Source organism: Gouania willdenowi, chromosome 10, assembly GCF_900634775.1.
Source record: "Gouania willdenowi chromosome 10, fGouWil2.1, whole genome shotgun sequence".
Taxonomy (NCBI): Eukaryota; Metazoa; Chordata; class Actinopteri; order Blenniiformes; family Gobiesocidae; genus Gouania; species Gouania willdenowi.
Genome location: NC_041053.1, coordinates 27572856 through 27717034, shown reverse-complemented (window position 1 = coordinate 27717034; position 144179 = coordinate 27572856). Strand labels below are relative to the sequence as shown.

General features: G+C 37.2%; 4 protein-coding genes across 16 annotated transcripts in view; 3 read left to right on the top strand and 1 right to left on the bottom strand.

Annotated features, from left to right (window-relative positions):
* aff2 (AF4/FMR2 family, member 2) overlaps positions 1–64055 on the top strand; it is a 183104-nt gene extending 119049 nt beyond the window's left edge. The window contains exons 10-26 of the mRNA XM_028459936.1: positions 8218–8255; positions 23039–23156; positions 25618–25723; positions 26518–26659; positions 28205–28420; positions 30171–30375; positions 34148–35194; positions 36482–36597; positions 42035–42287; positions 43045–43172; positions 46821–46884; positions 47315–47451; positions 50156–50227; positions 52873–52966; positions 55394–55446; positions 57782–57999; positions 59917–64055. Of these exons, the coding sequence (XP_028315737.1) occupies positions 8218–8255; positions 23039–23156; positions 25618–25723; positions 26518–26659; positions 28205–28420; positions 30171–30375; positions 34148–35194; positions 36482–36597; positions 42035–42287; positions 43045–43172; positions 46821–46884; positions 47315–47451; positions 50156–50227; positions 52873–52966; positions 55394–55446; positions 57782–57999; positions 59917–60038 (3129 nt within the window). The 3' untranslated portion in view covers positions 60039–64055. The remainder of the gene's footprint in view (positions 1–8217; positions 8256–23038; positions 23157–25617; positions 25724–26517; positions 26660–28204; positions 28421–30170; positions 30376–34147; positions 35195–36481; positions 36598–42034; positions 42288–43044; positions 43173–46820; positions 46885–47314; positions 47452–50155; positions 50228–52872; positions 52967–55393; positions 55447–57781; positions 58000–59916) is intronic.
* A 4439-nt stretch (positions 64056–68494) lies between these two features.
* On the bottom strand, positions 68495–77416 carry ids (iduronate 2-sulfatase). The gene is made up of 13 exons (XM_028460542.1): positions 77270–77416; positions 76297–76433; positions 76015–76192; positions 75326–75414; positions 74257–74457; positions 73865–74035; positions 73653–73779; positions 72504–72674; positions 72090–72196; positions 70888–71004; positions 70398–70508; positions 70177–70302; positions 68495–69862 (listed from the first exon to the last, which is right to left on the bottom strand). The coding sequence occupies exons 1-13, from the start codon at positions 77343–77345 to the stop codon at positions 69797–69799; spliced, it is 1677 nt and encodes a 558-aa protein (XP_028316343.1). The 5' UTR covers positions 77346–77416; the 3' UTR covers positions 68495–69796.
* A 1398-nt stretch (positions 77417–78814) lies between these two features.
* On the top strand, positions 78815–83048 carry dcps (decapping enzyme, scavenger). 2 transcript variants are annotated; one of them, XM_028459843.1, is made up of 7 exons: positions 78815–78961; positions 79091–79306; positions 80569–80719; positions 80807–80952; positions 81041–81154; positions 81283–81393; positions 82427–83048. In XM_028459843.1, exons 2-7 carry the CDS (start codon positions 79118–79120, stop codon positions 82700–82702), a joined length of 987 nt encoding a protein of 328 aa, XP_028315644.1. In that variant the 5' UTR covers positions 78815–78961; positions 79091–79117; the 3' UTR covers positions 82703–83048. The 2 variants fall into 2 exon arrangements, with proteins under 2 accessions (XP_028315644.1, XP_028315645.1); XM_028459844.1 differs by having other exon boundaries at positions 78819–78957.
* Positions 83049–87056: 4008 nt separating this feature from the next.
* Positions 87057–143127, top strand: LOC114471264 (uncharacterized protein KIAA1211). Of its 12 annotated transcripts, none has more exons than XM_028459954.1 (17): positions 87077–87176; positions 114140–114189; positions 119133–119215; positions 122612–122774; positions 126808–126931; positions 129949–130089; positions 130228–130287; positions 132128–132283; positions 132796–132889; positions 133568–133853; positions 133926–134412; positions 135071–136244; positions 138581–138687; positions 139646–139808; positions 139894–140012; positions 140101–140155; positions 141899–143127. In XM_028459954.1, exons 2-17 carry the CDS (start codon positions 114140–114142, stop codon positions 142348–142350), a joined length of 3714 nt encoding a protein of 1237 aa, XP_028315755.1. In that variant the 5' UTR covers positions 87077–87176; the 3' UTR covers positions 142351–143127. The 12 variants fall into 12 exon arrangements, with proteins under 12 accessions (XP_028315751.1, XP_028315750.1, XP_028315753.1 ...); XM_028459958.1 differs by having other exon boundaries at positions 87084–87176; positions 119136–119215; XM_028459959.1 differs by lacking the exons at positions 87077–87176; positions 114140–114189 and adding exons at positions 103008–103275; positions 103414–103489.
* The last annotated feature ends 1052 nt before the right edge of the window (positions 143128–144179 follow it).

Genomic DNA, 144179 nt, shown 5'->3' with positions numbered 1-144179 from the left:
CTGCCTTATGATATTATATCAACCTTTTAACAGGAGCACTCAGAGAAGGCAAAGCTTGGCCAAGCACCAAATCTCCTCTTTGTCAGATATTGGCAGTTATCTGGATCATTGATCCTGATCATGGTACCGTGATCGTTCACATTTTAAAGGCTTGGGAGACATTTCCATCTCCATTTATAACCATACAATAGGTCCAAATGTATAGGCGAAATCAACCCTACATAACTGAGTCAAATTTCATAAATAATAATCAATTGAGAAATGTGATTTTCATTTTTGGAGTTTCGCCAATGAGTTTTTCAAATTCATCCACAATCCCTATATTGATCCTAATTTTGGTTTGTTGAATTCTAAAATAACTTTGTCGCGATTTATTGACCGTGGCAAAATATGGGTCCCAGGGTGAGATCAGTTGAGAACCGCTGATATATATAATATATGTATAATCCATTTTTTAAAAACACAAGATAGATTTTTGTAAAATATGACAATTTTTGCATTTTACAAATATGATACGATTAGTTAAAAGTTGTTTGTAAGTAGCTAGTAAAATAGAAAGATGATCATTTTCTATGAAATGTAAGAGTTGCATGTTGAAACTAAAACATTTAATACCTTTTTAGATTACTGCTAGCCTTCCTTATTATTTTACCCTCTAATTAAAGTGAAACTGTGAAAACATTTAGTATTTAAGAAGTGCTTTTCTAACTGATAGCCCTTTGGACGATACAGCACCAATGAAGTAGCTCACAGTTTCAGAAAGGTTGGTGACCCCTGGTCTACAGGCCATCATTGATTAAAATGATGTCAAAATATGTTGAGCACTTTTTACGTAATCCTGCTAGGAATCAAACAAATACATAAATACCAGTGAAAATATTACCATTTTTTTAAAAAAATAAATAAAAAATACCCTGTGTCCCTGTGAGAACCCTGCACTGTTGGGCTGTTAGTAGACATACTGTATGTTTAGTAGAGCTGGATGTGCCAACACTGCACATGTTAGTAGAAATATAAACACTATTTTATCTCTCACCTTCCTTGTGTTAGACTCTGACTGTCTAACACCTTCACCTGAAAGACCTGCTTTATAGTTTATGACCAAACTGAGTTCCCATTAAGTCAAGGTGATGATGGACCAATTCACGTCCAATTCAAGTCATTTGATTGTTTTCAAATGTGCTGCATTTCAGGGAAAATGTTCTTTTTTGTTTGAGTGCATTGTTAGAGAGAATTCACGTGACCATAGTAATAAAAATCGTAGCATTGCATTGAGTTTAAAACTTGACATGCTGTAGTTTTTTTGTGTATATTTTGTTTTTGGAGAAAATTTGCTTATCCAGATATCGAAAAAAAACTTCATACTACAGTTTTGTTTTCTAACATTTAAGAAAGCATCTCTCGGGGGAACTGCTCACCTCTACTCACTCTGTGTGTCGTTTTATGATGTGTCGCTCTCAGGGAAAAAGTGGGCATTTGGAGGGAAGAAAGACATTTAGTAAGTGAGAAATAAATTAAAGAAGAGCAGAAAGAAAGCAAATATGAAAGGGAAAATAAAGGCTAAATGATCACAGAGATTGTGAAATGTTCTGTAAATGTGACATTCTTTTGTGCTTGCTCTTAAAATCCTTAACCAAACTGTGTGTGTGTTGTATTATCAAGATTTTATTGGCTAAATTAAGCACACACTCATTCATAATCAGAGCATAACTACATACAGTATGTACGCTTACAAGCTCATACAGCGTAGTCATGAAGACATTTATTCAAAGACATTTAATCCAATAACGCATAAATATCAACACCTGCTGTCGCTCTTTTCTGAGTGTTTGTGTGTGTGTGTGTGTGTTTGAAATAGACACACAGGCGCACAGTGTCATTAGTATGCTGTGGAACAACGCTGTGAGGCCAGCAGAAGAGTATGATGAATATGTTTTTGGCACAGAGGAACAGAGACGGAGGAGAGGAGGGAATTGAAAGAAGGAGCCGAGAAAAGGGAAATGGAGGAAAGAAGAGAGAGAATGAATGATGGTAGGAAAGAGAGTGCAGCTCCTAACGACTTTAGAAAATGGACAGAAAAACGGCAATGCTATTACCTCAGCACTGCACCGTGCTTTGTCTCTTATCTCTGTGCGCTTCCCGTTTTTTCTCTCATCAAGCCTGAGATGACAGATCACCTCAGTCGGAGCCACGTCAGCCTTAATAGTTCTGTTCTCATATTAAAGCATGGCTGCCTCTGTGAGGAAGAACCTGGTCCAAACTATAAAGTCAAACACCCAATAGACTCATGTACCGCACTGTTAATTTTGTCGACTACACATTTTTGTCATAGTTTTCAATTCAACTTTATTTTTAGAGCGCAAAATACAACAAAGTCATCTCAATGAGCTTATCAAAATATAAAATTCATAATAAGAAAGAAAAAAACCCAACAAGATCCACATGAGCAAGATTTTAGCGACAGTGGGAAGAAACAACTCCCTTTAACAGGAAGAAATCTCCAGCAGAACCAGGTTCAGAGGTGGCAGCCATCTGCGTTGACTGGTTGGGGTTAGTGGACAGAAGGACCAACAGAACAGGATAGAGCGAGAGAACATCAGAGTGTCCCAGACTAGTTGAGCTGTGAACCATTGATCAGGAACTGCCATCATTAGCTTCACGACACCTGAAACAGAGCAGAGAGAGAAGGTTGAGGAGAAGGCACTGGCTGCAGAAAAACATGATATATTATTATCAAGTCAGCCTGCCTTGGCCTTGGGTCTCACTCCCAGTGGCCTAGTCAACGCTTATTATAAATGTGACAAATCTCTTCCCGTTTATTGGTAAACTAACAGCGACTACAAGGTCAGTAAATGTGACCGTTTACAGACGAGCCCATGTCCGCTGTAGCGGTTAGGTTATGTTATGATTCATGAACTGATTAAAAAAAAAAAAAAAATATATATATATATATATATACATGTAGACAAAAATTATATCAAAATTGTGCGGAACTTTTCTGATTGTGGAGAAGTTGTTGCGGTGCTTCGTGGGCGTTAATTTGACTTAAATTTAATGCTATCTTAATATTCTTCATTCATATTGCACATTATGTTAGCACTTTGTGATGAAAATAATTAACACATTTTTGTTTTTTAAGCTCATTTATTGTTTTCATGATTCAGTCATATGCAAAAGTCCATTTAAATTGAAAAATGTTGCTTCTCGTGTCAAATATTGTAATGACATTAATTTAGATCAATGGAGTCTGTAATTTATTAAATTCATTTTTGTTAACCGAGTCCCACCTCTAATCAAAATATATTGATATTATTCTTAACTAATAAAAACCAAACTGTAATTTCTTCAGCTGGGACGAGCTCCAAACAGAACTGATGTGATCATGTGGTCTCACACATTGATCACATTAAATCTATCTGTGTGTATTTATTAACATTAATACCATCTGTCAGGTTGAGCAATGCTAATTAAATGTTTAAAAATAATAATAATAAACTCTTGTACTGTATATTGAAGTAGCCTTTATCAGTAACAGATTTAGTCGACTAAAATCTTCATGTCGTTTAGTAGAATGTCAAACTAGACTATAACTGATGACTACATTTTGACTAAAACTAAGCTGCATTTTAGTTAAAAGACTATGACAAACCAAAATTTGCTGCAGTCAAAATGAACACTGCTAGTATCCTGGATCCTAAAAATAAGAAAAAATAAGCAACAGGTGATTAACTAAACATCTGTGATCTAAAGCAGACAGACTTCAGAGCTTTTTAATGACAGCCACTGATGATAAAAGTCCATCTGGTTTAAGCAAACTTTACACTAACTTCACCTCCATGTCCTGTGTGTAGCCAGCTGCATTATGGCTCGTCTCAGAGGGAAAAGTACAGGTGGCAGTCATCATTTTTTTATTTTTTTTGCTGGGTGTTTTTACACCTTAACTTTCGCACCAGAATCCTAAAACATGGACTGCCAAAAGTGTTTTTAGATGCTAAACACTGACAGTGTAATTAGTGTCCCAAATTAGTATGTAGTTGTCCAAGAGTCTCATGAATGGAAGGTTTGCCCTGCAGAGAAAAAAATAACAAAAGTCGATTTCTCATTTATTTGCGAATCAAATATTACGACAGTTGGTGATTCCAAATAATTGGCACATACCAATATATAAATGGGGCCTATTACCCCGTACGCCCCCTTTTTCAAATTACTACTCCTCCATTCTTGTTAGATCAGAATGCAGTTTGGTATGAATGCTCTATAAATGAATAGGAAATGGGGCCCGGGTGCCCACCCCCCATTTCCGGTCATTTCCAAATTTATGGGAACATAGTCGTGTGTAATTTCGTTTAAAAGGGAATTCAGCATAGATTACGATTATGCCTCACACAATTTGATTAGGGGCTTTTGTTGGGAATTTCCATTAAAGTCGTTTTCTCATTATTTGTGAGTCAAATATTGCAACAGTTGGTGGTACCGAGTCATTGACACATACCAATATATGAATGGGGCCCATTACTCTGTATGTGCCACGGGGGCGCCAGGGGGCCTCCATTTTTCAAATGACTACTCCTCCACTAATGTTGGTTGAATCGGGCTGTAATTTGACAAGGATATTCTATGAGCGGATGTCAAGAGCCTCTCGGAGACATTTTTTTACCCGGTGGAACCGAGTCATTTGACTGAATTCTCGGGAACGTGGTACATGCTATTCGGCGCAGAGACGTTCCGTAGTTCATCTAAACTTGTTTTTTAAACATCTGGTCACATAATTAGATAAAATTTTTAAAAAAAAGGGCATTGATGTGTTGAACAACTTAGCTTTCTGCCTTTAAATTATAGATAGTGCTATATCCTGATGACCAAAAAAAAAGTAACACTACTATTTTATGAGAACGGGTGAAGGAATGGGCACAAAGCTTGTTTTTAGTCTGAAACCAACAGTGATAGTGAGGATTGAAGCTCCACTTTTGTCATCAATGTCTGTGATACTGAAGGCAGCCAGGATGGCTTTTTACCTGAAACCTCTAACTAAGCATCTAAAGCCCATAATTAGCATAGAGTATAACCTACAGTTTTGTCTAGATTAAGTAAACATAAAGAAAGAAAGCTTGATGTGATAAATGGATGTTTGTGAGAAGAGATGAACAGCAGAACAAGAGAAACACTCAAAAGGAGAAGTCTAAACCAATGGATCCCAACCTTTTTTGTTTTTGTATCATGACCCCTATTTTGGCATCACAAATTTCTGCTGACCCCAAATTATTATTTTTTTTCTAGAATTAGTTTTTGATCATGGTTGTTATACTGTGTTAAAGATACAGAGTTGCCAAGATTAGTGACAAATTGCTCGAGATTTTTATACTGCATTTTATTTGAACTGGATTTTTATTTGAGGAAGTGAAAGTTTAGAATGCGGTTGTTTAAAATTCTGTGTTGTGTTTAAATTTTAAAAATAACTTAGTCATGATTCAATTCAATTCCACTGTATTTATATCACTCTAATTACAACAATAGTCATCTTATAGTGCTCAAAGAATTTATATAAGAATTTAATATATAGATTAATAGATAAGAATTTATAAATTTAATAAGAATAATTAAAACATGGTATAAATGGTTTTTAAATGTGTTTTTAATCATTAATTATTTTTTAAATCAGTCATTAGATATTTCAGGCGACCCTACATGGGGTCACGACCCCAAGATTGAAAAACACTGGTCTCAACGTCAGCTTCAGTATAATGATGGGAATTCTGAGCTGTCGTTTTTCTCCCCCATTGTGGTTTAATGCACATTTAAAGTGTTGTTTAGTTGTTTTTTTTAATGTAATAATAGAGAGATTTTGGCCAGATTAGGTATATCAGATTACTGCAGGAAGACTTGATGGAGTTCTATCTATAGAGAAGAGCATCAACCAAAGGAACGACTGATAAGAGCGATAACATGTGTCAAAGGTCCAGAACGGACAGGCTGGAGTCTTTGAGGTGTAAAAAGGTCTCGATCGAAGAGTTGACAAGGTTACGGAGTAAACGGAGGCAGTTGAAGAGGTTGCAGTGTTTTAAAGACATCTGTGGGACTAGGGTTTGGTCCTAGTGGTGGTTCTCATGTCTGTCTGTCAGGAAGTTGTAAAGGCGTATTCTATGTATGCAAGCTTATGGCACTTTTAAATGAGCAGTAAAAGGAACAGGTTTGCACACTGAGGAAATTGTTAAAATGAGATCAACTCTAGTGTTTTTTGACCCTGAGATGAAAAATAGATGAAAGTTAAAGCAAGCAAAAAAAAAAAAAAAGGAAAAATCTGTAAAGACTAAATTGCAACAGTTTTTTGTTGTTTTGTTTCATTTTTTAGAGAGCTTTGAAACTATTGTAGTAGAATAAAAAAATACACGGTTGGCAATGAAAATGAAATTATTTAGTTTTTGAAAGAATAATCTTTTGATCTTTTCATAGATATCCAATTATATTATCCTATCAAATTAATAAAAGGTTTGTCAACTGATGTAAACCCTCTCTTATTTATATCTTTATACAGTATTACTGATTACTGTAAATATCCTTTTATCTCATTACTTTTTTGAATTTACTATGACTCCTATACCTACATATAATGTATATATTTATGTACTTTGGGGATTTAAGGTTTTGTTTATTTTTTTAAACAGTGGAGTAGCTGATGTACTTTAACTGGCTTGATGCAAGATCTGCTCAAATTTCTTTTTACAAGTCTTTATTTTCCATCCATTTATTTTCTGAGGAGCTCGCTCCTTTATTTTCATCAAAAGATGAAAGCTCCCCCGTGTTACCTCAGAAATTCTGCAATTTGCAGTATTTCATTTGAGTTTAAAATTTTAAATATTTGAGTTTCTCTCTTTGGGTAATGTTCAAATCTTGTCTAAACTGGCCAACCAGCTCAGAAGCATTCTCATTGATATAGATGTTTGGAAACAAAGGCATGTTAGCTTAAAGGTGTAAAGATTGCTTTTTATTCCCATGTTTGAATGTGTGAAAAAACAAACACAAAACCGGGGTTGCAACAGAAGAGAGTGTGTTCAAATACCAGTTGGTTCTGTTCTTCATTTAAATCCCAGTAAATCCACCAGCTAGCTAAATATATTCACATGCAGATCCTCTCCATGAGCTGCTCAAGTCTTCCAAAGCCAAAGATCTGAGGAGGTTTGTTGTTCTTGCCTGCAGCTTTGCATCGATCTACCCCGATCTAGACTGGACCAGTTAATCACGTCATTCCCAGAGAGTCTGAGCCAAACAAGCAGACAGAGGCCAGGCGGCTGCTGCTCTCGTTTCACTCATTCAGCTTTAATTGTTGCCCACAGAGCTTGAAGAAAAATTAATTGTTGGTTTTGTTTGTTTTTTGCGGGATTTGAGTTTCCTGGTTTCGTGTTGCTGTTATAATTGTAGTAGTCCTGTACTAAATGGGCCGGGGGATGTAAAGCATGAAAGGCAGGAGTGATAAAGAAGGCAGGAGCAAAACAAGGGAAGGAAAATATATAGGAAATGTAGCGAGAGAAGGAGAAAATTGAGAAGTTTTAGTATTATTGCAAGGATAGCTATTCCTTTTGTTTTGAGGCGTCAGCTGACTGAGGAAAGGACAACGAGGCTAAAGCATGATTGGTTTTTAATCCTGTAAAAGTACTCAGTTTAAATTTGAAGGAAAAACCTGAATAAATATAGAAACATTGAGTTACAACAATCTTTTCTATATATATATATGCACACACAGAAATAATACCTGCTAAAACAAATGATAAATCAAATTAACTTCTTTCAATACTGTCATCACCTTGGCTTGCACCCTATTTGTGCTCAAATATGCTTCAAATCTTCGCAATAAAAATGATTGTTTACCCAGTATTTGAAAGGTAAAGTTTATTCTGCTTAATTCTGTTTAATTCATGCCAGATGATCATTAAAGAAATATAAATGTCACTTACTGGAAAATTTCACTGAACAGTTTAAGTCTAAAAGTAAATGCTTGAGCTGCGAATAATGTCAGATTTCATTTAAGTCGGTGCGACTGTAACTACTAATACATCCAGGTTCATGAATGGAGTGTAGGTGAGCAGCTGTAGATTATCTCTGCTGTTTGGGGTATGAATATTGTGTTTTTGTGGTCTGATCATTTCATATAAAAAATATCTGAAGTGAATCTTTGATTTTTCTCTCCTTTCTTTCTTTGTGTGTGTGTGTGTGTATTGACAGGTTTCTGACAAGCCCAAAGCCAGAGGCACAGCCATAAGGTAAGACAAATAGCCTCGCTTTGTGCTCTATACTGTCTCATATATATGGCAGATATCAGCAGACTTCATCAGCTTGTGGGGACGGCTTTGCTGCTTGTTGTTGCTAGTAAACAGTAACAAATGAATATAAAGTCCACTTACAGTTTGCATCAGTCAGCACCGATCTGTGGTCAGAACGTTATTGGCACATGTAACGTCAGTGCTGTGTGACTTTCAATATCAGCAAAACAACAATCTATAAATAAATGTTCTGTGCCTGGAACATACAACGGAGTTAGCAGCAGTGGACAGTATAGGCATCATTTTTTTTTTTTTTTTTTTATTGATTTGAAAAAGCACCGTTAATGTCAAAGACGTCACTGAGGCGAGAGCTAAAGTCGGTCACTGCACTTTACACGTCTTCAAATGTGAAGAATAGACAGGTTGAGAAAAACTGAATGGTGCTTCTGTGTGTGAGTGAGGAGATTTCTATTTGGATCAGCAACATTTAAAGTGTAAGGCACAAACTGTTAAAATGCAGATACTTTGCACAGCCAGGTACGTTTTGCAACTGTAATGAAAACAAAGAGGAAAGCAAACATTGCACATTCACTATTTCCTTCACTGGGATGTCAGGAGTTATTTTATGATCCTTTAATTATTATATACTTAAAAATATGAACTATGACAGTATTTTTCAACATTGGGGTCGCCTGAAATGTGTAGTTATTGGTAAAAAAAATATATATATACAGTATATAAATTTAAATTGTAATTTTGAATGTTTTAAATTGTTTTTTTACACATCACACAGTAAATATCAAATAACTGTATCCTATATATTTAAACTTTCTCAAATATAAATCGAGTTTAAATAAAATGCAGTTTAAAGATATCTGGGGTAGCTCACTAATCCTGGCTACTCTGTTTTTGTAACACACACAAGAATGATCAGAAATTCATTCTAAAAAACAAATGTCTCTGGGGTCACCGGTCATTTATTGATTATTTTTTAATCAGATCAAATCTATCACAAAAACAGCCTTCTATCACCTAAAGAACATCTCCATAGTGAAAGGTTTAATGACTCAAAAAGATCAGGAGAAACTGGTCCATGCTTTTATCTCCAGCAGACTGGACTATTGTAATGGTCTTCTGACAGGAATCCCCTCAAAAGAGCATCAAACAGCTACAGCTGGTTCAGAACGCTGCAGCTCGGGTCTTAACCAGAACAAAGAGGTCAGAACACATTAGTCCAGTTTTAAAGTCTTTACACTGGCTCCCAGTCAGCCTCAGAATAGACTTTAAAGTTCTGCTGCTGGTGTATAAATGTGTGAATGGGTTTGGTCCAGAATACATCAGTGACATGTTAGTCAGGTATAAACCCAGTAGGTCTCTCAGATCTATGGACACAGGTCAGATAGTGGAGCCCAGAGCTCACAGTAAAAATGGTGACACTGCTTTTAGTTGTTATGCTGCAAAGATGTAGAACAAACTGCCCGCAGAGCTGAAGTCAGCATAACATTTTTAAATCAATTTGTTTAGGCCGGGCTATGGGACTGAAAAAGCCACTCACTTTGTTGTTGTTGTTGTGGTTTTTGTTGTACGCTCGAGCCCGATTTTTGATTTGGGGCCCTTTTTTGACATGGGGCCCACCCCCCATTTCCGGTAATTTTCCAAATTCATGGGAACATAGTCGTGTGATATACCGTTTCAAAGGTAATTCAACGTAGATTAGGATTATGCCTCACACAATTTGATTAAGGGCCCGGGGCCCACCCCCCTTTTTTTTGGCAATTTCCATTAAAGTCGTTTTTTCATTTATTTGTGAGTCAAATATTGCGACAGTTGGTGGTACAATTCATTGACACATACCAATATATAAATGGGGCCCATTACTCTGTATGTGCCACGGGGGCGCCAGGGGGCCTCCATTTTTTTACTTTGTGGAACCGAGTCATTTGACTGAATTCTCGGGAACGTGGTACGTGCTATTCGACGCGAACTTGTTCATCCGAACTTGTTCTCTATACTACGTATGATTGTGAGGGAGATTTTTGGTCATGTTGTTGATGTAATGTGTTTGTTGATGATTTTAATGTTCCTATTGACTTTTAAGCTGTTGAATGTTTTCTGTTGCACATGTAAAGCACATTGAGCTGCATTGTTGTGTATGAAAGATGCTATAAATTCGCCGGTCATTTATGATATCAAAATGAGGTTACACAACCCCAAAAAGCTTGGGAACCTCTAAACTATGATATTTGTGACCCACTACTTGATTAAATCAATACAACTTTATAGTTCAGTGTCACATTACTTATGACAATGTGAAAAGGCAAACCAGCAGGAATAAAATTAGTTGAAGAAATACGTTTTCCACATGTGTGGTCAATGTTACAGCCATTGAGCCATACACAGCTGCTAGTTTATAGTCACTATTATGCATGACATAAGAAACAGGGAACTATATTCAGGCATTGGAGGAAACTGATAAACATGCATTAAATGTTTCTTTCTTATACAATTTCATTTTTAATAATGATATTTTCAAATGACAATGTGCATGACATTAATTTTGAATGAACGATTATTACTTTATATCTCCTGGTTTAGCTTTCATTGGGAGTTAAAGATGAAACAGTGCAGAAGCTTTAATAAGGCTATGGAGGAACCGTGAAGATAAGATGCTGTCATCAATATTAACTTTTCTGAAGGTGGATCAGTCCATTAGCAGGATTTTTTAGACATATTCCCATTAATCATTCAGTGCAGTGTGTGGGCAACATGTTATTGTCTTCTTGTTAGCCATTAGCATCTTGAAGGAACATGTCACTACTCCATCGTCAGAAAATAAAATATGCAGTTGCGGCATCACAGAATGTTGGAGAGGGTTCCTGTGAACAGCAGAGTTTGGTTTCACTTCTCCTGGTGCAATATAGGATATGGAAGGTTTTCTACAAATGTGACTGGCTGTTTTCACAATGCGAGCGCATTAGTATGCAATCTGTAGTGTGTGTGTGTGTGTGTGTGTGTGTGTGTGTGTGTGTGTGTGTGTGTGTGTGTGTGTGTGTGTGTGTGTGTGTGTGTGTGTGTGTGTGTGTGTGTGTGTGTGTGTGTGTGTGTGTGTGTGTGTGTGTGTGTGTGTGTGTGTGTGTGTGTGTGTGTGTGTGTGTGTGTGTCTGTGGAAAAAGACAGACAGAAAGTGTGAGGAGGAAGAGAATGTGCTGTGTGCCTGAGTGTGCCCCAGGCCATGTGTTACTCTGCTATCGCTAATGAGCCCATTCACTCTGCAAGCCAAACTATTCACCACACACACACACACACACACACACACACGTATCCGTCGGGATGCTGAGACTGGAGATGCTGCGAGCGATCTACCGGCTGTATCCCTGATGGAAACACACAGTCTCACCTACACTCCTCACACCAACACCACACACACACACACACATACACACACAAAATCTTTGCTCTGACAGCCTCGCCCACATACCAATGGTTTCTCTACCAGGCCATTTTCTAACTGGGTGCATGTTCTCCTGAAATAATTCCACATTTTTCCCTGTGAAATGTAACAATCTGCTGCTTCTTTAACATTTTCTGCAAAACTTTTTTTTCCTATAATTGCAGAGAAAAAACAAAACTAGTTATACAATCATGCTATTTAATTATACCCAAAAGGGCACTGGTAACAAACTATTGTGGAAGTAGTGATGGATTTGATGCTTGAGCTGGTACTTGTGCATGTGCATAATAGTTGAATTGATCTTTACAAAGAGACGGTTACAGATTGTGTGTGTGTTCATATTGGCGAAGAGTAACAACCGCTCGCCACATTCAGACATGGAGGAATCAATAGGCCAATACAGTAAACCTCAACAAAGATTGATGTACTTGCACTGATTTTCAGTAATAAGCAGGTGGACGTTTCTGTGTGTTGAGTGTTTAACCGGAGAAAATACATGGTTTATGGTGCTTCCATGGTTCTGCTGGAGAGGGGAAAGGGAACCGACAGACGGAGGCTGTCATTGTGTAAAAATACCTTGTTTGTATGACGTTACACCAGTGGTGACAAACATACAGCCTGTGGGCCAAAGTCGGCCCTCAAGTGCATTTAATCTGGCCAGTGGGTAGTTGTAAAAATGACAGAGAACACATTACAGGCAATTATTCTATAACAATAACTGTTTTCCTAGTTTTCACACTGGGGCGGTCACATTGTTTTAACGTAACAGACCTAAATAAATAAATCAATGAATATAAATGCAAAGCCCAGAACTAAACAACAAATGACAGCAAAATGGACATAAATATTGTATTTTATATGGTTTTTTTTTTGGTTTTTTTGTTTAATGTTTATGCATTTGCAAGGCAGAGGAATCATTTAACTGTATTTCTGAATAGCTACCACTTTAGTTTGTATGATGTGGTGAGTCATGGATTTCCACATTGTTTGCAATGTAAGTAAATGTGAAATAAGTGAATCAAGTAAAAATATTAAAAAAAAATTTAGTTGCACAGACTCACTGCAATGTTTAAGCTCTGATGCAAAAACATTTTTTTGGTAATATACAGCAGAGTTAGGATCAATTGTAAATATTAGGCTAGTGTGTGCTTATTTCCACTAAAACAAAGGCAAAATGTTGTATTGGTCATTATTTATAGGCTTTTCGGTCATAATTTAGCCACATTTACACACAGGGAGTGAACCTGTGACGTTTAAACACCATTTTATTGTATTTTTTATTTTCAATTTGAAAAACGTTTTACCATTGAATTAGCAAACTTTATTCTGTAATCCTTTAGAAAGTTAGCTACAATTGCAATGTATTTGTATGGTTTAGAATAGGGGTTCTCAACTGGTCTCACCCTGGGACCCACATTTTGCCATGGTCATTAAATCGCGACCCACTTTTTTTTTTTTTTAGAATTTAACCAACCAAATGTAGTTTTTCAAAAATAGTTCTTGAAAATACACATTTGTAAAACTAAATTTAAACATAAATCTATATATTTTCTTGGGCAACATACATTTCACAGCCTGTCTGTCAAAAGAAAAGTTTCTTTCAAAATAAAAGACAAATCCAGTATGAGAGGTATTAAGTATTTATTTATTTTTTGACCAGCTGTCCGCGACCCACCCAGTACAGGTCCACGACCCACTTTTGGGTCCCGACCCACCAGTTGAGAATCGCTGGTTTAGACAACTGTGGTAATCATGTGAAAAGGATATCTTTTTTTTTTTCCATAAGCGTGCCTAAAGGTAGAGTCTCTATATCTTCACCCACATATTTAGTATTGATCACCCTGAGGTAACACAAACATACCAAATAAGAAATCAATACTCTCCCTTCAGTTGTCCTGGAACAAAACTCTTTAGATTTGTGTGCACTGATTCATGATCAATAACACAAACATGTTAGCCAGGATGGCCAGTGAGCGCCAATGCTGTCGATGAGATGAATTAATGACTTCAGTTCAAATGTGAAGCAACCTTTTCAAACACTGTCAGTCGTGCCAAGGAGCTTTACATCAAATAGTAAAGGAAACCTATTAGAGCCGCCTCTGCAGTGCTGCCGAGGATTACACACACACACACACACACACACACACACACACACACAACTCCAAAGGTCTATCATTTATAAATGTGCTGTAGGCCGTATCTGCTGCAATGTTATTATTATTATTATACAGTAGTTTAGATGAAACATTACAAAAACGCTGCCACCCTGCCAACATGGCAACCTAACATCAGTAATGGTATTATAGTTGGTATCAAAGTAGCCAGTTCAAAAGCTTTGCTGATAATTATAGTATTACTACTATTATTTCATAGCATGATATTGTGAAAATAAATAGCTAACTGTAAGATAGCTTTCTAATCCTCCCAACAGAACATGATTATTACATTTATTCATATATTTGATCCCATTGTCAAGCATGTGGGCGCTAGATGAAAGAATTCAACTCATGTTTTACACCGAATTTTTCATTTATGGAAGTGTTATTTTTCAGTCAATACATTAGTTTGTTCTAGTTATTGTTCACATGTATAAATGAAGCCGACTTTATAAAAAGTAAGAACTCCCAAAGAACTTCACTCACCAACAGTGGCAGAGCTGCCATGTAGGGCGCTAACATTTGGCCGTCTGTTTTATTTTGAAGTTTTAATCCAACATAATACCTAATTTAAGAAAAAAAAATGTTGCATGAATAAATTGAGCGACTATGAAATAAGCTTCTGAATGTTTTGATTACCTTATATACTGTAGGTCAGTGGTTCCCAATCTTTTTTTGTCCCGTGTACCCCTTTGCATTTTGGTGAAATCATATGTACCCCCTCTTGATATCATAAGTACCCTCTCCATGATTTCACATGCTTTTTCATATGCGGAACAACGGTCTCTCCTAAACCCCTAGCTATGTCTGCAACATTGGTTCCCTGAGGCTTAAATCTGCAAATTCCAAACAATGAGTGGAATTAAAAAACAAAAAAAAAACTCCAACCCCAATGCAATTAGTTCAATACTGAGTAAATTAATATTAATTGATTAATACATTTAATTTATAATGCATATAATGCATATTTGTCTCCTATTGTTAGAAGTGTGATAAAACGGCCTCTACAGCATCAAATAATCCCGTTTCAATTCATTATTAATTGCAAGAAAATATAGTATTTTATTGAGCAATAGTACTGTTTGTTTGTGGTGAGAATTTGTAATTAATTGTTAAATGTATTAATTGTCAAATCTTTCCGAGTTCTCCTGTTCTCCCCTACTGGTACACATACCCCTGTTTGAGAACCACTACTGTAGATAAACACTGAGAATATTATTCTTTAAAAAAAATGGTACCAAAGCGTTACGATACTTAAAGTTCTTTCAAAATGAAAGCACATGAGCGTCAACAGTTTTTGTTGTTGTTGTTGAGCAATTGCCCTCAACCCACTGTTGAAATGTCTTCAACCCTTGGAAACAACGCCCTCTTCCAATAAATCTTTTGCCAATAATTTCCCGATTTTTGATAAACAATCTTACATGTGAGTAAGTAAACACACACACACACACACACACACACTCGTGCTGGAATGTACACACGTCTAAAAGCAGACAGAGGGCGATAGTAAAGCCAGCTGTGCAGCAGGAAACTCTGCCAAGTGAAGGTTAGACTCAGTGAGCTGAAGGCAGATAAGATGACACATGAACTAAGCCCAGATGGCCTCCTCCTCTTCCCTTCACAGCCCTTTAATGCTGTTATAATTTACCATGTTTCCACCGAGCTGCTGTTATTTCAGGATCTTTTATTTACCAGTCCATCACCACCTCACACTCTAACTCTATACACGCCGTGTAACTGCGTTGTCCCCCCAGGGTGAGGTTCACCTTAGCCGTAGACTGTCTGGCTCAAAGCCAGTGGCTCCTCCGTCTGTGGGAACTGATCAAATTATTGTGCAGGAAAGGAAATTGGGACACAAACAAAGCTGCAACTGCCTATTATCTGTTGATTGCCCTCCTTATGTTTGAATCTTGCTGATTGATTAATGCTGACAACAAGAGTCCAAGCCGAACAGTGCCATCGTACGCGGTGGAACTTTTGATAGGTGGAGCACACAGAAGCAAATAATTAGAAAATGGTAAGTATGTGGTTTTTGGAGAGTAAAAAGTAACTATAATTAATTACACATAATGGTTTAGGCTTTTAATTAACAGATAAAGTACAACTAAAGGAACAAAACTACAAAATAGATTCCTGCTAAGCAACAACTGCAACAAAAGGACATTGGGTCTCTTTAGGTGTTTTCATGCACCAGAACTGCTTTTCATTGTCTCAGGTGTAGTAACAGATCCCCAGTGTCAAACTTTTCCGGCCCTTTGGAGCATCCAATTTGGCCCACAGGAGAAAGTAAAAATGACAGAGAAAACATGAATTATTGTGTAAATAAAACTCAATAATATTTGCAGGGGCTCACAATTTGCTTTTATCACATGATTGCAGTCATTTTTAATGTTATACTGTTGAAAAAAACTTAAAATTCTTACAAAATTCTTCAATTTTCATGAAATTACGATATAATATTATCTTAATTGAATGTAAATTGGTCACAAAATCTAGAAAATGTACAGTGAATATCCTCACTAAACATTTTGTATTTTATGCATACAGTATGTGGAAGTGCAAACTAGGGCACAATAATGTTGAAATTACTTGCTTTCCCACATAAATTCTGTGGCCCGCTCGAGGTCAAACTGCTCCGCATGTGACCTCTGAACTAAAATGAGTTTGACACCCTTATTGTAGGGTTTCACTTTAAATACTGGCAGCTTAAAATACAGTGCATTTCAAACTGCTACTACTGTACATAGTCAAACTACGGCCCTAAAATCCTGAAACAATACAAGTGCTTTTGACTAAAGGAGCTTTTGTACCTACTTTGACTTCACTCACACAGTGTAATGACAGCTGACTACCCACATGAGCTAATATGTTTTAAGGATTAGTTGCTTAACATCCATCAAGTGTCGGATCTAAATTCAACAAAACTGTTCGATGAAGTTTATTCATCTAAACTTCAGCTAAACATCACAGGAGGGTTCCGGAGACGTCCAGTTAAGAGCCGCTCTGTCAGTCTGCACCAGCTGGTGTTGCATTTTAATTTGGCACCGACGACGACGTTAAATAATTTTTGAGGGCTGATGGCTGCTGCTGAGCAAAAAAAGGAGGAAAATGAGCCAGATGCAATCCTTTCACACACACAAACACACACACACTCGCATACACACACCTTTTAATCTTGTTCTTCTAACACATACTGCTTATGTTGCCAGAATAAAATAAGCTACTACGCACTCGACTGAGAACCCTTTGAAAGATGCTTTGCTTTATCTCTGTTCAATGATTGTTGAACAAAAGGACAAACAGTGAACCCGTCTCAGGCTCCCACTCAGTCTCCTTTTCTGCTAAAAAGAAAGCTGCTGCAGGCAATTATCATACAAAAAAATATATATGTGCAAAGGTAGACACAGGCAACTGTCGTACCGGTGCTCACATGTGGCCCTCAATCTAATTCTGTGCTACAAATCCACCAAAAACTGTAATTCATGAAATTGGAAGTAATATGAAACCCAACATAATACACAAAAAAAAACTCTAAAAACACACAAAATAACACTAAAGTGCACAGAATGTCAACAAAAATTGACAAAGCAACAAGAAAAACACAAAAAACATTCCCAAAATACACAAAAAGACTCATAATACACACAAAAGGACAATTAGACACAAAACAACCACCTAAACTCAAAAAACAATAACTCATATACAAAATGACACCAAAGAAACACATAATGCTAACAAAATTACACAAAATGACAGAAAAAATATGCAAAACGACAAAAATACTGAAAAACAAAAAGGCTGCAATTGACAAAAAACAAAAAACACATAAAATGACTTGTAAAATACACAAAATGCCTGCAGAAATTCCCCAAATGCCAAATAAATACACAAAATTACTCCAAAAACACACAAAATGACTAAAAACTCCAAAAAATAAACACACACAAAAAGACAATGCTCAGATTGGTCGTTATTATTAATAATGGCATCAAGGTTGATAATGTGGCCCTCGGATCAATCACATTTTTGTGGCCCTGCTGCGATAACAGTTGCCCACCCCTGTGCAAAACGATAAATAGCCACAAATGAGCATATCTGGTAGAAAGAATGTACGCCGTCATTCATGTACCCCAGCTTGTTGGGTGTTTCACCCTATGTTGATCAGACCTTTAGGTGTGTGGGACCCAAGACCCCCTTATCCTTTTCCACTGATTGCATGACTCAGCATTCATGGATGGTTTTTTATGGTGTGGTACAGACTTTGGCCTCAAATCCCCAAATCTTTAAGCAGTTTGACAGTATATTTTGTGATTTATCAATTACAACCAACCTTTAGTTATCAGATGGAAGCTCTCAGACTGTTCTGTGGCGTCTGTATAGCACAGCGTCATTATTTCATTATTCTCATCCATGGAATCCTCCAATAGAATTGTAAGTTAGTTAAAGTAGGTACGGTGTGTATAGGGTCGGGTGCAAAATAAAAAAGGAGTTTGATTTTACTTGAACTTTTACAAAGTAGATAATTATTTTGATTCTAGAGTCTTGTATTTAAAAACCGAATTCGAAGCAAATTCACATATTTCTAATAATTTTACTGAATCAAAGAAGTGTCAGCAACCTGCTTGAGTTGTAGGAACCCCTCCCACACACTGAAAGGCATGATGGTAATTATCTGTGCTAAGAGCTAATCATTGCATCAATGTACTGCCCTTAGCAGAGTGAAAATGTGATTTTATTGGAGCCAATGTCCAAGGTAAGATTTACAGTTGCCACCTTAAAATAATAGCCATTAAGTTTTTCTGTATGTTTTCTGCAAAAGTTGTCCATAGCAAATAGTTTCATATATTCAGTCATGTGACATTGGAGCGATTCCTATAGTTACATCACACAAAGACCAGTCAGTCAGGTACAGATATTATGAGAGTGCAGTAAAGACTTAATAGGCATTGCTAAGCTGTTACCATAATTTGGCCCTATTAGTTATATTCATAAATAATAGGACTACTTATTTTTGGTTAGATAAAGACATTAAATGCTGCAATTTCCCAGATGGACACTGCCCTGAGGTTATATTTACTGTCTGCCCCAACAAACCTTGGAATATCCGACGCTTTTACCCAAAATGAGTTTTTTTCTGAGGAGGATAAATACTGCCACTGTTAGACAATAAGCAGTAGTTTAAAAAAAAAACTTTACAGTTTACCTTAAGAAAAACATGTAAAAATTGATGGATAGATATAGTTTATTTATCTCACGGCTTTTCTTTCTTTTTCTTATTTTTTGATTGATACTGATGAGGAGCTGTGCCGTTCTCTTCTCCTGTTACTTTATCTTTGATATCTGCATATTAGCATTTCCTATTTTTGGTGACAAGCCCACACAAAAACTTTTCTCTGCTCATTTATAGCAGTTCAGCTATTTTCTCTCCCATATCCTGTTCAGTGTCAGAGGCAGACAGACCCTAGTTAGCACCTCATGCTAAAGTACCTTTATATAGTGTGAGCAACTCCTTTTTTTATTGTATTGCCAGCCAGAGCTAGAACTAAATAATTATATCTATCAAGTTGGGTGAGAACATGCAAACTCCACACAGAAAGGTTCACCATGGTTGCCACATACGGCCCTCGCTGTAATTTTGAAAGTAACAAAATGCACAAAATGACTTAAAAAAAACATTCAACATTACAGAAATGTACACTAGACAATGTAAATACACAAAATGACTCCAAAAACACACAAAACGGCAACAAAACAAAAGAACAACCCCAAATTATTGAAACGTCACAGAATTACAAAACGACAACAAAAGCAAAAAAAAAACGAATACACCAAAAATCACAAAATGACAACAAAAATACACAAATTGACTCATAACACACAAGACAACAAGAAAATGAAATGAGAGGAAAATACGCAAAATGACATCAACAAAACAAAAAACAACAACAATAACAGAAAACAGGCCCCAAAAAAAGTCTCCAAAATCACTAAATGACAACAAAAATACACAAATTGGTTCACCACACACAAAACAACAAAAAACTAATGAAATGAGAGGAAAAATATGATAAATGACTTAAAAAACACTCAAGACAACAACAGAAAGCGCAAAATGGGAGAGAAATACACAAAATGATTAAAAACGCATGAAATGACAACACAAACTCATTGTTCTTCCCTGTATTATTGCTCAGATTGGTTAGAATTCTGAATGCTGACATAACTGTTGATAACGTGGCCCTCGGACCACCTCTGCTTTACAAGCTAAAATAAAAACACCAATACAGTGATAAAAACAGAGAAATATAAACCAGTAAGAAAGAAAGAATATCACTTTAAAAAAAAAATGCAAGAAACAGACATTGTTGGGTATTGATCAGTTAATTTTCTCTGAGCCCAATAAAGATCGTCTAACGCCCTGATGTAACAAAACATACACTAAGCTCTAATAACGCACACTTAGAAACATTGTTGATGAAAGAAAGTCCAATTACCTGACAGCGTGAGGACAAACACTCAGTGGTATGTGTGACTCATTTCTTTCAGGCTCTGCCAAGGACAGCCTAAAAGGAAAACAAAAGAGTTTTCTCTGTGGGTGATCACAACGTTTGGTCAAATTAAACCTCACTGTTTCTAATACTGCTTTAATGTGTTTCACACTCACAGTCAGTAGGGTTTACTTTTATATGGAGATCACACACACACGCACACAAACAATTATGCAAACCTTTCCAGGGCTTTGACTCAGTGCTTTGGCCAGTATTGTTTCAACTGAGATGCTAATAGAGCAAAGTGAGGTGAAAAATTTGATTGAAATGGAAAGAGAGAAGAAAGTGGAGAAAGCGACAAGATGAGCGATGATAGAAGAAGGGAAAACAGGCTGCTCTCATATTGTGTGTGCGTGTGTGTGCGCGTGCGTGCGTGTGTGTGTGTGTACGCGCCTGAGGAACAGTTGATGGATTTGCTGCTTGACTGCTCACACAGATTGGTGCCTGTTGTGATGGCAGCCTTGAACCAAAATTACATGCACCTACTCTCTCCCTCTTTCTCTCTCTCACTCACACACATTGAACTACGCATAATTGCAATTTTTAGTGTACGCCAAACATTCGTGTGTGTGTGTGTGTGTGTCTTGATATTTAGTGGTAGAATAATACCACTTGTAAATTGGTAATAGATCATGAGGAGTGGTGGCCTAGTGGTAATCGGAGGGTCACCGGTTCGAATCTCACCCGGGCCAACATTATGGGATGTTGAGTCATCCCTTCACCCCCCAACTGCTCCTCAGGGATGGGTCAAATGCAGAGAACAACATTTCATATATGTGTAAATGGCAATTTATGTTTATACTGTAACGGACACTTTACTAGTATACTATAATGTAAGAAAGGTCTGTGTGTTTGTGGAGCGAATATGGCTTCCAAATACCCCGAGTATGTGCATCTGTTATTTTGGAGTAATTTGGTGTTCAAAACGTTCATTTTAATTGTAAGATTACGGCTCCCTCTCGGTATTGAGCACGGTATTGAGCGCGCTACTTCCGGTTCCGGGTCACCAGGTCATGACGTCACTGTGTCGCAGTTTGTTTGGGTTTGAAAAAGAAGAGGTGACTCCAGAATCACACTACAATGGCAACAAAAAACAAAAATGCACAAAAACACAACAGAAAGGTACAAAAATACACATAATGACTCCAAAAAACATACGTTACAGAAAAATACACCAAACGAAAAAAATATAAAAATTAGTGAAAAAAAACAAACAACACATTTATCATGTGCATGTCCCATTAAACCAGGGAAATCGCACAGGCTTTTTTACTTTGCACCCGCAATCATACCCCTTTATAACACTACAGAGTATGTACAACTCTTTGTACATCCAACCTTCAAACACATACTCATTTGGCCATAATTGACAACTCTACTTAAGCTCCCATATGAATACAGTACATACTTCTGACGGGCACTGTACTAGTCTTATATACTATACTATAATAACCACTGAATGAAAATATATTATCAAATCAGCGCTAGGTGCCTAATGATGTATAATCAAAGCTACTGAATACAATAAATGAGGGTAAGTTCGATTAGTTGTATGTGAACTATAAACGTATATTGATAAATTACTGTAAATGTATTTTAATGTGTTTTAAGTGTATATTTCTAAAGAACCAATCATCTGATGTTAAAAGCCTCACGTAGGAGGAATTGCTATTTGGAACTAGGTCAGGTTTGTTTTGTTTGTGTTATATGTAATTGTGTACTGCACTAACAAGACGATTGTACTGTGTGTGGACTCCAAGAAGAGTTGCAATGGCTCTAACCATAGCTAATGAAGATTCTAATAAAAATGAAACAAGAGAAAATAATTATTAGTTTATATTTTTAGTACCTACTAATGACTTGTTAAGCATCAGTTAAAACTTTATATATGTTATGAGGACATTATCCTAAAATTGCAACTATTCCTTATTTACTAACAGTAATTCTTAATCATTAACACACAGTTAGAATGTAATTTATAAATTGTTAACTAACAGCTTGTGAGTTATCTAATGGCTATCTATAAGGCGCAGTTATAAATCCTTAACAAACTGTTAGAAAATGTTCAACAAACAATTTATAACTCATTGACTGACAGTTTATTAATGATTTATTAACTAATTATAACAGGTAGGGATTATAAAGTGTCACCCAAGGTGTTTGGCTTTTCTTATTATTCTCAGATTTTTTTAATTAGTGTTAAAATTAAGCAAAAAAAAAATGTTAATGAAAAGAACAAGAAATAAAATAGAGTCGTAAGAAGAATTTGTAGAATTGAATTGTAATTGTTTGGCATATATATAGATATTTGTTTACAATTTTTGAACTGTTTTTCTCTAATCCTAAATCAGATGAGATTCAAACCATTATGTTTGCTGCAATTAATAAGAGGGATGGAATTCCAATTCCAAAGTATTACAGCAGATGTATTTATTAGGTCAGTCCACTTTATAGTGGTTTAAATGACAGTCAACACTCCATTCACCTGCTATGACCAAGAAGACAGTGTCCCCATTCCGTGTCAATTTCTCCACTTTGGGGCCGGCGAGTTCTTTAATAAGATGGAATGTGTTCTGTCTCTGACTGTCTTAGATCTTCAGCCCTTATTGTGTCTCTCTCTGTTTTTAGTGGTGCATCGGGGAGCAGCAGTGAATCTGAGAGCAGCTCAGAGTCTGACACCGACGAGTCAGAGAGCAGCTCTACTGACAGTGAATATAATCAGGCCTCCCACACCAACACTTCAGAGGTATGTAGTAAAAACTGTGTTTGTGAATACATTGTGGATGACATCATTCAAAGTTAAAATACTGACAAAACTCATTTTTGGCTGAAGAAAGTACTCAACCGTAAAGACCTGTACAAATCACCATGCCCACACATCAATTACCAAGTGTCATATTATAAAGTAGGCAGTGGCTATCCGTACGGTTGCCGTATCAATATACCAACATTCTTTCCGAACGCAGCGACCCTATTTGGCCAGTTTAGGTCAAGGGGTAGGTTAGTCATTGGTCAGTTTAGGTCACGTGATACATCAGTCATTGGCCAGTTTAGGTCACGTGATACATCAGTCATTGGCCAGTTTAGGTCACGTGATACATCAGTCATTGGCCAGTTTAGGTCACGTGATACATCAGTCATTGGCCAGTTTAGGTCACGTGATACATCAGTCATTGGCCAGTTTAGGTCACGTGATACATCAGTCATTGGCCAGTTTAGGTCACGTAATAGATCAGTCATTGGCCAGTTTAGGTCACGTGATACATCAGTCATTGGCCAGTTTAGGTCACGTGATACATCAGTCATTGGCCAGTTTAGGTCACGTGATACATCAGTCATTGGCCAGTTTAGGTCACGTGACTAAGACTAAACCTAACCCTAACTCTAACACTAACCGTATCAATAGCACCGGGGGTTGTCTGTACGGCAATAGTACAAATAGACACTTTCTATAAAGTAATACATGATGATTAACCTAACTGTGGACTACCGGCAGGGTTGGGGTCAAATATAATTGTAATTGCGTAATTGATCATTAATTACGATTATGTCATAATTGTAATTGAAATAACCTGTTGCTGTTGTCATCATAATTTAATTGTAATTGAGTTCAGATAATTGACTTTGTAGTTGTCATGGAAATTCTATAAAAACTGTCAATTACAATTGAATTAAACGCAAACCAGTGGAACCATGTTACAGTTCTATGGCTTACACATACAGTACGTAGCTAACAATTATTCAAAAATATATATATATAAATATAGGGTTATACTGACAGAAAAAAAGGCTCAAATGCTCTCATCAAAAATATGAATGCCAACATTTTCATTGATTAGGAAGTCTAACAAGGTGACCAAGAGATGGAGAGAAAAATAGATGATAGATCATTTTTTTCACTTTAACACATGGGTCAGAACTGACCCGTTATCATAAGAGATGCTAACTGAAAGCTAACACAAAAGGACGGTTACATTTCATGGGCTTATTTATTAAAGGCCCAGTAATTATGATTAGCTGTAATTGAACTTTAGTAACTGAGAACATAATTGTAATGGACTTTCAGGGGGAAAAATATTTTTTTAATTGCAATTGGAAAAATGTCAGTCGCTGTAATCATAATTGAATTGTAATTGAACATGGATAATTGTAATTTACCCCAACCCTGGTATCGGTACTCCTTTGAGGGGGGAAAATCACTAGTTTTTAAAACTCATTATAAACAATGTTGACATTGCACAGGTGATAAATTTAGTGCCATGATTATGTTGTGATGAGAATATAGCAATTAAAACGGTGACTGCCACAGAAGCGTGACAGGGTGAGCGTAATGACAGCATTGACTTTGAGAAAGATATTAAAAAAACATGAGTGAACATATTACCAAACTTTCTTAAACCTTTACCATCATCACCATCACATTTACCACCATCACTACCATTCTTTATAATGTTGCTACTGTTGGTGTTCTATTGTTTTGTATTTTCTATATTGTTGTATTATTATTAGTGTTATTGTATATTTGTATTATTTTGTATATATTCTATTTACTGTATGTTACTGGTGTTTTTCTATTTTATTTGTTTTTCTATTTTTATCCTTTTATACTATTTTCTTTTACTCATTTCCCATTATTTGTAACAAAAACAAATCTTCAAGTCACGTAAATATATAAAAAAGTTATTTCTTCTCATCAAAAGAAAAGAAGTTGAAACATTTTGCGAATAAGTTCAACCAGTCAGCAACAAAAAACATAGATGATTCATTTCTGCTTTATTTTCCCACCCAGTCTGACTGTCCATGCATTTAATGTTCTCTCACAGTCTCTCGATGATGTTCTGAAAGTGATAAAAGTAGAACCGCAGAAAAACAAGTTGTGACATCATTCATCACATTTCATTGGCTCAACCCCGCCGTGTTTATGGGCTAATGAAGGCCAGGATAGAGTGAGAGAAATATGAAAAATGAAAATGCAGTGTACAGCACAGCACATCAGTATCTTTGTAGCAGCAAAACACAAGATGGCAACGGTACGAAGTGGTATGTTTTCATTGCTAGGTATCACAATCTTTTTCTGTGAAGGACCCCATTATATGCATGTGCATGGGAAAATGTTTAACTGTTAACCTTTTAAATTTAGGTTTGACATCAAAGTTCTCCTCAGGGTGAAATGAAATACTAATACGACTGCATTCCTCCTCTATTAGCCCGAGCCGCCTTCTACTAACAAGTGGCAGCTTGACAGCTGGTTGAATAAAGTCCAAGCTCAAACCAAACCTCTGGTTCCCCCCCAGCAGGAGCATCATGGTTCAGGTCAGTCAAAGCTACCCAGTCAGTCAAATGTGAAGTCAAAGCCACTCAGTGTCCATATTAATGCTATGAAGGTGGATTTGTTACAAAATAAGAGAGCTTGTAGAATGTGATGTTAGAACTTGAATTGGAAAGAAAATATGAAGTTGTATGTAGAAATGTATACAAAATCCACACACGTGAAATGAATTTCATGCCACAAATGATGGGAGAAAATGTGAACTTGTAGAAAACGAAAGAAAGTATGCGCACACGCATGGTCTGAATGTGAAGTCGCAGAAAAGGTATTCACAAATTTACAAACAAAATGACAGCTGCAAATTTGTAATCCAACATTTACTCACGTGTTTTGTTTGGGGGTTTTTTTTAATATTGCAAATCTGTTTTGCAACAGACGTCTCGCGAAATGTGTTGCAAAACTCAAGCAGTGCCGATTCACGCGAGAAAAGTACTTTGTGCATTGTCACCGCAGGGTTGTGGTCGTAAACGATATTAGGCATGAGTAATAGAAAAACATGTGAGTGAATGTTGGATTACAAGTTTGCAGCTGTCATTTTGTTTGTGCAAATATCAGTCTACACATTTGTGAATATTTTTCCTACGACTTCACATTCAGATCACACACGTGTGAATATTTTCCTTGGGTTTGAATGTTAACTCGACAGGTTCACACCTTTCCCCATCATTTGTGACATGAAATTCCTCTCACGTGTGTAAACATTTTTACATACAAGTATAATATAATCATATAATGCATGGGCTTGGTTAATTATCAGAGCATGTGTTTGATCGTTTAGGCTCCATCAGCCAGGGGCCACAGAATTTCTCTCCAAGAAACGCAGCAACAATTGCAAAGACTAAAGCATGCAGCACCAACAGCACTCCTGTTCCAGCAGGACCTACAGTGGAGCACAAGGAAACAAGAGCAACAACATTCTGGTAGGAGCAGAATAGTCCTTTAGAAAAAGGCTTCTCAACTGATGGGTGGCAGACCCTTTAGTGCCCATGTGTCAAACTCTAGGCCCAGGAGCCAAATCTGGCCATTTAGCCCATCCAGTTCAGCCCATCTTTTATTTCTATAGTGTTGTTAATCATACAGTGCAGTTATGCCTATTTACACTAATAACAATTGGTAGTGACTAGGTTAGGACGATACACAGAGCTGACGATACGATACGATAGAAAAAAAATAGGCTCATTATATTAGTACGATATTTTAAAAAAAAGATTAAAGTTTTGAAAATAACAATGCTTTTATTTGACTTAATGTGAATGTACTAAATACCTACTCAGGGTGTGACCTTTTAAACCACGTGTTAAACTCAAGGCTCAGGGGCCAAATCCGGCCCTTTAAAACATCCAAATCGGCCCACAGGGGAAAGTGAAAATGGCTGAGAAGGCCAAACAATTTAGTCGTAGATCTCTTAGTAGGGCTGTAAAAGGGCTTGAATTTCATTGTACATTGTGTATGATGACAATAAATGCCTTCTATTCTATTCATTAAAATATCTGGCAAATTTCTACAGGAACTGCAGCTTAGGAATTTTGGCAATATTCAAGAAATAGAAACTTTTCAAGGAAATCATTTATTGAAATTAAACAGCAATTGGGAGTATTTTTAAATCACTGTATCATATCCAAAATAATACACAAAACATTTCAACATTTTTATTTGGAAATATAACTCTATGAACTCTACAAGATTTGCAGGGGGTTGGCAGTTTTCCCATGTTTGTAGAACACGATGGAAGACGTTTTTACTCTCAACTTGTTGAAAAAAACCAAATTTTTCCAAAATCCTGTTCAATCCTGATATAATTTGACAAAATATCCCCAAATTAAATACACTTAGTCACTACCCGTCACCTATTGCTGGTGCCTTAGATACATACTTTTATATCATTTATGCATGGCAATGCAATGTAGCACTAATGTTGAAATTGTTTGATTCCCCACCCTCTGCGGTCCACTTGAGATCAAACTTATTCTTATTTGGCCCATGAACTAAAATGAGTTTGACACCTCTGTTTTAAACTTAATAGGATTATCAATAATGAAAGCAACAAAGGTCTGCACAACTGCGTGGTTGGCTCCCAATTATAATTTACACCAAAAAATGTGACGTTTCGGGCTAAACGCCCTTCATCAGACTTCCTTCATCAGACTTTAGCCCGAAACTTCACATTTTTTGGTGTAAATTAAAATTGGGAGCTAACCACGCAGTTGTGCGGATTTTTTTTTCATTGCATCTTTCGGCTTTTTTCATCCAGCACACTGCCTCAAAAAGGGGTGTGCGTGTTTTTTTGATTGTGCAACAATGAAAGCAAACCATAACAATCTGATATGTAGTAGATCCTCTGGAATTTTTTTTTTTTCTTTTTTTTTTAAATAATGATTAAATTCAAACATCAAAACAAAAATGATTAATAGCTCCAGCATGCGTCAACCAGCGAAGGAAGAATTCTTTTCTTTTTCTCTCCTAAGCCCGAGCAGAGATAAGGCCAAAGCTAAACTCAGTCAGAAAGCCTCCGGGGAGGGTCAGAGGTCCAAGATGAGATTGTCACCGGGCCTGTTGTCAGGTCCAGAAGTCCCAACCCCGAGGAGGAACACCACGGGGAAGAAACAGCCCAGACGGACAGAGAGGTCAAACAGCGCTGAGGATAACCAGAGCCAGACATGGAGCAAAGCTAACCAGCACAGGTAAAAGACCAGCGGACACCATCAATGCAGTCAGACAATGTAACTTGTGAAATAAAATGCTTAAATATTAAAAAACATCTAACATATTGTTTGGGAATATATTATTTATTCCTTTATACAAATCCATTTGATGACATATGACAGATTTAAACATAGAAAATGGATTAAACAATAACATTTTTGTAATTATGTGATTTATCGCGGCAATGTTGGTTGTTTTTGTTTTTTTTTTTTGTTTTTTTAAATCCATCTTGAATGTCACATCAAACTAAAATTAATTCATTCCAAGACAGGGTTAGGGGTCAATTACATTTTTCAATTACAATTCCACTTTTAAATATCCATGTTCAATTACAACTCACTTATGATTCTATGACTGCTAATTTTTCCAATTACAACTAAAATCACAATCATAACATTTCCCTTGAAAGTCAATTAAAATTACATTCTCAATTACTAAAGTTTAATTACTTCCTTATCCATGAAAATATTAATATTTTTGGTGTGGGCATCTAAGCCTTTTTCATTGATTTCAGTTATTATAAAAATGGTAAAATGATCCTCGAGAGAAGTGACAGATGTATGAAAACTTGATATGAAACTTATTTTAATAATTAACTACATATGTGTTAGCTATAGAACTGCAACATGGTTCCACTGGTTTGCTTTTAATTAAACTGTAAATGACTCAATTACAGTTCAATTACTATTACAACAGACTTTTCCATTACAGTTAAAAATATAATCACGTCAAAAGTGTAATTAATTATCAATTACACGACCCCAACCCCTTTCTAAGGGTTGTATGGTCACATGGTCTTAGAATGTTTGGGGGGATTAACTCTGCAGTGATAATAATTGCATTGTAACATGTTCTTAAGAAACAAAGTAAGAATGGTGATGTTTAAAAGACCCTCAGGTAGGGTACAGTATGGACAGATGATCAGCTAATTACAGGGCTAACGCACACAGACACATTCACTCCCTAAAGCCTCCGAAAGAAACAGTTAATGCACGCTCTGAAAGAACAGTTAAAGGTCCTAACACTGAGCTGCAGGGTGTAAAACTATAACACTCAATCTGCTAAACTCAAACTACCAACCTCCTTCAAATTCATGTAATTAATTCCTGACTTACACCCAAATCCCCTGTTTTTGGACATTTATCCTGTAAACCATCAGTATTAAGATGAATAACATCCTGTTTTAAAGTTACTTGTGGTGTTATTTGGTGTTGCCCTGGTATATAAAGTGGTATGAGGAAGTTTAATGTTAAAAGGATAACAATAGCTGTCAGCCATGTCTGTCACTGCCACTCATTACTGAGCCCACACTGCCAGCTTCTAAATACTGTCACATCCATGTCTGTTGTTGAAAACGCTCAGACTGAGGAGAATCCATGTCGAACTATGTGCTCAGCTTGACGTTAGGCTAATGAGAGAGAAACACATTAACTCCCCAGCTTCCTTTTCCTGATTTCCATCCCCCCCCCCCCCCCCCCCTCCAATTCTTGTTCTCCCGTCTTCCCTTTTTCAGCCTCCCACGTCCTAATAAGTTCAGCTGAATGCATGCTGTTTTCATTTATTTCATACTCTTGTTTTTTTCCCCTTCTAACTTACATTTCATCCCCCTCCCAGAGCAAAAACCAAGGCAAACAGTATTTTCTACTGTTTGTCAGCGTTCAGAATACATCAGCTCTCTGCCTTGCTCAAGGGTAAATATAATTCTCCCATTGTGTTTCCTTCCTTCAGCCCTGCAGCCAGGGATAAGGACCTGTTGCCGCCCGCTTCCCAGGAGCTTCAGAATCCCTCGAGGCCGCGGAGCAAACCCCCCAGTGGGAAAACGGCCCCGAGGAAAGAACCACGCGCTGCTCCAAACACAAACAACAACACAGTCGCTCCACCAGCAGCGCCCCAGCAAACCGCCGTCCCAGTGCCTGCTGTCAGTGGGACCCAGGTTTGTTTTACAGTAGGACCTGGTGTAGAACATCAGTAACCAGGGTTGGGGTCAATTACAATTATGTCTTCAGTTACAACTCAATTATAATTTTTCCTAAAAGTCAATTACTATTACGTTCTTATGACTAAAGTTCAGTTACAATTACTGAGCCTTTAATGAATCACAACTAAAAATGTAACTTTTCTCTTGTGCTAGTTTTCTGTTAGCATCTCTTATGCTAACGGTTCAGTTTTGACCCATGTCTTAAATCAGCTCTAACATACAATACAAAATATTATCTATCATCTAATTTGTTTCTCATCTCTTGGTTACCTTGTTAGGCTTCCTAATCAATGAAAATATTGGTATTAATATTTTTGGTGTGGGCTTCTGAGCCTTTTTTCTCAGTTTAGTCTCGATTTAATTAAAAAAATAATAATTAAATGGTAAAATGTTGCTGAAACTTGATATGAAACATATCTTAATAATTGTTAACTACATAGATGTAAGCCATAGATATGTTACATGGTTCTCCATTATAAAGGACAGTTTGTATAGAATTTCCATGACAATTGCAATCACAATTAAGTAAATTACCTGAACTCAATTACAATTCAATTAGGATTACAACTGCGACAGAGTTTTTTACAATTAAATTATGTCGTAATTGTAATTAATTATGAATTACGTGATTACAATTATGATTGACCCCAACCCTGTCAGTAACCATTAAAAATACTGACACCACCATGGTTTACAATTCATGTCACCATGAATATTAAAAAAAAAAATACTTCACTAATTTACTAGCGATGCTTTGGTCACCAATCATAAAATACTGTAATTTCAGTTTTGTTTTATTAGTGTTAATGTTCCCAAAGTTTTCCAGGTTTGAGTTGACCATCGTGTTAATTTGACACAACCATGGAGTTGTTTCAGAGTCCTGCACAAATAATGAAAGGGCTAGAAATGGCTATGGAATATATATAGCTTTTATCTTAACCCTCCTATTATCCTCAAATATTACTTACACATTTTATCCTTGGGATCAATTTGACCACACAGAGACAAGTTTTTCACAGCTACAACAGCTTGGGGTCAAATTGGCCCCAGAGGAACACCAATTTATGCAATATATGTTCAGCAGAAAAAAAAACATCATGATAATCTTATGCTTAATCAGTTGTACCCATCAAATTAGGACAAGTCATGAAATATGAAGCAAAAAAAGTCAACTATTATTTTTTGAATTATAAACATTGAATGGGATCAAATTGACCCCAAAGATAATCGGAGGGTTAATTAACCAGTTTCTTTACGAGAAAGATTAAAAATGAACATGAAAAGTGTTTTCTTTGCTATTCAATTTTATTTTTGAACTGGATGGGACATCATAGTGAAGATAAAAGGCTCTGCAGGAGGTGCACCAACATTTCCATTGGATAAAATGTTTAATATTGCAAAAATAATGATTTGACATTGAACTAAAGCAAATTAAATTAAAGTAAGGGGAACGTTATTATGCTCTTTTTTTAAATATAGGGAATGCATTTCTTTGTGTGTGAAAATTGCAAGTGGTGATCTAATGTAGCAGAAAAGATGCTTTACAAAGCTGAGGTTGACAAGTGAAAGATAAATATGTGCAATCATCTTTAAATTACAAAGACATCAGATGAGAAAATGTTGCTTTGTGTTGTTGTTTTTTTTTTTTTTTTTTTTTTTTCTTTACGACTCCCGTTTCTCAGATCATTATCTGTGCTTGCTTTGAAAACAAATTTCCTCTCTGCTTTTTTTTTTTTTTTTTTTTTGCCACCAGCTGAAGGAAATCAGCTAAGATGAAATGAGTTAAAAAAATAAATAAATAAAAAAAAACACATCATCAGAGAGAAGCTGCAGCTGCCCCTAAGCACAGCTAAAAACAACAAGTGATAGATTGTCTTCCTCATGACCCTGACTTCTGTCACCTCTGCATTAGCTTCATCAGTCCAGCACACACTCACTGCTTTAACCTCCTGTGTGTGTGTGTGGGTGTGCGTGCGTGCGTGTGCTTGAGTTTTGAGGTCAGGGGTTAGATTTTGATGCTTTCTAAAGAGAGACTTCTTCACACTGCTATCCTACCACTAATACATAAAAATGGAGATGAGAGCAAACATCTGCAGCTGGTGCTAAAGCTAAAGTCACAGTTGAACCATTTGATCCAGTGCCAGGCTGAGCTGTGTAGAACAGCTGGCAGCCCCGCTGATGTCAACATCCAGGGAGAGGTGAACTTTGCTGAAAGCACTGCTCCAGAAAGAAGAAAGTAAAAAAAAAAAAAAAAAAAGCATTTTTCCAGCAGTTTAAAGTCACATTATACAAGTGACAGTATCTACTTCTTTATAGGCAACACAACCTGTTTTTCCTTGGATTTTGCAGATGGCAACAAGTAATGGAAAAATTCCAAGCGCACGTGTCTGCCAAATGAGTGGGTTTCAATGGGGTGGGAAACATTAGGGGTGGTGTTTTCTTTTTTTTTGCTGTGTATCTTCTTCTGTTGTTTCTTTCTGGTGTTGATGCTGCACAATCTGTGCTGCTAATCAATCCTCTCTGTTTAATATAATTGATTGCACAGTACAAATCAGAAATTAGGCTTTTGCGTGTCAGCTTGATTGCACACGAGACAAAGTCACAGATGAGGAAGCAGGTGAATAAAACTGCACCAGATTTTTGCTTCACAACAACAGCAACAACAACAAGTCAGAGTAGCCAGGATTAGTGATATATTTTTAAACTATTATATTATATTATATAATTTAATTTATTATTATTATTATTATTATTATTATTATTATTATTATTATTATTATTATTATTATTATTATTATTATTATTATTATTATTAATTTATCATACCATACAATATCATATTATATTTTAGATTTATATTTGAAAAAGTGAAATTTTGATTGCAGTTATTTCAGATTGTGTGTTATTTTAATTTTTAAAAGAATAATTAAAAAATTTTAAAAAAATTCAGGTGACCGCCCATAGGGTCACCACCCCAAGGTTGAAAAACCCTGTACTAAAGGGAAAAATATATTTAAGTACGCTGAATAGAAGTTTAATTTGTTATTTAACAACATACAAGTTTTTGGATGGAAAGAACAACTCTTTAGTTATTAGCAGGTTTGTAACAAATTACTGCAACCTAAAAAAAAGTCCTTCAAAATGAAAAGGACAGATGTACGATCTATTCTGTTCACATAATTACCTAAAATCCACTAGAAAAACAACGTCCAAGAGCCATTTTGGATGGGTTAAGAATATATTCTTAAAATAATTAATCAAATATGCTTGACATCACATATATTTTTTAACTATTTTTGCTGTTGTTGATATCAAACAGGTCACAGCGTAATGAGTGGAGTTTAAGTGTTCGCAGCAATATGACCGAGCAACACTTTTTTGTGAGTGGGAAATGGATTGAAGTGATGCGAAGAAATCCAAGCTCCGTCTTTTAATTTACACTCGACAGCTTGTCCATGGGATTTTTACACAAAGAATGTCATTGTCATTCAAAACCACCAGTCAAACATGTTTCCTTGTACTTCACAGATTGGTCCAAAAGGCTGGCAACTCGTGCTGCTTAATTAAAAATGACACTGTAATGCTTTGCTTCTAATTAGAATATTTTCCTATAGCAGATATGATGCTTTCCCTGTAAGCCTATTAGTTGACTGCTTATTATTGTAAAAGCAGTAACGTACAATGATTAATGCATCCTTTTTTTGTGTTTGTGTTTTCTCTGTGTCAGGATAAAAAGAAACACAGAGGTCCTAGCACCAAAATTACACCCAAATCAAGAGAATTCATCGAAACAGATTCCTCCTCTTCCTCGTCAGAATGCCAGTCGGATACAGATGAAGCCATAAAAATCCCAGTTCTGCCAAAGACCACATGCTCTGCGATTAACACACAGGCTTTGTCCAATACACACACGCACACTCCTCTTCTTCCATGCTTTGGCTCGGCCAGCAGTGCAGGCAGTCTGGGGAAGGGTCTTCGAGTCAAAGATGGCAGCAGTGTGACCACTAATGGTAGCAGCAGTAGTAACGGTAGCATCGGCGCTAATGGCAGCAGTAGCATGAGTAATTCCCTGAGCATTAGTGACATAAGTGCTTCATTTGGTACTTCTGTCCCTGATCCTGGAGGGTTAGGAGGGAAGGACAAAAATTTGGAGTCCGTATCTCCACCTTCTATTGTAGGACACGAGCTGCCTCTTTCACCTCTGAGACAATTTCCTGAGATCCAGAGTTTGTGGGTGAAGATTGACCTGGGTTTGCTCAGCAGGGTGCCGAGCCAGAACTGGAGGGAGAGGTCGAGGGTGGGCATGTCCGAAAGGGATGGGAGCGAGGGAAAAGAAAGAGAACGACTAGAGGAGAAAGAGAGGATAGAGCGAGATAGACAACAGAAGCAAGAGGAGAGAGACTGGTTCGGACAGAGACAAAGACAAAAGTCATCCAAAGTGGAGCGACAGGATGAAGGAAATGAGCGATTACAGGACAGAGAACGGCAAGGTGACAGAGAGAGATTGGCTGAGAGGGAAAGACCCACAGACAGAGAGGACAGGGAGAGATTTGGAGTCGGACTAGAAAAAGAGCGGACAACGGCGAGGGACAGAGAGAAGATATGCCCAAGTCTGGGGGTCCTGAACAACGCCTCGATGCAGGAGCAGTGTAATATCAGACTGAGCGGAAGGACGGAGCGAGGGGAGAACGGAGGGAAACACAGAAGGCAGGCAGCTTCAAATGTGATGATTCCCACTGAGAAACATTCCAGCAAGAACAAAAGGAAACACAAGGTGTGAAACGGAAGTCTCCTCAATCGATGTGCCCTTTGTTCTTTGATTATTCCGTTTTGAAACCAAATCATTTAACAAATAAACAGTGTGGTTAATTTGTTTTACTGACTTAAAACCAAAACAGAAATACAGGAAAAATCACAAACCAGACAAGCAGCGTTTTTTCTGTTTTAAAATGGAATCTTGTTCTGTTTGTGTGATATTTGGATATTTACGGGAAAACTAGAACGAGAGCTTCATGTTGTAAGCTCACCACACAGAGGGGACCCAAAGATGGGGGCAGACTTTTACTCCCTGACAAAAAAAGGAGCAACGCATAAGTCACATTACTGGTGAATTTAAACATTATTAATACATAAATACATTTTTAAAATGAATGTTACGAAAAGCACGCACATGCTATGTGACTAAAGTAACCCGAGGTGCTGTAATGAATCTACTGGTGCTCCTTGTTTCTTGTGATCAACTTTCGTGTGTGTTGACGGCTGGTGTTAATTTAATGTTTTTTTTCAATTCAACTTTATTTATATAGCGCAAATTACAACAAAGTCATCTCGAAATGCTTAACAAAATATAGAGTTCATAGTAGGAAGACAGAAGTAAGAAGAAATCTCCAGTGAAACCAGGTTCAGATGTGGCAGCCATTCGCTTTGACTGGTTGGGGTTAGTGGCTTGCGGTGTTATAACGTGCAAAATAAATATTTTGCATTGCCCACAAAAATATGTGTAATTTTTTTTGCAAAAGTGGCAAATGGTAGAAGTTCTAACATCTATTGTTCCTCACACCAGGCTCACAGTCGATAGTCACCTATTTATTTGGATATTTGGACTGAACGCCATATAACAAAAACATAAACGTGAGCAGCCGTAACGAGCTAAAACATCCATGGACTACATGAAAACAGAAGCAGAACCAGAAAACTGCTGAAATAAATCCTAAACAGTCATAATGTTTGAGGAGACCTGGTCCAGGACCTGTGAAGGGAAACCAGGTGCAGCGGACTTCAGTTCTGACTCTAAGTTCCCCGTAAATATCCAAATATCACACAAACAGAACAAGAATTTTTTTTGAAACAGAAAATCGCTGCAGATCTGGTGTGTGATGTTTCTGTGATTCTGCTTTGGATTTAAGTCGGTAAAACAAAATAACCACACTGTTTGTTATTTTGACTTGGTTTTAAAATGGAATAACCAAAGAACGAACGGTACACGGATTCTCCTCCAAGAACTACTCATTAGTGTGTATTTTATTTACTACTTTCTTCCTTCCGTTTTGTTTGTTCCCAGTCGGACCATGCTGAGTCGTCGGTAAACAGCAATAAAAAGCTGCGATTGGACAAAGACTGTCTCCTTCTCCCGCCCTGCATCTCACCAATACACAACCACAAGAACAGCTCAACTGAGTGAGTGTCAACAACACACACTAGTATACACACACATAATGGGCCCCTGCTCAGTTCTTTAGCTCATGCCCTATTTGTGTTAGTTTCATTATTGATAGCAGTCGATTAAACAAACCGCCTTAAACAAGGAGGTGATTGTGCAGTGCAAGGCATTAGTAATCACACAATCATCTTCCTCCAGGAAGGCTTTAGAGAGGCTGTGCGTCAAAATGTTTAGTGAATGAAATAATGTAACAATTGCAATGCATGAAATAAACAAGAGCACTCAGAGTTCACAAACCTCCACTAAGCACCAAATGTTCTCCTTGCCAGATATTTACAGTAATTTGGATCCTGATCATGGTACCATGATCATTAACTCGGGATGTAACGATTAATCGTAAGGCAGTTAAAAATCATAAATCGATACTGTGAAAATTGAATCGCAGTACTTTTTTTAACCAGCAGTGTTGGCAGCGGGCGGAAATACTTTTTCTGGCCGCCTTCTACTTTTAAACATGTTCATAAATGATTCCTTACCCCTTTAGCACCGAAAGAATATCTGTAATATTACGTGAATATCTGTAAAAGTCACGTTTTTCTATTAGCTCTGTCTGCTAGCATAGCATCTCTTCTTCACTGCAAGATATCTCCATGCCAACCGACCACTGGGTTACCAGCGCCCTCTGCTGGTCCAAACAAATATCTGACCTAAATACAGTGAAATGACTGTTTTTTTTTTTTAAAGTCCAATTGTTAAGGCTCAAAATACATTTTCAGTTGCACTTTTAAAAAGAAAAAGAACTATTATGCAGTTTTGTATTGTTTACTATAGAATCAGAATTTAAATTAATAGACTTCTTCATTTGTATTATTTCTTTATTTATTTCATTCAAGATTTATTTTTAGTTAAATTGCATTGTTTTGAATAGTTTATCAAGGGATTCTTTTGACAATGAAAAATAAAAGGAAAACAGTACAGTTTTTTTTCCCCAAAAAAATAAAGGAATATTTTTCAGTCATCATTTTTCTACAGTCTCATTTTGTAAAATAAATCGTGAGAGAATCGTATCGTGAACCCAGTATCGTGCATCGAATCGTATCAGGAGTTGAGTGAATCGTTACAACCCTATCATTAACACTTTAATGGCTTGTGTGAAAATGTTTATCCCCATTAATAACAATACAGTAGGTCCAAATGTATGGACACGCCCATTTTTTGAAGAATAGTGATTAAATGTGCAATCTGGATTTAATTAATTGAGGAACCAACCTGACATAACTGAGTCAAATTTTATAAAGATGGGTCAATTACGAACCAAGATATTATTCGTTTTAATTTTGCCAAGGATGAGAGATAGGGATATTTCAAAGTGATCCAGAATCAGTACATTGGTCCAGATTCCCTCTGAAACTTAATGGAACCTTCCATGACGTAAGTTCTGTCTTTGATCAAACATTTTTCAAAATCAGTAGGTACTTTTGACGTAATCCTGCTAACAGACAAACAAACAAACAAAATAATAAATAAATATCCATGAACATTTTATCTTCTTGGCTGAAGTAAACAGTTAAAAGTCACACAGATAATTATAATTCCAGGTCAAAAAAAGGAGTTATCAGTGGAGGAACAGACAAGCAATCACTGTTTTGCATTCCCTGTAACTGATGATTACCATGGTTATTTTTAAAGTAATTAAACCTTGGCCAGAAATTGGTGTACAGCAGAGATTCTCAAATTGTGCCAGGACCCAAAAGTTGATTGCATATATTTTTCCTGCTTAAAAAAAAAAAAAAAAAAAAGAGAAAAGGATTTTCATTTTGACTGGAATATATGTTTGCACCAGAATATCATCAACTCCCACTTCAAAAAGTAGATGGAAATAATTTGATCTTAAATATATTTCATTATACCTACAGATGAGGATGTCAGAAAAAAAGGTCATTTATTTTTTCATCCTCTTTGGAACTGCACTTTTGACAAAGTTTTGGTGTACTTTTTGGCTTTTCTTTAAAATTAATCTGATTAAAAATTAAGAGGTGTCTTCCTCTTCTATCGTTGTTTGCTTGACATTTTGATTATTTTCATTAAATTAATTGTGAATGTTGCTCATCTTTGCTATCCCAGATTATCTCATCTTCAGACTGCACCAACACATTTGATTTGACATGTCTTTGATTGGGTAATAGCTCGCTACGTATGGTCCACGCTGGTTTTGATGCACTATATCTGATCAGTCACCTTTACAATAACATGATGCGTGAAGAAACATTCAAAAATAATCACCTATTTGCTCAGAAAGACACATTTTAATGCTCGACCTGAGACATTGTCATTGTTTAATCGTACTTGGCAGAGATGAATTCTTGCCTTTTGAAAAGCAACTGCTCTGATTTACTAAATTAAGAACAGGTAGCGATGTGATCTACAGATCTGTGGTACACTGTCTAGTAAGAAACCTCACCTTTGCATTAACCAGCCTTCCTCCCACTCGTACCAACTACTCTTGCATTCGTAACCAGACAAGTTTACTGGAGCGTTTTTAAACAAGCTCTAAAACTGCTCAGGTAATGAATTAGCCTCCAGACAGCCAAGTTCATTTCACACTAACACACATGGATGACAAACCTCAGATTTCAGCTTTCCATGGGAGTTATTTAACCCAGACTAAGCTGGCTGTCACTATTAATAATTCTCAATGTGACGGTTACAGAAGAAGCATTTTTATAGCATCTCAACATTATCAAAGAGAGCGCAGCGGCAAGAGATGACAGAGAAGAGAGGAAGTAACCTGGTGCTGAACCTGTCGCACTGTGATAGTGTTTTGGAAAAACTATCTTTAAACAAGATGGTTTCTTGATTATTAATTGTTTGACAAGACTATACATCTTATACATGTACTAGTTTAAATTAGATCAAATATTGGTTATTTGCCTAATAATTGTTTTTTTGCGCAAAGTTTTTTTTGCATTCAGTTCAAACCCAACCATAGAGTGACCATATTTTGATCTCCAGAAAAGAGGACACTTGGGCCGACCTCGGCATACTCAAAAAGTAATCGACGTGTTCTACCTTAGTACAATATAGTAAATAAATAGATTGGTTTGTCAATAAGATTTAAAAATTGATTTCTTTATTTATAACAAAGACTTGGAAAAAAATTTGGAATCAGTAGTGACTCAAGTTAATCACCTTTATTATGAATTAGAACAACCCGTCCTTGAAAAAAATCTCATATATATGGTCTTAAAATCGCTCAATCATTGAAACAATAAGAAACATTACTTCCTCGAAATTAAAACTATAACAAAAAACTCCAGACTTACAGAACATGAAATAATCATTAAATATACACTTCAATAATAAAACCTTTTCAATTAAATCCACCGTTATTTGGTCTCCTTTATTCTCCTTCTCTCTTGGACTTTGGTCCTCTTTCGTGTGTGAAGATATCGTCAAAACAAAGCGGCTTCTTTAATGATTCTGTCACGTGTGAGTAGAATTATCATAATGATCCATAAAGAGCAACTCCTTAGCTTTCAGAAAGTGGTGGAATTTCTCCAATAGAGCAAAATATTAGCAGAGTTACGGCCTTTTAAATTAACATGTTCCCCTAAGATGCATTCAAGGTCACTGGGAAACAAGACAATTTCATTCATTTGTAAAATATCTGTGGACAAGACGTGAAAAGAGGACATGTCTGGGTAAAACTGGACGTATGGTCACCCTACTTAGTGTCTCCATACTCCTACGTGTCAGTAGGTGGCAGTCGGCACAGTAAGGCTACAATGTTGTTCATGTAGGTATGCAGGAATTTCCTCAATGGATAAAAAAGATTAATATTCATTAGGAATCATGGCCTCATTGTGAACATGTGTGGCAACACTCAAAGTAGAAGTCACTCATTAAATGTGTTCACTCATAGGCTAAGTACTGTACTTCCCTATGCTGTTGTACTATTTGGAAGTATGCTAACATTTACATGCTGTTTGATATTCTGTAGCTAACTAGTAGCTGTTGGGCACTTTTTTGCTAAAGTTCATTGGTGAGATAATGCAGAGACGTGAGCTAAAAGCTAAAGCACGACTCCCGTGTGTAGCCACTGCTGTCTGGCTCAATGTGACCGTCTGCTGAATGCTGACATTACAGCCTCAGGCAATATTTCTTTTGCTGTATTGAATTATGGTCAAATATCAATTTCCTGATTTAGTGTTAAAGGGAAACAGGGCAATGAGTCACAGAGCAGATAAATATGTGCAAAGACTTTAAAAGGCCTAATTTCTTCCCTTCACTTAAACATGTTACACTGAGGTCCTAGTAGATTTATTGCAGGATAATAGATGAGGACATGGGGTAGTATTGGCAAATATATTAGAAGCATTCCATGCAAGGAAGCTCTAAATTTCTTCATTCATTTTATCTTTGATTATAGCGTCAGACAGTGCGCCGCACACACAGCAGCATCTGCTCAAGGAGAGGCACACACACAGACACATTAGAATTAGCATACTCACACCAACAAGCTCCAGCACATCAATTATGCTGCACTGAAGCACACAAACACACTTTGTGCAGCAACTAATTAGTCTTTGTCTCCGTGATTTTGTATAATATCACTAATGTTGGTGCCCGGGGCCTCGTTCTGCGAGCTCAGCAACTTTCTTGCTGCATCAAACCCCCTGAGTTTCCAGGGAGAGGAGAAACATAAAAATATTATCTGTTGTGCTGCAAACAATATGAGACACGGGAGCTACAATAAGGCAGCCGAGGGAATAATCGTCGAAGCGCAACCAGCGAAGATAGAATCACAACAGTTTTAGAAGGAAAATACCATTCAGCCGCTGCAAATGAGGAAGCAGCTACATTGTTCGATCTCGTTAGCACAGCAGGGTTTTATATACTGAATTTGTCGGTTGGACTCCATAGTTCTTTCTTCTTTTAGTTTGTGTCAGATATGGTCTAAAGTAATCACCGGAAACAACCAGATCTTTAGCCGTTGGCATGCAAACCATATGCAGAGTTCTTAATAAAATCTACATAATATACAAATATTTAAGTGCCATAAAACACAGTGACTGCACAAAATATGTATGTATATAAATCATTTGTTGTTTTTTTAAAAAAACACTAATGTATGTTTTCAGTGAAATGGTCCCAAACTTTTGAGACTTTAGGTTGGTTCTTCTTCTATTGCGCAATTCTTCTTCACATTGTAAATGGTGAAGCGACACTGCAGCAAAAATGAAGCAGAAAGCGGCCACCGGCCTGATTAAACGACATTAAACATTATCAATTATGTTAGTAATAATTTTTGCATTGTTGTATATGTTACACATATTACATGTTACAGTCCATATATTTAATTCTAATTAAATATTCTAATATTCTATTTCTAATTCCCCCTCCCCAAACCCTCACAACTTTGTCATAATCACTTTTTTTTCTGTGTCCCATTAGAAACTCTCTAAACAGGAAGCAGTCGCGACGACGGTGTGATGAGAAACTGCTCCCACCTCTTCTGTCTCCGCTCTCAGATGAACCTCCTCAAAAAAAGCCCTCAGACGGGGTTTCCACCCTCAGTCAGGAAAGCAACGCCTCCGCCCTGATAGTTGCAGGGTTATCAACATGCTCCACGTCCTCCACGTCCATTTCAACTTCCTCACACAGACACAGGAGAGGTGAAGGAAAGACATCCCTGCACGTCAGAAACGTAAGGATAAACAATCCATTAACCCTCATTTGATTTAAAGAACAACAGAAATTGGTTAAAAGTTGCAAATTAGTGTGGAAAAATTTACAGAAAAAGTGGTAAAAAGGGTTCAAAGTGTAAATACTGGCATAAATGTTGAAATGATTTGTTTAGGCTAGCAAATAATGGGCATGAAAAATCATGAATGTGGTTAAATATGGTGAAAAGATGTTAAAAGTGACAATAATGGGTCAACATATGCGACATTAGATGGAAAAGTGGTGGAAAGTATTTACAAGTGCTGAAAATGTCTTGAAAGTGGAAAAAATGTGCAGAAAAGGTAATGAAATTTGATGGAGAAGTGGCTTAAATGGGAGTAATGAAGCAAAAATGCATTAAAAGGAGCTAAAATATGGCAAGAAAAAGTGATGAAAATAGGTTCAAATATGGCAAGTTTGATGTAGTTTCAGAAAAAGTGTAAAATTAAGCACAAATTGGCTCAAATTGTTCAAGAAATATTCTTAGTTTCTTAAAGGCATGTGGGTACCCCATCCCAGTATCTCACGACCCAAAGGTAGAGAACATTTGGTTTAGTCAAGTGAGTGAGTGATATTTCCATTTTTCATCCTCAGCTGCTTCCCTTGTTTTAGAAAAAAATGTCATGTTGATTTTTAAACTCTGTTTTATATTTTCTGTTGCACTTTTTAAAAATGTAAAGCGCTGTACAAATAACTTTGCCTTGACTTGCCTTCGCCTTTAATCTTTAATCTTTCTACAGGAAATGGATTCTCATGAAGAGAAGCCTCGCGGTTACCATGGCAACGGTTACCTGGACTCTGAGGTGTGGTCGGACCACTTATTGGAGCCTTCAGAATCTCGCAGACCAAAGCTGACCTTTAACGACACGTAAGTGAGAGTACACATGTACTGTATGCAACACATGTAAGATCATTAGACTTCACATTACATTATTTGGGATCCCTTTAAAGCTGCTACAACCTGATACATTTTTTTACATTATGCACAGTGCTTCATTTGTAAATCATCAGGTCCCAGAACACCAGCTGCGTGTTGTTCTGGCAGTAAGAGAGGGAGAAAAATGTCACCGAATAAAACATTTTTAAAGCACATTTTGCCAACTAAATAGGCCAATAATATCACGTGAACACAACCAATTAACCTGAATGTTTAATAAAAGAATGATGAATCAGAAACACAGACAATTGCCCGTTACGGAGTGCATCGTCTCTCACTCTGAGTGACAGCTGTCAAATCTTCCATGTTTCAGCACCAAGGACAGCACAAAATCACCGCGAATTTAGCTACTCATCAGAAAGGCCACTACACTTTCAGAACACAAAAACCCACAAATACAAAATATTTACAAGCTTTTACACCCATAATATAAGGTCAGAACTCCTAATGAATCAGCAGCACAGCAGAAAATTTAAATATATTGCGTGCTTTCCTTGTATTTGTCCAAAACAGCCAAAAATGTGTCTGTAATTTACAGATACAACTGATTCTACCTCTGTGTCAGTGACGTGCCGTGATCACTAGGGTTGGGTAGGCAGGACGTTTCAAATCGAGACCACCAATGTCAACACCAATGACAATTTCATATGTTTCTGCTGGCAAGTGTTAATTCAATTAAATTCAACTTTGTTTGTATAGAGCAATTTACAACAAAGTCATCTTGATGCGCTTATCAAAATATAAAATTCATAAGAAGAAAGAAAAAACTAACAAGATCCACATGAACAAGTATTTAGCCATCTAACAAAATCAACATCATAAAAGAAACATAAACAATTATTTAATATAGCCTCCATACTCTCCCAACAAGATGTATCTCATGACACGGCAGCACATCCGATGTTTGTGTTGAAAACACAGAAACACGGAGAAAATAACAACAACAACAACTCAGAATAGCCTTAGTGAGGCGCATCCACAAAGCCAATCCTTCCTTTTGTACCATTCACTGTAAAAAGTACGAAACATTTTCTGACCTTACCTTTGCTGAAGGTCTGGTAGCTCAGGTGTTGGTCTGCCATCTTTTAAAGGCTGTCATTTTTCCTCAAAAAAAAAAATTCTCTATTGTCTCTAGTGCTGTCATCCTTGCCTGTAGTGTTATCCCGCCCACTAGCTAGAGAACGTAGCAGCAGCGGTCAGCGGTCACGTGGTATCAATTTACTGTGAACGTATGCATAGCATTTAGCTTAGCACGATTACGTCCAAAGGCAGTGTAGAGAGCTGCCTTTTACGTCAATAGTTTTCATCTTGGGGAACTGACTGCGAATGCGCAAACACATAAAAACACACTATGGGAACAGAGGCAGAGCAGCAGTTTGTCTTTGAGAAGGGGTGTGGCCTCATCCTGCCTTACAGCAGTTAGGAAATAGCAATGTTTAGCGATTTGGGCTATGAAAAGCACAAAATGCTGAGACTTTCAAACTTATAGGTACTGTAGGCTATCGGAAATTGAAAAATAAATAATTTATAATTATATTATAATTAAAACAAATAATCAAAATATCAATTCACCCTTGGGTAGGCACTGCCTACCTTGCCTACCCTGACTGCACGTCACTGCTCTGTGTTACATCCATCCCACACTCCAGCTTCTCTGCACCTCATGTACTTACCTTTGTTCAATCTTGTGTTTTAGACTGTGCTTATCTAATTTTATTTCATCTAGTAGTATTGTGTTTTTATTATAACAAAGTTTTTATATATTTCATATTTCTTATATATGTTGTCTTTTTGCACTGAATGGCCTGCACCTCACTTTTTGTTGTACTTGTTACAATGACAATAAAGCGAATCTGAATCTGAAAAACTGCCATGGAGAACTTTGTATCCTCGCAACTTTTTAACATATTTCACAGCTGAGGCCTGTCTTAGCCAAGAGTAGCAGCTCATCTTGGCTTTGAACTGAGATAGTTCTGGATAGCTCTCCTCCTGTGTCCAGTCTGTTGGAGGCCGGTTCTCCTGCCTTAGCATCTTTGCTACAGCTGCTGCTAGTCGCTACGCTAACTGCTGCCGTGCTGCTGCTGCTCCACGATTTCCACAGAAACAACCTTTACCTCAGGCTTAGCTTCACTAATTGGCTTAAAAAAACTCTTTAAATCCAACTGCCTTTTTTAAGCTATTTTCTACCATCTTCCAAGCTGACAAGACACAATTTTTCAGAAAATCACAGTTTAGACGTAGCGTGAACGTGACCTGACTTTCTCCTCTGTTCTGCACTCGTGCTCAGTTTTCACATTCAATTATTTGTGTGCAATGAAATGTCCAGTGATTTCAACTCAATGAATGATGCAACTGTCTGAATATAACGCTTGAAATGTTAATCAAAACACCTAAAAGCAACAGCGGTGCTTGGGGAAAAAAAAAAAGGATCTTGCTTCCATATTAAGTTCTGATTATACATTGAGATAAAATCTGGACTCATAAATCAATGAATTGAACATAATGTACTTCAAAAAGAAAGGAAAAAGGTTGAAATTGACACTTTAAAGTTTGTTTTCATTTCCACAGTAAACATTCCGTTTGTTGAAATTTCCGTGCATTGCATTTTATTTAATTCAATTCAACTTTATTTATACAGCGCAAATTACAACAAAGTCATCTCAGGAGGGCGAGGAGAAGGTACAGACTGCAGGAAAAACATGATACACTACAATACATAGGGATATGAATCGAAAACCGGTTCTTTCTGAGAACCGGTTCCCAGTAATCCAATTCCTAGGAATCGTTTGTTTGCTTGCTTGTCAATTCCACTTATCTACCACTACAGACAAGCTTTCGTCTTGTACTGGTCGTACGTAATGATATATGGGGTGGACATCAATGGTGTGATGCAGTGTGAGCAGTATGATGGGTTATTTAGGATGTGTAGTCCCATTCTGATATTACAGGCAAACAAACTAACAAAAATGGTGGGAAAAAAAGAAATTACAGTAAGAATGAACTTAAAACACTTCCCAAAATGTAATGCGCGGAAATGTGGAGTAAATGATGTTTGAAATGATTGATCAATGAGGCACACACTATGATTTTAACTAAAATATTGGCATAGCAGCTTTAAATAGCAAATGTTTGTTTGAGTCCATTGGTGAATTTAAATGTTTTACAAAACAAAAGTGAGCTTAACTCATTACAGTCAGTTCACACATTTTCCATCACAATCTGTTAGAAGGGGATCACATACTTCTCCATAAGAGGTTTGTAAGTGGTGAGGATATCTCTACCTACCTCCCTGTATGTCCAGCTATTTTGAAACCTGGAAAGACAATATATCTTCCTGCCTATTTATCCCAAAGGCATATGTATTATTCATGAAACAACATGTTTTGATGTTATACTGAGGTTACGCTGAGCCTGAGGTACTGTATGTATACCTAGCAGTCAGTGATTATGTAAATCACTCTCTGTTGTGAAGCTTGTCGTCTCTCTGCAGTTTTTTGTGATGATGATGGTGCAGACATGGTCTTGTATACATATACTGTATGTATATATAAATATATGTGTGTTATCTGCTGTTTGCAGAGTCCACAGTGCTGACTACTACATGCAGGAAGCCAAGAAACTGAAGCACAAGGCAGACGCTTTGGTAAGATGGAAATAGGCAGACTTTAACATTTAGTGCCTGAGCTGTAGGACAGTAACGTGCATGCAGTAGTCTAGACTGAAATTATGTGTGCACTGTAAATCCTAGCAGAATGTTTAGCATCCAGGCCTGCACTGTGCAAGAGCCTTGTTTATTGCTCGCTTTGCCTCCGAGGACTGATGATCTTCGCAAGATTATACGATATTAAAAGATTTATCAGATTCCCCCTCGAACAATTGGACTTGATTTATATAACTTATTCGTCTTGTTTTTACAAAGTGTTATTTATTATACAATTTATCCAGGGATTTGCATCATAGTGAATAATATTAAAGTGAGGACAGGCTTTTAACAACATCAGCATTTGAAAAGGTACTCCATTGCCCTTTTCTTCAGATTTCATCTTCGTCTTCCTTCATTCTCTTCTTTACAGATGGACAAATTTGGCAAAGCGGTGAATTACGCAGACGGTGCGCTCTCATTCATAGAGTGTGGAAACGCCATGGAGCGGGATCCACTGGAGGCCAAATCACCGTACACCATGTACTCTGAGACTGTGGAGCTAATCAGGTACGGATGGCGAGGGGGAGCAACAAGATGTGTTTAATATTTGATTTCACGCCAATTTCTTTTTTTTTTTTACTGAGCATGTGCAATGAGGCCATTAACTGACATTGTTATTCATTGACAGTTTCCTCTCCATTTGAGTGGGGATTTATATATACCCTATATATTATAGGATAAAATTATTCAGGAGCCACTAAATCAGTGTTGTTCAACCTTGGGGTCGGGACCCCATGTGGGTAGCCTGAAATTTCTGAAAAATTTAAATAGATTTTTGAGATTTTGTAATTATTCGTTTTTTAATGAAAACAACACACAATCTTAAACAACTGTATTTCTAAACTTTCATTTTGTGAATGCAGTAGTCCCTCAGGGTTACGTTCTAAAAATAACCCGCAATAGGCGAAATCTGCGAAGTAGTCAGCTTCATTTTTTTTACAATTATTATACATGTAAAACCTTTCACCACACACTTTATACACTTTTCTCAGACAGGAATTAACATTTCTCTCTTGTTTAAACACTCTCAAAGTCCAAACCTTTGTAGATTTTAAAACATAAACCTGTTTTCAAACATACAGCACTTCAGAGTCACACTGATAGTGATCAGACATTGATACCGAACGCATTCAGAGTCTTTGTTGACGATGACATCAGGCCGTCAACACGGACACTGGTATGTTCACCCAATCAACCATGGAGTAGAAGCTGTGTGTGACCACCTGGTGCTGTATGACACGGCCTTTATAACCGGGACCGGACTAGGAAGGATTTGGCGTGGAGGACAATCAGCGAGGAGGTGGTAGTAGCAGGTAGACGTTCTCTCTGAACACAATGCATGTTCATATGCTGTAAAAAATAATGCATCCAAAAATGCACTGTAAAAAAAATAATCAGTGAAACACTGAGGCCGCGAAAGGTGAACCGCGATACAGTGAGGGACTACTGTATAGTTCAACTAAAATCTAATTGAAAAACATATCTGAGCTCAAACATGATGGAAAAATAATTCTAGAAAAAAATTTATTTGGGGTCACCAGAAAATGGGGTCAAGATCCAAAAAAGTTGGGAACCACTGAACGAAATACTGTTTCTTTCCACTTATTTACATAACAAGATTATTTAAAATGTGCCATTCCATCATTTTGCTCTATAGTTGTTTTTAAATAGTTTTCTAAGCAAATTATTGTTGTTGTACCAAGGGGGTACTTGGATTCAGAAATAAGAAAAAGGGGGTTCTTGAGCCAAAAAGATTTGTGAACCAAGAATACCAACTATATATGTTTTGGACCATTTAGGGGAAACTTCACATTGGTGGGTTAGTGTCCAACAGAGATCCAGACATAATCATCTGTTTTAATTTGATTTCTTAGCAGCTTTGTGCTATCGTTGCACCTTCCTGACTGCAGGGAGAGATGAATGGATTTGAACCAAAGGGAGTCTTGGTTCAGACTCTGCTCGTCTGCGCTCATCCACCCTGTGAAAGTTTCCTTTAGCAACATGCTCATTGATTCACAGCTGCAGTGGCTGCGACCTTTGACCACTCTGAGGAGGAAACACTAGAGGACCAGATTTTCCCTTTAGAAATCAATAAAGCATTAAAGTGACCATGTTTCCCTTGATGCACGCCCAGCTGCTGAATCTCATTCTGATTAATAAATGGCTTCACCGAGCAGAGGTGTTGATCAGGTCACAGAGGGCGGGAGGACGTGGATAAAGCTACTGCTTTTTCTTAAAATAAGCTCATGGATCATCAAACGGGAAACAAATCCATGCACGAAGATAAAATAGGTTCACTTTGGTAGAGTCTGCATCGACTGGAAGCAAACTAAAGGAACTCATCATTCAGACAGATTTAAATCCAGACTAGAGGGAGGTTCAGTATTTTTAATAAGTAAACCAAATTGATCTCATGTACTACTTTAAGTATATTTTTTTATATTTTATATTTAAATTCATATTATATATTATATTAATTATTATTATTATAATTATTATTATTATTGTATAATTATAATTATTATATTCATTATATTATATTTTATATATATATATATATATTTTTTTTTAAGTTTTTTTAATTCAGTTTTTAGGCGTAGTGTTGTAATATGATTTAAATTGTGTATTTCTTTTAATACTAAATATTTTAACTTGTAAATTATTCGTATTTTATTTATTATTTTATTTGAACTTAGCTTATGTTTGTTAGTTTATTTGTTTGTACTTAATAATGTTTTTTTTTTTAAGATATATTTGCTGTATTAAAGCAGACTTTATGCTTCAATCTAAACAAAACAAAAAAAGCCCCATATGATGTTCTTTATTGCTCAGTCCCTATATTTATTATTTTTTCATTCTTAAGTTTCTTTAATTGAAATACATTTTGATGTGTTCATTTGTTCATTATGATAAAATTGAATTTTCTAAATAATAGTTTGTAAAAAATAAATAAAAAATGTACAAATGTCTTTGTGCTTTGTTTAATAATGATAAAAGTCCATCCATTCATTTTCTGACCCACTTGCTCCTTTTCAGGGTCGCGGGGTACTAATAAAAGTGTTTTACAATGAGTATCGATCCTCGTTACTCTGATTTCCTCCCACACTCTATAAACATGTGGGTTCGTATGGATTAGTGTGTACAAAGGTTTCAGCATTCTGAGATGAAATGTTCTATAGTAATGAGTTGTGTCCTCTGTTATCTCCTGCAGGTATGCCATGAGGTTGAAGAACTTCACCAGCCATTCAGCCACTGTTCCTGAGAAAAAACTGGCAGTATTGTGGTAAGTTTTGTTTTCAGACACTGTTGGAATCTAAATAACCAAGTGTTTATGAGCTAAAACGTTTTGATTTGACTTAAACCACTTGTCACAGTGTGGTGTATGTGAGGAGAAGGAGAACAAAGACCCAAACAGAGAAGGAAGCAGCAGGCAGGAGTGGCATTCCAATAACATGTTTATATCTTAATTTCAACAAAATGCAAAGACAAACCAAGGACCAAATAAACAATACAAAGTGCAAATTAAAATTGAAAAAACTAGAAACGAAAACCAATCAAATTCTAAAAGGAATAGGACACAGACTGGCCGAGAGGGAAAGACATGTGGACGGACAAACACTCGGTATTCAAACACTCCTTAAGTAGTGATGGTGGAATCAGGGAATTAGGCACACCTGTGGTAAAACAAGAGGGAGAAGGGGATCATACTCACTTCTTTAATCCTTCAATTCAATGAGACCAGCCAACAGGGATCTTAACCTGCAGACAGAGACTTTGCAAAACAGAACAAAACAGATTAGCAATCATAAAAAATCTAAACAGACACAGAAGGGAATCAGAAACCAGGACAAAAGCCCAAACTCAAAAATAACCCCAACATGGCGAATATACTAGCCCTGAAAACCAACCAACCGTGCCAAAAAAAACATTAAATATACTACAGACTGTTTAAACTTAACTATTTCTTTGTGGTTCATGTATCAATTTTGCTTTGCTATAGAAGAGTAGATAGTTTTACAAGAATTCACTCACTGAAAGACAAGGAGTCAATGAATAACTCATAAAGTGATCTAGGACACTTTAACTCAATCCTGGATGGCACTCCGGCAAATCTTACTTACTTAATATTAATAACTAGAAAAGCACTCGAAAAGCGCAGACCTCCGCCAAGCAGCTCATTTCCAACATATTGTGATTTCCTATGTTGTAGTCCTACGTTGATTTTACATACACTATTAGATTCATTGATAAAGCTAAAGGACCATTAAAAAGACAAATTCACTCAAAACACACCCAAGATGACAACATATATACACAAAAATGACAATTTAGATGGAAAAATACACAAAGGAACAACAGAATTGTACAAAAGCCCAACAAAAAACCACTGAAGGACCATTAAAATGACAAATTCACCTAAAAACACAAGATGACAACACAGAGTAACTCACATCTCCTGTGAAATTACACCGCACACAATGGCTAAATTTTCATCCGTTCTCCACAAATCCAGAATAATTCCAACAAAAATGTATATCCTCGCGGAAGAAGTGAAAAGATCCATGCTCTGTACTAAAATCCACAGTGAAATATTGATACATGATCTCGGGGTGTAGCTGTCAGCTATCCAGTGCGGAGAAAAACTCCTGCTCGCTAATCACGCAGCAAACCTGAATCCGGATTAGCATCCGCCAAGTACAGCACAGGTACCGGGCAGGACATACACACAATGCACTTCCCTGCCACTACTACATTACCCATAAGCCACCACGTATTACCCATAAGCCACTCAGGCACAGCTCCTATTTTCCTATATTTTGGGTATTATGGCGGCAGTAGCTCAGTCCGTAGAGACATGGGTTGAGAACCGGAGAGTCGCCGGCTCAAGTCCTGGCGCGGACCAAAATACTGAAGTTGTTCTGGTAGCTGGAGAGGTACCAGGGCACTTCTCGAGCACTGTCGTGGTGCCCTTGAGCAAGGCACCAAACCCCAACACTGCTCTGGTGCACTCCCTTCATTGTAAAAGCAGCCCCACTCTGACATCTCTCCATCAATGCATGTCCACAGGCCCTGTTTGTGCATGTGTGTGATTCGGGCCTATGTGTGTGAGAAGCATGTCCCTAAAAATAACAGAGTGGAATGTAATTTCCCTTCAAGGAATAATAAAGTATTTCAAATTCTAAATTTTAATCACCTGTTTCTTGTCCCATTATCAACATTTCCTGAAAATTTCATCCAAATCTGTTCAAAACCTTTTAAGTTGCCTTGCTAACAGACAGACGGACTGACTGACAGACAGACAGACAGACAGACAGACAGACAAACACAGGGTAAAACATAACCTTCCGCTCTGCACTTCGCACTTGGCGGAAGTCTTAATTAATATTATCATTCTTAAAACCCCATGTCCCTCTACAAGACTGAAAGAGACCACAACACAACCAGACTATGACACCAGTGAATTGAGAAGATTCAAGGTTTTTAGTTAGACTGGTATCTCTCTTAACTAACTGAAACTCTGAATAACTATTGTTATAAGGCAGACGTAATTTGTAAATAGTTAATTTTCCCAGTCAAGACAGACATGTAGTAGGTTAATGAGAAATACTCTAATAACAAAGACACTTGAACTTTAATGATCGTTATTGTAAAAATTTCCAATCCTCCATTAGTCCCATTCATTTTCATTCTTACATGGAGCAGAAAACAGTTTTAATTCCCCGAGAATCCATCATTGATTAATTATTGACAGAGATCTGCAAATCCTTGAGCAAGGTTTCTGGTTTTCTACTTTTACGTTTACTACACACATCAGTTTCCTTGATCCGCAAAGACTCTTGGGCGACATGAAAATAATATCAAGGATAGAGCTTTAGAGGAATGTTTGTGCAGAGGATTCATCTGCCTTCTAATGCTTTGTTTCCATAGTAACCGCTGTCTGTCTCTGCTGTATCTGAGGATGTTCCGTCTGAAGAAAGACCATGCTGTCAAGTACTCACGCTCGCTCCTGGAGTACTTCAAGGTAACACACACAAACACACACACACACACACACACACGGGCCAGATTTCCATTCATTCTCTCCCTCTCTGTGACAAACATGCAAAGCCAATAACAACTACATTTCATATTCATTTTCATGGTGCCTGTGCATTAATTTTGCATGACGTTATTAAATTCTAGTCTTTCTCTTTGGTATTAATGTATTAATTAGCTCCATCAATCATTTCGGGTGGATTGCTGAGGTTTAATGTGCTTGTTTTGATTAATTATGTTTAGTTTAATTAATTACCGAGGATGTCATTATCACAGTGCTACATTTGCATTGATGGGATTGGATTTGTGCGAAGCGACAGGCTGGGGCTTTAGTTGCTGGTGTGTGTACAAGCTGTGTACATACACAGTACGTGTTGACACAAAGTTGGAGAGCTTCGTTTCAAAAGAAAAAAACTGTCCAACCGATTCAATCACGCAGTCTCTCACATGACACTTTCATCAGTGGTTTGAATTCTCATCACCAAATAATATGAAATCATTTCCATTTGAACAAGTTAATTTCAAACTTTGAACTACAATAGGACCATTTAGTTTTGTCTATTTGATGATTAGTTCAGGATGAGACTCACACAGAATGTAATGAACATTTCCAGCACATTCTGTCACTGAATAATATCTTTACTTTTTTTTTTAATTTTTTTTTTTTTACATATAACCAGGTATCATGTGTCGTCCTCATATTATTTCTGTGTCTGTGTGTGTGGGTTTGTGTGATATAGTTAAGGTTTCATGTGGATTGTTTGCGTGGGGTATTTTTTATTGTATGTAAGATTTTAATGATGTGAAGCACTTTGAATTGTATTGTATATATGAAAATCACTTTATAAATTTAGTTTGATTGATTGATTGATTGATTGATATCCCTGACATGTTTTAAAATGTGAAATTATAAGCTCTAGTATTATGACAACTCACAGGTGATATAATGTTCAACATGGTCCCTAATTGAAACTGAAATGCATTATAATTTGCGAGGGCTAGGCAATTTTGCCTTAAAAAAAAATATTTTTAATGCACTTAAAAATGACTGCAGACATCAGATATATTGTCAAAAGTGCAACTTTATTGCTGTGATTGTCCTCAAGAGTTAAAATGTATAGAACAATTCCAAAATAAAAAGTAAATGAGTCTCTGTCATTCAACCATTTCAAGCTTTAACCCAGGTTTAAGCAAAAGTGCAACAGCAACTTTACAGTAGCTTAAATTTTCTGATTAAGAAATCAGGTAACTACAGAATTTATAACGTATAACATTACAATTAAAAAAAAGTCAGAAAAAAAAAATTGAAAAGTAAAAAACAAAAATAATGCTAAATAAAAATTGTTTTATCTACAAATTTCATTAATCGATTAAATCGATTTTTTTGCCCAGCCCTATAATTTACTAATATTTATAAAGAAGATTATTTTAACTGACCAACCAAGATTATTTCAAGAAAAGATCAAATACTTCCATCATATCTACTTGTACATTACTCAACTTGCTTCAAACTCTTACTTAGTCACCAATCGTCCTAATACAACTATTTACAAATGTCCTTTTTACGTAATATTTCTGTATTTTTATATGTATCTTTAATTTTTTTTCTGTTCTTACATGTAATAGAATCTTGATTTCATTTTTATTTTATGGACCCCAGAAAGATTAACCACCACCACGGTGGCAGCTAATGGGGATTCATTGAACAAATAAACAAATAAATAAATCAATATGGCACCTATTAGTAGGCCTCCTTCCGGAGGGACGTGCCTCACTAGGGAGGCGTTCAGGGGGCATCCTAATTAGGTGCCCGAGCCACCTCATCTGGCTCTGGAAGGAGGCCCCGGGGAAGACCCAGGACACGCTGGAGAGACTATGTCTCTTGGCTGGCCTGGGAGCGTCTCGGGGTCCCCCCGGAAGAGCTGGAGGAAGTGGCCGGGGAGAGGGAAGTCTGGGCCTCCCTACTGAGGATGCTGCCCCCGCGACCCGGAAACGGCTAAGCGGGAGAAGATGGATGGATGGACCTATTAGTAGGTGGAATAAAAGGAGCAACAGATAAATATTTTGTCTTGCCTAACAATTACTTCAAGGTAATATTTATTAGTTAAAAAAAGAGGAAAACAAATGCTGTCATGATTTAAAAGGGTCATTTAGCCTTAACTCTAACATTACATAGGATTTTACTTACTTTATTGTATTATTTTTATTATTTAACTGTATTTTTACTCAGTTTACCTGAGTGCTGAGAAAGGTTCTTTTGAAAAAGTATTATTGTTATTATTATTTGAAGGTATTTTTAATACATTTTCAAGTCAAGTCAAGTTTTTTTTTTTTTTTTTTTTTACTTTAAGCATAAAACTGTCAACACTTGTTTCTGAGTCATGAACAATATACTGATATTCTTGTGATGCAGAACTCCGCCAAAAGCTCCCACCAAGCCCCATCTCCCTGGAGGACCAATGGGAAGTGAGTGAATACACACACACACACACACACACTTCACCCAGATAATTGAGGATTTATAATTTACCGACTCTGCTGCAGAAAACTATAGCACCTGTGACAACAACTTGCTCAAACAAACCCCTCTGGAAGCAAATAAAGGGATTGATTTGTAATAGATGTGAAAGCAAGAAGGCTGGAGGGCCTGCACAGCGTTGGGCGAGCAGGAGGGATGCAGGAGGGATGCAGGAGGAGAGGCGTAGAGGAGCTGCCGATGTGAAGCTAATGAGTTTGGACAGCTCTGACGCGGCACAACAGCAGGACGGAGCTGTCTGTCTGTGTGTGTGCGAGTGTTGAATAAATCAGGAGCAAGTTGTGGGTCAGCGAGGGTCAAGGCCGCAGCGCAGACGTTACATCAGTGTGAAAGACACACACCGAGCTGTGTGAGATCAGAGATGTGCTGGACCATTGTTTTGTTGGATCTTTCTGTCTCGCTTCTGTGAAGCGTTTTTATTGCCCATAAATCATAACCTGTGCGTCACGCTGGAAAGCATCACCTTTAATGTCAATGCCATAACAAAAGGCAGTTTCACCCTGAGTCACATCCTGCCTGTATTATTAGCAAGCAGCTTTCAAAGGTTAGCATGCAGTAACATGACGGCGTCATCAGCACTGCTTTTATTTCTTTTAGAGCTAAAAACCCACATGTCAATCTCTGACAAACATTACCTTTAGATTATGCTGTCTGTACTGTTCATGTGTTTAGATTTAAGCCATCATTATAGTATTTTTGGTTCTATGATCTTATTTTTCTGCCAATGTGGTTAATAGACTTGATTTATATAGCGTTTTATCCCTACACTGAAGTAGTCTCAAAGTGCTTTACAATATCAGCTCATTCACACTCACACACCAATGAGACTCAGCTGCCATACAAGGCGCTAGTCAACCACTGGAGGCAACTTAGGGTTCAGTGTCTTGCCCAAGGACACTTCGACACATAGACAGGTACAGACTGGGATTGTACCCCCAACCTCTTGATTAGAAGACGACCCCTCTACCACTCATGTGGCTGTTATTATGGTCATCTGAGTTAAAGAGTTAAACCAACGCTGTGGTTTTCCAGTTCTCAGACTTCATTCAGCATCACTGTCACTTATTGATAAGCAATGATCTCTTTTATTATGGATGATGGATGACACTTGTTTAGAAAAGGCTTGTTTGTCAGACACTGGGCCAAATCCTTATGAAATCATTGTTTTTACAATGTAAATGTAAAGCTAGTGTTTGTTTGTTTGTTGATGTGCTTGTTGGAGCATTAACAATTCACAATTTTCAAAGATATATCTTTGAAAAGTACAGAAATGAGGAAGGAGAATGTTTATAGCGCGTGCTCCTTTTGGGGTTTTTTTTTGTTTTGTTTTGTTGTTTGTTTGGAGTGTTTATGTGTATTGTCCATTTAGTTTATTTTATTATATTTAGCATTTGTTAATGGTGAAGAACGGAAGTAGGACTTGACAAGCCTAGGCTTCATCCTTGTCGAACAAGTCAAAGATGCATTATATGGATATTGACTTTTTTATTTTATTAAGATTTCTGTTGAGATGTTTTTATTAATTTTCATCTATTTCTTTTCATTTGTTCATTTGAAATAGATAAATAAATAAAACAAAATGGGCAGTGGCCACCTGTAATTCTATAAATTTTTGTTGTTGTTTTCTCGTGTGTTTCTGGAGTTTAATTTTCTGTGTTTCTCTTATTACAGGAAAGAACAAAGGGTTTTTAGAGTCTTTTTGTGTGTTTTTTTTGTGTGTGTTTGTTTATTATGTGCATTTCTTTTGTTCCTTTTGTGTATTTTTCCTGTAAAATGTATTTCTTTTGGAGTCATATTGTGCATTTGTGTTGTTGTTTTGTTTGTTTGTTAGTACTGTGGGTTTGCGGAGTCGAATCAAGAATAAAGTCCAAATGTCGAGATTAAATTGAATTGGCCCTCGTCAGTTTCCGTAGATTTGACTTTATCAGCAAACCTTCGACTTTTATCACGATATTGTATTTTGAAGAACTGTGGGTTTGCGGCGTCAACTTTTTGTGTACTTTCGCTGTCATTTTCTGTAATTTTGTATGTTTTTGCACTCACGAGGAAATCCATGCTATAAACACCCCTGCTTTACAGAAACTACATTTAAATTCATCTAATCTCAGCAATGACTTCACTAATGTAGCGTTATTTAAAACTACGGCTTTGGTTTTCCCGTTCTATTTATTTGTTGTTGTACCTCAGTAACCTGCACAGCTCAGAGAGCCTCTGTGTTTATCTCCTGGTATGTCACAGACACTTACACCTTGTTGTGTCTTCCAGGGTCAATGGGACTCCATCACCGCTCTCACTCAGCCCCTCCCCAGCCGGCAGTGGAGGAGGAGTGGGAGGATCGGGAGGTCCAGCTGGGTCAACAGGCAGCGTGGCCATTCCCCAGCGGATTCACCACATGGCCGCCAGTCATGTTAACATCACCAACAACATCCTGCGCAGCTACGAGCACTGGGAGACCGCTGACAGACTGGCAACTGACAGCCAAGGTAGGAGCACGCAGGAGCTGACTCAGCGTTTTTAGTTAAAGGGTTGGGGAGTCATTCATGCACTGTAGCTGTGCAACACGTGCTTCCTCTGACCTGCTTTGATGCTCATTCATTCTTCTCTGCTTGAACCAGTGTTTCTATATGAGGAGTTGAGACTTTTTTTTCAAGAGGATAAAGAAAGCAATGAAATGAGTGAATCTGAAGGCCTTTTGACCAGCTGCAGAGCCACGCATAGTCAGATCCAACATCTAAAACGCTGCAGTGTGAATAATGCACTCAGTGGATCTACTGGTAGATCTGAATGGTTTAAAAACATTTGAAATTACAGCAAAATGGATCTTATGATGAAGAAATAAACGGTTGTCCAAACACTAATATGTTGGAGGCATACTGTATGTCATTTTTTATTTATTCAAATCCATCTTTTTTTGTACGCAACGTTTTATTTTCCTTACACTTGTTTTATATCATCATTTACAGCACATGTTACAGTAAAAAAAAAAATGGATTGTGTTGCATATCTGACGGTTTGGTAAATAAAGCTTTAAAGTGGGTTGCACAGCTACTAACAAACTGTTAAAAATATAAACAATCACAGCAGTCATCTGGGCATAGTGCCATGTTTGTTGAATATTAACTGCTTTAATATTATACCATTAGTGTAACACACCCATTGGTGCGCACTCTGTGGTGACACAGGGATTTATTAAATCACTATGTGACTTTATGGCTGTTTTAGTTATAAATATGTATCTTTTTCACATCTACATTTATGGTTGAAATGAGTTTAGCAAATGCAAACCAAGATATGCTGTAATGCTATAATTTAATTTCAATTATTATTTTATTAATAATTTTTTTCCAGACATGCCAAATCCATTTCATTTAACACAATACAAACAAATCCAAACAGACAGACAGAACGACATATAATGAAATCTGTGTAAATATACACATATATATATACAGTACATACACTTATATCTAGTACAGGGTTCTGCAACCTTTACTCTCATAGGAACCATTTAACCTCATCTCACCTGGATTAAAGTTCTTCCAGAGCCGAAAAAATGCGTTCTCAATGAAGACAATACAGTGAATTAAATTCTATACAGTTAAAATTATATAAAATGTTTGATTTAATTTGACTTGATTTTTATTGATCATGTAAATGGCAACTTAAAAACAGTTTAAAATAAAATAAAATAAATTGACATTAAGAAATAAAACAGTATCTTGCGTCTTCATTTTCGTTTCCATGAACACAATGTTATATGAAGAAGTTTTTTTTTTTGTTATTGTATTTGAAAGGCTAGAAAAAATAACTTGATAATAATTTGATAACTCATGATCTTGTGATCAACACATGCTAATGTCTTGCCTTACATAAAGCATGCATATTTAATCGGCACATTGGTGGTTAAATTCATCTGTCCTCACACAATTAACATTTTTATTTTCTTCCAGAATAGCGTTTTTGTTGGTTTAATTATCTTACCAGGGATTTAAAACTTAAGGTTAGCCACAGGTGCAGGAAAGCTGATAGAAGAGATAGAGAAGATAGAAGACGTTGCAGGAGGTGAAGTAGGAAGGTCCCGGGTCATTGCACAACGTGATTTATTTTAGGTTAACAAATTGTTATATCTTGATTTTATTTGTTATTAATCATTAATAGCCTCTGTAAGACAATAACTCTTTATTTCAATAGTTTTTTAAAGCTATAGGGAGCCGTTGCAGAAGAGTCAAAGAGCCACATTAGGCTCCAGAGCCGCAGGTTGCAGACCACTGCTCTAGTGTAACATGTATGAAAAGGGTAGGAAGATCTTGCACTTTTTATCTGGGGGAATAAAGGTTTCATAAATATAATATTAGTCATAATTTTGAGATAATCACATAATATTTCTCTCTCTTCTGCAGACTTCTTCCAAGAGCTGGACTCGGTGATGGAGCCGCTAAGTCAGCAAAGCAGCATGACTGAACTGGTCCACTACATCCGACAGGGACTGCACTGGCTCCGCATTGAGGCTTATTTGTTGTAAGGAATAAAGTCAAGCCAAAACGTTTCCAAAAAAAAACATACAGTATGGGCTCGTGAGCAAATAAGCTAAATAAGGATCCATGCTGATGCTTTCGCTCTTATTAAAATCCTTCACATGGCCATTGTACTAATGGATGGCTCACCTAATATTTAAACAACTTTTAATTTGACCTGTCAATCACAGGACTTAGAGTGAGCAGATTAAAAATGTGGCTGACAGTGCTTTTTGGAGTGACTGAAACCGTATATCAGCGTAGAGACTTAATTCATGAAGGAGCAATAAATAGAGCAGCCCTCCACGCGTCCTTGAATAGAAACTGAACAAAAGAGACGAGATCATTTTCAAAAAGATAAGTGAGAGGCTGATGTGATTAAGAGGAGAGAATGGATGGAAGCGCTCAGCAGAGGCTCTTCTCCTCCCATCATGAACCAGAATTATGTCAGTGATTGGGATGAGAATCAAAGCCTCCTGCTAATATTGATCCAATATTGGTGTGATCCATTAGATAAGGACCACACAAAAGGAGGAGAGCAGCTCAGCTACATCGAGGTGTATACGGATCTTTAAGAAGTCTCAATTGCTTTGTCTGTATGAGGCGGATCTTTCATAACAAACTTGACAACCACAGCTACAACCTGCCGCTACTGTGAGTCAGCACAGACTGAAAAGTCCCGAGTCAGCTTTCACATGCCCTCAGTTTGATGACATGGTTACTCAAAAGCATCAGATCTCCAATAACAGTACAAAATTCAACCTTTTGGTAATGCTCTAGATTACAACTGACATTTTATATTGTAAAACAATTAGAGGGTCACTTTCTATTCTGAAATCAGTTTGGAATCAAAGTCGGGGAATAAGAACAAGAAAAAGATTTTCCTGTGCTGATTGTTCTTCAGTTTGCCCTTAACCACCCATTGTTTACCTAATTTACTTTTTTTTTTATGCAGTTCGTCACTGCTGTTCTAGCCTTACCTTTAATGCTGCTTTATATGTATATAAGCTGATGGTCAACCAAAGCGTCAGTCCAAAATTACCAAAATTAGCCAATATAGTTCAGTACACTTTTCCAATCTAATTAAGTGATTTAATACTTAACTTTGAGCTCCACCATCAAATGCCTTTTCAAAATAGTTGTTGAGACAAAATGCTGTGTACAGTATGTATGAAGGTGCATTGTCATCACAATCAACTAATACCTAATGTACAAATACTCTGATTGGGCATTAATGAATTTGTTCAATGTTTTTCCACCTAAACATCTAGTTCTCCCAGTAAACTTTAGATTAACGTTTAACATGTTATAACTACCAAAGCGGAGTAATCACACGAAACGCCGTCATCACATAGTGATGCTGGTTTATTTATTATGTCAATGATCTGTTTAAAGACAGAACAGCATGAGATCGAACCTCTCCTTGTGCTCTATTCTGCAACACACATGCTTAATGGAACTTAGGCTGGAATATAACAGAACTAGAGCAGTGGGATCTCTTACTGCAGAGAGCAAATATACAAATGTCCTTTTGTATTTGTAAATCAAAAGAAGGAAGAAAGTCATACGATAAATGCAGCTAGGAGGGAAGCACAACGTTTTGTTTGTTTTTTTTATTAATTGTGGTGCTTTTCTTATGCCTGTTGTTAAATATGCTGGTGAATGTTTAAAAAAAACTCATGAGACTGTATACAGGAATTGAGACATAAATTCTATATAGAGAAAACTATAAAACTATCAGTTACTCATAAATTATTAGGAAAATTGTTGATGTTTTTAGGCTGCATTATATTATAAAATAATGCAAGATATAATTATATAATTTTTTAATAATTATATCATATTCTGCATTAGTGTCCATTTTGAACAAATGACGGTGCAAATATACAACCGTAATCAAGCTGTTGAGCTAAAAAAAAAAAAAAAAAAGGATGTTTGTACAATTGTAACAAAAAAAGCAGCTTTATGTAATAGGGAAATATTTGAAATATAAGAATATTTACTATTTAATTGATAAGGATAATAAATGCACCAAGTCTCAAAGATCTCTTTAGGGTTACCGTAACTGTAGTCCAAAGCAGAATTCGCTTCAGTAAGCCTCCAATTATATAAGTTTTAATTATAATTTAATGGCACAGCCTAATTTTTAATGTTGCTTTATTTTTTTATAGTTCCTTGTTTAATATAAAGTAAAAAAAAAAATCATATTTTACATCAGCCGATAGACTGCTCAAAGCAGGAATGGATGATCACATTCTCAGAGAATCATTTCTCTTGACTTTGTTTAGTGATTGTTGATTTAATTTGCACGTTCATTCATTCGTTGTGTGGTACATGATTGTGGGGACTAAGTAGGGAATTGACAACACTACTGGATTTTTTGTGCCTTACTCAGAGAATCGTAAAACATTTGCCGAAAGTGTTAATATGCCTTATTATTATTTTTATTATTCTTGTGTTTAAAAAAAAAAAAGGCAACTAATACATTTTGTCAGGATCTAAAGCATTACCAAACTTTTTGATTGCATTTAATGCAAGCACAGTTTTAAAGATTCAGCTTTTCACACAAAATAAATGTAGTGAGACTACATGGCAGAATGAGCAAATTAAGAGTGATGTTATCAGCTGATATTAGCTATTAAATAATATCGGTTGACATTTGTATCGGTTATTCCACCGATATTAAAAAAAACAAAATGAGCTGTTGTTTGAGACAAGATGTTAAAAACAAATATGGCCCTTTTAATTGTTTTTTTTTTTTTAAATCTGGGTCTATTTTTACATCAATATTGGTTAATATTGGTTATTTAGTGTTGGGTAATATTGGGGGAAAAGCTAATATAGAACATCTCTATAAGTTATTATTATTAACTGTTACCAGGGCTTGACATTAACTTTTTTGCTCATTGGCCACTTTTACTTTCCAGAGTTACTACCACTCAGCATTTTCACTAGCCACAATTTTGTTGTTGGATCATTTTATTATGTGTGTTATGAATAAAGCTGACTATGTCTTGCTAAATTTACATGCACTAGATTTACAACCTTTTAAAATTATTGTATATAATAAAAGTGGTGAAAAGGTATAAAAGATAAAAGTAAAACTAAACTGAAAAAATCTAGCGAGAGACACTGATTGGTGTATTTTTGCACAAATATTCCAATGTGGTTTTTTCACTGCAAATGACAAATAAATTGAACTTGAACTTGATTTCATGAAGGCCAGTGCATGTGGGTGGTTGTGCTGTCATAGTCTTACATTGCATTTAATTATTTATTTCAGTTGCCATTTGAGAAAACTACAATTAAATATAAAGAAATTAAATCCTCCATCATGGTTAGTGGGAGTGGCTAATTGGCCGGTTGACTAGTGTTAACGTCAAGCCCTGACTGACAAACAGACAAACCTCACGTACATTTATCAGAGTCATCCTAGCAGTTTAAAGCAGTGCCTGATAAAGTTAGCGTTTGTGGTCCAGAAAAAGATCTATTTATCCCTCGTAAATGAAGCGCTTCTCTCTGATTACAGGCTTTTGTGTAATCCTGCTCACTTCTGTTTCTCATAGTAACCCAAACCCACCTACTAGGGCGTCAAACGCTTTTGGTCGGGATTCAGTAAAATTTGGCTCTAATTTGCCCACCGCCTCAGTGCAGAGAAAGAAACGGGAAGGATGGTGGAAAATCACCATTTATTTTCAGTCCGGATGGCATTAGTTTGAACAGCACTTCTATTTCTGGGGCTCTTAATGGTCTTTCCCAACCTTTGTTGTGTTGTGTTGTTCTTGTGTATTATGTGTACAGGCGATTGTCAAGTCTATTTAATTCAATACCGATCAAACAATAATGATGTTGCAACAATAATGATGTTTGTGGACCATAATGTACAGACAGCGACTCCAGAAAACTGTGTTTTTGGTTTTAGAGACTCATGAATGATTCATTGTGAATGGATGAGTTGAAGACCATTTGACCATTGTTGAACACGTGCGGGAGTGAATGCAAATGTGAAAAGAAACTTTCACATTGATTTAAAAAAAAAAAAAAAAAAAAGAAAAAAAAAAAACTCAAGTGCCTCTAATTGTGTCTGATGTGAATTGCTATATTTATTTAAAAACAAAGAATGAATCTAAATGATTTTCCATACCATATTGGTATAAATTTGCAATTGTTTTTCGTAAAATCCAATGTTTCCATGAGCTTTTTACTGGCGTTTATGACGACACCAGAGTTTGGCTTTAAGATAAAAAAAAAAACAAGTGTTACGTTAATGTGTTGAACTGCTGTATTTTCTTTTTCTTGAGCGAGTAAGAAGGTTTTGTCTGAAATGCCTGAAAATGTTCAAATCATCGCATGCAATAAATGGTAGCTTCAGACCAAGAACCACTTGTGTCCGTGTCAAAGCGTGATGAGGGAATATCCACTTTTTGTCTTTAATAAATTATTCCAATGAAACGAGACTTGTAGATTGTTTGAAATCCGAATAATAAAATTAATGAATCATTGACAAACTATTTTCATGTTAGACTGATACCAAATTTTGCATAGTGTGTGCAAAGCTAACCCAGGGGCTTGTTCAACTGTCAAATCATTAGTAATATACTGTGATTAATCAATGTGTTTGATTTGTACACAGTGTGTACAATTCAAAATTTAGAATGATGCGTGTTTTCTTAGCATAAAGCAGGTGTAGAGGTCAGTTTGACTTCATCACACCTTTTAAATCACTGTATAGTTTAAGTGCAAAGTAATTGTACCAGTTACATGGATTTACTCTGACATTTCACTACTGTATTAAAGCAGTTGGCCATAGCGAAGGGAAAAGTTTATGGGACAGTAACACATATATATTGAAATATAAAAAAGTTCAATTCCACTTTTGTATAGCTGCTGATATAGATCACACACATAGTTTTTAAAACTATTAACCTGATAAATTGAAATCTATCTTTATGAACAATAAAGTAACTAAACAGTGATATTAGTTACCCCTAACGCTAATAAATCTAATGACATCCTTAGGTTGAAAGTTTACTTGTTTTTTTTGTATAGGCTTCGGCATTTAGACCAGACTATATATTTTATAAGGGTTTCTTTCTGAGATATATATATATATATATATATATATATATATATATCAAGGTAAATCATCTGCAAATCTACAGAGATTATGGTCAAAAATAACATTACTTATTCTCCCAATAAAGCCTCTGTACACACTTATTCTGATCAATCCATTACCTGATCCATAAGGATTAGATACAATCATTGCACAGAAGGTAATCACTTTGTAGTAGTCGTGTTGTTAACTTACAAAGACAAGCTTTGCTTAATGCGTGTGTTTTATGAAGACTTGCCTACATTTGAGGAACATCCAATAAAATATTCATACAGCATCTGCCATTGATGAGGATTGTGAAATATTCTGATTCTGAACATTCCTGTTAAGAGTTTGTCCAAACGTGAAAAGCCTTGGATCAGTTATCTATTCAACACAGATGGGATATAAACCCATTTTGCGTCACATATGTAACATAGAATAGCTAAATCGGGAGAATTAATAAGGTTAATAAGAATCTAACTGATAAATAGACTGGACACGAGGCAAGGCAAATTTATTTGTATAGCGCATTTCATACACAAGGCAACTCAATGTGCTTTACATGATCAAAAAGTGTAACAGAAAACATTCAACAGCTTAAATATCAATAAGAACATTAAAAACATTTAAAATAATCAGTAAAAACATTTAAAATCAACAAACAAGACCAAAAATCTCCCTCTCAATCATAAACAGTAGAGAAAAAGAGTGCATTTAACTTTGATTTAATCTGTGTCCATAGATCTGACTAACATCCCACTGATGTATTCTGGACCAAACCCATTCACAGATTTATACACCAGCAGCAGAACTTTAAAGTCTATTCTGAGGCTGACTGGGAGCCAGTGTAAAGACTTTAAAACTGGAGTAATGTGTTCTGACCTCTTTGTTCTGGTTAAGGCAAGGCAAATTTATTGTATAGCGCAATTCATACACAAGGCAACTCAATGTGCTTTACATGATAAAGACCCGAGCTGCAGCGTTCTGAACCAGCTGTAGATGTTTGATGCTCTTTTAGGGGATTCATGTCAGAAGAACATTACAATAGTCCAGTCTGCTGGAGATAAAAGCATGGACCAGCTTCCCCTGATTTTTCTGAGTCATTAAACCTTTCACTCTGGAGATGTTCTTTAGGTGATAGAAGGCTGTTTTTGTGATAGATTTGATCTGACTGCTGAATGTAACATCTGAGTCCATCAGAACACCAAGGTTTTTTTTATTTGGTCTTTAGCTTTTAAAGATCGAGACTCAAGGTACTTGCTGACAGCAGTCCTCTTTTCCTTGTTACCAAAGACAATCACCTCCATCTTGTCATGATTTAGTTGAAGGAATTTTTCACTCATCCAGCAGTTCACTTTTTCTAAGCAGTCACACAACACCTCAATGGGACCATGGTCATCTGGGTTCAGTGATAGATATATAACCAGCCTTACCATTCTGTAAAATTTGTCCTAGAGGAAGCATAAAAAGGCTAAACAAAAGGGGTCTAAGAACAGAGCCCTGAGGAACCCCACAGGACATTGGTAATTTGTCAGATTTGAAGTTTCTAATGCTTACAAAATCCTCCAAGTTGGACTTTTAGTCCAACCAACATTTGCAATCTGTGCAACAAAATTGTATAGTCTACAGTGTCAAATGCAGCACTGCAATCCAATAGAATGAGAACAGATACTTTTCCGTAATCAGTGTTCAACCTTATGTCATTGATCACTTTGATAAGAGCAGTTTCTGTGCTGTGATGAGAACGAAAACCTGACTGAAATTTATCAGATATTTTGTTGAAGGTTAAGAACTGACTCAGTTGGTTGAAGACCACCTTCTCAATGATCTTGCTCATGAATGGAAGGTTGCTGATTGGTCTATAGTTAGCCAGTATTGAGGCATGCAGTGTTCTCTTTTTATAACAGGGATTCTGGTACGGTGCCTAATTGGAATGAGCAGTTAATTCTTTGACACACATCAATAACAAGTGACTTTACAACAGTTTTAAAGACTTTTGAAGGTATTGTGTCAAGGCAACACATTGATGGATTCAGCTGCTGAACAGTTTCCTCTATTGTTTTTGGTTCACTGTAATAAACTCTAACATTGTAGTTGACCCTCAGTGGTTGAAGCTGTTTAAGCTTTTTGTGATTTTGATGGTTTGTTCTGATGTTTGAACTTATTGATTGTATCACTAGCTTCAAAAAGCTTGTATTAACACCAACGCTAGCATCAATTCTACATTTGCATCTTGTTTACTGGGCTTCAGTTAAGCAGCTAATGAGAAAACAAGCTCCTTTTAAAGTAGATGCAGATTTCTTTTACAAAGCGCTAAAAGTCCACTACTTGCATACTTTGATGGCTGTGTAGTGTAGTTTGTTTACTATTCCTGGATTTTTCACACACACACACACACGTACGTAGCACTGAGACCCATTCCAGTCTCAGTGCAGCTGAACTCAGCACTTTCTACACCCGTCCTCACACACTCCACAGCTCTAATGTAATTGTGCATGTCGCCAGTGTTAACAGAAAGAGAGTGTGACCTACTGGAATATGAGCTTGCAGCAGCAGCAATGCAATCACTAGAGTATAAAACATAATGATAGACGATACGAGTGAGACAATGACAAGGTGGATTGAATTGAAGCAGTGTGACAAAGCGAGGAAAAGGCAGAGGCCAGGGAAAAGAGAAAAAAAAAAAAAAACAATTATGCTGTAATTCCTGTTAGATCAATCTGATCACAGAGATCACTGTTTGTGATGTTAAATGTAAACTGCTGATCTGATAAGAAAGCGCAGACAGAAATATGAGGCGACGTAAACAAGCAGGAGGAAACCAGAGTGGATACAGGTCACAATTCCAGGATTTCACGAGAACATTCATCCAATTTACAACAAGGGTCACGGGATAGTGCAGCCGATCCCTGAGCTACAGATGCAAGGCAGGGCACATCCTAGCTCGACCTCAAGTCCATTACACAGCGAACGCACACCTGCTTGATGTATCATATGAAATGTATTGATGGTAGATGTGAATGAGACAGACATCAGTATAAGCCAGTGTCTATAAATGGATCTGCATTAATAGCGTAAAAATGAAAAAAACTAAAACTAAAGGCATGAGATTGAATTTGTATTACATGGTGAAAGCAATTACTAAGCATTAAACACTTTGTGGTTCCTGAACAAACAGGCTTGGTGGAATTGTTTACAAATGAGTATTTATTTGGTTCAGTGTGAATTCTTTAGCTTTGCCAGAGAAAAGAGACTAGTAGTTTCTAAACAGCAGGAAAAGTAGAAAATAAAGTAGGGAAGCTGATATAATCTGCAAATAAAATCAGTTTGGTGTGAAAAAAGGGAAAAAAAAATAATCATACAAAGTAACTTTTAAATAGAGAATTTATTTCAACAATGAAAAGTGACAGAACTGTTTTTCAGCATGTCGAGTCTTTCGATCGTCAGTGTGCATATATCCAGTTCATTAAAGTCCTCAGATAGTGATCAGGTTCAAAGTACACAGAAAACAAAATCTGTTCCTTGTCTGAATCGGTCAGTGAATAGTTTGTTTTCGTGATTGCCAAAAACATGACAGCAGCTCAGACTGGATGTAGAAGTATCAAATTAACATAAAGCTAATGCAGCCTCCTATAAAAGCTGACAGACCAAATCCTTTTTATTCACCGTTGGACCCAAAACTCCAGCTGAAATGGCTTTTTACTAAATAATCATGGCACAAAATGTTGGTGCACTGTAGCAGCAGAAAAAACTGATCTACACATTCAATTATCTCTGAGGGGCAGTTCCTTGGCTTCAGGGAAGCGAATGGATCTAAACTGACTGTTTACATGGAGGGCATGGCAAACAGCTGCTAGTGACATCAAGTGCAAATAGAAAATGTCATGTTGTTGAACACAGTGACGGACAAAATCTGCGTTACAGGTGACACTCGAACAGATCCTTCGTGCTGACTAAAAGTCTCCAAAATAAATTAGGACATTATTTTAATTACAAAACACATCTCACCCTTAACAGGCCCTCTGATGGATGATTTATTCTTACATTGACTCTTTAAAAAGAATGCTCTGTAAATTAAGCTTCCCAGTTATTGAGCAGCCAACAAATCTAACCTGCTGCCATTAGAAACCTGGCAATGACTCTTGGAGTCAGATAAACAGGAACATAGATTTTTGCTATCCACCATGCAATGCTAACTTTGACATCACCCACTCTCCCAAAAAAACACAAACACCAGCTGAATATCTTTAGTTTCCAAGCACATTGCAGTACACGTGGGAAGCTGCTGGCCCATCTTGTGCAAACTTCTGATCAAACAAGATAAACCAATTAGCTGATATTTGACAAAGTGCTTTGCCTTTAGTCGTTTTGCTCAGTTACAGTAATTGGCTGTTAGTTCCAGCCTCCTAATTAACCAACAGATGTTGCAGATAGAAATATCAGCATTAAGAGCTTAACAATGTCTAGCAGTGTAATCTCTGTAGACTCCTATTGCCCACAAGTGACAGGGCGAAGTGAGGAGGCCACAGTGTAAAACACACACAAAGTTAAATGTCTATCATTTTCTTCAATGATCCCAAAAAGAAACATTGGATCAACTGCTTGGAACTTGGCTCGAGACAAAGTTTACAGTCCAAACATGATTAAGGATTCTTTCATTCATCATCATCACACTTTCATCCCTGCTGTGAAGTAGCGGAACAGCAGCTCCATCCTTTCCTGTACACTCATAGTCTGAGGACATGAAAAACAAGGAAGTAAAACGAAAGGATGATTATCAGAGAAAAGAGAACATTACGGATTAAAAGTGAAGGTTTACACAATTATTTTTGTTTCCCCCTGGAAGGGTTAGGTGTAAAATGTCAGTTCTTGTGTTGTCTGATTAATTTATTATATCTTTTTGCTTTAAATTCCGTATTTTAAATGGTTTTGTATCTTTTAAGATAAAATAACTTTGGGATGCGCTTTTTTTGTAGGAAATTTGATCCGATTAGCAGTTGAGGCTATATGTGCTATTGGTATTGAACCACAGAAAATCCCCAACTTACATGAGGAAGGTTGGCCATCTTCCTCATCATCACGCTTTGTTTAATCTCGTTGTAGATGTTGTGGTCTTGCGTGGGGTCGTCCGCCATCATGTACAACTCTCCAGCGTGGATGTCAGTTAGATTCACCTGCAATGGGAGTGATTCATGTTAGTCACCTGCCCATACACCTGTGAGTATGCTGGTACTGGCTTCACTGTGATTTTCACATGGCTAAAACTCACCCTAAAGGTTGCAGGGTTGAATCCCAGCCACAGAGTGTATCTGTAGTCGTAGGTCCGCAGAGAGTAGCCCATGATCTTTATGTCTTTCAGGAGAGGAAGGTCAGAGTTCTCCTAAAGAAAGAAAAGTTAGACTGAGATGCTAAAGTCTGCAGCTGCCAAACTTTTCTGGGAGCCAATGGGTGAGCTCGTGTTGCACTGCCAACCTGCAGCGTGCAGAGATTAACCTACAGCAGGCGCCAAAGCTCTGACCATTGCATTCAGTGTGTGCGGTTGGATTTGGCTTCGATTGAAACCGGGCAGAGGGCCAAAAAGAACCGGACCACAGTTCATTGACATTTTTAATTGCAAGTTGGTAATCAACGTCAAAGTTGTAATGTCAGATGTTTGTAATAACCAGCCTCTTCTGTGCAGCTACTCCTATGCTGATCTACATAAATTTAAAATGCATCACACCCCGAAAAGGTTTGAATGTGCCTCCTTTAAACACTACCTGTGGAGTATCGGCAGGTCGAGGGTACTGGCTGAAAGCGATCGCTTCTGGATTCACTTTCATTTCCTCCTGTTCAAAGGTGTAGGCCAGGTTGTTTCCCTCTGTACACAGCTTCTTCTGAAAGTACGACATAGAACAACGCATGAGTAAACAAGTCCCAGTGTCTCAGATGGTTTTCTTGAGATTTTTGTTCTTGAGTCCTGTTTTTTTTTTTTTTCTTTAATGTCCTTAAAACATTAACAGCCTCTTTACTTTTAACACCTTTTGTAACATGAGCTCATGTTACTCAATGATGATGGCTGAGGTAACAAGAGAATGCCCAGAGATATGTGGCAGCAGGTAAGAACATTTTATTATTAAATTCCAAAAATGTTTTAAACCTTTTTTTTTGCTTAAATATGTTATAAGAAAGGTTACCAAATTTAAAAAACTGGAGAAAAAAAAAAAAAAGTTTATTCATCTCAGAAAAGTAGATGTTTGAAAATAAATTATTTTGGCCAATGTTAAGTTGTAGACCAGTGGTTCCCAATCTTTTATGGATCGTGACCCCATTTCGATACCACAATTTTCTGACAACCCAACAAACACTTTTTTTTGCTTCTCGAATGTATCTTTTTTTTTTTTTTAAATCACGTTTGCACCAACGTTACAATTACAAAATCAGTGACAAGTTGCGCCACCAGATATTTTTATACTAGATTTATAAAGTATGGAATACAGTTGTTTAAGATTGTTTAAATTTTTTTTTTTAAATGTAATGATAAGAATTTAATAATTAAAGATTTTCGTCAGTAATATATTTTTGTAACCAATTGCTAGACATTTCAGGCAACCCCATATGGGGTCACAACCCCAAGGTTGAAAAACCCTGTTGTAGATCATTGGACATTGAGGTTTGTAAAACATCTGTTAGATTTTAGCTCCAAAGAAATGGGGTTGAAATGTGTGTCAGTGGGTGGAGAGGCTGGGGTCGTTAGAGATCCCTAAAGAGAATTATTATTATTATTTATTAGGTTTGGCCACCACTGCCAACATCCCTTTAGACATGCCCACTATATCCCACAATCCCACTAAAACCCCAATGAAGAGACTCCAGTGACATCATCAGGATGGTGGAACTTGCTCGACACTTAAATTTACAACAACTTTTTAGGTTTTTAGACATTACATCGGAATCAGAGTGTTGTATTTTATTGGATTACCTTAAATGACACCTCAGGGCAGGGTGCAGGTGCTCGCAGGCCGACCAGGTCGGACAAGGTCGGGAAGACATCCACCAGCTCCACAATGTTCTTCACTTCATGGTGATCTGAGAATAGGGATGCCCAATTACATTGTTTTCTAGTCATTACAATATAATAAGAAAAAGCCTTTCTTTTAGATTTCATCATTATTGCATTACCCAGAGAAAGTGTATCTTCTCTAAATACTTTTACAGCTCTCCGTGTGCATCAAAGAGATCAGGGATCATTAAAGACAAGTTGGCACCTTAATAAATATTTCAGAGACAGTTTTAAGGCTTGGCTAAATTCTTGTACTCCACATATATTTAAATGAGGCGGAAAAAAGATTTCCGGATATCAGTCCTTATCTTTATAGAATCATTTGAGGCTCACTCTTAAAGCTGGCGTTTGGTTGGTTTAAGACGTCTATAAAAGGAAAGGTTAACTGTTCCTTCTTTTTATGGACAGTAGTGACACCAGGAACATGCAAGATGAGAGGAACGCGTGTTGCCACGTCAAAATTGGAGAATTTGGCCCATTCACCATGTTCACCGAGTGACCAACCTGCAACAGAGAGAGGGGGAAATAGTTTCAATAAATGGGAATACATCAAAAGCAACATACTAGTTGTGTTCAAATTTATGCCAAAGCAATTAAATAGTTGATTGAGCTTCAGTGAGTGATAGAGCAGACAGAACACACTCTGTACTGAAGGAGATACTAAAACTTCCAACGTCAAAGTTTTAAAAATAAGTGGAGCAGAAAAACAGTTCATAAGCTTTGGAGCTGCCAATCTGTGTCTGACACACACACACACTATCTGCCGTTACCACACTGCCCCCTGGTGGTCAACAGCCTCAGTAGCATGGAAGACTACATTCAACATGACCTTAGGTGACTAAACGTGTTAAGGATTTAGGTTACAAAAATTATTCATGTAATCACATTACACTGTCTTTTGCATGTCTAACTTCCTACACACAGATTTGCTCAAAATTAGCCAGTGTTTGGACAAAGTTGGTGTAGCGTGCACGTCCTTTACCATTGTCCACTACTGGATGCATTCAGGAATTGTTTTGACGTGTACTCGGTTATTGATTAAAACGAGAATATCCACCTTTGCCTTTGATATATTTGCTTCTTTATTCCAATAATAACTCAGAGTGTTTCCAACATATACAGAAGGTTAAACCTAAAGGTGAACACATTCGAAAACTGTATGCTTATTACCCAAATTACCAACACCACGGCAACCTGAATAACTTTCTTCTCCCTCCCACATCAGGCTCATGTAAACAGAGCTAGAAAATATAATACAAAAAGGTGTAAATAATGTTAGACCTAAATTATGGCTCCGACATTAGGTTTTATTTGATTTTGGTCTGAAAGCCTTTCCAACTAACACATGTTTAGGTCATCCTGTCTTTGTTTTTATCTAGTTTTGGTCTAGTTTTAGTCAGGAGAAAAAGAATAGTCAACAACCTATGTCAACCAAAAGGACTGTGCTAAATGTTTCATATTTACTTTAGCCTTTAAACAAACCGTGATCTGATGAGAACACCACCATGGTGCTGTTAGCCAATCCAAGCTTTTCAAGCTCACTGAGCAGCCGCCCAACCTGAGCATCCATGTACGACACAGCGGCGTAGTAGTGCTGGCGTATACGCAGCTGCAGAGAGAACCACAGAGCTTTGTTCCTTTATTTATTTTTGCAAAGACATTTTTCACATGACCTTAAAGTTATTTCTTTATACCTGGAAGTCTTTGGGGATGGGTCCGTAGGGAAAACTAACATTAAGTTTTTGGACATCGTCTCTCCTGCGTATGTCGGCCCAGGGGTTGTATGCCACAGGTGGGAGGAGTTTGGGGACATCAGGGTCAGGGGCAAGAGTCATTTTATCAAGAGGGAACAGGCTCAGGTACTCCTGGAAGACACTCCGATTAGAAAAGATTTTATATTTGCCCTAAACAGCTCAACAAACAAATAAACTGACTAATATGATCAAAGTAGACAGAAATGCAGCCTTTGGAATAATTTAAGTGAAACAACAACATTGGTTGTGTTGGACGACATAACCTAACCAGTGCAATAGAGCAGTGCCCCCGCCTGCTTGTACAAAAGGGTTTTTGATGTTCGCACATGTACCTGTGGAATCCTGAAAGGAATGTGCGGCTTATGAAACCCAACAGCCAAGAAAAAGGGAGCAGCATCTTTGATCCGACCCGTCAGTAACCTCACAGCTTCATCTGTGCTCTCCAGATCTGGGAGGGTTCCCCCAGGCTGCTCACTCACATTCACAGCACACAGCAGGTTGGCGTGAAGTTCACCATCCGCCCCTTTACACACCTACAAGCACAAAGTATATTAATAAGTATCAGTTAGGAAGATATTACTAATTACAAGTTTTATTTTACTATTTTAATTACATCTACACTGCTGTGGATGGAAGCACTTTCAAAATAATGGATTAGCTTACTGTCCTAATATACTGCTTTATTTCATTCAAGACAAAACAAATTTCTTTCTCCCCCACATTGGAAAAATGAATGAAAAGGAGCAAAAAGAAGTCAAACTTATACCATCTGCCCCTTTATAAAAAAGGAATTACATTAAACAAAGGGAAACTGCAAAACCAGTCATTGTCACAACTCATTTGAAACCACAATAATACAGTTAAAATTCCGTCTCGTATTTCTTCAACATTATACATTTCACATTCTTTTTTTTTTTTAACATAAGTGATCTTAATGTCATCATTTAGATTGTTCAATAGTCTGACCCCCTGAACTGAAATGCACCTTTTTGTCACTGTTATAATTACTTTCTCTCTTTGTGGGTAAGATTTTTAAATAAGCTTTGTACATGGTTTTTAAAATGTTGTATTCTACCAAATTATGAAATGTTGATCATTTTTTGCTGTATAAATATTGGATTTGTAATGTTCCCTGTATCCTCTTCCACTAATAATTCTCAGCGCTCGTTTCTGTAAAAGAAATAATTGGATTTGTGTATGATTTATAGGCACTGCCCCCACACGTCAATACAATAAGTCAGACACAAAACAATTCATTCACTTCACTTCTTTGTCTGAGAGACTATTTCATCTGTCAAATTAAAGAAGTTCTAGCATGTTGCACTGTACGCATCCTTCAAATGAAAAACTTTTTCACCTTCTGTAATCAGGATGATGCACATGCAGAGACGCGTTTAATACCTTGTGTTTCTCATATTGAAATGAAGGGGGATGATAAGCAGGGATAGACCAGCTGTAGGGGTAGTCATCAGTGAAGTTAGAGGCAATGCCTAAAACAAAACAAACAGCATTCATTTACTGCTACATACATTGAGTGCTTGTAAACAACATGATATCACATGCAGATTAGAAGTGTGACGATATCTTGGCGATATTTTTTCACACGATCATCGATGTGCTCGCGCTAAGTATCGATTTTTTTTTCTTTTTATTATTATTTTCTAAATCTTTTCTGCTTTTTCACTAAAATGTGCAGGAAAGTCTTCACAGAAATGTTGTCACTGTTTGTTGAAGGAACCAATATATTGTTTACTGCAATATCGCACTATAATGGTGTCACTGGTAAGAAATACCCTATTTTTTGTTTACAGAAAGCACTAATGGAGATACTTATTCATTTACATTGGTATGTTGACACTTATTTACAGAAATGTTGCACTAAAATAGTGCCACTGTTCATAGGACACTTTTTCAATTTATTGTCTTTCAGAAAAATAAAATAAAAATTTTATTTTTTCACTTAATCTTTTTTTTTTCCCTTATGTAATAGATTATCATAGATTGATTTCTGACCAATATATCGATAATTGCAGTATCGTCATATCGTGAGGTACCCAGAGGTTCCCACCCTTAATGTAGATAATTGTTACCTGGGTGAAATATCTTCCCCACTGACATCGTATGGTAGCCGTGAGACTTTAAATACTGGGGTAGTGTGGTGTAATTTCCTGCATGGACCCTCCAGTAGGAGTAGAAGTCATAGAGGCGGGTCGTGTCTGGTCTTCTGCTGGTTAACATTGAAGTACGGCTGGGACCGCACACAGCTTGCTGAGGGAAGGGAAACAAAAATTGTGGAACTCAAGCATTTAATCTGTTTCATTAATATAACAAACTGGGATTCAGTAAGGGCAGATTACATAGAAATCAAACACCTGAGCAAATGCATTCAGAAAAACTTGACTTTGGGAGGCCAGTTGGTCAATGTTTGGAGATTTGGCCACGGGGTCTCCATAGCAACCCAGTGATGTTCGCAAGTCATCTGCCATGATGAAAAGGATGTTTTTTCTTTCTGGAAAAAAAACAAAACACACACACACTCCAAGTTAAACCACCAACTTTAGAGTTGATAATCACTAGGGGTGTCCCGATCCAGTATCAGCCTGAAAACAAATATCGGATTCAAATTTTTTGGTTCTTTTTTTTTTTGGCAATTTTTTCTTCAATTTATTTGATTAAATTGTAGAATACTGTAAATACTATGTTGAAGGTTAAAATTCATGTAACCAATTGGTTAATATTAAATGGGTCAGTTTTTCTTAAACCTACTATTGCTGACTATTGTTCTCTGTTTGAGTAACATCACTTGAATCAAGCCTTTTCTAACATTCCACACTACAAAATAAGTAATTATTGTTTGTTTGCTTTATGTTTTTTTAATAAAAAAATAATACATAAAAAAAAGTAATAAAAGTATGTATGATTTATGCTGACATATCGGATCAATAACGGTATCATATCGGAAATGAAAAAGTTGTATCGGGACATCCCTAATAAACACTGAGCTCAGGTACATTTAGGATAGCTGCTCGTTAAGATACACATAAAAGTCATAATTATCCATGATCACTACCACCTTGTGCTGCTTAACACAGAAAAAAAACACAGAGACGGTAAAAAGGAAGGGAGGTCAGCTGAGTACAGAGAACAAGGCCACATTCACATGGTTAATAAATCAGATTATCTGATAACTCAAACATCAGCTGCAGAACTGACTCCAAGTGATAATAAAGCTTAACATGGTTACTGAGATTGATGTCATAACAACCGACACCATTTAATCCGTAAACATAGCAGAATTATAATCATATTTCCCTAAAATAAAAAGAAGAGAAAGAAACAACTCACCATTTTTGGCAACCACCTCATGCTTTAGTGCGCAAAGAGTCAACGGGAGTAGAAACAGACGAACAAAAACACTCATTTTAAAATATTAATATAAAAAAAGTTAGTGATTTCTCTTAAACCAAATGCGATGTGTTTGAACTACTTCCTGGTTAGCGACCAATCAGATTTCTGCTTTTTATGGGTCTTTTCAGCAGCGGTTTGATTGGCTTAACACGGTGTCATTCATCTGTAGGACCTGTTTCTGTTTTTTTTTTTTAGAGGTTCGGAGATTAGTTCACAGTTTCACATATTGTGAACTAATATTTGTTTGTGATTTGAGTGTTAGGAACAATTATGGCCGATAAATCTGCTGCTATAATTCTAATTCAGACAACAATGTAGATAAGTGTGAGCCCTCGTTCCTTTTTTTATTATTATTATCAGAATCAACTTCAGCTTCTCAAGCAAATCAAGATAAATTAGTTTATTTGTTTTTCTATAAGTCTAATCACAGCGTGTGCATCACTGATTCTTCTTGGCCACTAATGACCCTGTACCATAATGATCTTATAATAATCTTATTATTATTAAGTGAAATGTTATTGGGTCGTAATCTCTTTACATTTGTAGTTCAAATTCCAAGTATTTTATAAGTAATATTTAGCTCAATCACATTGAGAAATTAAGGTCTGAATATCTAGATCAGGGGTCTGCAACCTGTGGCCCTGGAGCCTCATGTGGCTCTTTAACTCTTTTGCAATGGCTCCCTATAGCTTAAAAAAAAAATTTAAATAAATATTTTCTTGCAGAGGGTATTAATGATGAATGACTTTCACACCAAATAAATACACAATATAACAATTTGTCAAACTATAAATAAATCACATGGTGCAGTAACTCTGCCATCTTCCTACTTCACCTCCTGAAACATCTACAGACCATTCACTTTCCCTGCAAGTTTTAAATCCCTGGTAAGATAACTAAATCAACTAAAGACTATTCTGGAAGTAAATATACATTTTAATTGTGTGGGGACAGATTCATTTTACTGCCAACATGCCGGATAATTATGCATGCTTGATATGTGGCAAGAAATTAGCAATCAGTATGTGTTGACTGTCATTGTGTGCTCTCAAATTCAAGTTATTTTTTTTTTGTCGCCCTTCAAATACATTGTCTAAAAAAAAAAAAAATTCTTTACATAACATTATTCAATATAATTTTACCTGTATAGAATTTTATACACTATGTTGTCTTCATTAAAAAGGTATTTTTTGGCTCCGGAAGGACTTTAATCCACGTGAGATTAAACAAAATGGCTCTTTTGAGTGCAGACCCCCTGATCTAGATAGATAGATGGATGGATGGATGGATGGATAGACAGACAGATAATAATACTTTTTAAAATATAATTTAATAAAATAATTGCTTCGTTGTTTGAGAATTATTTATTTTCCATATATATAAACTTGTTTTTGCTCTGAGGCAAATCTAATATTGTAAACTACAATTAAAATATTAAACAAACGTCGTATGGTCAGTTTACATTCAAAACAGCAGCTCTGTCGTAAGGATTGCGAGGGAAGGAAGTGACGTAAGACGTGATGTTATAACATTATAAGGTTCCACTCTGCTTACCGTTTAGTTTTCTTATTGTCAAACGTTTAAAACGTTGTTCAACCCAGGAAAGCTAGCTTTCAATTTGCAGTGTAGGTAAGTAAAGTTTCAACTATGATTGTTAATATATAATATTTCCCGTCTTGAGTGATATATGAGCATTATTGATCGCAAAGGACGATACGTTGCAACCGTACTAAGACTGAGTGAGACCTCCTTCTCCAGTTTTGTAGTCCCAGGATCTTCGTGAAGATGGCGGAGAAGGCGGCTAAACGTGAATGTAGCAGTCCAAAGGAAACTAGTACGCCGAAAAAAGCAAAGAAGCTGAACGAGGACGGAGGGTGTTTTCTTAAGCCCGGTGGAGACGTGTTGGCAAGTCTTAAAACGTTGGAGATTTTGTCCGAATCTGCGGAGGAGAAGAAAATCATCGTCCACGGACAGGTACCGAACACATTCATCAGCCGTTACTTTGTTTCCAACGGCGGCCTCATTAAAACAAGAAAATATATCGGCGCACTACGAGTTTTAGGTCGTAATAATATTATTGAGAATGTGGTACAGCGCTCAGAATTTCCTGATAGCCCTGAAATCGACCACTTTCAGCCAGTTTCTCCTCCACTAAAGAGACTATTTGCTCAAAATCACGCAAACGTCTGCAAAGTGGCTTTAACGTCTTTAAACTGATAACAATGTGGTGATGATGGGCCAAAAGGCTCATTATTTTTAACCTAAAGAAAAGTATTATCTCGCTAGATCACAAATGTCAAACTTATGGTCTGGGGGTTAAATCTGGCCCTTTGGAGCATCGAATTAGGCCCGCAGGCGAAAGTTCAAATGACAGAGAAAACATGAATCGTCAACAATATTTCAAGGGGCCCATACTAGTTTTCCTGGTGTTTACATTTCTCATGATTGTAGTCATTTTTTATGTTAAGCACAGTGGAAAAAACCCTAAAAAATCTTAACAAATCCTTCAAATTTCCTAAAATTATGACATAATTACATAGAAATAGTCACAAAATATAGTATATTTAAAGTGAAGAACTTGTTGGGAACTTGGGACTAATACCTATCACATATTGGTTGGATATCCTCTTTTTCTTACATATTTAGTATGTTATTTATATGCAGAAGTACAAACTATGGCCCAATAATGTTGAAATTACTCATTTTCCTGCATAAAATATGTGGCCCACTTGCAATAAAACTGTTCTGTATTTGGCCCCTGAACCAAAATGAGTTTGACACCCCTGCAAACATTCTCCATGACACAATGCACGAGTGACTGCAACACAGACACACAGACTCTGTTTGTATTTCATTTTTATTCTCATGAAATTACAACTTTAATCTCGACATATTATGACTTTAATCTTTATTATTACCACTTTAATCTAATAAAATTACAATTTTATTAAGACAGGACTTTATTCTCATAAATTACAACTACTCTCGAAATATTATGACTTAAATCTTGTAGTGCCCAGACTTTAGTTTTTAAATTTGAATATGGCCCCAACACACCATCGAAGTTTTTTTTAATTTTATTTACAATAATATTTTTTTGCTTTGTGGTTTAGTTAATGTGGATAAAGCCAATTGAACTGCTTAATAGGTCATAAAGAAGTTGGCTAGACAGTTGTGCAAAGTTCCAAAATGCTATGTGTGCTTTGTAATTGTAAATTCACAACAATCATCCTTAGCTGGAAGGAAATGATGCAGTGGTTGTTTTGGAGAAGAATCCCTTCAGCAAGGACACCCTGGAAGAGCTTTTCACTTCCTCTACACTCAAGTTTGACATGGAAAATAATATCTACAGTTCCTACAGTCTCCAGGTTCCTCTACATCTCAATGGTTTGTAATTGACAAAGTGACTTAACACCTGAGTTCCTGCTGAAAAGTTTCAATACTTATGACAACTTGTTTGTCTTTGTGTTGTAGAAATCAAGACCACCGTGATTTATCCAGCCACAGAGGAGCACTTGAAGAAGTACCGGAGTCATCAGAGCTTCCTGGTGGAGGAGACAGGAGACGACTACCAATCCATAACTCTACCCTACATTCAGAGCCGGACTTTCAGCATCCAGGTCTGCATCCTTAAACCATTCTCATACAGTACTGAGCCCACTGAGATTTACTGGTTTGAGTTCATGTGGCTTCTTGTCCAATCTTCAGTGGGTTTACAACATCCTGGAGAAGAAGGCAGAGGCTGAGAGGATAGTTTATGAAGATCCTGATCCCAAGGTTGGCTTTACTCTGCTTCCTGATTTAAAATGGGACCAGAAACGGGTGAGTTTAACATTTCTATGAGTCATAGGAAAGAAATGCACCCTTTGTGTTTGCACACATCTGAACAATATGAGGCTGTTTGACCACGTCTACTGCTATTTCATACGTTATCTCTGTTGTTTCTTCAGGTTGTCAATTTATACCTCATCGCAATAGTTCATCAGAGAGGTATAAAGAGTCTCAGAGATCTGACAGAAGAGCATTTACCGCTGCTGCAGAACATCCTCAAGAAAGGAAAGGTAAACCGACACGTTTATTTTAAGTACACATGTATGTTAATGGACAAATGTATTCCTGAATCCTTTGAAGATTTGGCAACCAACCATTTTGATATCTTGTGTTTTAACACTAGGTGTGAGTATTGGCAAGGATTTTGCAATATGATGCGTATCACGATACTTGGGTCGCGATACGATATTATCATGATATCACAACATATCACGATATTCTGCCCAGTTAATATCAAAATTAAACGTAGAGATGAAGAATCGAGTTGCTGTATATGTTTATCAGAAGATATTGATCATTCAGAGGACAAATTGAGTCAAAACTATTTGCTTAAAAACATCCTATTTATTATTTATTATTAGTGTTTTTGCACATTTTCACTAAAAAAAAAAGAAAGTGCAGTGTTACACACTGTCATAAAATAAAGTGCAACAAGTATATTTTCACTGAAACTACTGTGTAGAAGTCTCAAAGTAACCATGACGGAATTGTAACAACTGTAAGTGAGAACATTAAGGATAAATCACCCTGAGTTACTGACTGCACAAAAATAAGAACAAATAATGTATCCTATTGTGTCAGTTTAAACACTGATATGAACAGATAATATGAAAATAAAATGCCTGTCCATACATAAATATTGCAGGTATTACACACTGTCATCATAAAATCAAGTTCATCAAGTAACCATTGCAACACATTGAAAGCATTGTAACCACTGAAATATTGCACAAATACACAAAAAATATTGATTAAAATAAAAATGTATTTTTTTTTTTTTTAAAAAATCAACACCCAAAAAATTACGATATATTTTTTTCAGACCCCTATTTAACACTACCTTATTCTATCAAATAAATCATAATAATATCTAGTAATAACCCTAACCCCAAAAACTACAACAGAAATGACAGCCCACCTTTCAAAACCACTGGTTGCAATTTGTATCAGTTTCAGTTCCTGTTCCTGAGTATATTGGTGCAGTATCAGACCAAGTATCTCTAACCATCATATTGATCATGTGTGTGTGTGACTGTGATCCAGGAGGCCATCCGAACCCACTACCAGCTCCCAGCCAGTAAATTGAGAATCTACCTGCACTATCAGCCCTCCTACTATCACCTCCACGTTCACTTCACTAACCTGAAATACAGGGCACCAGGCTGTGGTTTGGAGCGGGCACACTTTCTCTCAGACGTCATCCAGAACCTCCAGTCTGACGGGCAGTACTATAAAACCCGTACTTTGAGCTTCCAACTGCATGAAGGCAATGGACTCCTCTGCAAGTTCAAGGAAGCAGGAAGGCTTGAATTCAGATGAAACTCTCCTGCTGTGTTGTATTTGGATGTTTGGGTCCAAACTGTGCTGTTCGAGCACCAGATTAATTCTTTGGTTTTAATATAATCCTGTTGGGATTTTGGAAAAGTGTTTTGTATTCGTCACACTTCTTAGTGAAGTGTTTAAACTGTTGTTATTTTTCAGAGTTTTTGTCACCCTTGTGGTGATGAAATGTTTTTATACACCAAGATGAAAAAATGTTCTGCTCAGATTTACTCTTGTGATTAATCTGCCATGCAAATGTTAACTGTTCTTTTATTGTTGTTATTACTACTACAATTTGTAGAAGATTATAAAACATGTCGTACAAATAAAAGTTTTGTTTTAACCAGTTCATTGAATTTAATTTATTCCAGTCTGACAGAATAAACTGGATTTTGCATTTTCTAACTGAAAAGGTTTCCAGAAGCATGTGTCAATGGATAGAAATAGGTTTCAAAAAGGCAAATATTCACTACTTTTTAGAAACTAAAAAAAAAAAAAATTGGACATTTCATTAAAATATTAAAATTTTAAATAGGGAATTGGCTACCGTGGACTCCTTCAGGTTCTTGGGATCCACAATCTCACAGGACCTGAAGTGGACCTCCCACATAGACTCAACCAGGAAAAAGGCACAGCAGAGGATGTACTTCCTGCGTCAGCTGAGGAAGTTCAACCTGCCCCAGGAGCTGCTGATCATGTTCTACACCTCCATCATTCAGTCTGTTCTGTGCACCTCCATCACTGTCTGGTTTGGATCTTCAACCAAACTAGACAGACACAGACTACAAAGGATAGTCAGGACTGCAGAAAAGATCATTGGTGTTGATCTGCCCTCCATCCAAGACTTATACCTGTCCAGGGTCAGGAAACGGGCAGGTAGCATCACTGCAGACCCCTCCCACCCTGCACACAATCTGTTTAAACTCCTCCCCTCTGGCAGACGCTACAGATCACTGTACGCCAAAACAACCCGCCATAAAAACAGTTTCTTCCCCCAGGCTGTCACTCTGATCAACACTAAACAGTCAAAGAGTGTCAGACCTGTTTCTGTGAAAAAACCCTGGAACCAAACATAACAACCTTGGATCAATCTGACACTGAGAATGTTCATGTACATACCTTTAATTTAAATGTTCTACTGCACTACTTATCAATGCTCTACTGCACTATTTTCCTTTTATTATTATAATATTTTATTATTATCTTTATTTTCTATTATTTTCCTTCTTTTATCTTATTTTTTAATTTTTATTTTGTATCTATTTAATTATTTTTTATACTATTATTATTATTATTATCATCTTGTTATTTGCACATTCTAGTCTAACTACTGTTTATATTTATACTTATGTTTATACTTATTATCATCTTTTCTAGCTGATTGTTTATTGTTGAAAAATTTTTGTTTTCACTATTGGAGAGAGCACAGTTGACCGAGTCAAATTCCTCGTGTGTACAACATACACTTGGCGAATAAAGATGATTCTGATTCTGATTCTGATTGAGTTATCGAGAACTTTTTAGGAACTTCTCACAAACACAATGGCTTTATTTCCATTTTAATTATGAAAGTAACATGCACATGATGTGGTGTAGGTCAAACACATATTTTAAATGTACAAAGGTTCACTGAGGCCCTGACTAACTTTTAAAAAATCTTAAATTATCTAGTAACATGTTTCTTCTCACCCTGTTTACACTCTAGAGGGCACTAGTGAATTTTCTTTGTGAAACTCAAGTCTCCAGCTTCTGTTAAAAGAAATACATTTTGTTTAAGTCGACTAAATATTAAATTGGATTTGTATTTGGGACAAAAACACGCAGCTTCTATCAAACATGTTAGTAAGTCAGTCTAATGATACTCTGGGAGTGAATAAGACACAAATTACGTACATTACCAAGAATGTAATGACGGCTCATTTTGATCACTTTGGATACTTTGTTTAAAACGCTTTGAGTTGTTTTGTAGATGCTATTTTTGATTCAAAGCACTTTATTCTCAGGACGCATCACTTTCTTATCTCAGCTGAAGTCAAAGGGGCGGGTCCTCAACAGTGAGTCCAAGGTGCGTTCAGGCTCAGTCTTTAAATCCGAATTATTAGAATTCAATACCATCAGCTTTAGTGAGTGGAAAATTCAAACTGAACTCTTAAACATTGATGAATTTTAGAACACATTTTGTAATGAAGTGTATCAAAGTATTTAACATCTCGATATTATAAGGTTTATACGCTTTTCAGCTAAAGTTAACTGTTTTCAATATATCACAGTGAAGAGCTTAGAGGCCTTCATTTTTGAGTCAGCGTACCATTGAGATATATTTAAACTTGGGGGTCAAACAACAAGCTCCCTGTTTCACTGATTTATAGGTTGTCTTTTTCTCCAACTATTTCTACAGTAACTTGACTAATTTCAAGTTTAACTCACCAAACACGCTTCTTTGGTTATATCTAATCAACTGGTTATTTAGGATTTGTCATTTTTAAGAGCAAAATTCTATTTAGTCCTGGTTTGAGGTTTTAGCTGAGTAATTTAAAAAATAATTTTAGTCCAATAAATCTGTAAACTACTGACTAAAATGACTTGAATCCATAAAAATAAATGAAAATTGGCTGAAAAGAAACCAGATCTGTCAGCACAAATTTGAAGTTTATGATTTCATGTGTCCTCTCATTTTTCCTTGTTATTGTCATTGGTGTGTGTCAGTTGTCCAATTCTTCTATTGTGTTATATATTATATTTTGTGTTTTTTCCATTTGTACTGTCATTGTAATATGTTATTTCTTCTGACCTGCCAAGGACTGCAGTTGGAAAGTAGCTTTTGGCTAGTTGTGACACATTTACATTTAAAATGATCATTAATATGCACTGTCCCTTTTAAATAAATAAATAAATAAACAAATTAAAATGGAGTTATACAAAAATATTTACATGTATCTTTTATTTTAGAACCAAACTTAATAAAGAGATGGAAAACCATAATTCTGATCCAAAGTCCAACGTTTCATGTAAGAAATCATTATTGTGGGATGTAGGGCTGGGCAAAACATTTGTAGATAAAAACGATTTTTATTTTGCAAATTCGAGTTTTAAATTTTTTATTTATTTTTTAAACCCACTACAGTTTTTTTCAGACTTTTTTGCGTTCCGATGTGAGCCAGCCCCTTCTTTGTTTACATGTGTTTACCATTTGAGTAGCTATATGTGTGCCACAGCCATGTTCAATTTTTTTATTTGCACTATGCTGAGATGCTAATTGAAGAGTTTATTATTTTTTTCAACATTATAGAATATGTAGTTATTTGATTTCTTAATCAGAAAATTTAAACTACTGTAAAGTTGCTGTTGCACTTTTGCTTAAACCTGGGTTAAAGCTTGAAATGGTTGAATGACAGAGTCTCATTTACTTTTTATTTTGGAATTGTTCTATACATTTTAACTCTTGAGGACAATCACAGCAATAAAGTTGCACTTTTGACAATATATCTGATGTCTGCAGTCATTTTTAAGTGCATTAAAAAGAAGGAAAAAAATAGAAAATAGAATCGAAACTCAAAATTTTCTTCAAAAATAATCTTTTTAAGGGAAAAATCGCCTAGCCCTCGTAAATTATAGTGTATTTCAGTTTCAATTAGGGGCCATGTTGAACATTATATCACCTGTGAGTGGTCATAATACTAGAGCTTATAATTTGACATTTTAAAACATCTCAGGGATATTAATCAATCAATCAATCAATCAAACTAAATTTATAAAGTGCAATACAATTCAAAGTGCTTTACATCATTAAAATCTTACATACAATAAAAAATACCCCACACAAACAAATCACATGAAACCTTAACTACATCACACAAACCCACACACACAGACACACAAAAATAAGATGAGGACAATGACAGATGATACCTGGTTGTATGTAAAAAAAAAATTTTAAAAAAAAGTAAAGATATTATTCAGTGACAGAATGTGCTGGAAATGTTCATTACATTCTGTTTGAGTCTTCAAAAATATATATATATTTTAAAGGAAAAATTGCCTAGCCCTCGTAAATTGTAATGCATTTCAGTTTCAATTAGGGACCATGTTGAACATTATATCCCCTGTGAGTGGTCATAATACTAGAGCTTATAATTTGACATTTTAAAACATCTTAGGGATATCAATCAAACTGAATTCATAGAGCGCTTTTCATATTTACAATACACTTTAAAAAAAAAAAATCGTGGATTTTTTCAGGCAAAATCGCCCAGCTTCACAGATGCTCTTTTTTTCTGAAATTGTGGAGCGTGTTTTTTTTTTTTTTTTTTGTCGGACTCTCCGTGGCGGACCGTGAAGGCAGCACCGGGGAGTGGGGCTGACACAATAATCCACTCATCAGTACATCAGCGGCTCTAACAGAGTGGATGTCTTGGTCGGTTTCACTGCGGAATGACTTCACTTTGAGACCGTTTGAGGAGCAGCTCACACGGTGAGTGTCCACCACTAACTTCCCTTCCTCTGACGGACCATGATGATGATAATCGTGGTGTGATCGGTAATCGATATGTTCTGATGCTGCCGTGCTCTTCCTTTGTTAAATATAAAGTGCCTGTTGGAGTGTGTTTCCCCTTCCAGGAGGACTGGAAATCTTCTTTAGGTGTTTAACAATCATTTTCCAGCATAAATCTTCTACTGATAATGTCACCACCTCAACCATCTGCTTTTTAAAAAAACTTTTACTCAAAGATCAGCAGGAAGTTCAGTGTTAGGATGGTTTTTTTTTTTTGTTTGCTTTTTTCCTACAAATTCATCAACATTCCTCTCAGATAAACAGTTTTCCATCACGTGACTCTACACTGTCAAATGTCCAAGTTTTCATTTGATTCTGATTTATATTCCCTGGTTCTCCATTAAGTTGGAACATCTCTTATTCTCCAAGCAGCAGGTATAAAGACTGTTCTGGCAGTGGAACTAATGCCACTTTAGTGGATTTTGCATTTATGTGTCAATATTCTAAGGACACACTGTTAGGGCTGGGCGATATATCGATATTCACTGCTTTCCAGACCGATTAATCAACATCAATCAATAGCTCGTATGATTATTCAGTCAAACTATAATATGTAAGTCATGTATTCACTTTTTATCTGCACTATAAGGTGCCACTTTTTAATCAGCAGTTATGATTAAAACATTACAACACAGAAGTACAGTAGTTCATTGTTTACAGTTATATTTGGACTTTTTTTTAGTTTGTTTAACCATGTTTTACTGTTTTTGATTTCTTTTTTTCCTTTCTTTCTTTTATTGTGATCCAGAAAACCTGTTCGCACAAGTTTGCCTTTTCTTATTTATCAGTGGCTTTACTAGAGTTGGGCAATATATCGAGATTCAAGATGCATCAAGTTTTCTATTTTGGAGATGCAAAAAAAAAAATGACAATATGATCTATATTAATACATATATATTTTATATCTTGCTTTGTATTAAAAATACTTGTTTTAGGAGTCGCTGCTCTCACTACTTCTCAGAACAACATGAAAAGCACAGTTTGATGGGTTGCTGACAGCGTCCTAACCCAGAACTTCCCTTCAACAAGCCACACTACAGAACTCACTCACACGTGCTGTCCCTTGGAGGAGAAAAAGGAAAAAGTGGCACATATTGTGCAGCTGTTTGTTAATAAATGAGCCTGTGTGGCATTTTGCACCAGCAAATTTAACCCAGAATTGTCTTTCTGGTCAGACTTAATTTAAATTAAAATTATCAAGATTTATATTGTATATCGCCATTTTGAGAGAAAATATCGAGATATGAGTTTTGGTTCATATCGACGCCCAACCCTAGACACTGTAACAGAGTTCCACATTAAAGCTTGGCCGATTTATTGTACAAACTATACTATGTAAGTCGTGAAGATTCTGTGTCTCTATGTTGTCCTTTCTGCTTTACTGTATAAGGTGCCACTTTTTAATCAGCAGTAATGATTAAAAATTCTTTTACAACACTGGGAGAAGCGTATTAGTTTATTGTCGAGAGTTATATTTGGACTTTTCTTTCTTTTTTTTGAATCCATGTTTACAGTTTGCACAAGTTTGTCTTTTCTTATGTATCAGTGGCTTTACAGTCCTTATGTTGACTAATTAAAGTTCTTTATTTTGATGTAGTAGTGTTTAGCTCCTCAGTCATTAATCATATTTTTGGGTAAGGATTTGCCTTTCATGTATATCAATGTTCTTATTTCATAATGGTTCATATGGTGCACTTTCCTTAGCTGTCATTCTCAAGGTGAAACTTTCAGGATAGTGTGACTATTTTGCTAGTAGATCAATGAGATCCAAGTTGCGTGTGTGTGAGTGTGTGAAGGCAGGTCAAGGACAGTCCAGATGAAACTGTTAACTTTCACTGTTTGGCCACCTGCGTAATCCTGTGTGCTGCCAGTAAACACTGGGATTCAGAATAGAGCCACGCTGACAGCATGATGATATCTATTCTATAGATCTGTGACAAGGTAGTTGTAATAGTACTGTTCCTGTTTTTGATGGAGCACCAAGTGCTACACTAGCACTCTAGTGTCTCCTTTTGTCTTCTTTTTTGAAAGAATATGTCACCGTTTCATTTATTCAGACAACATTTGTCAGGAAATTTACTTTAAATTTTACTTTGATCTCCTGACATGTATTGAATGCCAACTGTCAGTCTTCCTCAGAAAATTCACCCCCTGTCGCCCCCTTCAGAGAACTCTCAAGTTGGCCGCGCCCAGAAAGAACTCATAAGAATGCATGAAAGTGACCCGTAGATGTCTCTGAAACATGTCAGGAGATCAAAGTACATTTCCTAAAAGAAGTTGTCTAAGTAAATGAAACCAGAACATATTATAAGAAATTGAATTGACGTTGCCCTACCAGATTAGGATTGATAAACTGGAGTGCAGCTGCAGTAATACTGTCACTGGGAAACTTGATAAAAATGTGTGTTTGGCTTGTCATCTGCCAGCCTTCCTGATCAAAGAGATAATCTGTTAGGTGACAAAGTCAACTCCTAGAGGCTCTTTACAGATCAATTTTATTGAATTTGTAGATTAAAAACCATTTTTATTTAGCAAAATAATTTTTTTTTTAATTTTTAGTTTTATTTATTTATTTTTCAAATTTTTTTGCGTTCCGTCCTTGTGGGTTACCGTAGCGCAATGTGAGCTAGCCCCCTCTTTGTTTATGTGTGTTTACCCTTTGAGTAGCTATATGTGTGCCACAGGCATGTTTCGTTTTTTATTCACACTATGCTGAGATGCTAAGGGAAGAGTTTAAATTTTTTTAATTGTTATATGTTATAAATAATGTAGTTATCTGATTTCTTAATCAGAAAATTTAAGCTACTGTGAAGTTGCTGTTGCACTTTTTCTTAAACCTGGGTTAAAGCATGAAATTGTTTGAATGACAGAGACTCTTTTACTTTTTTTTTTAGGATTGTTCTATGCATTTTACCTCTTTAGGACAATCACAGCAATAAAGTTGCACTTTTGACAATATATCTGATGTCTGCAGTCATTTTTAAGTGCATTGGAAAAATAAAATATAATCGAAACTCAAATTTTTCTTTAAAAAATCAAAATATTTTTTTTTTTAGGCAAAAGTGCCCAGCCCTAACAGATAACTAATCAGACAATGGGACATGTTGCTGTTTCTGTGACCTGTTCACTGTCAGCAGAGGATCTGCTCTGCTTGGTTTTAGAGCATCCTGTCCGACCCCCTGTCATTGATGTGTTAACTGTAATCCTGTGCGTTTCAATCGCAGCCTTAAAGAAGATCATCTAAACATGTTTTCACTACGTTATCAGTGTGTAATCATCACTGATACCTGACAAGTAATCCTTTGTGTCTGCATAAACAGGCAGATCTGCTTCCCCGAAGCTCCTGGAGTCTCGTGTTTCTAAATATAGACGAACCAAACTTTACACTCCTTCAGTGTTTAACAGGTTATGTTTACGTTGTTGGTGTAAATTTGCTTCCAGCAAAAGAAAAGGGTTCAACAGTTGTTAAAGTATAAATGCAAATAAGAAAGTACAAACACAATATTATTCAATGATAAATATAAACATCAAAAAAGAAGTGCAAGCAGTGCCAGGCAGTTTTTTTTTTTTTTTTAGTTCAAGGGCTAAATACGGAGCAGTTTGATCTCAAATGTGCTGCACATTATAGGTGTGGGGAAATGAGTAATTTCAAGATGAATGTGCCCTCTTCCATGTAGAAATGGTATGTATAATGTATGTAATGTATAATATAAGTATGGGATTAACAATAGTCAAGCTGTAAGTGGCAGATATCACTTAAATATCCTTGATTTTGGGACCAAATTTTCATTCAACGCTGGGGTATGTTTTGAGAATAATTTGTTGAAAATTTCAGGATTTTGGAGAAATTGAGAGTTCTTGACAATTTGAGATTACAAATGACTGCCATCATGTAGGGCTGCACAATTAATCAAATTTTAAACGTGATCACGATTTTGGTTGCCACGATTGAATTAACCTGATAGTCGGCAATATTTACATTTAAAATAAGGGCCCTGCACTCTATGATAGTGTATTTATTCAGTTAGCCTTTAGTACATTTTAAATTATTGGGTTAATTTTTTTAATTAGAATTTAATTTAAAGCTTAATTTTGCACTGTTAACTGTACACATATTGTTTGTTTAAAAGCAGTGCAATGAAAACAGATTTTTCCCTAATATGATATTTGTGATTATAATCGTGATTACAATATTGATAAAAAATTATCGTGATTATCATTTTGGTCATAATTGTGCAGCCCTACCGTCATGTCATATGAGCATGAGAAAATCTGTGAGCCCTGGCAAATATTGTGGAGTTTCATTGAATTGATGTGTTTGGAGCAGTGGGCGTGCACTGTAGCTGTTCCTACTCAACGTTCTTGAAGCCAAAATACGGCGCTTAGGGGCGTTGGCTGCCATCTTGTAGTTTTGGAACCAGAGTCTGCACAGTAGTGTCCGACGGGAGGAGCCCTGTTAAGACGCCCCGCCCATTTAGCTTACTGTCACGATGACTTACGCAGATCAGCTACGCCAAGAACTTAAGTAACTTTTTCACTGGAAATTTTACCGATATATCAATATTGCAGCCTTGGTGCTGATATTATATCGGATCAATATCGGCTGATACCGATATTGATCCGATATGATATCAGCACCAGTCATACATACTTTTATTACTTAGTTTGTATTGGGGAATGTTAGAAAAGGCTTGATGAAGTGATGGTACTCAAACAGAGAACAATAGTCAGCAACAGTAGGTTACTTTGTTGGAGTGTGAACCACACACTATGGATAGAATTGCTGGAGTGGAAAAATTTATGAGCGCTTATATCAGTGATTTTAGCTATAAATCCGGATCGGGACACCCCTAGAGGTTAGTACAAAATCACAATGTATTTCAACTTAAATATCTAAGCATACTCTATTTAAAAATGAAGAAAGTCACGCGTCTCGGCTTTCCTTCACGACGTAAGGACTCGTGTGGTGTTAGGGGTGCTGTCATTCACTAAATCTGTGCGTAACTGTGTTTGCACAGTCAAATTATTGTTGACCGAAACATCTCTGGATGTTTTATTGAGTCCAAGCCTGAGAGATAACAGAAACAAACAAAGAACAAGTTTCCTACCACTCAGAAATGTGTATATAGTTTGTATGATAAACAAATATTTACTGCATTTGTCCGACACAATGAATTATTTCAATCAAGAAGTGGACAGCCCCTGGACCGCAGAGGAGAAGAACTCAGAAGGACTCAGTTGGTCTCCTCTGAAGATCTTTGAGTTGGAGTTTATGTCTAAGAAACATTTTGAAACTCTAGCTACTCTACAAGCTGTAGTTTCTAACATTCTTTGGTAAATGCAAACCAGCTTCATGCCTATAGTTCAAAAAGGAAAAATCTCTTATACCAACTCCTCATATAGTGTAGCTTAGTCCTATTAAATGCAGCTGCACAATCTGGACCTGGGTGTGAGCGCATGGCTTTGACAGTTAGAGGTTTGGAGTGTTTTTAATACAGTAGAAAATGGTCCAGACTTTAGAGTAAATATCATTCAAACTGATCATTGTCCTAACATTATTAACTGATTCAGTGCCAGCCATTTTCAGATTTTCTACCCCCTCAATTTTTGAGCATTTTGACTGATTTTAAAGACCCACAGAATATTTTCTTCTATGACTATCTGAAATCGTTCTTTTGTAATCAGCCGTTGAATAGAGCAAGTTTTACACAAATCTTCAGTTTCAGAGCAAAAGCTGAGAAAAAAGCCCTTTTGCAAAAAAAAAACCCTGTCAGTGACTTTAAAGCTATTTTTTTTTTGCTTTAGTGACAACTCTAACGTCTGAACATTGTTTCCTTATATAAAACAAAAAAAAAAAAAACACCGAGACAGGGCTTTTGACTATTATTATTTTGCTATGGGTCAAAGTTTAATGTATTTCTTACTGTATTTTGGCGTTCCTCCAAGTTTCTCTCCCGTCAGCCTGTACACACGCAACTTCCTCTTCCTCCCGGACATGCAGTGTCACTGCGTTCCCCATTTATTTATTGTTTTATCTCACCATCGCAACGTTATCCATGAGTTCCACACATGCTCTGGTCGAGTGTGCGCTGCTGGGTACGTCAACCCTCGTAAACGCCTTTCCTCCTCTCCCTCTGAGCTCTGCGGAGCATGGATGATCTCTCATCCAAAGGTGCGCTGCTACCACCTACGTGTCACCTATTATTTTGCTATCTGGCTCACAGGCCCCGACACGCAGGGATGACCTGTTTGGCCCGGTTAGTTGATGGTTTTATCTCACCATCTCAACATTATCAGTAATGTACTCATGTCCACACATGTTCTGTGTTAGTATGTGGAGCTGTGAGCTGCTGGATACTTCACAATATCACTCTGTAGCGCCATAATCTCCCTCGTTCTTGTTTCTTCCTGCTTTGCTGGGTAGCATCAGTGGCTAATCTCTCATCTAAAGGTGCACTGCTGCCATCTTCAGGGCACAGTTGGTCACAGCTTAGATATTGATGAGGGACCTCCGCCAGGGTGTTTTCTAGTAATCCCCGTGAAAAAACACAAATGACGAGTTATCTCGTCAATGGCACTGAGTGAGTTAAGAGCCTAATAAAGCATAGGTTCAACGAGATATAATTTTGTCGTCTTTTTGAATATTATGTTAAGTTGAGGTTTTGTTTATTCAGACAAGGTTTTTCAGGAAATTTTTTATCTCCAGTCCTGACATGTTTCGACTGTCAGATGCCGGTGTTCATCAGAGGAGTTTTGCTAAACTTTGATTGTTCCTTTGAAGTTTGACTTGACTTTCATGTAATAGTTCCAGCAAGATTAATCTCTATTAAATTACTAAACTATTAAAAAAAACATCAAGCTAACATACTGTTCAAAAACAAGACAAAATGAAACTCGCTGTGACTACAAACGGAGGATAAGGGATACAAAATGCTTGAAGATGGTTTGATCTTTGCGTGTGTGTGTCACTGATGACTTTCTTTAAACACCAACAGAATAGTCTGTTAAGAAACAACAGCTGTCTACTATTGATTTTAACCTACACACAGATACATCAGGTGTTTGTGTGACTGATGTTTATAAAAAACAACTTCTAGTTTTACCATTCTATAAACCTCAGGTGGGACCTGGTGATGGAGAGGCAGAGGAAGAGTTTATTTCAGCTTGTGGAAGAACTCATTCTCATTTCACTCCTACACCACCTCGTGCGGTAGAGTTGGAGTTTGATTACAGGGTTATTTACATTACAGCAGAGAGCTACAGAGGGGGGTGGCAAAGAGAAAAAGAAGGAGAGAGTAGATGATTTCCAGATGTGAGGTGGAATTCAGACAGAGGGCTGCAAAGAAACTCCCATCCTCTTCCTCAGCGCAGAAAATGATTTGGATCTGCCTGGAAATGCACTGAGAAACCACCAAACAGAAGAGAATGAGCCAGCATTTCACTGGAGGAGTTGAAACTAGTAAAAAGGGGAAAAACCTGACGAATGAGGAGGGAAAAAGTGATGTAGAATAGACGGGCGTCATGTATGACCACAACAACAGAAATGTGAATGGGTGAGGCTCTGTTTGGAGGAGGCTGGTGTAGCTTTACAGTAACACAATTAAACTTTGGGTCTGTCCCTTCCTTTACAGAAATGCTCACCATTAACCATTCATGTTCTATACCACTTATTCTCAACTTTATTCTTTCAAAAACCAAAAATGTAATTAAAGAGATGAGGGAATTTCTGTGACTGCTACCTCTGGATGTTGTGTGCAACTTCCTCTCTCAAAAATATTTACAATTGAAGGGCAAGACAAGAAATTGCATTCTTTAATAAGTTATTTTCAGTGTCAAAACAATATATTTTGTAAACCACCAATGTGTAATGGTACCTACAGTATAGTAAAAAAAAAAAAAGCGACACAAATCTACTCCCAGAGCAATTACCTTTCTTTAAAGAGTTTTATCCTCTTCTCCCCCTGCTTGGATGGAGTTTCTCTGGGTACTCCAGAAATCTTTAAATATAAGAAGAGCACTCAGAAAGCACAAACCTCCACCAAGAGCCAAATATCCTTTTTGCCAGATATTTGCAGTTATCTGGATGAGTGATCCTGATCATGGGGCCATAATCATTTATACTTAAAGGCTTTTAGGAAATTTCCATCCCCACTTTTTTCAAAACATTGCGATGAAATGTGCTATCCGGATGAAACTGTGGCAAATGAATGAAGTCCTTTAGCTACATTTGACGTAATCCTGCAAACACACAAACAAATACATAAACTCCAGTGAAAATATTACCTCCTTGATGGATGTATCACTTCTAAAAATGTGAAACAAAGTGAAATTACTTTAAAAAAATGTAGTTTTAAAAATGTTTTGAGGCTTTCCAAAGTGTATTGAATTTGAACTTGTCACATTTTTAATTTAACAGCGTTCAAAAAGCACTCAGCCCCCCACCATTCTGAAGGGTCGAGACTCTGGGTTGTTTCAGGAAATACCAACATGTAGTTTTTTTTCTTGGACGAGAAGCTGACCGACATTCCTCTTGGCTCTATAAACAGTAAGTCTAATGATTGATACATGCGTGCCGTGCACACACATTCTCTCTGTCGATTTATATTTGCTCACTAAACCTTCAGATTTAATTAGTTTTAATACAAACACAAAGCAACTCAAAATAGATTTTAGCACATCTAAAGCTACATTTCTATCTGATAGCACATGTTATTTGATCATGTTTTGGTGTTTTTAGGGGAGTAACAGAAAAATAGGAATTACATCTTGTTAATCCTAACACTCAAGCCTAATTGTTGTTACCCAATAAACCATTCTATGAATATTGGAGGCCCAGTAATAGTGTACAAAGTTAGGCAATCCATTCCGAAGCCCCCCTCTGTATTCTTTCGCTCCATGATTTCCTAATCCTTGGGATGGATTTGTTACAGATAAAGGATGAGATACATTCGTCAAATTCTTTAAAAAAATGACTTTATGATAAAAACATGTACTGTATTGTTTGAAAGAAAAACAGAAAGCGTTGTAAGATGTTCGTCTTCACAGAATTGATTCTACCAGCTAGAGAAACAGGTGGTGATGACTTTCCAGTTTGGCCTTCTTGAATAAATCCTTAAATTTGCATGTTACTGAGATCCTCAAGTAGGTAAAATGATCACGAACCAGTTGAAATGGAAACTTATCAAAAATCATGCAGCATGCCTGAGCGTTAACTGGAAATATGAAACCTGAACCTGAAATTTTACCAAAACAAGAAATTATGTCTAGGGCTTTAGGGATTGAGATGTCAGCTTGGGAAAGATATAAAATTAAATCATCAGCATATAAGGACAATTTATGGGTTTGGCCCCCTCTACTGAGCCCCCTTAAGTCGTTAAGCTAATCTAGATGATTAAAAAACAGGCAGCATCTCCAAAGCTACAGATATTTTAGGATGATCCTGGTCTGCAATCATCAGTATCCTTTGTGGTCCCAAGAAGGTTGAGGTTGTGAACTTGCTGCAGGGTCATGGGCCAAGAAATTTGGACATTTAAACTCAACCATGGTGTTTTTTTCTTTTCTTATTTTTCTCTTGTCTGCATATGCGATCAAATATTAACACCATGGTAGTGCAATCTTTTTTTGTGTGACAGCTATGCACATTTTATTCTTGCAAAAAATAATCAAAAATATACTGTTGCTTAGTTGTGACCATCACCAGCCCTCCCTAAGGAAGGGTAAGCTTAAGTTTATTAGAGGGAAAGATATAACAACAGAGGGCAATGTTCAACCCTAGTGGGGGAGGGGAACAAGGGAGAGGGAGTTAGGGTGTAACAGTAAAAGGACGGATTGGCACTAAACTATTTTGACTGTGCTGAAAGTATATAGTGATGTCACTATTGTGTTGATTAATGATTTGAAATGCAGGACCTGCCTCTATTGTGGACATATCTCGACATTGTTCCCCTCCCTGTCATAAAGATGGTGTTTCCTAAAACTCTCTCAGCAGGATAGTGGACCTCTCCAAAAAAGGCAGCCTCAGTGATTTGGTCACAAAAGTATTATTATGACTTCAAAAGATGGTGCTATATCTCAGATATCACGGTGCACCATCTGAACTCTAGTAATGTCTGATTTCGTTGGTGTTGCAACTGTAAACACTAAACAGACTTTGACTGATAAAATCCCTCTTCAGGTTTGGGATTTCAGGATCCATTTCTCCTGGCTGAGTAGGTCAGATGGTCATCAATGATTGATGTAGATGTTGGAATGTACAGGGCTCTACACTATCGTTTCCAGTGGTGGCACTGGTGCGACTAACTTTCTCAGTTGGTCGCACCATCACAGAATTTGGTCGCACCTTAATTTTCTGTTTTTGAGCGAGGGTGGGGAGAGTGTACAGCATAGCCACACGTGCTGATGAATAGTTGACTTAATTGGCATACCGTAGTTTTGTATGTAGTAAAGATTGACAATGACTCGAGATATATTTGCTGAATGTTTTAGTGTCAATGTTAAGTTTTTCTGCAACAAGCATTGGCTGAAATAACGGGTAATTTATTTTATATAATTTTAAAAGAAGACGTAACAATTTTTTTTAAATAACAGCAAAGCATAACAACAGGTTACATGAATTCTGTTTTTTTATTTTGCAGAAAGGCTGTACTTGAACTAACTTAACAGTAGCATAACCAACTTAGCATCTGCATTGCATTAAATTCAGAGGGTCCAGCTCTTATAGTGGGGTCTCCTAACCCTCTTCCCCTGGTCAGGGGTCTGCAACCTTTACTCTACAAGGAACCATTTAACCTCTTCTCACCTGGGTTAAAGTCCTCAAAAAATACCTTCTCAATAATAGCCTCTGTAAAAAAAATAACTATTTCAATAGTTGTTTTTTTTTTTTTTTTTAAAGCTATAGGGAGCCATTGCAAAAGAGTCAAAGGGCCACATTAGGCTCCAGAGCCGCAGGTTGCAGACCACTGCTCTGGTAGAACCACAGCTGAACATCTGGCCTGGCATCATAGTCCATCAGCTCTGGTACGCTCTATCACTGTGCTCGGCACGTTTTTCGTTTTTACTGCTGCTCTCAATGTGAGCGCGCACACAGTGAATAGCTCGTTAATCCTGGCTCCGTTCGCGGACCGCGTGCACTCCAAAGGAGCGCATTGGTGTTTATACTCGGTACATTCACCGTTGCATTACCCGCAGCAAAGTTGCGTGAGCGTACACCGTCTCCTCACCCGCAGCACTGCGGTCAAGCCAGCCTCCATTCCGAAATCCTCGGTCAACCTAGCCGCCAGCCAATGCAGTGCCTGTTTATAGACTGTTTTACGGCAGTCCCGCAGCACGGAGAGAGAGAAAGAGAAGTGCACTCTGTGGGACGTGGCGAAGTGCTCAGCCGCTCCGTATAAAATAAGGTCACCCAATACGTACTCGCACGGATGCGACCAGATCATATTTTCACTCGCACACACTGTGGCCTGATGTACCACAATCTTCATTGTGAGTCTCTCTTTGGAATCTGGTTGTTGTAGAGCAACACATGACATTAAGACCAGCATGACCATAGCAGCCAGGGTACAAATGGAATTTGGTGCCCATTAGATTGCTTCCTTGATACAACTTTTGGTTGTTGTTGTTTTTTTGGGTGCCTGATTCTTCTCTTGTCTCAAGGACTAATAGTAAAAGACTGTGTATGTTGTCTTTGAGTGTTGGTGATCATGGTCTGTAAGTATGACCCTGTACCCTTCAAGTCTGAACAATGAAATAGTTAAAGGATGCATGGATGGGTGTATGATTATCTCTGATAAGCTTTGTGTGCAAAGGATAGCTGTTCCTGCCTGAACCAAAGGAAACAGACTAATGAGGGATATTTGGTTTTAATTAGCTGCTGAATCTTCTAATTATGCATTGGATGTTACTTCATACTGTGTTTATTTTATGTTTGAAACAAATAAATTGCAAATGTCTAACACATGCTGCTGTTTCAGGAGAGCACAACCATATCTAAAACATCACAGCTGGGTGTAAGTGCTGCCTGTGCAATCACTACCACTGCCAAATCCTTATATTGCTTTTTTTGTCTGCTGGGTGGCAACCGAGCTAAGACTTTGTTAGTGTGACCCAGTTTTTCAAGACAAACACCAGACTGGATGTTGTTTTCTGTTTCCTTTTGATTTAGCTGGAGTTATACATACATTTTCCAGAATAGATTTGGAGGATGGTGGTGGATATTTCCCAAGCCTACGTTCTACTCAGAGACCAAACAATTGAAGGCTTTGGAAAATATTGCTCATCATTGGATTAAATCTGTAATCAGGCTGCCACTCAAAGCTGGAAAACAATAAAACCTTCATCTGTTTTTCTCCAAGAGACAAAAACAGAGCCTGCGCATACACAAAGTAGATTCATATATATTATTGCATTATTGCAAAGTAGATTCATATATATTTGTGCAGTTTCAGTTGAATGTGAGACTCAGGAAGGGAATTCCCAGGAGCCCATTTTCTGGTATTAATTTTGAGAGAATATATTCGTGCAAACTTTGATTGACCCCCGGACCAAACTGGTGGAAATCCTCCATTAAGACAGCCTGTGGAGAGAGTGCTTCCTGATTGTTTGTTGGCACCAACATGTGGAGGATTCACTGTTGTTTGGACGCTAGAAAGGACATTCCTTAATCCCACTAAATCAAAGACAATATGAGTGGAAGTGTTTGTTTTTTTGGGTGGAATGGAGCCTCTCTTTGTTTTTCACTGAGAGACACACACACACACGCACACACACACAGAGGACAGCATAGCTTCAACGTGTCTGTACATAACGGTGAATCATCGACCGGGTTCAGTCTGGGCTTGTTTGGATTAAGACGTTCACATCTGATGCAAGTCTTCTGATGATTAATATGACTGTGTGTTAGTTCAATTCTCTGATGAAATACCACAAGCATTGGAAAATATTGATGATACATAAGGTCATGACGTCACATAGATTTCATAGAAATATTAACGTTCATTTGCTTCTGGCCATGTAGTTTAACTCATTCATCACCTTAATGGTGTCACCCTGGTGTTCGGGATGCTCAAATTAATCGAGTGTTATCGACGTTAAAAGTGAAATAGTCCAAAAAATTGGCATTGCTCTCTGAAGGTGGGGTTGGCAGTGAACACACAAAGTTGTGTTGTATTGTTGATTGTTGGACATGAGTTTTCCATCAAACCTCCAACCACTTCCATCCATTTCCAACAACTCCCCTGATTGTTGGGGGTTGGTTAAGCACAAATGGAAAAGCACAACATTTGAAACGTTGCCAAGAAATTACAAACATCATCGGAAACAGTATTGCTGTTTACTCACTTATATTCTAAATTTAGTTTAGACACCTTTCCAAAGTGTGAATCTTCACAGTTTATAATTCAAGCAACCCAGATACATCAAATATGAAACGTCTCCTCATAGTACACCTTTGGGTGAGTTGGTCACTCAGCTAAAATTGACTCTTTGTCTTGACTATGTGAGGCTCAGTGGATCTAGCACTAGGGTTTCCTGGGATCAACTCTTATGTCACACAGCAACCTCTCACACTCGCCGTAATCGTTTCGAACACTAGTGGCTGTACATAGTTAATCTTCCTACTTACAGTCATTAGCTGAGGCAGGCTGTTACACGACAGCGAGAACCCCCACTGAGACGAATAGAATGATTAACAGGAAGCCCTGTGTTGTAGCATTGAAAGGACCAGTACATGCCAGTGTTGGCCAGTTCATTGTTAACCCATGTAAGATGGCCAATTGTATCGAAACATATTACTGGTACTTGTGTGTTCAGGCTGGGACCGTGGCCAGCACTGGTCACAGATGGTGCATATATAGCATATCTTAAACTATGTACCAGGACGTCCAAACCCAGTCCTGCAGGCTCGTAAAACCAGTGGGTTTTGCTTTTGCTTCAACGCAGATGAAAGGCTTGGTATCAGGCTTTTGGCAAAGGTGATAACAATGACAGGTCATCAAATTCAAGTGTGTCGGAGAAGAGAGCTCACTAATTCCTGCTTAGTTTGAACGGTGTTGTAGTTGCAAGTGGTTTGGGGTCATTGCAAGAAGGCTTATGGTTTGACGTTGGGGCTCTGGGATGTGGAGTTTGATGGTCCCCCCTGTGCTTGGCAATTTTCAGTCAGAGTTCAGTCCTTATCATTAGGGCTGGGTATCGCCAGGTACCTCACGATACAATATATTTCAATATTTTTGCCCACGATAACAATAATAATAATAATAATATTGTATACTGCACAGTGGCTCTTCTTAACACACACTGACCACAACTAGTCACATTATGTTTAAGTCTTTAAGGGAAGACTGATAGAAAAATAATGATTCACCAAAATATTGCTCATGATGTTTGTGCAAATTAACTTTCAATCATTAAAAACAAAATGAATGCAGAAAATACTAATTTCAGTGCTAGTATTATCAACTTCTCTGTAAACATGGACAGTTGGACACATATCAGTGCTGCTTAACAAGCAGAATTAACTTGTTTTATGAACATTGGAAAATTTCACTGCATATGAAAAATAAGCATTTCAGCCAGTGCATTACCCTGGCATCAATGGTCTTGTCCACAACAACACGCAACTTTTCCCACAGATCTTCTGTAGCTACAACGCAACAACGCTCTGAGCAGGTGAAGCTGCTCAGAGCGTTGTTGCTCTTGATGAGAAACGGACGGAGTTTCACAGGCACAGCAAAGTTAAGCAGGCACTGCTCGGCTCTGTATTTAGGAGGCAGTGATGATTTGCGTAGTTTTTTAGCAGTTTAGACGCTATATCGGGTGGTTTAGGCTGTGTTTAATGCAGCCAAGATGGGAGTGGAGAGGGCGGTGCGCCTAATGAGCTCTCCCTGGAAGCATTTCCCCGTTAAAAAAAAATGTTCCTTGCCTCACGCTGACGCATTTCATGCCGATTCTGTCCATATATTCCGTCCGCGATTCTGTTAACGTGGATTTTATAGGGCCCTATACTTAACTTGTGTAATAAGGGAAAAAAAATGATGTGATATTTGGCGCCAGTGAATCGGTAACGCACCGCTAGAGGAAACCTTGCGATATATCGTTGTATCAATATTTTGGCACACCCTTACTTACCGTATAGCCATTTCTATTTTAGGTAGTGAATTCCATCATATCACGAGATTTTGTCGCAAGATTTTCTCTGATATTTTACATTTCACTCTCTTCGGCCACACGTAAAAATTGCGTGGAAATGCGCAGTGTTGTCCAAAAACATACATGTGAGGTTATATTCCATGTTACATTGCATTGTCTGTTGTAATTTCAGCTTGTTTTCCACGATCACAAAAAATAGGAGACCATACAGTGTGTAGCTGTTAGGAAGACCAATGGCCAATTTTTCTTCAAAATCAGAACTGTTGTATGTTAATGTTAACTAACAATTCAAAGTGTTTGCTCTGTTGGATTGACAAATGAATTACCTTGACTCTTAATATGCAAATTAATAAAGTCACATTGATATCTGAATCTCATTTCCACAGGGAAAACTGAACTGGGTAATACCAGTTAATTTGGAAAAGCACAAGTGGTCCTCTAATCAGCCAGCCCATTAACGGCCACCATTGCCATGTGTCAGTTTACACGGGTAAACAGTGAAAAGAGGAGGATAAGGTCATGAGAGGAGTATCTTGTTCACACATGCCTCCTCCCTCCCTCTTTATCTCACTCCCTCCCTACCCGCTGCAGCATTACCAGTGTGGTGACTGGGAGGAGAGGAACCAGACATCAGCCTGACCATTGTTTATACGGCTGAATGGTACTTCTCAAGGAACTCAGGCTACTTTTCCCCAAGAAGTCGCTATCGTAAAATGACATTCTGTTTTTCCTTTGCTCTTCTGTGCACCTTGTTGGTGTTGTGATCTTGCTACAATCCCACTTTGGGTGCTGTTGTGTTTGACTCCTGAAATGGTTACGATTTGTTTGGCACTTCAAGAGGGCAATCCATATAAAACTGGATATTAAAGGAGCTGAAGTAAGTTGGAACCTTTTCTGTTTTTCTGTGGCCAAGACAGAATAAACCATTGATTTACTGGTACTAAGGTTGGAAAGGGAATCCGACAACTACGAAAAGTAAACTTTGGATTTGGGGGATTTTGTCTTCACTTAAAAGAGAGAAGAAAAGGAGTCTTTGCTTTTCCTACTTTCTACACCATGGCTGGGATGTACGGATGTTTTAAGGGCCGAAAGTAAGTTGGAATTTAAGAAAAATATTGTCTGAAATGCTGTAGCGTTGTACATATACTTTGTTTGGTACTACTGGTCTCCTGCATTGACATCAAAACAATCTATAAAACTCAGAAGAGAAAAATTGTATGTTTATTGGCTGTTAAAATGCTTGCACCACATCATGTGTTGGATCTAGAGCACAGTTACTGGAACTACTTATCCTACACATTTCACAACATCACAGCAAATGCAAACAGAATGGCCTTTGTAGAAAGCATTAGAACTGCTATACATTTTAGTTCAACCATCTTTAATTTAACTGTTGATTTATTTGGCTTGTTTCAACACCAACTGAAGGTTGTGCAACTCTTGACTGACTAATGATTACTCGTGTATAATATATGTGGGATTGTCTAAGAAATGATCATATCTTAACAATTTGCTTGGCTTTAGTTTAAATTTGCCCAAAGGATGCTTTGATTTTTGAAATCTGTGGAGATTTTCAGCTCCTTTCTCATTTCAATTTGAGTTCATGCATCTGTTGTTGCTGATTGAAGTCCCCAGTGATCTGAATGCTTTGAATCAGCTAATTATGTGACTCTGGGCTTGGCAGTCTGATTGGACCACAGAGGTTTAGCATAATAAGTGCCTTTAGCTTTTTGACTACACTGAAGCATCTTTTTCAGTACCCGAGTTGTGTCGATGGGCTGTTAATACTGATCCCACTTTTTCTTTTGCCTTTCGGGCCTGGTTAAAGTGCAACAATATAAGCGTTTATGGCCCACTCAGCTGAGTTGACTAAAACAAACATTTTGTTTGTGTGTGATCCACAGACAGACTGTGAATCAGAAGGAGTGAGGATGAGCTAAAACCAAGCCTGCTTTCTTTCAGTCAGTAACGGCATTGTGCTCAGATATGGGACTCAACTCTTAAATTGAACCACAAGTTTGCAATTTGAAGACGAGAGTCCAGAATATGATAGAATTCGCCTTTGCTTTTACGTAGCTGGTTTTTCAAGCAATGGCTTAGCCCTGAAATCTTAACTTTGCACCTAATGATTTAATAGGAACTGATCCGTCTCGTCAAATATCCATTCAGGGTTTTAGTGTGTGTTGAACAAGTAGAATAATGAAGCCACATAAGCTAATTCTGTGAAGAATAATTTGTATCTACAAAGAGACTGTATGACTGTTAACATAAATGTCAACATGGTGGCTTAAAGCAAAGACACCTGGTTACAAAATAACTTCCATTTTTCTGTAATAACAATGCTTATTTCATGTATTTTCTCTGAATTTGGTATCTAAGGTAGTTTTTGGTTTTTTTCACGTTTAGTACTAGCTTATTATGAAATAGAAGTCCTGTCTGGTATTGGTTGTAGACCCTTGTACAGCCCTAGTGGAAATTATTTCTGATTGACTTCAGTTAACTAAAAGATTTAAACATAAAAACCAAAAACCTACTCCTTTGAGGGGAAAAATCTCTACAAAGTAGCAAACAAAAATGACGTTTTAAATGCATGTTGTAAAACCAATATCTAAATATCATTTATATTTGTTACTAACGGTTCAATGCTTTGAACTCTAACTCGTGAACATAATTTTAATTTGAACTGTCCTTTGTTTAGTTATACTGTCTGAAAGTTTTCATTCAACCAAGTTATTAATGTTACTTATTTAAGGCACCTAGTCTAGCTTGAAGTTCAGTTTTAATTATTACAAGGTTTGGTAAAAGAAAACAGTTTATGGTTTAATTTATTTATTTTATTTGCCTTTATATTTATTTTTATTTATTTTAAATGAATGTTCAATGATTGAATATTTCAATGAGTAAGCAATAAAAGCTAAACTTTTTTTTTTCAGCTTAATTTCAAATTTTATCTCTTTGACTAACCCACTTTTCAAACTCAATGCCCGGGGGCCAAATACGGCCCTTTAGAGCATTCGACCTGCTTGAGATAGTAAAAATGATAGGAAAAAAAATGAAACATTCTCAGCCCATCCAAATACAAAAAATCAATTAAAATCCACAATATTTGCAGAGCTCAGTTTTCTTATATCACAAATGACGGTAGTCCTTTATAATCTAACTGTTGAAAGAACTTCTATTTTTCCAAAATCTAGCAAATTATTCCACAAAGTTTCTCCAAATTCCCAAAATCATCACTGATATACTCACATACTTTATCATTTATATATAATTTATACGTGAATGCGCAAACCACAACACATTAATGTTGAATTGGCTCTTTTTCTCACCTAAAATCTATGGCCAACTTAAGCTGAAACTGGTCCGTATTTGGCCCCTGAACTAAAATGAGTTCGACACCCCTGGACTAACCAGTAGCACAAAACACTACCTTGTAGATATTGATAATAATCCTTTTCTCACCGGGCCACACAGTGTTTTTCAGCTCCTACAAATGGGATGTAACCACAGTAGTTAGAATATGTTCTGCAGGAATTGTGATGCAGCTGTAAGTGAATGCTGAATGTTCCCAGTGACTGATGGGAGTGTTTGCTCATTCTGTGGCTGCCTTCCGTCCATGTAAGGCCTGTTGCTAAGAGCCAGGCCTCCTTCTAAGGGGACGGTGAAGGGAAGTGAGAGAGAAGAGTGGAGAGCAGGGAACTAAGGGGAACCCCAAGGATAAAAGTTTTTGTGAGAATACTTCAGCTTCACGTCGACTTTCAGCCTTTGTGAGTTGTTAGTTTCTCGTCTGTCATTTGCTCTGCTGGATTACAACAGCCCAGATTAATACAGTCAACGAGCTGTACTAAGAAACTAAACTCCCTTTTCATTTATCTTGGACTTTGAGTTGCTTTCTTTAACAGAGGTAATGGCTGGTTTTGTTTTCAGAATACTGCAGAATAAGGCATTCTATACATAAGGCAATTCAATGTGCGTTACATGATTAAAATCTGCAACAAAAAACATTAAACAGAGTTTAAGAAAAATGAATAAAAACATTAAACAGTTTGAAATTAACAATAAAAAAACATTAAATTACCAATAAAATGATTAAACATCTCCCTCTGTCATAAGTAGTAGAGAAAATAAAAGATTTTAACTTAGATTTCAAAATGTTCACATGTGATGCTGACTTCAGCTCTGCTGGCAGTTTGTTCCACTTCTTTGCAGCATAACAACTAAAAGTAGCGTCACCATGTTTGCTGTGAACTCTGGGCTCCACTATCTGACCTGTGTCCATAGATCTGAGAGACCTACTGGGTTTATACCTGACTAACATCTCACTGATGTATTCTGGACCAAACCCATTCACAGATTTATACACCAGCAGCAGAACTTTAAAGTCTATTCTCAGGCTGACTGGGAGCCAGTGTAAACACTAATATGTTCTGACCTCGTTGTTCTGGTTAAGACCCGAGCTGCAGCTGTAGCTGTTTGATGCTCTTTGGGGGATTCCTGTCAGAAGACCATCATATTACTTGTGCAAGTTGTAGTGTTTTCTTTTTTTTCCTGTGAAAAACATAAAGTCAATACTGTATTTACATTTTTCAGAGGCTATCAAAGGACCAACACTTCATAAACTATAAACAAAAGCTTACTGTGTTGTGTAGATTGATTGAGATTAAGGAAAGTACAGATATGTTGCATATCATGAGTGAAACTTTCCTGGAGTCTAATGACATGTTAAAATGCCTGATGGGATTAAATCATTGCTGCTTTAATGCAATGCTCAGAATTACAAGGTTGATAAATCAAAGAATGTCAGATTTTCTTTTGTAGAACTCCTCACGCACAAACTACCTTCAGCTGAAGGTAAAAGCATTGCAACCCAATGTCAAGAAAGTCCTAATGCTGCCTTTAGTTTGTGCTTGCAATGCATTATTTTCTTTCTTCTGTGATTTCTACTAATGTTTTAAGTAAACTTTTTAATATATGGGTTGATTCTGTGAAGCATCTGCGATCCATGAATAAACAGATTCCACGATGTTGACAACCGTTCGGAGGTCACGATCCCTGACATCAGCCGTAAACAAAGTCCTGAAGCATATATTTTTTAATAACCTTCACATTGAAATATTACATATTATTCAGCTCAGGCCTTCACTGAATGAACTGAAGTATTACATCATTACACTTGTAGTTAAACACATTTATTAAAGGTGTTCATGTTCATGTTGCAGTAGCTGCATTACACGTTGCTTTTTTTCTCGTCTGATAATGCCGGTGATGAACTACTCTGTGGATTTGTTAATGCCAAACTCTTAGCTTTGAGCCCTGGACAATGTCTGATCCACATCCAATAGCACCTGCACCCTTTCAGCACTGCAATGCTGTACGTCTTCTTTCTGATTCCTCTCCACTTCATAGGCTGCAGAGGGGAGAAAGGGTCTCTTGACTATTTGTTCCCAAATATTTGGTCAGACAAATGTAGTACTGGAAAATACCTACAATCTGCTTCTCATTGGTACCGTTGGTTTGCGGTCTGTCTTTTGCCATTGTAAAGTTTCCATTTTCCCTTTTTACACTCCAAAGACATGCTGGTTTGATTGTCTTGGTATTTTAGCCATGATGAACTGGTTATATAATATATCCAGGCTGTGATATCAAATAGGCTCCAACCTGTGATTAAAGTGAGACTTGATAAAAGGAGGATGGACGGCAAAAATGTAGGAGAGTCATTTTTAAGGAGTGTTTGAAATTCAAAATGAATGTAATCTGTACTAAATGCCTCCGATTTTCCTATTTTCATTTCAGTTTACCCATTTCTGTCTCATCTGCTTAGACCTCCCGTTTTACTGTTAAAAATATTATGAAAATGTGTTTTACTCACCCACTTGTTGCTATTTTCATTTCGGAAGGTGAAGTCAGTCATATTGCATCATATTACATCGTGTTTTGTCCAAGATTTGACATTTCCGTCCATCTGACCAACTATTTACTCGGACAAATTACGTGTAAATGCGTGATATTTTCCCAAAATATGAATGTGATGGTAAATGTATTGTTTATTGCAATTTACGCTTGATTTTGTTGTCCTCGATCATGTAAAATTGGTGGCCCATGTACTCTAAAGGAAAAGGTTCAGAACTTTGCGGTTGTTGTCTGTACATCTTTTGTTAAGACTTCAAGATTGAAAATGTGTGAATAATTTCCGTCCCCTGCTGACCATGCAGATGTGCAGTGACTGAACAGCTCAGGGAGAGGTATATTGAATTAAAGGCTAGTTAGTTTCCAGGCATGTGTGCAGCAGGATGAGAAATAGAGATGGAGTGCTACTTAGAGTGAAGGCCAAAAGAGAAAAGAGAACGTTCGGAGGAGGGAGTAGTAGAGAAAAGGTACGGCTGTGTTATCTGGCCACATTCTTTTGATACTTCTCATATCCTTTTATGGTTCTTTGCTTAAATTGAGCACAAGTGATAGAGATGGGTTTGACAGTAATGAGGCCACATAAAGGCTTTTAAACAGCAGGGAAAGAAGAACAAAGATGTTTATCCTGCAAGAACGCAGTCTTTTATACAGACAGACAATAGATGATACGTTAACCAGGTAGTCTGAACTCGGTTACAGTACTGACTGTTTTGTTATAGTGTTATAGTATATCCACGAAAGCTTTCCTTTGTAAGCTGGTAATGTCTTTGTAGAGACGGAAAATAATACAGCTATAGGTGTCCATGCAGAATGCATCATTTTGTCTCTTGATACTCCCTGGGAAGTTGGATGGATGGATGGAGGGAGGGAGCATGTGTAAAAAGCACTGTTAGATCTATTCTTTAACTTTTTAAACTTAGGTTATATACCCATTAGGTTGCAGCTGCTTAGAACACAAATATCAAACTCGTGGGTCAAGGTTGACCTGCCAGATCGTCTAGTCCAGCCCACAGCAAGATTTCATTCACAGTAGAAATTACAGCAAAAACAGGACTTTTTGTAAGTTATCATATCATTTGTAGATAAACAATGATGGGGTGTGCAATACTACTTTATTTACAGTGATATTAAATAGCAATTATCTTTAACCAAGCTGGAGAATTCTCCCAAATTATCCTACAGAATTCTGGCAAAATAATTTGCAAATTTAGTTTTAGTCGAGGAATTTTTAGCAAATGCTTAACATTTTGTTTGATATTGTGCTTTTTTCCTTCACAAAAACATGGATTTTTCTGGTCCGGTCCATTGGAGATCAAACAGGGTCATATGTGGCCCTTGAACTAAAATGAGCTTGACGCCCCTGGCTTAGAGGGTTTTTATATTCACAGAGATACCAAATGAAGCATATTGCACCTTAAGTAAAAATAAAAGTGTATTTAGTTACAATTATAGGAAAATGTAATCTGTTTTGCACATTGAACAGTTTTAATTTATTACTGAACCATATTCAAAAGAAAAAGGCTGCAGAGTGGAAAAAGTCTATATAAAGATGAGTAGCCAATACAAGAGCTGCTGCACATGTGCGTTTCTACTCAAACAGAATTTCAGCTTGTCTCAAACATACAATCAAGTCCCAAAAATAGGAAAAGGCTCTCCACCTCAAAGCGCAGCAATGAACTTTAATGTTGAGTATGCATTTTGGAGTTGATGGCCTGTGTCTATAACCGACTAGTCCTTCTGTGCGGTGCTGTATCCCAGTCCGTTCAGTTTACGACCACCACTTTCCAGTCTGGGTCGTCTCCTGAAGACCTGTAGGAAAACCACTAACACTACATTTCTGTGGTCTGACTCCTTGCAGCTCCTTATCTTGTGTAAATAGTTCAGCTGTGTCTGAAATACAGAAAACTGAACAAAAACAGCTCTTTATAGTTTTATTTTGGCCAGACATCTAAGAATTTCGATGCTTTCAATGTGGATTCCTCAAACTGAAAGGCCTTAGAATCTTTAGAGGCTGAAACATGCTGACAAAAATCTGTCCAAATGAAGGAGATTCCATGGAGGAGATTGATAAAAGTGACTCACTGAACTATAAACTAAACTTAACTTCATATGGTTGAGAAAAAACTACTGTCAGACGAGCAGATATTTTGTGAGGTCATTGAACTTTCCTTGAGAAAAAAACACCCTAACGTAAACAGTGTGACTGACTTGGACAAAAGCAGGACAGAGACTATACACTCAAACACATTAGCTGATCTTCAAATAGGTGGAAGTTCTCAAATGGTCTTGCGCATTGAAACTAAAAAGTATCAAAAACTCAATGGACTATGGTAAACCAAATGCTGGTTAACCAATAGAAAAGATAGAGAGGGGAGAGAGATGAAACCTGGTGTGTAACATCTGCTTTGTTTTGTCCCCTTTGACATCATGTATAGCAGAAATCGGTAACTTCTATCACAGCAGGGGCCACAAAAATGTGATGAGCTACATTATCAAAAATCATGTCAACATTTAGAAGAATGAACAACCCGAGCATATATACTGTGCAGGGTGTAGTTTTGGGTGTACTTTTTTGTTTTGTCTATTTTTGCTGTGGTTTTTTGTATCTTTGGGGTGATTTTGTGTATTTTTGCTGCCAATTTGTATTTTCTTTGTTATATTTGTGTATTTTTGTTATTTAGTGTGTTTTTATGTATTTTTGTCATCATTCTGTGTCTCTTTAGAGTCACTATGTGTATTTTTTTTGTCGTTTTCATCTTGTGTTTTTGAAGTTATTTTATGTAATTGTGTTGCTGTTTTGAGTGTGTATTTTGTGTGGTCTTTATTGTTTTTTAACTTCTAGAGCTGCAACGACTAAAAACAGAAATTTCCTTCATAAGCAGGGTTTGCTCCCTCAGGTCTGACAGGCATCACATGACCCTGGTTTATATCTTTTTTTTTTATGAAGTTCTACTATATTGTTTTTGGAGAAAATCATCAAAGCTTTAATCGGGTTCTGGATGTTGTGTTTTCCTGATCGTCATATTTGGTTGCCATAGTACTGTATGTGTTCTGCAAAGCTCTTCAGACATTGTAAATCTGCCTCTCGTCGGTGCTCGCTGATTCCTGTTGTAATGTAATCTGGTCCATATTAGCCTGCCTTGATGGCTGCTGCAGAACATTTAGAAAAATAATTGTCAAATGTGGTATACTAAAATATTACGTATTAGTGGGTTTTCATTTGACATTTAAGATATGACAATCATCTGACTTTTTTTTCGCTATTAAAAGCTTTATTTTTAAAATCGGCACGTTAGAGGCATGGGTGTGCATATAATGTTCATGTTTCCTCAAGTTTGCTTTGTTTGGCAGGGAACAATCAATTAATCTAGGAGTGGTTCTTAAATTCAAAGCTCTGACGTAGAGCTGACTGACAACAGCACTGAAGCGCGAGTTAAGTTTACAAAAAAAAAAAACACCATAAAACAATAAAAATGGCTCATGCAGATTAGAAGTGAAGTGAAGCAGGGCAGGTGTATGTGGATGTTTGAGGAAACTCGCAGGAATATTGAAGTTTTACAATGTTTAGGGGGATTAAGATGCTTTAACATCAGCTCATGACTTTAACAGCAGCTGGGAGAACACACACAGCTTTGTGATGCCCGAAGGAGAAGCAAGTGAGGGAGTCACTAGATGTGTTATCTCAATCTAAACAGATCATGAGAAAAATGATCACAAATTGTCAATCTTAGGTGTTTTTCATTTGTGTGTCGGTGTGCATGAATTCATCATTGGGGTGTTATAATAAGGTTATTGCAACTGTTGAGATGAAGCCAAACCCCCCGCTGGCCTGAGTACGGCTATGTGCTAATCCCTTATTATGTAATCATGTCGATACACACAGAGTGACACACACTCTCATGCACACAAACACACACATGCTGATACACACTTTCACAGACTTTCAAATAAAGATAATGATGTGCTTGAATGTGTTTACACGGCAAGCCGAGCAATGCTGCAAGGAGATTAGAGATGATCTGAACCAAACAACTGCTGGAGTAACAACGTGCAAAGGGGGAAACAGTGTACTGTATTCAAATGTGCATCAAAGTGATAGCTGCAGGCTTGTATTTTCTAGTTTTAGTATTCGTTTGAGAATATTTTGCATGTGAAATATATTAAAACCATTTCACGCCCTTTTTTTAATGAACTTGACTGTAAGATGCTTTATAGCTTGGCTTTAAACGCAATGCTATGGGCTGGAGCAGACATGGGCAACTGGCAGCCACACGTGGCCCTCCCTCCATCTAATTTTGTGTGCCCCCAAAGAAAATGCACAAAATGGCTCCAAAAACATACAAAATGACAGAAAAATACACAAAAAACTGCAAAAATGTGCAAAACGATAATATAGCCCTTTGATCAGACATTACATTTTTACATTTTCTGTGCACCCTGCTGTGGTAAATTTGCCCATCCCTGAGCCTGTGGGTCTGTTTCCAATTCCTTAGAACACAAACTCTCAGGAATACTGACTATTTAGATAAATAACCAGAAGAATCAGCAGCTCTTTGACAGCTAAATAATCTTCAGTCTATCAAAACAGGAGATAGTTGAATACTAAAGGGGAGACGATAGATTGTGCAACAAGATATGGCGATATTAAAACGTCACAAGATATATCGAGGCGGGTACGAGTGGTAAAGCAAAGGGTGGGGTGTGTGTTCAGATCATTAAAAAAAAATCCACACTATCTACTACACACCAGCTTGTTATCATTTGTTTTTATTTTTTTATATTCCTAATGAGTTGAAAAGGTCAAGTGTAAATATACACTACGGCCATGTTCAAAATGGCAAGTTTGAAGGCAAAATGAGTGTGTAGTGCATTCACATTAGATAGTATGAAAAGATTGAGTACGCGAGAAATACCCGGATGTATATTAGACCTCGTCATACTCAACCGCCCCATGATGCATTGCGAGCGGAATGTAAAATCGTCCCAGGACTGGCTTCAAGCTAAAAATCCAATCTCCCCTTTTCAAAACAAAAGCATCTCTTCTTGTCTTCCATGAGTTTTGTGCTTTTGTAAATAGGGCTCTTGTTTTGAAGTTAACCAGAAGTTTTGTCAGGAGCACAATGGTAGCACATGTTGATATTTTACTTAGTCACTTTCTTGCTTTAACTGCTTTCACAACTTTAGATATTTAGCCTCGTGTGTTTCTGGTTGTAGGTTCGAAATGCATCTTGAGAAATATGGCAGTATTCTTCAGTGGGAATGGCCATCATTGGTGATCAGCCGAATCATACTTAATATAACTATACAATAGACCGTACTATACATTACAAACTCAATGAGTATATACTGAGTGCGTCATTTCAAACACAACCTACATCTACGATTACGCTAGCTGTGTTCAGACCAATGGCTAAAACAGTCAATATATCCAGAGTAAAAGGGGAGGTATTTGAGCCGTGGTTAATAGGTTTAAGTCATTGTAGTGGGATTGTACAGGATCCTCGTCTACCACAACTAGTTCTCTCCTTTGATAATCTTCTTATTTTTGTGTTTCTGGTATCCCCCTACCATCTTTGGTTTCCCACTACAAGGTTTCTGTGTTGTCTATAAGTCTGTTTTCTCTTGTGTCTCGCTCTGTTACAATATTCCGCTGTTTATCTAACTGACTTCTTTCCTTTCGTGGTGCTCTTTCCCACAACCCCTCTTTCTGACCCCTTCCCTCCCTCTGTCATGCTTGTCCCTCTCCCTCCTCCTTACTCTTTATTTATACTGTAATTTTCTCTCTTTGCAAATCCACGCTTCTCCTGCTCACCCATCGTCTTTCCGATACGTAGATGAAGCGGAGGATGTCGCCTTGGAAAGCCGGCTTTGAGAGGGTGCACAGGTCAGTCACTAGTAGATCTTAAACATCCCATATTTTCATATTTAGGAATAAAACTCTTTCTCCAGCAGGAAGTCATTTACACTTTTCAAACATGACTACAAAACACTCCAAGATTGTTTTACTTTGACTCGTTAAATTGATTCTGCATTTTTGCAAAATTAAAATAAAAAGAAAGTGTACAGACGTGTAGTCTATATGTATGCAACAAAAACTTGTGTGCAATAGTGATGTAACTCTCAATCATGCAATATATGTAATCAATATTCACATGGTCCTCAACTTAGACCTAACCTGAGTAATGAACGTTTTGCACCAAAAACATTATTTATTTAACCCTTACATACTGCAGTAAAAATACCCTAAACGTCATTCTTTAAGCTTGATATTTGATGACATTTCCTGAAGCGACCCAGAATACATGAAAAAAAAAAAACATTTTAGTGATATATATTTTTGTTAAGGTGCTATACAGGATTCACTAAGATCTGTAATAAGGGGTGGTAAACCAGATGCGTCCCAAAATCCTTTGGTGGCGCTGTTTCGTCACCTACTGTGGGAATTCAATAACTTTGCACCACTAATAGGTGTGCGTATAGAAGTGGTTGAGAACGCTCTATTCGAAATTTATTTTGCTTGTTCAGAGGTTAGTGCACAGAAGCACAAAATGAGATTTGACGAAGTTCAGTTGGAGGCTGGTGGACTTCTCCTGTCTGCTGTGCAATCATTGAATAATGTAGAAAACAAAATAAACAAAACAAAAAACCCCCAACAACATTAAAACCTAACCTAAAACCTATATTTTCCCCCCTCTACTTTAATGTCTCCTGTAACTTAGGCTCTTAGAACAGGCAGATGTGGACAGAATCTCGTTTGTGGACATTGTACCATTGTTGTGTAAATTGCGCAGCAGCTCAGCTGATTCTGGCCTGGCATCAACGCGACACGTGAGTGAGTGTTAGGTTCAAAACATGGAGAGAAAGACACAGGAGCTCCCTGGAACGGTGCATCCGACCCCGGAGCGACATCCATGGATCTCCGCGCACAGCATTCTCTCTGCACCACAGCCACACCAGACTCCACACGCGCCGCCTCAGGTGTCCAACTTTTTCTCTCCCTCACACACTTTACTCTGCATTTTCTTATTCAGTGGCTGTTAATATTGATTATTGTTTTATTTAAATTATTTTCTTATACTAGAAAGGTTAACTGGAGCATTTTTTTTTTTATCTCTGCTGTGCTTATTCAGTGCAGCGATGATCTGTGTGTGAGTTTGCACCTGAATGTGGGTCGTACTATTTTTGGTACATAAAACAGTCACAGCAAATAATTCCTGGTCTGATGAATTGCAGTGTGCCCACTGCATAGATTTTGTTGCATGGAAACGCACAAAATAGATTGTGAGCGCATTATGACGGGCAGAAGACGAGCAGTCTGGATTCCCTGGGGTTTGTACCCCTCATTAGTGCGTGGAGTGACGTTTGCACACGTTTGATTCTCAGCATAGTGTGAATAAAAAAATAAACATGCCTGTGGCACACATATAGCTAGTCAAAGGGTAAACACATGTAAACAAAGAGGGGGCTAGCTCACATCACGCTACGGCAACCCACAAGGACAGAACGCAAAAAAGTCCGAAAAAACTATGGTGGGAAAAAAAAAAAAAAATATATATATATATATATATATATTTATTTATTTTTTTTTTAAACTCGAATTTGCAAAATAAAAATTGTTTTTATCTACAAATTTGAATAATTGATTTTTTTTTGCCCAGCTCTATTTTCAAATCATTGTGGCTTTTATTTATTTCATTTCTTACTATATTACATGACATTGTACAGTGTAATAGCTATTTTTCACTAAAAACCAGTTGTGTAAAACATAAATACACTTCCCCTGTTTTTTGAAACAATTATGAAGGACTAATCATCATTCTTTTTTTTTTTTTTTTGAATGGCATAGGTAATTTAAACATTTTGAATAGGTTTGTAGTTAAAAAAATAAATAAAAATTGGTGGAAATACTTTGCAGTCAATTTTGACCCTGACCGTATGATGAAGGATCAAAGAGAAATAATATTGCTTGAAGTTGATTTTAAAGTGAGTGAATATAAAATGGTTGAACTAACGAGGGTCTGAGCATATTAAGAAAGTTACTGGAACTTTCCATTTGTTTATTTTTGTGTGTTTTTTTTTTTTCAACACACAGTTCTCTATAAACTCAAGTATGAAGCTCTCCAGCTGCTTCCTCAGTGAAGAAGAGCTGCTTTGCTCCCACAGTAACCATAGAAACATAGTTGAGCAGTGATTCCTTAATCAAGGCATCATGGGTGCCCTCTTTGTAGAACTATAATAGAAATATAATTTGTTTATTAAACATTTATAATTATAAATTCATATTGATTGTATATATATATATATTTATTTATTTATTTATTTTGATTACTATTCTTTAAAAAAAAAAAAAAAAAGTGTTGGTGTGCCTCTACAATTCTTTTTATTTATGAATTTTTTTTTCCCGGATGGTTTTTGGAATAACACACAAGATGTGTGAAACCAGCCAAAATCTCAGTATAATGACCACGATGAATGATTATAAAACTTTTTGTCTAGTTTCATGCTTAGACAGGAGTTTACCCCCAAACCCCAATGCAGGATCAGTTGTCTGCTTCTCCTGGCAGTGACATTCCTTGTTAGGTTGTTTGTTGGCGGATAGAGTTGACTTGGTTGTCATGGAGAAGGGGCTGTTGATAAAAGCACTCAAGAGCTGTTATGATTATGGATGTCGTACCCAAAGGTCATTTTGTCATTGTTGGCTCGAGGTAAAGTAAACTGTGCTCCATGTTTAACTTTTCCCATGAGACGTTTTTCCCCCTTAACAAATACGTGTTTGGCAACGAGTGCAGAAAATATTAGATGATAACTTTTTATTTATTTATGGATTTACATTTCAGTTCAAAGTGCAATAAAAACTTGACTCTTTTTTTTTCTGTTTTTACCATAGCACTACAGTATATCATTGGTCAATGAACTCATGCAGTGCACAGGATCAGCACAAACTACTATATAACATCAACCAGTTTTAATCGTTATTAACCACTGTCCCAACGAGCATTATGTGAAAGGACTCCTACATTTAGCATACACATGGACTAGATTTATGCAACATGTATATGTCTTCTTTAAGTATGACCTTATTTCTAATTCCCATGACGTCTCTGTGTTAAAAGACAGATGTGAAGTCATCATTTTTTTCTTTCCTTTGCATTATATGTAATGTTAACTTTTGATAGTCAGTCTTTTTTGCGACAGCTATGCTTGTTTATTTATATGGCTTAGTTATATGACCATCACAAGCCCTCCCTAAGGATGGGTAAGCTAAACCAGGGTTTTTCAACCACTGTGCTGAAAGTATTCAGTTTCACCTAATTGGTCTGAAACGTATTGTCTGTAAATATGCCATTGTGCTGCTGTGAGCCCCTTTTGTTGTAGAGAGATATGAAAGATCATAAAAAGTTTTTTTTTTTTTGTTTGATTCCTATTCAAGACACTTTGATAAAAATGACTATACTGTATATTGTTAAAATAGGCTACAAAGTTTCATTTTTTTTAAAACATTTTTGGTTGGTGGTGTGTCTGGGGATTTTTTTCGATGAAAAGATGTAGATTGGCTCATAAAAGGTTGAAAAACACTGAACTAATCTTTATTAGAGGGGGAAATTTACATAAAAAGAAATATATATACATAAAAGCAGTCTTAAATTCCAGTGGGGGAGGGGGACAATGGAGATGGAGTTGGGGGGACATTAAAAAGGGTGCGTGTGCGTGTGCGTGTGCGCGTGCGCGTGCGCGTGTTGTAGAGAGATTAAAGAGGGTGAAACATCACACTGCTCAAGTCCAAGCAGGTTCACCATGAAGAAAATGGCACTGATGATGACACTGCCTGACATATTGTTTTCCTCATGGTCCATATCAGTGATGAGCCAACTTCCTGTTTAATGTCCCAAGAAATCCAGAATGAGCCGCACAGCACATACACTTATTCAGTTTGGCAGTAGATGGAGTCACATAGATCTGCTGAAGTACTGATCAGTTTTAAGAGAGAGATCAGCTAACTGGTTCAATGTGCTGCAGCTGCACTCGTTTCTCACGTGGCCTTAAACTTCCTGTCTGGGACCAAAATGTGTTAAAGCCAATGACAAGGTCCAATAATGGAACTTAACTTCATTAAATAGAAGGGGATGTGCTTATTTTGAATATTTACAGTTGGGATTCCTGCTTATTTGGTATGTATGTATGTCATTTTTTTGGTATGTATGCAGTAGGGCATATGTGTTAAACTTAAAGCCCGGGGGCCAATTCCGGCCCTTTACAGCGTCCTATTTGGCCCACAGGAGAAAGTAAAAAAATTACAGAAAAAACATTAAGAATCATTGTGTAAAATGTAAATGATCAGCTAATTACATTTTGCAGATATCGCAGTACCTCAAAACACACAAATTAAATTAAACTTTACAATATTTGCGAAGGGGCTCACATGTTTATACCACATGATTGCAGTCATTTTAAAAATCAAATTAATAAAATAACCTTCAATTTTTTCTACAATTCTTCCACAAAGTTACTTGGATAATGTCGGTGCCTTACATACTTTTCACATCCTTTAAACGTGGAAATGCAAAGTAGAGCATATTATTGTTCAAATTTCGTGTTTTCACGCCTGTATTCTGTGGCCCACTTGAGATCAAACTGGTCCGTACTTGGCCCCTGAACTAAAATTTTATTTGACACCCCTGCATTAAGGTAATGGTTGATCAAATCAAATGTTAATATTCTACTTTTACTCTCAAAAAATGGTAAGTATGGAATATCTTAAAGTGTATATTTTTGCTTTTTAATGCACACTATTGTAATCCACTAATCCTCGCTCTGCTTTCCTCACAGCAGTGACGGTGCTGCCATGGCTTCAGGACCTCCAGACGTGACGACCAATCAGGAGCCGCCTGAAGTCCAGGATGAATGCTCAGGTGATTCCTTCATTAAGTGTCCAGTCGATGTTTGGCTGTTTCATAATCAGATTAGGAATAGGAAGAATGGATTAGCTCTCCACGTGGACTCCAACAGCCTCCTTTATGAGTTCATGAGGTCAACAAGTTGATCTGTGTAAATGACGTAAAAACCCAGTGTTTACTCGTTGACTTGATGAAAATACTGATTCATAGTATTCAAATTAAAGAAGTGTAAATAAATGTTTACATTTGTAAAGGTTATTTATTAAAAGAGAAATAGATATAATTTCAAGGTTGTAATTTGAAATTAAGTGACAATGGTTACTGTTATTAAATGCAATGGTTAATGGCAATTTGGATCAACTACTCATCTATCAACAACTTAAGATCCTAAAGCCAATTCAGGCTACATATTATTATAAAAAAAAAATTTTTTAAATCACTACAATCAATTTAGAGTCTGCAGATTACATATAGGTTTCTTTTCACGGTAGAAAATATGCAGGTTTATGGAAATAAAATGCAAAACTGGGTGTAATAGTCCTAAAAAGAGAGAAATTACATTAAAGGCACATCAAAGACTGTTTAAATTTATGATGTAACAAATCAGAATGTATGTAAACATAGATCAATGTAAAAGATCTAAACAGACTAACATGTAGTTTCATTTTACGACACTTTATAATTATATACAAAATTATTTGAAAAACTATAGTTTTTCTAAATGTGTTCATTGACTGATGTTGCATATAAAATTATAAGCTTTTTATAAAATAGCTTGAGTGTGTCGATGCAACTAAAAACATAAATTTAAGAAAATATGCAATGTTTTGATTATTTATTTATTTTTTATCATGTGTTTTTTTGTTTTTGAAATTTTGCTTGCACTCTTTTACCCAAACTTTCACTTCAGGTTAAAATTATGAAATAATATATAAAATGTTCTGTGTGGTGGCACATAACAGTCAACCTAATATCATTTATCAGATTGTGTGTGTGCACGGATCCGGCCCTAATGGTGGCAGGAAATGAAAGAACAGGTGTGCTATCCTTCCTCATCTCTCACTCTCACACAAACATGTGCATGTTTACTGCACACAGATGGATTGAAGCACATATCCTGCTGATGGAATGGGATAGAGGAAAAAGGACATTAGAAGGTCAGGGAGGTGTCTATGTGGGTGTGGGAATCAGGGTGGAGAGGCTCAGTATTAACCATCACTGTCACTCAGGCTGTAGACAACAAATAGCCTTTACTTTGTCATTCACGCAGCATATCTGAGTCTGTCACTGCGAGATAAGCGTTGAACTTTTTGTTTTGCTTGAAATCCATGATGGCTTCAGACTTTTATATTCTTGTTTTCACTAAAGTTGGTTTGGATTTCTCAATTTTTTGCAAATACTTAAATCCTTTTGATGCTAAGTTGATAAATGGCACATCCACATCTGATTAGTAAGAAAATCTCAGGAGCGTCTGTAAAGCTTGTTTTGAAAAAGTTATTCATCTCTATTTAATTAAGTGTGTTGTATTGAACCAAAAGGCATTCATTACATTATCTGGAAAGTTTATCTTTGTTCAGTGGTTCCCAATCTTTTTTGTCCGTGTAACCCCCTCCCCTTTGTGGAACAGTGGGCTCTCCTAAACCCCTAACTGTGTCTCCAACATTGGTTCCCTCAGGCTTAATTTACATATTTTAAACATTGAATGGAATTTAAAGTTGAATTTTTTTTTTTTTTTCTTTAACAACTCTTATGTGATTACTTTAATAGTAAGTAAATATGGTCTCCTATGTAAAATGTAGCTAATTATTGTCAGAAATGTGATGAAAATAATCCTGTTTCAATAAATTACAAGAAAATATAGTATTTTATTTAACAACAGTATTGTTAGTTTGTGGTAAATCTGTCAACGAACAAAAAAAAAAAAAAATAGCCTAAAAAGGAACTAGGAACATTTCCCGATCTATTTTTAATTAATTGTTACATTTTTCCGAGTACCCCCCGCAATGTGGCCCTGTACCCCTAGGGGTACGCTTACCCCTGTTTGGGAACCACTGCCTTCTTTGACTTTAGGGCAGGAAGTTTTTGTTAGAAACTCCAAATATCACATGTTTTTATACTGTAAAAGAAAAGGACAAAAGCAAAACCCTGATTAAACCCACACGTCCTCACTGAGAACATGCAAACTCTACACACACAAACCAGGGCAAGTGAAGCTTGGAGCCACGATCAGTGTCAAGTGATGCAGCGCCGGCCGCTAACAATCATCTTTGGTTGCTCTATATGTAATATGGTTGGTTTCCCATGGCTGACCTTAGACCACACTCAGAATCTCTACTGTTATTTTAAAGTGTGACTCTTTAGTTTTGTTAGTGAGGAAAAGCAAATATGTCATTTTAGCTTTACAAAGATCACATTCACCAACTGTACTCTGACCTTTCACTCAATCCGTGGCATTTTATTTAATTCTGTGAGCGATGACCTTTAGTTACTGTTCCTAAAATAGGACAATAAATAGTCTTGGTGGGGCTTTGTTGTGATGGATCATCTTGGTTATGTAAAGAGGCCTATGAAGCTCCATCAAACACAATAATGAGCATGCTGCATTATTTTATTGTGCCAAACAAAATAACAGAGCGTTAAGCATTTCATTGCAAGAATTGATTTTAAAAAGTGATACATTTAATCATGTGAAGACTCATTGAAAAGTAACAGGATGTTAGAATCTGTGTGGCAGTTTTTCAATATGTGCATTTTAATTAGAAGGGATGGATGAATTTGTTTTAATTGGTGTTGAAACACTTGAATATAACATTTCCAAATGTAAATGTAGGGCGTTCTAAGGTTTTTCAGGAAAATTTGATCTCCCGACATTTTTCAACTGTCAACTGCCAGTCTTCGTCAGAGGAGTTCTGCTGAAGACAAAATGAATCTCGCTGGAACTATTACATAGGGCTTTCCAATTTAACCAAGATGTCTAAAGCTCCTACATTACCCAGAATGCATCTTAACACCTGAGCCCCATGACATGCTTCATTCCTCCTAATGCCTGTTTGATTTGATCAGATACCTGCAGTGTCAGCGTGGTCGGTTCATTGTCTTGACGAGTGCCTGGGTGACTAAAAGCCATAAAAGCTGTTTTGTAGCTGTTTAAGGAGTCATAAAAAGCATCTGAGTTTTTCCAGTGAGGCGCTAATGAACATGGCCTCACCTTAGGAGAGTGTTTACAAGCACAGTCGGTGTTTCACTCGTAGTGTGTGGTTCCTCCACGTCCATCGTAACAGTCAACACTGGCCTAATCGCTCTATAACTGGACTTCATGCTGAGAGACAGTGTAAATGATGGCATGGGTCTAATTTTGTTGTCAAATGTAAACATGGACTCTTTTTTTTTTTTTTTCCCCTGTCCCCTCAGGAAAGAAGAAGTCCAAGTTCCAAACCTTTAAAAAGTTCTTCACCAGGAAGAAGAGGAAGGATGCGGGAGCTGCAGAAGTTGGGCTGAAAGCGAGCCAGTCGAGTGACGATGTCAGCAAAACGCCAGTGAACAACACACTCACACGGTCGGAGAAAGGATCCGGGTGAGATCATGCTACCTTAGCTATTCTGACTGGGACGGAAAACTTTGATCAAAGAAACCAAAGATATCTCTAAGACATACGTGGGCATCAATTTGTTCTCCAAGGTACACGTGGACCTGTGAAATATGAGGTGATGCTTTTACAGAGCAATAGACCAGTGTATTAAAGAAACTTGAAGATCATTGATAAGACATAAATAGCATCATTTAAAGATGCAGTCCGCACCTTTCAGTTCCCTCCCTCCCCACTGCTCTCTTGCCCTGCCTCCAAAGTCCCTCCCTCAGAGGAGCTAACAAGCTAATGTTAGCCCGACAGCAACATCACAGTAATATAACATGCTCTGTTAAAAGCATATTACTGCAGCGCTTCTCTCTCTCAATGTGCACACACCAATCTAGCAGCAGCAGCAGCAACAACAGTGTCACTCACAGCAGCCCACACGTAGGCTGCAGTGGGAGCAGCGCGCACATGAACACATGCACTACAGAGTTCTAGTGTAACAATTACAAATCAAACATAATGTAAATCAAGCAGCAGTAATTACCTTTCAAGCAGAAAAGTCGCCGATTCAATCTTCTACTGCTCCAGACCATACACTGTAAAAAAAGACGATACTCCAGCCCCCGGAAAGGGGCGGGGACTGTGAGCAACAGCTGTCAGATAGTCTATCAAACACAATCCTGGCTCTGATTGCTCGGTTGCGGTGCATTCTGGCTATCTGCCAAAGGCAGCAGGGGGGCAAAATGAGCCTGTTTTTTTCACACAAACTACTAGTTTGATGTAACATATTAACATATTATTAAAAAAGAAAAAAAAATGAACTGTCCGGAATTCATTTGGTCTTGTTTTAGTGATTAGATTTCCTAGTTAGAGTTAGCTTTAGTCTGAATTTAGTCAACAAAATTTAATATTTTTTGCATATATTATTTAGTTGCTATATATTGAACTAACTTCCCATCCAGATGACATCTGATTTCACTCATTTCACATGACGTCCTTCCCCTTTAAACTTTGTCCAACCTCAGTGATTGAATGAAACTAGTTTTGATTAATCAAGTGTATGTTTTTGACAGAAAGGCGTGGATTTCAGTCATCCTTCACTTGTATGCATTTAGGTTTACTGACTTGTCGAAAAACTATTAAAAACATATTTCTCAAAAAAATAACAATGATTTAAATCAGGTTTACTGTTCTCTTAATGGTCTCACTGATTCTCAGTGAGGGAAATCAGACAGTCACATGCTGGTGCCATCTTGTATCTTTTTAGACTCAGTGGAAACTAAGATGGACTGAATTTAAATAAACTGGGGCCTACAGTTCACATGTTGAAAAGCAGTGTGACCGAGCGCTGCTTCATAAAACAGGCCAAATACTTTAAATACCTGCTTAACCCAGGGAGGGTATGGTAGGAGTTGCGTGTTGAAACATAAGTGGACTCATAATTGCAGGTTTAAAACGACCATAAACAAGGTCTGAAAGTCTCTGGTTCAGAGGGTTGGCACTGGCAGCTTCCAGTGACGACCAGTTCAGGTGTGGGTGTTCTCAGCATACTGAAGGGCGTAGCACATCTCTGAAAATAGCAGAAACTTTCATTTCATCCTCCTGCTGGTCTCAAACTCCACAATATAACTTGGAAACTGGATGAAAATGTTTAGGAGATTCAGGTGAGAAGATTTTGGCTTTTCAAAGAGGCTGCTTTATTGCCTCATGGGAGTCTTTTTAGTCCTAAAGTCCACCTAAAAGCTCCAAAACATTTTACATGTGAAAAAATGACTTTATGTTCCTGCAGCGTTACATTAGTTTAAAAGTGGGACCATAACCCTCTCAACCTTTCCCAATGTATTAAAGTGAATGAGTTCATTTCACACCTGTTAAGGTTCTCAGATATCCAGGTGTAGAGTTTTTTCATAAAGAAGTTTCCTTAACTTCACAAATGTTAGTTGTCAAAGTCGTAAAGCTTTAGCTTTTAATGTAAATGTCATTTTTGAAACATTTTGTATCCTCTGGAGAAAAAAAACCAAATGGCAACATCATTGAAAGTAGTCTCAATAACTCGTATTTTTTCCCTTAAGCCTAGCTTTTTTTGGTACAAGGAACTGTAGCTTATCATTTGCATGGCTAACACACAGAGAAACAACCCCATTTACGGGATTCGCCTACATTGAATTTGGACACCAATGATTGTGGGTTTGATTCCACATCAGAACCTTTTAGCTAGGAAGCAACATTACTCCCATTACTCCCAACATTACTCCCACTCCCCAAGTGACCTTTTTTCTCCTCAGCTTATACTGATTTCTGAGAAAGATGTATTTTGTTTAAGAAAGTGTCTATTGATACAGAAACGTATCAATAGCCCCCGGGACTATGGGTACGTTTTCCAGACCTTTTCTACCTAAGCGTAATGTGCCTGTGATATCACTGTTCCAGAATGGCCCAGTGGTCTCAGGCACCTGACTGAAGGATTCTTCCTTCTGCTGTTGTGGGTTTGAATCCCACTTTTGTCATATATATTTTTTCATTTTAACATATTTAACATGGTAAATTCAACCTTTAAGAATACATATACTGTACAAAAAAAATAAACATTTTAGGGTATTTCCTGGGATAGGGTTAGGGATAGGGTTAAAGCTAGGGTTTAGGGTTGGGGCTAAAATAAAAGGGTTTGCGGGGTAGCTAAAAATAAATATGAGCTAAATTAAACTGACGGAACTTTAAGTCACGTGGTGCACCTATCACATCACCTAAACTGGCCAATGAGGGGCGCAGCGTATGAATAGACTGGTAGTCTATTGATTCAACTTTCAATTCAACTTTATTTATATTTTATAAAATACAACTAAGTCATCTTAAAGCGCTGAACAAAATATAAAGTCCATAGTAAAAAGAAAGAACCCAACAAGATCCTCATTTAGCGACAGTGGGAAGACACATCTCCCTCTTTTTTATAGGAAGAAATGTTCAGTGGAACCAGGTTCAGAGGTGGCAGCCATCCGCTTGGATTGGTTGGGGTTAGTGAACATAAGGGCAAACAGAATAGGACAGAAGGATAGTCCATCCGAGTGTGCCAGACTAGCTGATCAGTCCGTTTCCGTATCAGTAGCCACGGCCTTTGTTTAATGTCCTGTTCTTGAGTTTCTTTATCTGATAATCATCTTGAAACTGTATCAGGACAGGCAGATAATGTTCTTTCTAACATCCATTTCCTGTTCTGTTGAACTCTCCTCAATGTAGGCTCACGGTTTCCTGTTTTCCTGGCAGATTCTAAAATGTAGCTTCCTGTGGACAAACCCTGGATATTTTTGTTGTTCTTAACAGTGCCACTGTCTGCCCGTTTTGCTCTTTAAACCATCAGATGTTGTTGGGTACAGGTTAATATGTCCAAAGATGAACAAATATTTTTCATAGTTTTCTTCTTTTCCCGCCCTTTTGTCACACAGCTCCTTATGTTTGTTTGTTTATTTATTAGGATCCCCATTAGCTTAAGCCGAGGTCATCAGCTATTCTTCCTGGGGTCCATAAATTACTCAATGACAATACAATTTATACAATGAAAATAATAATCACATTACACCAACAAAACAGACATTTCAACAACTACAACTCAAACTAAATCAATAAAAACACACATAAATATTCTGAAGTATTAGAATTAGTGTTTTGCACTAAAGCTTTTTTAATAAATAATATCTCTGTTGGGATTTTTTTAATTATAAATATTATGTTGTTTAATGTCATTTGGTAATGAATTCCATTCATACATAGCTCTGTATGTTACTGAGTGCTGTACTAATGAAGTTCTGACTTTGGGTAAAATAAAACAACCATTAACTGCGTGCCTAGTTGAATAACGATGGGTTTCTGTACTGACAGAAAGTTTTTAGTATAAATAAAAAGGAGTTTTAGTTGTTATACAGCAATATTCCATAGGAAGACCATCAATTAATATTGAAACCCAACAGACACAGAACAAAGGTTGTTTTTTTCTTCTGCTCTTTATTTATTTATTTTTCTTTTTTCCTGTTCCCCAAAGGTCAAAGATCAGCCTGAGCAGCAAGGCCCTATCACATGACTCGGTCTTTGTCTCCGACTCTGAGGGCAATGAGGCTCTGGGAACATCTCAGGACAGCATTCATGGCAAAGTCAAATCCCTCCAGGTAAGAACGATAAGATTTATGTTAAGACAAGAAACATACAGAATTAGATATTTTCTGATCAAACAATCCCATGTATAAAAACTGCGTCTTGTATTTTGTCAAACCAGTTCATTCTCCATGAATTATTTCATTTCAAACATTTCTTTTGGTGCTTTTGAAAGATATCAATCATTTTAAACGGCAGATTTGTTCATCTAATCAGATATTCCAGTGTCCAATGTAAACGGCACAGAACAAGTAGTGTATAAGTAGACTGTGGTTGGCATGAATGGATTTTTTGTGTGTATCTGGTGTAAGCTGGGATTGAATCCAGGGGCTGTTCTGCTGATGAGCAGAATGAGGTCATTCCTGAGCCAAATATAAACACAAGGATCAATATGTTGTGATGGAGATGAGCATTACACATTGTGCACTCAGTGAGAACATTTGTTTGCTTTTACCATCTCTGACAAAGATTTTATCCTTCCTCATCAGTCCCTTCAAGCCATTCAGATCACTTCAATATATTTTAGAAGAGTTATTTTGACTTTTCTTTTTTAAATTGAAATTCTATTTTTTTTTACTTTTGCGTGCACATTTTTGTTTTTGCCGAAGCCAAAACTAAAATGTTGTTTATTGTGATTATTTTATGATCTCGTGTTTGATTTGGCACCTGAAAAAGACCCCTAGTCAACGTTACAGAGTGACGCATTGTGTTTGAGTTTCTGTGATACCAACCTGCACACAAAGTCCTGAAATGACTTTCTATCTTCAGTGCCAGCCCACTGTGCTTGCAGGTCATCGGCTGTTAATCATATGCTAAGCCAGCATTTTAAAGAAAACTCTTTCATGACCAAAAGAGGCACAACACAGATTTCTTGCATTCTTTTACTAAACTCAGTGTGATATTAATTAACTAAATCTGTAAAGGATTAAGTCATTTTAAAGGACTTCTCTTTACATTATCAATGTTATTGATGTTCATGGCAGGAGGTGTTATCATCCTGTCTGCCTGCTGGGATCTCCTTCAATCCCCACGTCTACCTTCACACATAGAGATTACTTCAGATTAGCTCATTAAACATCACATCGCACCCTATGCACGCACTTATCCCAATCTCATAATTAGCAACTTTTAATATGAAGATAATTCAGATGAATTATTCCCCGCCACAAAGTATGAAGGGGGATATAGGTTTGAACTCCGTCCATACGTCCGAGTTAACAGGGACAGCTTTTCTCAGAAACTGTTTAAGAGACAATAACCAAATTTGGTGTGTGGCTTCAGGGTATCAATACCTTGATGATGTGATGGAGTTTGAAAATGAGAAGCGCGCAAATATTTTTTCCGAAGTTATTGCCCTTGTTTTGTTTTTTGGACTCTGATTGAGGTATCTTCAAAGAGGACAGCTTTTCTTTGCTTTTCTTAGTTGGTTGAAGCCACAACCAAATTCGGTGTGTGGCTTCAGGCTATCAATACCTTGATGGAGTTTGAAAATGAGATGAAAATGAGAAGTGCGCAAATATTTTTTCCGAAGTTATTGTCCTTGTGTCGTTTTTTTTTTTTACGAGGTATCTTCAAAGGGGACAGCTTTTTTTAAGATAGTTAGTAATTTTATATTCTGATGTGATAATATTTTCTTATCTATAGATGGAAATTAGTCATTGGCTATAATCTTGCATGTTTACATGTATATGTTCATTAATATGTATTGTCCCTGTTTCAAATAAAATAAACTCAAACTCATGTATACATCTAAGTTCTTAGATTTAGGACATTTAGGAGAAGGTTGTGAGTTATAATAAGAACCAATCTGGCGGGATGTTGATGACTGTCTTCTTGTTTTTTGAGTCATACTGTAGTTGTTTGTATTTAGTCTCTGACTTAGATTATTCCTCAAAGACATTTTTGCTTAGATGTTGCTTAGATTTGAATAATTTCTTAAAATGGGTAATGTTTGTTCTGTACTTTATCAGTAAGTCGTTCATGATGTTTGCTTTGTGTGGCTTGAGTTTACGTGTTAAGCAAGTGTGTGTGTCAATTATAATTGTAATCATGTATATGATAATTAATTACAATTATGGTGTAATTATAGTCATTATTGTAATTTAAGAAATTCGTTGCTGTTGTAATCGAGTTTAGACAATTGACTGTGGAATTGTTATTGGCATGAAAAATCTATTAAAATTGTCAATTAGCTATTTAATCAATTGATTTGATTTGATTTTGAATAAATATGGTGTTGAAAGATTTTACAGTGCCTTGACATAACTATACATTCACGTACCAAGTTAAAAGGGGGTGGGGGCGACGACTGGAGTATACAGTTATTAGCAACTATCATATTACTATAGTACTATCAATATTTCAGTCGACATCCTCCTGAAGCATACAAGTCTCCCAATCTATATGAAAAGTTTTTGTTAGCACTTAGCAGCGTTAATAGCTACGATCTTATTAGCCTTGGGTCAGCTGTAGGTACAGTAGTTAGCTAATTTAACAGTTTGTTTTATTAAGATCCCTATTAGCTGTGGTAACGCTCTTATAGCTTAAGGAGGATACGAACAATATAATATAAGAAAATTTACCCAGCAGCGCAGAAACATGACTGGTCCAGGATGCTTTCACTTCGATAATTGTAATGTCCCCTTCATTGTTTATTTGAATACGTTAAATATATCCCTCCACGGCATGTTGTAACCCCTTTTGCCTGGATCTGGAGGATATCACGCAGGTATTAAAGTCACTAACACGCACTGGGAGACTTCTCCCAACCATTACAGACCAACTCAGGAACATGACGGACATCCCAAAAGTAAATAAGGGGGGCGAGGTTTTTGCGAAAGGTCAATTGAGAACGTAATTGTACTGGTAAGTGACTTTCAGGGGAAAAATATACGTTAATTGTAACTTATTTGTAATTGGGGGAAAAACGCTGGTTACCATAATCTTAATTGAATTGTTATGGAACATGGAGAATTTAAAATGTAACTGTAATTGAAAAATGTAATTGTCCCCATCCCTGACTTCTGTGCAGCTCCAGCTGAAACAGGCCATCAGACTGGGTTCTCCTCCGTCCCTGATGTGCGTAAAAAGGACGGACGACGGTGGCACCATGTCTGAGGATGATGGTCTTCCCTGCAGCCCACCTGAATACACAACACTTCACACAGCCATGGTAACACACACACACACACACACACACACACACACACACACACACACATTCAGTTGACTGTTTGTAGCAAACAGAAGCTTTCAGCTGGACTGCAAACGTCTCTTGAATGCACGTCTCCTTGCTTTCTGTTCTTCTCAGAGTCAGGCTCAGAGGCACAGCTCTATCAGCATGGAGGGAATAGACAGCGACGACGACCAGGTAGACAAAGCAAACCTTCATGCTTTTCATTGAAGTTGCTGCTTAATTAATGTTTTCAGACTTCTTAAAGTGTTTTCTCAAAACACGAAGAAGAAAGATGCTTAAAAGGCATATTCACATGCTTTCATATACCTCCTCACTTTCTACCTCTTCATTTGGCCCAGACTGAACTGAAAAATATCACAAAACAAAACAACATAGACCAAATACAACAAACTGAAATTATATAACTATGATTAATGTCATGAGTTAACTAGATATGCATTCACAGGGCCTTAAAACAACTGCTGAGATCAATATTTGGTCCTTATTCATGTTTGATACAAGCTTTTTTACTTGTATTAATACCGCAATAGTTCAAAATGACGTGAACACACACGTAGCTTACAGTGCATAGTTTGACTAAAATAACATTCTGTGCATCATTGCCTCTAGAAACAGGAAAAACACTGCAACTCAGTGACCGTAAAATAATACATCTTTCTGATGCACTTTGCACATAACAAACAAATTTATAGAAACTCATGGAGAGCCTGACATGCTTTTCCACTAGCGGCTATAGCACTAAATCCCAAATGCTCACTGACGATCCGGTCAGTTTAACCAATTTTAGTTGAGTTTTAGCCAATTCAGCATAAGATAAATGTCCTGAAAACCTCAAACTATTTCATTTTAATGACTGCAGTAAAGGTTAGAGCATGGATTACAAACTATGAGTGATGAACATTTAATGATAGAGCATTAATAGCCTGTTAATATTTTGTGTACGGTCGTATTTCTGCTAAAACGATAACTTGGGTCACATGCCTCTAATAACCCCAAATGCCTCTGTTTAAAAGTTTAACACATGATTGAGTTATGAGTTAGACATTTTAATCTTAAAGATGATTTTGGTTTTCTTTCATTTTGTTGTTTCTCACTACTTTACTAACAAAGTTGTAAATCAGACAAAGTTAACTTAGAAATGCTAGCTTTCTATCAGTGTTAGCATTAGCTGCTAACACCCAACACCTAAATAGATGTTTAAAAAGTAAGATTGCTGGGGTAATATTCACTTATTGGCCTGAAATGCATCTAAAATGAATATTAAAATAAATGTTACTCTTTTGAAAGTGGTGTTAATGTGACACAAAACATGAATTTTATGTTTACATTTTTTTTTTTTTTTTTTTTAAATAAAGCTTTTTTCATTCAGTAAGTGTAACCTTACACTATTTATTATTGTAGAGTAGCTTTATTGATCCCATAGTCGGGACATTTACTAACATGACAGCTCAGATCAGATAAAGTGCACGGAAAAAAACAGAAGGCAACACACAGAATACCCAAAAGACACCCAATAAATAATGCAATAAATGGGTTAAGTATGTTGATACAATAATAGAGGCCATATATAAATAGAAGTAGAAAAAAAATGTAATTCTTGCGCATCGTACGTGTCAGTTTTGTTAATTGAGTTTTAATAGAGGGAAATTAGATTTATTTTTTTATAACAAATGGTACAGCAATATTAGTCACAGGTAAATTCTGCACACTTTAGTGTTTTTCCAAGTCTGGCAGTTTCACACTGTCTGTTAAAACAGGCCAAAATGTACGTTTGAGGACTACCAGTCCAGTGATAGCTGACTGTTACTCCTGTAGATAAGAGCAGCCAATATTTATTCAGCTGCTGCTCCTTCACTCTCAGTTAACCTGCTCTTTCCTTCTATTGTGTGACTTCACCACATCAGGACTGCCACTCTTAAGTCATTTACAAATACTTTGAAAGAGTTTGCCTTTGGAAATGTCTGTATGAAAAACTTTAAAGGGCGTTTTTGTTTATTGTTAATTTTTTTTTCAGCGGCCCCGTGCAGGGTCCAGCAGACCTGTTAGCCCTCTGGTGGTTCCAGGAGACTTCAGCCAACCGGCGAGTCCCTTTGGCTGCCTGGACAACTCTGCTGCCAAACACAAGCTGGGCCTGAGGCACAAAGCATGCAACAAGAGGAAACCTGTGACTGTAAGACACGCATGCTTTTCATCACACGTCATCTGGCTTGAGAGCTTCACACATCATTTAGTTTTCATTTTACGTACTCATTTCTTTAAAGTATTTTTATGAAGTCACCTTGCTCATGTCAAAGGCTGTAATCTGATATACAGGAATATAAATGTTGATTAACATGCACTACTATTTTTATTCAAACGAATAGAGAAAATCTCCCCAGATAGTTTTAAAGCAATAAGCAGCCACATTTTAAATAAATGACTTTATGATTATGATGAAAACTTTACATTTATCCTACTGAAAGTACTACACAAAGTACAGCAGGTTGTCGTTCTGGTATTCATGGAATTTTAAGAGTTTTCATTCCTGTTTATGAAATCCAGAACAAAGATGAGTGTCAGCTCCAACCCTGATGTCTGTCAATTCACAGTTGACATGACAAGCTTTTAAATGTCATCACAGTGTCATTACATCAAAGTTGATGGAAATGTTTAAAGTAGATGTGATTTTCTTCTCCTGTGCAGCGGCTGGAGGTACGATCTGAGATGGATTCTGCCACAGTTGAACAAGTCCTAACGTTCAAACAAGAGGAAGAAGCTGTTTCAGAGAGGATTGAAGGTCAGAGCCACTTTTGTTTCTTCAAATCAATCACTTTGTTTAAATGGTACGAATAAAAAATATTTTAGATTTTTTTTACTGTTTCAGAGAATATAATTTAAAAAAAAATGAGTTTAAAGGCTCTTTTCCATTTTAAATTAAAATAAAGGTTTTACTTATTCTAAAAGGTTTGAAATGTTTTTTTTTATTGTTAATATGCACATAGATATGGAAAAGGATTAGGGCCACTGAAAAAAATCATTAAAAAAAACAGATCCAGTAGTGGAAGAAAATCACTATTGAAGAACATTTTTTTTCTGTTTCTTTTTTTTTTTTTCTTCTTCTTCTTCTTTTAGTCTTCATTTTTTTGTTTGGCCGTTATTCCAGTCCTGTTTTTTTTTTTTCCACTACTGAATCTGTTTTTGTATTTTGTTTTTTCAATGGCTTTGTTTTTTTGTTTTTTTTTTACCAGTGGCCCTAATCCTCTTCTGTACATATATTTATGTATTGCTGTATAGAGAACCTCAGAGCCTCATGGGAGAGTGTAGTTTGCATGTTATCCCTGACTTGTCCTGTGATATGCTCCAATGAAGCTTTCCAATTATTTGTCTTATTTCTGTGCGAGTTGTCCGGTAAAGACTTCCACCTGCTGCCCTGTGTTTGCATCACATGTTGATACTAAAGTTCAATTTTTTTCAGTTGTAAGCAGCGATCAGCTGAAACCAAATGTGGAGACGTATGAAGAACAGGAGGAGGAGATGAATCCACTCCAGGGATCTGGAAGTTCCTCGTTCAGAGATGAGTTGGAAGAGGAGAAAGTAGAGGATGAGTCGGACGGACAACAGGATGTTTCTCAGGGCTCGGACACTTCCTGTCCTGCTGAGCAAAGACTCCCTGAGGAGAAGGAGAACCCAGACGTCCGACCCCTGCCCTCCTCCTCCTCCTCTCAGCCCAGCTCCACAGCGTCCTCCCCGCACACTCCCAGGTGATTTGATCTCATCTCTTCCTCACACTAGAAAGCTCTCAGAATGATGACATCTTTGCTTTGTCTTTTTAGTGCCACACCAGAGCCCCCTGCTGGTCACAGAGAAGTATTTTCAACCCCAACACGCGAAGCATGTGGAGAAGAGGAGCGCCAAACTAACAGGGACTTCACAACAGGAGAGGAGGAGGAGGATTACGAAGATCAGGAGATCAAGGAGGAAGAGAACTCCTTCTTACAGGAGGTGCTGAGCTCTCTCCAAACTCCAATTTCAACCCGCTCACAGGACCTGAAGATGAACAGTGTTGCCCTAGAAGAGAAGGAGGGAGAGCAGATGGATAAAATAGATATTGGGGATGGAGAGGACGTAAAGGAAGACAACACTGAAGAGGAGGAGACTCCCCCTCAGGCTGCTTCTTTGTCCTTTGTCTCATCAGATGAGCTACCTGAAGGAGAGGAGGAGTGTGTTAGTGCTTCCAGAGAGGAAGAGGAAGAGGATGAGATGGATAAAGAGTCGGAGCAAATGGAAGACACAGAAGAGGAGCCATTAACTCAAGTTCATGTATGTATTTTGACACGATTGATACTGTTTTTGCAAATACATTTTTATCAAACTGACTAAATAATCACTGCATCACACAAACACCAGTCTAAGAAAAGCTGAGTTACCATTTAAACACTTTCCTGTGTCGTCACTAAACATTTAACAAACTGAGAAACTCTTTGATCTGTGAGCTGTTAAGTTGCATTTGAACAAATGCAACGCTGGATAAAAACAATTTTTTGTGTGCCTTAAACAACATAGTAAAGTGTTAAATGTGGGCCTTCAGGAACTTTCATTTACCTCTTAAGAAGCTTCTTTGTGGTTTATTGTGGTTTTTCAGGATCCTCCAAAGTGAAAAATACCATCCACTGTGTTTTGAAGGTGTTTTCTTTGTAGGCGAAAAAAACATCTTCAAAAGACCTCATCTGTAATCCTGATCAATGTGTACCCTAACAGTTTGAATCCTTAAGGGCTGCAGTCCTGCATGACTTTGTAAAGTACGAGCATATAGGACAAGAAGCAAAGACTCAAATATACCTTATTAGTAATATTTGGTTTAATTTATTTTATATCTTTTAAGATGAAGTGCTGCAAATACATAACAATAACTGATCTGCACCTGAAAAGAGTGGAATTGAATCCATTGCTCTCTTTGTATCTCTTATTTGTCTTGCAGGAGGAGCAGGAAGAAGACAATCAGGTTGATTTTAAATCTGATGGAGAAATTGGAACACACACTAAACAGGTAGAAAAGGTAGAGGAGGAGGAGGAGGAGGAAGAGGAGGAGGAGAGGTGGGAGAAAACAGAAGAACATCATGACATGGATGTGGAGGAAAGGATGGAGAAAATTGGACATGATGAAGATGAGGCACAGGAAATGTTTCCAGAGGATGAGGAAGTCCACAGTGCCAGGCCATTGCAGAGTGTGAACAAAGGAGATGACAGCATTTGGACCAAATCCCCACATGATGAGGATTTCCCCACAGAACTGAGCTGTCATCATCCCTCCACGCAGGAAGAGGATGAATATTTCCATCAAGAAGATGAAAAGGAGAAACCCCACCTTGTCACACAAAAATCATCCCAAAAGGATGAGGAAGCAGCCCAGTGTGCTGCAGATGAAAGCAGAGAGCATGTGGAGCAGGACGGTGCAACTATATCCACCAACGCTGACATGAAATCTATAGAAACGGATGCAAGCAAAGCAGAAAATGAACCTCTGGCTTCTCCCAATCTGTGTCCTTTTCCAATTCACGAATCACATATTGAGATTTCTTCATTGGAGAGAAGGCCCAGCTCTCCCAGTAAGACCAGCACAGTCCAGATAAGCCTGGCCTCTCCCAGCTCAGAGCAAGCCCAACCCTTTAGTCGACTGTCCCTGACTGATACTGATCCTCAGGAAACTGTGGTAGAGTCTCCTACTGATGAGGCTGAGTTTGGAGAACCAACTACAGCTGAAGATGAAGCAGACACTGAGGAGGAGGAGGAAGAAGAGAAGTATGCTGCACCTCCTGCAGCCACAGATGAAGTGCTTATACCCCTGTCCTGTGGGGCAGATCAGAGAAAAGCCCGCTTCACCATCGCCCCAGCCTGGCAGCGATCCCAGAGTCCAAGCCCTCCTCCGTCCTCTCCACCTCTCTGCGTTTCTTCACCTTCTGCTGTCTTCAAGGCTCCAGTGGAGGTGGACGCGGCTGCATCCAGGAGAACCTCCGACTTCAAGCATGATCCGACAGATGCACCCAAAGCTGAGCCTGTTTGTAGCCCCAGCAGAGCAAGAAGTGCTGGGAGCATCACTGGCAAACCCCAGAGTCTGGTTAAACCTCAGCCCCTGGGTGCTGCAAGCACTGAAGGTAAGAACTGCCATGATGATGATGATGATGATGATAAAGAGGAGGAGGAGCCTTAAACCAAGCAAAATCAATGTAAAACAATAATTCTTTTCAGACTCTGGTTAATCTCGCTTTCGTTCAGTTCTCGCGCATGAGGTCAAAGGTCAAGAGGGAACAAAAACATAGTATCAGTCTCTAAGGCAGAAAAGCCGAGTTTGCTGCTAAAGCTAATGCTGCACAAAAGCTAAAAATTCAGGTTTTTCTTGGTTTTACAAACTGTTTCAGTCATCGGCCTGTTCATCTTCAGATGTGTAAATTGAATTAAAATAATAGCTTAATAAAAATAATCATGGACCTGCTTAGTGATTTGTGGTTAGTTTTAAAATTGCTCGGACATGTATATCATTCCCGAGGAGAGTCCAAATTCCGCCCACTGGAGACCCAAGTAGTCTGTGTTTTCATGCACCAGGGGTCACCTGTGTGGAAGCGAGGGGACTGCCCTAGCTTCAATACTGCTGCTGAGCTGCTTTTTAAAAGTGCTCAGATCTGCTAAAAGTGGCATCAGCGGAAAACCCTGGTCCCCCCTCGAGTCTGAATGTGTGTAATATTAATAATATAAACACTATTAAAACACTAAATATCTCTGGACTAAAATTACAAATGCTGTTAGGCTGGAAATATCAACAGAACAAACAAGCTTGTTGACATTTAAATCCCTCTCTACCTATGACCCCCCAGAGTGTGAAAAGGCTTATTTACCCACTATAACTGAAACCTTAGTGGACAGAATACCAAAGTTTGTAACAACTTTCAATAGCCTTTTTTTAATGTCAGAGTTGAACAGAAACCTTTTTAAAGGTTTAAAATTACATTAATATAATAGAATAGAATACTCCTTTATTGATCCCAGAGGGGAAATTAACTTTTGCAGCAACATAATAATACAAGAGCAGACAGTAGAACCAAAAATACATATTTACATAGATAATAGTGCAAAAATAGACCTGTAGGTCAGCCATAAATTAGAAAAAAAAACTAAACAAAAACAACAAAGGAAACAAAGCGCAACAATGTTCAAATGTCACTCGATGTGGTGAGAATCTGGTGATAATTAAGCTTTAAAGGTGCAGTCCGCAACTTTCAGATCCCTCTCTCCCCGCTGCTCTTTTGCCCTGCCTCCAAACTTTTTAAAGTCCCTCCCTCAGAGGAGCTAACAAGCTAACGTTAGTCTGACAGCAACATCACAGTAATATAACATGCTCTGTTAAAAGCACATTACTGCAGCACTTCTCTTTCTCAATGTGCACTCACCTCAGCAGCAGCAGCAACAACAACAGTGTCACTTATAGCAGCCCACATGGAGGCTGCTGCTCGCACATGAACAACACATGCACTACAGAGTTCTAGTGTAACAATTACAAATCAAACATAATGTAAATCAAGCAGCAGTAATTACCTTTCAAGCAGAAAAGTCACCATTCCATCTTCTATTCCTCCAGACCATACACTGTAAAAAAGACGGCGCTCTCGCTACGGGAAAGTGGCGGAGCCTGTGAGCAACAGCTGTCAGACAGTCCATCAAACACAATCCTGGCTCTGATTGGTTCTTTTTGCTCAGTCGCGGGGCATTCCTGCAATCTGCCAAAGGCTGCAGGAGCAGCAGGGGGGGCTCAATGAGTCTGTTTTTTTCACACAAACTACTAGTGTAATATAAAGCTGTCCTTACATAGTGACAGCTTTAGTAAATATGACAAAAAGTCACTTTTTTCAGTTGTTCAGAGTTGCAGACTGCACCTTTAACTGCATGTTCTTTTTGCACCCAAATACAGCACAGTGTTGTCATAAGGGTGTATATGTATTCATTTGGTATGTGTTCATACCAAATACATACAAGCTGTGTTTTTCTTTGCAAAACAGCCGATTTGGATTCATAGAGTTCATCTTGGATAGGTTGGTCCTATCAGTTCCATCAGCCAGCCATCATTCTAAGAATACAGGTATCATAATCATTGGTGAAGGACATAGAGTTAATATTTGCTATAAATACTGCATGAGGAATCAACATCATGCAAAACATGTGGAAATGAGCACATTATATATAATATATCAAACATGGCAGGAGCTGACAACCCGTGATCAAAGCTGTGGGAAAGATTAGCACTATGTTATAAAGTAAATGTGAGAGCTGCTAAAGGCCACAACATTTGATATGTTAGGAGAGTGAAGATGTAAATGGAGAATGCAGAACGTAAGCTGTACCTTAGCACAACCTTCAGGACTTTAAGCATGTGCTGTTGCCAGATGTCAAAGATGAGCTGGAAGTCATTCCTAACCAAGTCTTTGCTCCCTTCTTGCTGCAGAGAGCTCCGTCATCGTGGAGGGAAACCCTGACAACCCGTTTGGAGTCCGTTTGAGGAAAACTTCAGGACTGATCCGCCTCAGCTCGGAGGAGGAGAATGTTGAGGTCAGACAATTTAATGAGATGATGAGAAGATATAGAATCAGAAATTAAAGTGTAATTTTAATTTAGGATACTTTGGCTTCTTATTCCCAGAATGGTCAGCATTCAGTTACGAGGGCCCAGTTTTTCAAAAGTACCAGTAATCAGCTCATATTCTGGATAACGGATTGGATCAAATCTTTAAAATGGGGTTTTCAAAACAAAAACCAGATTACGTAATCGGATTAAATTACGTAATCTAATCTTAATTTTGATCCAGATCAAACCTTTAATTTGGGTTTTTCAGAACTTATAGTGGGATTGGGATCACTTTGATCCCCAAAAAAAAAATGGATTAAACTGATCCCATCAGAAGGGTTGATTCAGTGTGGATTTCAGGCCAAAAATGTAATTAAACTTTAAAAATGTATCAAATAATACTATATTTGGATGCTATAACGTATTCAGCCTTTCATTAAAGGCCTACAACATAGTTGGGGGGGGGTTATTTTACAAGGCCAAGAGTTTGGCCTTGTAAAATAACCCCCCAAACAGCTGTCAATATTGACACAAAGAAATAAATGTGTTCTTCTCACTAATTGATGTATATTCTTCACAATCAGTAATATTGTAGTTTGGTTTTTGATGCATACAAATCAGAAAGTGTTTAAATATTGCGTCCCTTGCTGCACGTCCTGTTGGCTTGAAGCACCATTCATCAAACAAAGATGAGCACCGCTGTCATCCAGAGTTGGTGATCCTGAAAAGATCAGATTGATCCAATCCAGTGTTGCTTTGAAAAATCGTCTCAAAAATAAAATGAATTACGTGATCATGGATAACATAAAAAAAGGATTCAACCTTTTGGAATACCTGACCCACCAGATCTTTATATAAGTAGTTGTGCTGCCCCCTTGTGGTTAGCCAAATGCTACACTTTTGTAAGTCTCATTCATTTTGTGTGCTGTTTTTCCCTATGCAGCAGCCACTGGTGTCACCTACTCAACCTGCCACCTTTAAGGCTGATACACCTCAGCCAATGGGTGTAAAACCTGCCATGTCTCAGCTGAACACTAGTAAACCTGCCATTCCTAAGAAACCAGAAGTAACCGGAGACGGCGCTGGGAAACTGAAGCGCATCTCAGGTGTGTATCCCAGTATATCCTGTGAGTAGCTCAACATCTGCAGTGTTTGCTGCTGTAACTGTGTCTCCTGTGGATCTTTGTTCAGACCCTGCTGCAGGTCGGGGTCTCTCAGCTCCACCTGAGTCTCCAAGCTGGATCTCAGTGGCCAAGCAGAAACAAAGGATCTATAAGGAGAACTCTTTGGAGGAAATTACTGTCAAGAAGGTAAACTTATGCGTATCTGAGTGCTCTATCGCAACGATGTATCTGCTGCCCTTTCTTCCTGTCTTAATATTTATTCATTAATTATCAGGAAACAAGAGAAGAACAAGAGGGAAAGTCCTCACTGTACCACAGCATCAAACCAGGTTAGTGAATAAAAATTAGTCACAAAGTCAAGGAAATTTTAAGATTGGATTTTGCCTGTAACTTCCATTACTTTACGTAGTTTTGTTGAAATTGCCCGTTTTCCCGCCTAAAATCTGCGGCCCACTTTAGATCAAACTGGTCCGTATTTGGCCCTTGAACTCAAATGTGTTTGACACCCCTGGTTTAGAATTGGTTTAACATATTTAGTTTTCGGTCCATGGAAGGAAACCAGATTACCTCAGAGAAACCCGTGCTTATGTACCCAAGGATTAACTGTTTACTGATTAAAAAAAAATAAATACAATTTTATCCTTTTATGATGATGCTTCTATGATGTATATGCACACATGTTTTATTGTGCTATTATGTTGTTGCACTGGTATTAATTTCCCCACAGGTCTGTATAGCACTTTGGGATTTTATCTGCAAAAAACGCTTCATAAATAAATTACTTACGTACTTACTTACTGATCCTCAAATAGGAAGATAACTTTTATACAAATATAAAGCCTTTATGAAGCACTAAAATGTGTCGCTTTCACCTATTTTAATACCATGTTTATCTGCTGCCCTCCTTTGGTGACTGTGTGCTACTGCAGCTCAAACTCTCTGCCATCCTCAGTGTTTTGCAGCACCATTAACACAACTGTACATACTTAAAGCAACAATGTTATGCAGCTGATTAAAGCTGTGTATTTTGGGGGTTTTTTTCTTGCTCTTTGTGAAACAAAAAACACACACGCTGCTCATAACGGAATGCAAACACACATGTTGCAATACAACGGCAGCTAATCGACTCCTACTCATGTTATTGCTGCTTCAAAACAGAGAAAGGGTCAATACTACATGTGACGTGTGAACGGAAAAAAAAAATCACAAGAAAATATGAGATTTACATAAAATGTAAATATGTTTAACAGCTGTGTTTATTTTTTTGTCCTTTCAAGTATGGTTATGTTTAAATAATATGCATAATGGGGAGCTTTTGAGAAATATGTGCATCCTAAATAAAATGGATTGACTCTGTATTATCAAAAATGTGTGCTTATTTGACACACCACTATTTTTGAACACCCTGTAGAGTTCAACAACAGTTGGTAGTCAATTCTATATTAAAAGCCGTGTTTTCGCTGTCGTGTTTTCTCTTCATGTACTTATACATCTGTTTATATCATTGTTTTTCAACCTTGGGCTCCACTGGAGTTTAAATGGTGTTGCCTGACATGTCTAGTAATTGATCCAACAATAAATTGATTAAACTGATGAAAAATGTACTGTGTATATGTGTGTATGTATATATATATATATATATATATATTTTTTTTTTTGTTTTTTTTTTTTTTTATTATTATTCTTTTTCAAATTAAAACACAATCTTAAACCACTGTTTTATATATTTTCACTTTGTCAAATATAAATCCAGTTAATAATAATAATAATAATAATAAATACAGTATCTGAGCTGGCACAACTTGTCACTAATCCTGGCTATTCTAGTTGTTATACAGTATAACAAACATCATCAAAAATGAATGTCTTAAGAGTCGACAGAAATCCTTGATTTCAAAATGGGGTCACAATCTTAAAAAGGTTGGTTACCACTGGTTTAATGTAGTGATTTGAATGAATGTTGAAATGAATATAGGTTAATTCAGCAAAACGCAATGTTTTTTCAGCATATAGATGTAGTGTAAAAGTCACTGATGCAGCTGTGTGTGATTTTTTTTCTGTTTTGTCTGCAGTGAGTCCGTTGGAGAGCAGTAAGCCATCCCCATTTGTAGAAAAGGATCCAAAACTGTCCCTCTCACCCCCCACCCCAGTGCCACCACAGCCTGTAAAACCCCAGTCACCTCCCTGCTCCATCGCTCCAAAACCCCAAGTTCCCCCAGCCACGGCAAAACCTCCAACACAACCCCACCTGCCCCAAAGATCCCTCTCACCCCCCACTCCTGTCCCTGTTTCCCCCAAAGCTACCCTGTGCTCGAGCCCCCCACCTCTGTCAGAAACTGTGGTGACGTCTCAAATGCTCAATGTGACCTCTCCTCCATTTTCAACAAGGACGGCCACAGAGAAGTCAACCCCCGGGCAAACGGCTTCCTCCCAGCGAGGCCTGAACCAGGATGAGCCTCCCTGGATGGCGCTGGCCAAGAAAAAAGCCAAAGCCTGGAGCGAGATGCCCCAGATAGTTCAGTGATGGGTCAGAGTTAAAGCAGGTCTCAGACGGACCCAGAACAAGCTCTAATGGGTCGGATCTCATCACTTCTGGACTGAACACAATGTATTTGCACACACCTTATTATCCAGGCTTTAGACCTTTGCTCTCTTTATGTTGTACAGAAAGTACTTGAAGCAGATTCCATTTTTTTTTTTTTTACTTCAGTCTTATGAGGAAGAAAAATGCCTATAATTATGAAAACATCTGTAGTCTCACATCCAGTACCAAAACCTTTTTTCCAGTTTTAGAGAAAGGTATCAATGGTTTGTCAATTTGTTCAGCCTACAGTGCAGAATGCACTTCTCATTCTCTCCTTTCATTTACTGCCATGTTACTGAGCACAGGGGCAAACAGGAAATCTGTTGAAACTTTTCCTTTTTTTTTGGCTTGCTGTTTTCAAATGCATCTTCACTTGTGTGTTAATGCATAACAAACTAATCTCCAAATGAAATGCACACCTATAGAAATCTGATAAGCATGATCTACTCAGAGAATAATAAGTGCTATGTCTGCGCTGGCTTTTATGTTTTTAATACACTCACAATGCATTGCGTTAAATCATGATATTTTTACATGTAAAAACTAAACATCATTTAGGTTTGCTGCGGGATGGAAAGCACCACCGAAGAGTCATAGCTCATGATTTTCTGACTATAAACGAAGTCTGATATACAGTGACATATTTTATTTTGTATTGTATTTTTGAAAAATTGTTATGTACATACATGTACAGTAAAATATAATCTGCCAATTTTAGAGGTTTTTGGTTGTCAATTTGTGCATTTGTTATACCAGTAATTCATTTTTCCTAATCATGGAAGCCTATAGAATCAGAATCAGAAAAAACTTTATTCATCCCTGTGGGGAAATTAGCACAGTTTCATCCCGTCCAAGAACATGAAGAAACAATCACATATAACATGGGGGGACAGGGGCTGGAGAATTGTGGGTCGCCACAAGGACAGCGACCCATATTTAGATAAAAAGTAGGAAAACAGAAGGAAAAAGAGAGGGGGGAAAGGAAGGTACTGAACTGAGTTCCCTATTGGGGATCACAGTGTAAAACTTGGAAAAAACCTCATCAGATGATGTGAGATGACCTGTGTAGGTCTAGTTCAGAAAACAAAGTAGAATCCAATAAAGTGGCCTTAACTTGCAGCCAAGCATTTAATTTCTCCAAGTTGGTTTCAATTCCTTTTAAACATTCCAATGTAGCCTCTAGCGTACCTTGGAGTTCATTCATCACATTAGTCTGAGTATTAGGAGCCCTGCACAATCCATCAGAAATGACTGTCTTCCCCAAACAGCTGCCAATGTAACATTGACTTTGCGATAGGTCAGAAAGCTGCTAGCTCCAATCAGCAGCATGCCTGCTACCATATTTCCAATCATGTAGATGTCTTCCACGTCCTCAATGGAAAGAATGGACTGACGCACGACCCTCCGTCAGGAGTCAAGTGCGTATCCAGCAGCAAACGTTCCGTCTGGACCGGCAAGCTCACCTCTGCCCATTCTTTTTATCAAAAAAATGTGGTCGACAGCATTGAGAGAAAGAAATCGAAGGATGTAAAGAGAGGCTCCTGTTAGATTCACAAGACAAAACAAGCAACAGCAAGGGCAGATTCGGGTGGGAGAGGGAGCAGAGAATGCGACCGCCTTCATTGAGTGCAGGAAAAGGGGGCGTAAGGTGGGATACATCCATCAATTATTTTCATATTTATTTGTCATCATGTTTTGCCAGCACCAAATATTCTCTTTGCCAGATATTGACAGTTATGATCATTGTACCATGACCATTTACACTTTAA

What these genes read in the sequence shown, in the direction of transcription:
- ids (XM_028460542.1), bottom strand. Translation starts at nt 77,345, where the DNA reads ATGAGTGTTTTTGTTCGTCTGTTTCTACTCCCGTTGACTCTTTGCGCA. An exon ending in TTCAATATGAGAAACACAAG is followed by an intron (nt 74,458 to 75,325) that starts GTATTAAACGCG and finishes TTGTGCTTGTAG; the next exon opens with GTGTGTAAAGGGGCGGATGG. An exon ending in TTCCTTTCAGGATTCCACAG is followed by an intron (nt 74,036 to 74,256) that starts GTACATGTGCGA and finishes AGTGTCTTCCAG; the next exon opens with GAGTACCTGAGCCTGTTCCC.
- dcps (XM_028459843.1), top strand. Translation starts at nt 79,118, where the DNA reads ATGGCGGAGAAGGCGGCTAAACGTGAATGTAGCAGTCCAAAGGAAACT. An exon ending in GGTTCCTCTACATCTCAATG is followed by an intron (nt 80,720 to 80,806) that starts GTTTGTAATTGA and finishes TTTGTGTTGTAG; the next exon opens with AAATCAAGACCACCGTGATT. An exon ending in TAAAATGGGACCAGAAACGG is followed by an intron (nt 81,155 to 81,282) that starts GTGAGTTTAACA and finishes TTGTTTCTTCAG; the next exon opens with GTTGTCAATTTATACCTCAT.
- LOC114471264 (XM_028459949.1), top strand. Translation starts at nt 87,112, where the DNA reads ATGTCTTGGTCGGTTTCACTGCGGAATGACTTCACTTTGAGACCGTTT. An exon ending in TCCTCCCCGCACACTCCCAG is followed by an intron (nt 133,854 to 133,925) that starts GTGATTTGATCT and finishes TTGTCTTTTTAG; the next exon opens with TGCCACACCAGAGCCCCCTG. An exon ending in AGCCATTAACTCAAGTTCAT is followed by an intron (nt 134,413 to 135,070) that starts GTATGTATTTTG and finishes TTTGTCTTGCAG; the next exon opens with GAGGAGCAGGAAGAAGACAA.